The sequence below is a fragment of the Dipodomys ordii genome, unplaced genomic scaffold (assembly GCF_000151885.1).
Source record: "Dipodomys ordii isolate 6190 unplaced genomic scaffold, Dord_2.0 Scaffold62, whole genome shotgun sequence".
NCBI lineage: Eukaryota > Metazoa > Chordata > Mammalia > Rodentia > Heteromyidae > Dipodomys > Dipodomys ordii.
The window spans coordinates 1,446,278-1,576,866 of NW_012267278.1; the positions used below are offsets into that span (position 1 = coordinate 1,446,278).

Sequence of the window (130,589 nt, forward strand, 5' to 3'; positions counted from 1 at the left end):
TCCTCCTCCTCCTCCTCCTCCTCCTCCTCCTCCAGACCCAATCAGTATTTCCCCATTTCCCCCATGTGGCCCAGTTCTGGACCTGCTCCAGCACTGGAGGAAAGCAGGGGACTGTGGGAAGGGGAAGCTCTATGGGAGAGCTTGATCAGGGTTAAAGATTGTTCTTAGTGCTTACAACAATTTCTCTTGGCTCTAGGAAAGACTAAGCAATCCAGATTCATATCCATTTTCTGTTTTACACACAACAGAAAAATAGATTCCTGGATTTTTTTCCTGACTCTCAAATCATTGATTCTAACAGTCAATTTTTTAAAATGAGTACTCTAAATCTGATAGTCCTATTGGGCTCCAAAAAGGGTATACCAAAAGAGAAGTAGCATCAGAGAAGATGGCACAGGGACTTTAGTGATGACTTGTGAGAGGAGGGTGGTTCCTGAGCCCCAGTTGTTCAAGGCCTAGTTTTGTTTTGTCCATAAGGAATGTATGGTCAGTCCAAGTGGCAAGCAGGGAGAAATGTTTATAATTCTTTGCAATGAGGAAAATATAAAGGTACACATACTTTATGATTAAAGCCCTGAGAATGTACATGAAAATGTATGGGCAAGGGCTAGAAGGGAGTAAAAATACATCAAAATACTGCACTTGGTGGAGTGGTTGGTTATGGGATCACATCCTCTTGGTGCTGTCTGTACACTCTGAACTACTTTTTCTCTGCTATTTACTGATTTAAAAATCTTCATTCTGGCTATCCTTTTTGTGGGAATAGGACTCTGTGGGAAGGGAAGTGGCAGACTAGGCAGGGAGAGGCGCCCGACAGACGATTCCCAGGCATGGGGGCAGGCAAGGTGGAACACGAGGAAAGGGAAAGTTTTTCATGCCTTTCCCAAGAAGGAAAAGAGAGATAGACAAAGAACAGAGACAGAGGAAAGGAGAAGTAGGGAAAACATGAAGTGTGTGTGTGTGTGTGTGTGTGTGTGTGTGTGTGTGAGAGAGAGAGAGAGACAGAGACAGAGACAGAGAGAGAGAGACAGAGACAGACAAAGACAGACAGAGAGACAAGGAGAGGCAGACAGAGACAGAGACAGAGTGGCAGAGACAGAGACAGAGACACAGAGAGATTAGAGTCAGGAAAGGAGAGAGAAAAGAAGACAAAGAAGAAAAGGAGACATAGAGAAAGACACAGAAACAGAAAGAGAGAGAGAAAGACCGAGGAAAGGAGAGACACAAAGGAAAGATAGAGGAGAGAAAGAGACTGAGACAGGAGAAATGGAGGGGGGGGGGAGGTAAAGGCAAGCTAGCTCAGTGTGATTTGCATTCTTATTCCACTCTGCTGCTTCTCATTGACTGCAGAGGGAGTTGCTGGCTTTCAGGGAAAGGGAGAACTTGCAGGGTGGACAGAACGTTTCCTTGGGCTGTAAGAGCCGCCACTTTGGCTTCTGCCTCTATCTTCCAAGGGGGAGGAGCAAAACCCCAAATCCTGAGAATACATTTTTACAATACTGGAAGCATTTAAGTCCACACCACTCATTTTCTCCACCTCCAAGTATCTCTGACATGGCTTAAAGGAACAGACTCCCATTTCTCTCTTCTTCCTCTAGCATCAGGAACTAAGCAGCCTTTTGTAAAAAAAATGATTATCTTAGAGTGGATTTTTTTTCTTTCTAGTTTACTTAACCTTTTATCTCGTTTCTGCAGATCAGAGCCTGCAAAAGTTTCCCCATTCTCCCCCAAGCACAAATGTCTGTCCTTACAACGTGCTGAACTGTGCATGTCTAAGCACACACCTTGAAAAACCTGCATCCCACAGGGAAACCCACAGGGCTCAGGGGTTTCCAGTTGTCTAGCACCTAAACAGCAGGAAACAGTGGCTTCTAGATCCTCACATCTGGACCCCCATCCCACAATGTCTCAACACTACACTGCTGGGCAGATGCACTGGCCACAAACAGTTGACCTCCCTAGTGTCATGCTGAGATGGTCCCTCCTGTTTCCTCCACTATCCAATCCACTTCCACCAAATTAGGGTGCGTGCTCCCAAACCACCTATCTGCAGGCTCTTCCCAGCATGCTTCTTGCTCCCAACTGCTGGAAACTTCCTCATTTGGAACCTGGCTCTGGATCTCTCGACTTCAGTCTCACACCCCAAGGACATGATGGGCACTTGTCTTGGCCACTCTCCTATTTTCTGACCTTTGTGAGAAGTCCAGTACCCAGTAACTTCGCTAAGAGCATCTTACTGTATCTTCTGAGTAACTCTCAATAGTCCCCAGGGTGGAAGTGCTTTGGTACTTTCATTTTTCATGCCAGTCTTGAAGACTTGCACGATGCCCCCTCCTCATGCCTTGCCTCAGCTAGTCATCCTTCTTCCTCCAAGCTGATCACTCAAACCCGCCCCTAGGTCCCACAAAAATGTTCAGATTCCTTCAGCATAGATAGCATAATCCAAATCGATTGGCCACTATCCCGTGTCCGCCACACAGTCGTTCATGCACTGGCCAGAGAAGAACAGACTCTATATCACATTTTTAAATCACTAGGCTTAAACAGACTCTCTTCTTAGACCATCTCATTCTTTAAATTCCTGGCTACTGTTATAATATTTTCCTATTATTGACTAACAGTTACACAACTAGTGACTTTCTGGAATAGGAGCCAAATTATTAAATTAAGATCAGATTCTCTGTTTCTGATGAACTCCATTCACTACATATGAGGCAATTTTTTTTCCAGTCCTGGGGCTTGAACTCAGGGCCTGAGCACTGTCCCTGAGAATCTTTGTGCTCAAGGCTACTACTCTACCACTTAAGCCACAGCACTACTTCTGTCTTTTTTCTGAGTAGTTTATTTGAGATAAGAGTCTCATGGACTTTTCCTGCCCTGGCTTTGAACTGCAATCCTCAGATCTCAGCTTTTTGAGTAGCTAGAATTACAGGTATGATCCACCAGCACCTTGCCATCCATATGAGGCTATTGCATAGTATCTTATAAATGCTATAAAATATTAATACTATAAATGGTTAGACTTGTTTTATAATCTGGGTGCTGAGCTAGGACTCGCTGATCAGTGGAGGAAACTAAAGCCTTAAACATTCTTACCACTAGGATTATCAGGTGGTATTAGCTAATGCTAACAGGGACTGCTGCAAGTTTCTTAACATTGAGTGCTTGGCTCTGAACTAGCTGCGAGAGTTCACACTGACCAGGAAGGAAAGGGAATGGAAGAAAACTAATCTTTAGTATGGCCTTGTGCATCCTGCTAGAATTCTTACATAGATTCAAATCCTGAGAACATCTCTATGAGACAGATATTGTTATCTTATTTCATGGATGGACAAACAGAAATGCAGTAGTGAAGTGTTTAACATCTACTAACTGAAGAGCAGAGACAGGCATTGACATGAGCCTCCTGACTCCTCAGTGCCCTTTGTGGTTTAGGCTATCCATGTGGAATCAATCAGGTAAATGTGCAGTTTGGAGACAGTATATACTGGCACTTCTCCTCTGCCCTTCTTACCACTGTCCTTTATAAGGAAATACTGTAGTTCTGGCTTTCCAAGTATTAAGAACTTTATAGAATTTCAAGTCAATATAGGAGGCAGTTTTCATCATCATGAATCACTTACCAATGCCCTCAGTTCCTCCCCAGTTGCCTCTTGAAGGGCTAGGACTCAGAGGGAATTCAAAGCATGCTGCACAATTGCCAAGTTTAGCAAAACTGAAAAGGTAGGCCACAATGTCATGGAGAGGGCCTATCAGCTGGAGAGTGAGCTTTAAGGCTCTAAAAGCTGCCTGTGGGAAAAAAACAACACGAGGAAATACATTTTAGGAAGTTGCTAAGAAGCAAAATAAAATATTTGAGTAGATTAGGGATAATATCTTTAAACAAGAATACAGTGGTCCCTCGGTATCCACAGGACACTGGTCCCAGGAGCTCCACTGGTGTGATCATATGCAGATGAGCAAGCGCTTTATTTAAAATGGAGTGGTAGTTACAAGAGTCTCCTTTAAATCATCTCTATGTTACTTACAATGCCTAATGTAATGTAAATACTATGTAAATTATTGGTGTAGTGTGTTGTTTAGGGCATAATGACAAGAAACAAAATGTCTGTGTATATTTAATACAGATAAAGCTATTTTTCCAAATATTTTCAGTAAGTGGTCAATTGGGTCTATGAATGTAGAACCTGTGGTACAGATGGCTGATTGTATATAAATAAGTATTTTTACAATGTATGTAGGATAGTATGTGAAAGAAAAGAAAACAACAAGCCCAGTGACTCATGCCTATAATACTAACTATTCAGGAGGCTGAAATTGGAAGGACTATGATTCAAAGCCAGCCTGGGCAAAAAAGTCTTTGGAACTACATCTTCAAAATAACCAGCAAAAGCTAGGCTAAGTGGCATGATTCGAGTGGTACCACCCTAGCAAGCATGAAGTCTTGAAATCAATTCTCTCCCCACTTTCCAAAAGAAAAAAAAAATCAAGCCTATTTATGAACTTACTTGTTTTAGACAGTCACTCCTGTGGGAATAGAGGAGGAGAAAGGCATGTGTTTCTGTTTATTTAAGGTAATGAATGGCTGTGAATTAATGGAAATGTGTTTGTGTGACCATTAGTGAATTATAAAGGCCACAAACAAGCTCACAGCAGGAACCCATATTCAGACAGCATTGTGAATACCTGAGTGAATAGGCTTAAGCAAAACATGGGTATTTATCTCTAAACAGACTCTCATTTACAAAGAAAAGTCAGATTATTGCCCAAATGCCATATTCAACCTTGCAATTCTATTTAACACATGCTTACGTATTTTATGTGTTTCTATATCTATTTTTTGTGGTTATCAATATTATTCTCTAACAGTAAGTTAAGGTTCATAGAAAAAGCCCTCAAAAATTAGTAGCTGGACATCGTGGTGCACTCTGTAATCCCAGCATTTGAGAGATTGAGGCAGATGGATTATAAATTTAGGTCTAGTGAGATGGTGTCTAAAAAATAAAAATAAACATCCCCAAAATTCAGCTACTAGATGCAAGTGCAATCCTTATCTCTCATTACCTACAGACAGGGTTTTATTGAAATGTTTGGGGGACACTAAGAGTTAATAAGGAATGTCAGAAGCTCATGTTACTGTTTATAAATGACCAGAAAAAAAAAACAGAACTTGGGATATAATAAGGCCTGGCAGAAATTACAGAAAAATGTATTAGGAGCTATGAAATGATTTCAGTTACTAAACGTGTCCTAAAACAAACAAGAGGTGGTGTCTGTCATTGCTGTGTTTAACCAGTGAGACACAAGAAAATAGCCAGTTTCCATTTGGACACATCCAGAAAATACAAACCTTTTCTGGCAGAGTTTTGAACATAACTAGCACTTCTGAAGGATGGGGTATGAACCATAAATTGAGGAAGACTTTTCCATCGGCTGACAACAAACTCCAGGGCCGGGGTTGAAAATGCCTGTAGCATTGGAAGAGAACACCAGTCACACCAGTTTTTCCCCAAACCAGAAGCATTGTGGGCTGCCTGAACTTAGGACACAGGCCGCAGGCTGTAGAGGCCTGTCACCACCTGCCCAGTCCTAGCTCCACAGCAGCGGGCCTCTTTTGCGGCAGCTCCCAGTTGGCCAGAGTTCATTATAAATAACCCAGCAGGAAGGGCAGTTGGGCTGATTTTAGCCTAAGCTGTGTGGTAGGGATGTTCTTGAACATAGAGGGAGAGAAAGTGTGGTAAGAAAGGAAAGGAAGGACAGGACTTAGGAGTCTGCCATCCTACCTGGAGCTCCATTCTTCATTTTATATCATGTAATGCTTCTTACAATCTCAGGATGGATCTATTTTTGTTCCTGTTTCACAACTGAGGAAATTGGGGACTTAAGACATGATGCAGCTCCTGCCTACCAACTCCTAAGAAACCAATCTGGGTTCCAGACAGCAGCTCCATTTTTCTGCCAGATACCCCAGCCTCTAGGCTTCTTTTGCTTCTCTCTGTCTCTGTTGTCCAACTCCAAACACCCTATCACGTTTAGCCTGTCCCTGCTGCAGTTTATATACTACGTGCAATCTGCTATGTCTGGAATAAGGATTGACACAAGCCCAGGTGCCTGTCCTGAGAGAGAGAGAATGTCACAAGCATTCCTATAGCCTGGTGCATGCCTCCTTGAACAACCTTCTTGACTTCACAGTAACCAATACCTTGTTGTTATTTGTAGTTTTACCCCAAATAGACATATCAGTAAAAGGTACTCTGTTGGGTTTTGGCTGTTTCATACAAATCGAAACCCTCTGTGTGCAACACAGCCCTTGGAGGGAGGTGACATGCTGACCTGGTTTCTGATTGTCCTAGGAGTGAGGTGGCCCAGAGCTATCGAATCTGGTTAACTGTGTTTGGCTGGGGTGTGGGTAGTGGTGGTTCACCCAGTTAACAGGGTAGGGAATTTGGCATCAAGGGACCTGATTTTTATTCCAATTCCATCATCCATATATATATCTATATATAGGTATATATCTATCTATCTATCTCTATATATATCCATATATATATCTATATATACAGATATATAGATATATATTTTTTTGGTTGGTTGTGGGGCTTTAACTCTGGGCCTGGGCGCTGTCCCTCAGCTCTTCAGCTCAAGGCTAGCACTCTACCACTTGAGCGACAGTGCTACTTCTGGTTTTCTGGTGGTTAATTGTAGATAAGAGTCTCACGGACTTTCCTGCCTGAGCTGGCTTTGTATCATGATCCTCAGATCTCAGCCTCCTGAGAAGCTAGGAATACAGGCATGAGCCCCTGGCGTCTGGCTCATCATCCATGATTCTGTGGCATTAAAAACTCTTTTGTCTCTTCATAGTTAATATGAGGGTAACAATTTCTAACTTACAGGACTGATGTGAGGAGAAAGTATTAAAGGAGCACATAAAAAAGCATTTTGCAAGTCATGCGCTACAAGGTTTGTCATTATGCTAATGTAGAGGTGTGTGACATTTGGAGCAGTAAAGAAGCCCAGGGTGGGCAGGAGCCAAGGGTGCACAGGGAACCTGAGAGTCATTCGTTAAAACTGGGGACCTGACTCTCCAGACAGGATGTCCCAGAACTGAGGATCCTGTGGGAAGAGCAGAGAGCAGGACTACTTCAGGTTCACGAGGATTTTGCTGGAAGAGGCCTCACAGGAAATAGCAGAGGGAGGTGTGCAGTCAGTGTGGAGTCCTCACCCCCATAGTCTCCTGGCCACTGAGCCTGGGCTTAGGGAGATGAACCCTCTGTTTGTCCCATTCTTCCCTAGGTCATTCTTCTGGCTACAACTACTGTCTATTTGCCAGTGACTCCTACATCTACGTAGGTGGGCCTGGCCCCTCCTCAGCCACAGAGTTCCAACCCACTCCTTGGCTGGCAGTGCCAAGCTCTGTCAAAAAAAAAAAAAAGGCAACACCCAAGTTGCTCAGCCCTTACAGCCCAATCCTGTGTTTACATGTTAGGGTTTCACAGTGCCTCAGTCCCCAGCAGCCAGGGAGCCAGGGTGATGTTTGTAGACTGTCCCTTCTCATTGCTCCTAAGGCCCTAAGGATTCTATTGTTTAAACCACTCATATTAATACCCAATTTTCATTCGATTTCCATTGTCCCCACAGGAGTCTGAATGGGAGGATCTCATCATATAGGGGGCATTATAGGGAACTTTTGACTATCATGATGAGGAATACATTGTTTCTTAGTCTTGTGGTGACTCAGATGACCCATCTTTCTTACTGAAGTACGACACAGCTCTTCAATCTTTTACCTGAAGACAGAGTCTTTTCAGTTCCAAATACCCACCTCCCTTTTTTAGTGCCAGTACTGAGACTTGAACCCAAGGCATCCAACACTTGCATGGCTTTTTTGTTTTTTACTCAAGGCTGACAGTCTATCACTTGAGCCAAACCTTCACTTCTTACTTTTTCTCTGTCAACTGGAGATAAGAGTCTCTTGAATTTGTTTGCCTAGGCTAGCCTTGAACCATAATCTTCAGCTCTCAGCCTCCTGAATAGCTAGGATTATAGGCTCCTGGCTCTGAGTACTCTTGACTATAAAACATAAAACAACAACAAAACAACAGTTTTCTTAATGTAAATCACTGGGCCTAAGGCTACCTTTCAAATCTCAGAGTTTTAATCAGTTAATTCTCAGCTCAGAAATAAAAGCATGGTCTTCATGGAGAACTTCATTTCTTAGCAACCACAGACTATTCCTGTCTTGAAGCAGATCAAAGCCAGCTTAATCCAATCCTGTCTCTATTTTCAGTTTGTAGTGTTTGATGGTGTCAGAAAGAGATGCTGAATATAAAAATAAAAAGGAAGTCTGAGTCTGGGCATGTGGGACTGTGGACCATAAGTGGGCTATGGTGGAACACAGACCTTGGTCTTGGAGAAGCACTGGGAGCTATAAGGCTCTCTCCCAAGTCCATGTGTTGTTTCCTGTTCAACAGCCATCTGCCTAGGAAGAACAGGAGCTTGATAGGAGAGTAGCTTGGTGTCAGCCTGGTCTCAGTCTTACAAGGAGACACATTGCCACCCCTTGTGGGTAGCCTAAGAACTACCTGGCCTTGCAATTCCCTTGGCTTGTTAATATAGTCTCCCTTCTTTATTTTTCTTCAGTTACTGCCTTCTAGACTACACCTCAACTCCTGGAACCACATCACCTCCAAAGTCTTAACTTTCCCAATTGGAAGCTCTTCGTCTTCAGTTTTCTCACTCACACAGTCACTCCACTCACTCTCCCCTAGACTTTCCTCATCCTTAGCCCATCCTTCCTGTTATCAGCCCACTCCAACCTCAATTCTTTCCTGACCCAGACTGGATCTCAGCCAAGCACTGTGAACTACGCTCTTAGTATTGAGTTCTGATTCATTGTTCTCATAACCCATCCACCTCGCACAACCCCAGCTCCAGATCCCTCCAACAACTAGAGCTTTCGGCTCTAGTTACACACTGCTGATCACAGCTGGAAGAAATCATAGCACTGATATTGACACAACAAGTAAATGACTTCCAGCCTGAGCTCTGTCACCCTGGGATTCTCCTTTCTCTCTCCTTTGATCAGCTATCAAGCCTATTTCCTTGTTCAATAATTCCAAGCCTTCTTTATGCCTAGTGCCAATTCCTGCCAGCATATGTCAACATGGCCTGCTATTTTGTGGAAGAGTGAAAGGTCTTTGGAATGGAACTCCGTCCACTTCCTTTTGACTCACACTCTCCTTTTCCACCAAAGGCAAAGTCTGAGGGGACCACTTGGTGTAGAGACAACCAGCCAAGCAAACATGGCACTTGGGTAGAAGCACACCCTAAGGGAAACAAATGAAAGTGCAGAGAACCCCAGAAAAAGAAGCATAATAGGCTGTTGGGAGACCAGGGGAAGAAAAATCACAGCATAAGATTTCGAGTCATGAAAGTGTGTGTGTGTGTGTGTGTGTGTGTGTGTGTGTGGTGGTACTGGAGCTACACATCAGTCCTGAGTCCTTACCTTTTTCACTCAAGGCTGGCACTCTGCCACATGAGCCATTTTTTCACTTCAGCATTTTGCTGATTAATTGGAGGTAAGAGTCTCATGGGCTTTCTTGCCTAGGCTGGCTTCAAACCACAATCCTCAGATATCAGGCTCCTTACTGTACAGTTGAGTAGAACTAAGTCAGTTCACACTGTTGTGCATCCATCACTACTCTGCATCTCCAGAGGGCTCTGCTATCTCCTATTTATTCAAGCCAGGACTAGATCCCTCTTTCTCCCTCAGCTCCATATTACATTTGGCACCTGGCCTAGCTGATTTCATCAACTAAATATTTCTTGTCTGTACAATTTTAGGAATCTCCCAAGTGGTGTCACTGACAATCATTTTGCTCCCTTTCTCTCTGTGACCTGAAGGACAAACCCCAGACTTCTGGATCTTGTCCCATTCCTTTGTACATTGCTTTCTTCATAGATTGTGAGGACTTCTGCAAAGAAGTCATAGCCCATTACATGTCTCTGTGACTTTGCTCTCTCTCAGCTCTAGCTGAATTTCCTTCCTTGCCCATGTAGACCACAACTTATCACTCAGACCGAGGTTAAACATCTGTCTTCCTTGAAGCCTTCTTTTCTCCAATATCTCCAATCCTTCTAATAATGCTAAGCATTTCTTGGCAGGTACTTCCATTGAATATTTATTTTATTTTGTTCTTTATCATGATGTACAATTACTATTTGTCCATTTTTTCCTGGCTTGGCAAGGGTTATTGTTGAACAGCATGTGGCGGCACCAAACTTGTCATGTATTGTTCACATTGTGACTGGAGCCAATCAGCAATGTCCAAGACCCTGTACTTTACTTGCCAGACCCTGTACCTCACTATGGAGCTACATCTGCCCAGAGGAAATGGTGCCTGGTTGTAATTTGCACTACATGGCTGCATTGGATGGCAGTGGCTCTGCTTGTTCCCTAGTAAGTGTTCAATTAACCATGACAATTCTGTGCACTCTGTTCCTCTGTCAGGCAATGCCATTGTTCAGAGTGCACCTGAGTGTGCTCAGTCTCCTTTGCACTCATGAAGGGAATGGAAACCTCCCATGAGGAGAATGGACTTTTGGGAAGGAGCTCCATTTGGTTCCTCTTTGACAGAGAGTTTGGTTTGGGAGGACTCTGGAAATCTAGACATAGTAAGTTCAGATTGTTAAAAAATTAAGTTGCATCTTAGAATACTAAGCCTACAGAACTCTTGGGGCTCTTCTAGTCAAGGAATGACAGATGTATAACAGGGAGGCTATATTTCCTCCTGCCATTCTTTCACCACAGCAGACATTGCCAATCAATTACCATGCTCACACTAACTTGAGAGATCTCAGAATCCTGACTAATGAATTGTTGAAACTGACATTTAAAATAAAGCTTATCTGTTATCTTTAAAGTAACCTATCCCCTTATTTTATGAATGAGATGAGGATCTCTTTCCTTCATGACCCTTATCCTTCGATTCTGCCTCTTTATCTCTAGTTAAACACAGGAGTGACTCCCATACAAGCTATCATAAAATGGCCCCTTTTCAGAAAGTCTTCCCTTAGCAGTCCTATTTCTTGGAATTATGGTCTAGACACATCAGCACTGAAAGTGATAACACGTTCAAGTTCAGATAGTTGTTTCAGTTTCCTCACTCACGAGAAGAGGATGAAGTTCAGAGATTGGAGATAAGTGATTTGCCTAAGACTGCAGGGAAATGCATGATTCCAGATATCCCAGTTACCAGCTGATGATTACGGTTTAGATTTGGTTTAATTATGTCCCTCACAACAAGGTTTCATGTGTTGAGGTCTTGGTTCCTAAGGGGGCATCGCTGAGAGTTAGCGGAACTTTTAAAAAGTAAGGCCCAGAGAGGTTCTTCGGTGCCCTTGGAAGGGATTGTGGGAGCAATGTCTGCCTTCTTGACTTTTGGTGTCACTTTGTTCTTATATGTGCAGTCTTACTATAAGGTGGCACAGCCAAGAGGGGTCATCCTTTTGAACCTCCAGAAATGAGCTAAATAAACGTCTTTATTAAAAATAAAGATATCCTACCTCAAGTATTTTGTTATTAAAACACTTGTGTTTTTAATAAAAAAACTGGGTTTATTTTTCAATAGGCCTTCATTAGATGGGACATAGACTTTGGAGCTAGAAAGAATCTTGTACAGTACTTTCCCCAAACTTCTACAAAAGACTGAAATTCCATTTTTCACACTCTTATAAATGTATATATTAAAAGGGACATATTGCCTGGCACTGGTGGCTCACGCCTGTAATCCTAGCTATTCAGGAGGCTAAGATCTGAGGATTGAGGTTCAAAGCCAGCCTGCCAAGAAAGTCCAAGAGACTCTTATCTCCAATAAACCACTAGAAAACCGAAGTGGCGCTGTGGCTCAAGCAGTAGAGCGCTCGCCTTGAGCTGAAGAGCTGAGGGAGAGCATCCAGGCCCAAAGTTCAAGCCCCACGACCAACCAAAAATAAAAAAAAATAAAAGGGACGTATTAATATGTAGAAAGTTTATAAGCAGGAGATGGGGTAGTGAAGAAACACTGAATCTGTGTCTGTCACAGCCCATCTACTGCCTGCCTATGTGGCTTGGGGCTGGGTGACACCCACTGTGATCACACTTTCTGTCCTGAGACCCTGCCCTGAAACTCTAACTAACTCCACTAACTGACCAGATGGCTCAGAAATCAAGGCTTGTTGTCTTGAATGACCATATTCCTTAGCCTCTAGGAACTATAAACATTTTCAAGACACAACAAGGAAATAGGGCAAGACATACATATTAAAAAGATTCCTGCCCTTAACCACTTTGGAAAGCAGCATGGAGGTTCCTCAAAATACTCCACATAGAGCGTCCCTATGACCGAACAATCCCACTTTTGGGCATTTACCCAAATGATCTCAAACAAGACCATACTAAAGCTACCAGCACAACTATGTTTATTGCATTATTTACCATAGCTAAGATATGGAACCAACCCAGATGCCCCTCAGTAGATGAATGGATCAAGAAAATGTGGTATATATACACAATGGAATTCTATGCCTCCATCAGAAAGAATGACATCGCCCCATTAGTTAGGAAATGGAAAGACTTGGAAAAAATTATATTAAGTGAAGTAAGCCAGGACCAAAGAAACATAGGTCCCATGGTTTCCCTTATTTGCAATAACTAGTATATGTCTGAGACAAGCAGAATCGGTCAGATAAGTTGATGTTAGGCGAAATGAATCCCAAGGTAAGGACTCAAATGGTTTTTCTTTCTTGCTATTGCTTCTAACATGTTTATAAGATGATTTCTTTGTTGCTTTGCATGTCCCTCCCCCATGGTATAACCCCTGTTTTCACTGTATTTAATGTTGGTATAATTTGGGGAGGGGAAGGGAAAAAACAAATTGTTTAATAGGGATACAGGTGGACCCATTGCAACAAAGAGGTGTACAAGATGTTATGTCGAAAAATGAACTTTACAACTTTGGTGGGGGGGGATATAGTTGTGTGGTGGGACGGAAAGGATGGTAAAAGAAAAACAAAGGAGGAGGCTACAATGCTTGATAAGAAATGTACTCATTACCTTGCTCATGTAATTGTAGCCCCTCTGTACAGTATTTTCACAATAAAAAAAAGATCCCCCTGCCTTCACATCCCTATTTGATTGCTGAAAATTAAACAAAAACAGCTCTCCTGAAGACAAATAATCCCCAAAGGCAAATGAAATCATGGTTCACTATCTGCAAAGAAATTTTAAAGATTGATCCCAGAGGTAGATTGGGCTTACAAATGGTCACCTTGGCTGGAGAGTGGGGAAGTAATGAAATAAGACATTTTAGAGGCTGTGTCTCTGATTCTCCCCATGAGAAAAGCTGCCATTCAGTCTCACTGAGCGCCTGTATCCACTCAAACTCTTCTGCAAAGGAGTCATGGAGGTCTGTCCTCTACGCTTCTCTCAAATGCATTCTTCCCCTAGGAAAATTCTGAAACCTAAAGTGGACCAAATTCATAGAACGGAGACCAAGCTCATAAAACCAAACCCTGCTATTTAGAAGTAGGACACCTGATAAGTAAAAACATAGGAGTGGCCTTTGTGTGGATAGTCAGTTCTTTGTCTGACTTGACTAGCCAAGGGCTTAAAGAATTCAACTTCTTTCAAACTCTGGACTTACATCAATGAGTCCATTTTCTTGCGAAATTCCAACTTTTCTGTGCCTGCCTCTTTGAATTCCTTCCCGAGGTCCTGAGGTAGAGTCAAACATCCTCCCGTGAACCTTTACATGCCTCTTACTGACCTCTATCACATTACCTCTGAAGTTGTTTGTTACAGAGATTCCTCTACCAGACTGAGTTTATTGCCAGGGTCTATGATTACTCACCTTTGTACCACCAGCTACATCCAAAGTACCCAGAACTAGGCAAGCACTGGACAAACAATGGTTGAACAGTATGTGTACACAAGAATGAGTGAGTGTACGATGTAAGTGATCTGTCTATTCCCTTCATTTGTTCAGTCTATGATCATACTTTAAGTGTTATTGTTACTGAAATTCCAAGCTTTAAGTGAGAGAGTAAAGGGAGAAGTAAGCTCACCCTACAGGGTATTTTTGCTCCTTCTTGAAGACCATATAATGCTACCCTCACTTTTAAAGAGGTATGGTTAGTGACTACACAGTATGCTAACTGCTTTGTCCAGGTGAGTGAATTCTAGGTAGGCCAAGATAAGAACTTTTGTGGTGTTGTGGCTCAAAGTGGTAGAGCACTAGCTTTGAGTAAAAAAGCTCAGGGATAGCTCCCAGTTTGAACCCCATGACTGACAAAACAACAACAACAACCACAACAAAAGTAATATGCTTCTTTGGGGTGGGAATGTGGCTTACTTAGTGGTAGAGTGTTTGCCTAACATGCATGAAGCCCTGGGTTTGATTCCTCAGTATCATATAAACGGAAGTGGTGCTGTGGCTTAAGTGCTAGAATGCTAGCCTTGAGCCAAAGAAGCTCAGGGACAGTGCCCAGGTCCTGAGTTCAAGCCTGAATATTTCTTCTATTCTATTGACTAGAATATTTGGAGTTAGGATAGTTCAAAATCAAACTTATTTATTAACTTATTTTTGGTTACTTAAGATAAAGAGAAAAAAGTTACTTTATGTGTACTAGTAATGAGCATCACACTCAAGGCCTGGTGCTCTTGTTGGCCTTTTAGCTCAAGGCTAGAAATCTACCACTTGAGAGACTTCTTTAGCTTATACTTTTAAAGCTTATGAATGCTTTGTGTGGTGAGAGTGTTTGGTGGTGCAAAACTGCACACTTTATGGCCAAGAAACAGAAAAGAGGAAAAGACTGGGATTTTAGAATCCCCTTCAAGGACATATCCCCAGTGACCAAAAGGCCTCCACCAGGCATCGCCTCCTAAAATCCCCAAGAATGTATCTCTGGGGAGCAAACCTTTACCACACGAACTTGGGGGACACTTAAGAGCCAAATTTTAGTAAAAGTGTTCTTATACTAAAGTTACCACATCCCTTCCTGGGGTAGGGTCTAAGAGGTAGAGTAACAAGCTCTGAAGGAGATTGCTCACCTTGGGTCCGCCTTGAAGTCCTCCTTGGTGTCCTTTAACCCTTTCTTTTCTTGTGGTTGTCCCACCATGAAAAAAGTATCCCTGATGGTAGGGAAATCTTCCAGCAGGGCCCTCAGACTATTACAATATGCTATGATCTGGCTCCGGAGAGCATAATGAGACATGTGGCGGTTAAAGCTGTAAGTCAGAAAGAGACAAATGATGTTCTAAAGGAGAATCCAGGTTGCTGCACCTCTCACAGAAGTTGCAGGACCTTGCAACGCTTTTCAAAAAGAATGGAGCATTTCTGATAAAAAGAAATTTTCCATTTGGCTCAGATTGGTACTATATGAAACCAGAAGTATCAACATTTTCAAAGTATCTCTCATCTACTTGTATGCTCCCCTGTATGTCAGAAGACAGGTAACAGTTTAACTTGGATCTAGCCCAGTGGGCTGTGGTTTATTTAAGCATGAGTCACCATGATTCATTGTCTCGATTTTTTCTTTTTCCTACAAAATAACACAATTTTTACTTAATCAAATCTTACATGACATTAGAACCTTCAGATTGGAGACCCAAGGACCTAGGGTATGTGTGTATGCATGTATGTATTTATGCCAGTCCTGGGGCTTGAACTTAGAGCCTGAGCACTGTCCCTGAGCTTTTCTGCTCAAAGCTAGCACTCTACCATTTGAGCCACAGCTCTGCTTCTGGATTTTTGTGGTAGATAATTGGAGATAAGAGTCTCCTGGGCTTTTCTGCCCAGGATGGCTTTGAACCGTGATCCTCAGAACTAGCCTCCTGAGTAACTTGGATAATAGGTACAAGCTGCCAACACCAGGCTGAATTATCATTTTAAAGCTGAGAGTTAATGAAACATGGATGTGTAGCAATAGCATTAAAGAAAAGGGAAAGATGGATTTATAGACTTAAGAGAATATACAACTTATCTGTTCAGATTTTTCTTAGCCTCCCTGGGAAGCATTCCTTCCTTTTGAGTGTGGGGTAATACCCTTTATGAAATGTGCCTTATTTATGTATTGTCTAGATTTTTGCATAATGTGGCTGGTAATCTGGCTTAAAATCAGAGAAGTCATCATATAATATTCACATCTGTTACACTTACTTCTGACAATATTCAATTATAACATCCCTTTTGACTTTTCCAATTTCATCCTGTGATAAAAGAGAATATTTTTATCAGACAGTTGGCTGTGTGGAGTATTCATCCTAGTACATGTGTACAAATGAATGACCCACTCCTAGCAGGAAAAGGCCACGGAGCTGAGACATTATTTTGGGGGGCACACTAATTGGGAGAAACCCTTCTGTGGGTCTTCTTTACTCCTACACATCTTGATGAGTTTACCAAAAAATGCCAGGCCCTGGCTGCTTTTTACCCAGATCATTTCTCAGGGTTTTGTATACAGAGAGCAATCTTGAGGGGTAATATCTCCCTCTAAGAAAAATAACCACTTGCTATAGAAGAGGTGAGTCCCCAAGCTCAGTGTTTTTAAACTGTGATACAAAACCATTGGGTGCATGACACAAACTCATTGAACTTGGGAGAGAAGGGAAACAGACATAAACCTGAAGCTCCTGCTATCTCCTCTGTTGTAATGAAGTTCTTTGTCTCTGACCTTGAGGTCTTATGCCATCTGCCACCATCCATAGTACAGCTAACAGGCTAACATTAACTTGCTGGTGGGCTAAAATTCTAGGCCCTTACAAAACACCATTATGTTGCTTGAAGTCTTTCAGATCTGGTAGGTGTAAGAATAATCCTGGAGGTTAGGTAAAGTATTTTTTTGGCTGATATTAGTTATATGGGAGGTGGTGGATTTCATTGTTCCATCTCCACATATGTCACACTATATTTCTATCAGTTTCACCCCCTCGATCACACTCCCTGCCCTCTCCCCCTTAAAAAATAGCATTCCCCATAGGTTTCCCTAAGTAAACAACTATTATATATAGTTCAGTATTGATCAATATTGTTTTGAGAACTGCTTTATTGGGAGTGGGAAATTGATTGGTTTTGCCTCCACTGTTGCTCATCAATGAATAAGAAGGTCTGGCCTATTTTATGTCTTATTGGTAGAACTGGATTGGGCAAATTTAAGTCCTCAGTTTCAGTCACAGGTAAAGTCAAATCTTAGAGATGATAAATCTTGCATTATAACTATCAGTACAATAATTTAAAAAACCTTGTCAGTATAATAATTTCCTCATCAAAGATGAATACTGAAACAATATGCACAAAGTTAAGCAAAACTAACAAATTAAGGGTTTCAGCTGTATCGTATTTTAAACTGATTAGACTAATGTAAGAACCCGTAAACAAGAACACGTCAGTAGTGTTTAAGAAACCAAGGTAACAGGTAACCAGTTACCTTGCCAATGTTACCAAAACTACCTGGGCTTACTTAAGACTAGGCAATATGCCAGTGCAGAAGCTGAAACTAGTCTATTCAGAAGGCAGCAAACAGATAGTTGGCCTTCATTGTATTAAAAAAAAAAACAAAACATCAACCATAAAGCCAGGTATCAGTTGCTCACACCTGTAATCCTAGCTATTTCAGGAGGCTAAAATCTGAAGATTGTGGTGTAAAGCTGGCCTGGGCAGGAAAATCCATGATTGTTATCTCCAGTTAACCAGTAAAAGCCAAAAGTGGAGCTGTGGCTCAACTGAATAGCACCAGCCTTGAGCAAAATGGCTAAGGGATAGTACCCGGGCCCTGAGTTCAAGTTCTACTACTTGCACAACACACACACATACATGCACAACACACACACACACACACACACACACACCTGTAATCTACTTGAATCGACTACTGATTGAGCTCTCCCTTTTAGGTCTTTACAATATGTTTTCAATATTCTTATCCAAATAGGTTGAAAACCACAGATTCCAAGCTAAGAAGTTGTCTTTGCCTAAGTATAGAGGAAAAACAGAGCTTCAGGGAGCTCCTCTCTGTACTCACAGGGCTCTTTGTTTGGTCAGCCATGGTCTGCATTCTGAGGAGGAAGGCATTGAGCATCATGTCCCGCAAGCCCACCTTCTCTAGTTGAATAGACACAAAAGCCTCTGGAGCTCTGGCAAGTAAAGAGAGAGACATTTGGATCTAAGGTGGGGTGGGGGGGCTGAGTGGACATGTATGAAGAAAACTCACATGCTGCAGCTGGAGGGCAGGGGATTGTGTCTCTAGGAGTTTCTGATTATTCTCTGGGGTCAGTGATGGGCCACTGTGCTCCTTGGAGACCCCATTGTACAGCATATATCAGTAGTCTCTCCTTAGTCCCAAACATCACAGCCTGGCCCAACGTGCAATCCTAGCCTTTGCCATTGGTGTAGCTAGCCTGGGATAGCCTCCCAAAAGTCTTCTTTACTAGATATGCTGACATTGAATCTTTCATCCACACTCTGGGACTGTAAATTGAAGCCTTATGAAGGCTGGCCCAGTGAGACCAACGACATCTTGAGTCATACAGTTGCTTTGCCCATTATTTTTTATTTGAAATTTGCCATAATTAAATTACCATGTCATTGGTATGGTCCCAACAATATATTCAGAATAATTAGAATAATTAATTATTCAAGAATTTTTTCTCTGTTGTGACAAAAAGAGGGCAAGACATAATAGGACATCCCTAATTCAGAGACACATCCCAATGTATATATATTAGGTTTGAACTCAAGACCTTGAACTTGCTTGACTTTCTTGCTTACAGGTACCATTCTATCATTTCAGCCACATCTTCTGCTTTTTGCTGGTTATTTAGAGATGAAGTCTAGTGAGCTCCTAGACTGGCCTTGAATCAAGGTCCTCCAGATTTCAGCATCTTGAGTTACAGGAACATGAGCTACTGATGCCTGGTATATTCTTAGTTGACTTAAAATAAGAAATGTTTGTTATTTTAAACAATTTTCCCCACTAGGCACAATACCGTTTTGTGGTCTGAAATCTTTCTGAAGAATGAGTATGGGTATCCGGGACTCTTGGCATTGGGGATGACAGCAGGTTGTCCATGCCATTCAGAATTCTGGAATTCCTTCTTCTGGATGGACTAATTCCACTATGAGTCCTCAGACTTGAATTGGTTTCCTAAAACATTTCAAATCAAAGCAATTGCAGTTTGTTGGACATATAAGTCCTTAGTGCTAGATGTAATATTATCGTATAACCACAATTTACCCCAAACATATGGAAATACTTGAGTACATAGGAAAGAGGGAAGGGAAGGAGGAGAAAGAGAAAAAATGAGAGAGAAAGAGAAGGGAATGGAGAAAAAGGGAAAGGGAAGGGAAAGGAAGGGAAGGAACGGAAGAGAGGTACCACTTTGCACAACACAGGAATAGGGCCTTAAGTATGACTATTTCCAGAATACAATTGTTTAAAGTGCACTGAAAAAAACACTCTCCATTCTCAAAATTGTTAGATGGATTGCTCTGTATGGAGTGGTCCAAGAAATATTGCTGATAGATTTCATTGCCACATTCTTTATGGAAAAGAATTATTGGAAGGATAAATAAAAATCCAATGCAATAATTTATCTATAAAGGTAAGGGTCAAGGACAAGGGTATTTTTGCTGGAATTCTCTGCCTCCATCAGAAAGAATAACATTGCCCCAGTTGTTAGGAAATGGAAAGACTTGGAAAAAATTATATTAAGTGAAGTAAGCCAGGCCCAAAGAAACATAGGTCCCATGGTTTCCCTTATTTGCAATAACTAGTATATGTGTAGCCCAAGCAGAAAAGGCCAAAAGCTATATACATATGACCATATAAGATGATGTTAAGTGAAATGAACCCCAAGATAGGGACACAAATATCTTTTTTCTTTCTTGCTATTGTTTCTAATGTATTTATAATGTACCATGTGATTTTTTTTGTTTGTTTCTTTATATGTCCTCCCCCATGGTATAACCCCTGTTTTCACTGTATTTGATGTCGGTGCCCTGCATCTTCTATATACACTTCTTTAATTCGGGGAGGGGAAGGAAAAAAAACAAAATGCTTAAATAAGGATACAGGTTGACCCATTGTAACAATGAGATGTCCAAAACACTATGTTGTAAGTGAACTTAAAACTCGGCAGGGGGCTAAGGGGGTAGTTGTGGAGATGGAAGGAAAGGGATGGTAGGGGTAAAACAAAGGAGGAGGCAACAATGCTCAATAGAAAATGTACTCATTACCTTTCTCATGTAACAGAAATCCCTCTGTACAGCATTTTTACAATTAAAAAATGTACAAAAAGAAAAGAAAAATCAAAAGGTAGTATGGTACTGATGTGACTTACATAGGTATAGAACAAAATAAAGAGGTAAACTGCCTGGTGGCTGGAGGGTGATGTCTCCAGAGGAGGACATTAGGTGACCACTCACATATAGACAGGAAGCCCACTAACACAGTCTGACCTACATGGCCACCAACTGTCCTCTTTTTCATTGAAACGACACCTCCATATTATTAGCCCTACAAAATTGCCTGTTCCCATCCTGCATCTGATGCTGTGATGCATCTGAAAAACCTTATATAAGGACAGAAGAGGAGAGAAAACTCTATTTTGAGAAAATCTTCACCAATTCCCCAGCCCTACCCCTGTCCTGAGCACACAACATACATCAACAAATAATCTTTTTGTTCATTAAAGTTTGCCCATAAGATGCTGCTATCCAAAATCTTGGGTGATAAGAGCTGAGAAGTCCTTTCACTATGTAATAAAACTGCCTCCCACTTTCTTACTTTTTCTCATCTCTGAATTCTTTCTCTGATGATGACAAGAATCTGGAAAGACTGGGTGGGTAGAATGCTCTCTCTCTCTCTCTCTCTCAGAACTTCTCCAGCCTTCACTACCAGCAACAACATGAGTTATATTTTTTTGGTTTTCCTCGGGTCCTAGCTCATAACTCTCATAGCCCTTATTGATTCCTAAGTGACTAGAATGATGTTGGGTGCAGAAGCCGGTCCCATAAAACAAAAAAACAAAGCTGTCTGTCTGTCTCTGTCTGTCGCTCTGTCTCTGTCTCTCCATTTCTGTCTCTCTCACACACATCCCTAGTCTTAATATTTCTTTGTCTCCAGGGAAAACCCTAGAAATTGGGATTTCTCTTCCCCAGGGCAGGTCATTAAACTCTATTCTTAAATTCTCTGACCCACCTGGTCTGATAGGCAATGATGAGACCTTATTTCAGAAGGAGTCTGCTCCAGGCCTATGAGGAATTTGGACAGAAAGGCCTTGCTGGTTCTCCCCATTTAGAATTGAATCACATCCTTTCTGCCTAATCAACTTCCACAGGGTTGTCCAGATAGATGTCAGTCACTCCTATATAACAAAATCTCCATAAAAGCCCAAAGGACAAAAGGGCTCAGAGAAGTTCAGGACAGCTGGGCACATGGAGGTTTGTAGAAAGGTGACTGAGAACTTATCCTTGTGTGGAGAGGGCTGTACCCCAACTTCATAGGGACAATGGTTTATCAAGAATTTGCTCTTTTCTGGCTGTTTATTTCTATCTTTTAAAGTACACTTCTAATAGACTAGTACAGGTCAATAGAGCTTTCCCTAACATCTGTGAGCCTCTAGGAAATTAAGTAAATCTTAGGAAGGAGTGAGAACTCCAATTGGTAGCCAGCTGGACAAAAGTTCTGGAAGCCCAGACTTGTTGAGTACATCTGAAGTGGGGCAGTCTTAGAGCTGAACCCTCCTCATCCAATCGGATTTGACACTTTCTCCAGAGAGATGATATCAAAACTGAATTGAATTAGATGATGCCTAGATGATGCTTGCTTACTGGAAGAGAAATTCTCACATCTTTTAGGGTCACAGAAGTGATCAATGTTGAAATGTGAAAAATGTGAGTCTGTTTTCCCACAGAAATAGAGAAAAAAATGTGAGAGGAAGGGAAGAAAAGAGGAAGAGAGGGAGGGGAAGAGTAAAGAGAAGGAGAGAAAGAGGGAAAGGGGAGGGAGGGAAGGAAAGAAGGAGGTAGGAAAGGAAGGAAGGAAGGGAAGAAGGAAAGAAAGTAGGAAAGAAAGAAAGAAGGAAGGAAAGGATGGTCAATATGGCATCAGTGGTAGTTCTGACAGCATGCTTTGGCTTCTCCACCCTACTCCTGACCTTGATGTGAGCAGACGAGCCCATCCGAGGGGTGTGATAGAAGGTCGCCTGTTGAACAGCCACCATCAAAGCATTTTTCTGAGCAGTCTGGCATGCGAGGATCACTTGCATGTTTTCCACTCCTGAATGGAACAAGAGCTAAGGAAGGAAATTTGAAAGGCATTACGAAGTACTCCATCAGGAAAGAGGAGAAGTTGAGGGTTGAGATGATCACTTAGCCATCCTGTGTGTGAACTTAACTTCCAGATACACTGGGATCACGTTACTCATCCTTTACACTGAAGCAGGATTTCATTCCAGGAAGGCAGCCTCCAAGCCTGGGCCATTTGGTTGCTGGATGCCACGGACGGGTTCCCCAGTGGTCAGGAAAGGTGGTAGGCTCACATGAACTTTAAATTTTTTTTTTTAGATATACATATTGGAGCCAAAACAATCAGAGTGGCAGAAGAAACAACGGCATCAGGTTTTAAAGACTCAGGTAAAAGCTTCAACAAGCATACGTTGTAAAAGCCTGATGTAAAGACAGCTCATCTATATGGATTTCTTCATATTAAACAGAAGTCATTGTTGCAACCTCTGTGGCTCAAGCCAACCCAATGTGCATATCAGCAAGGCCAAGCCCTTGCTTTTATGATGAAGGAGGCTTTCTTGTAAATGAAAGCCCATTTCTTTATTTTGGTGCTGGAACTGGGGTTTGAATTCAAGGCCTCACACTCTCACTTGGCTTTTCTGCTCAACTCTAGACTCTACAGCTTGAACCACACCTCTACTTCCAGCTTTTTGCTGGTTAGAGGTCAGAGTCTCATGGACTTTTCTGCCCAGGCTGGTTTCAAACTGTGGTCCTCAAGTCTCAGTCGTATGATTAGTTAGGATTACAGGCATGAGCCACTGGCAGCCAGCTATAAAGCCAAATTTATACATTAAGTATTGATCTTTTAAAGAACATGAAGGAAAACATCAGCCAACTGGTTCAGGCCAGCTTAACCCCACCCCAATCAGTGGACACCACCCAGGGGAGGGTCTTGGGTCTGGCTATAACCCAGGCCAGCCCTCCTATAAGCTACTACCCAGGAGAGGGTCTGGCTTGTTTCAAACAAACCAATCACCGAATTGCCAAAAGGGAGGAGAAAAGGTAGGGAGAGACAATACAAAACAGCTGGTAAACAATGGTTTCTGGTCCTACTGCTCACTCTTGTGAGTGGCCTTTACTTTCTCCTTACTAAATAAACTCTTTACAACTGCGCTCGTCATTCCTTGTTTTGTTTCTATACTTTCAGAGAACAAGAATCCACCACACTTGTGCATCAAACATATGAGCAAATCCATTTATTTTAACTCCTTTTTAAAAATGCAAACAGAATTATTTACCTTCAGGATGGCTTCTTTTGTATAGAAACTAAATTTGCCGACTTGTGTGTCATCTACCTCAGAGATGGCTAAGACAAGAGTAGTAGGAACATATCTGCAAAAAGAAGGTATGAGGGTATTTTCATCTGACATGCTACCACCTAACATGCCAATCCTATTATTTATGTGTTTATATATTCATTTATTTATATCAGTTATGGGGCTTGAACCCATGCCTGCAGGGTTCAAGCACTCTACCACTGAGTTATACCTCCAGCCCTTTTAACATTTTATTTTGAAGCAAGATTTCCTTAATTCGCCTAGGCTAGTCTCAAGACTTGTGATCTCCCTGCCAGTCTACAGAGTAATTGGGATTACAGGTGTGATCCACCACACTGGCCAAGGGAAACCCAGGCTGATGGAGGGAAAGTCATGTGACCAGATTAAAAATCTTGGCAAGCACAAGTTTTATATAAGACCGTATTTTACCCTCTAAATGGAAGACTCAAGAGACTTTTCAGCCCTCATTGGACATGATCTCTCTACAATTTGGGTTGTGATGATCAGTCTATAATGTTTGCAATTCTTTTCTGTTGTTTCTCCCTGACCTTCTTTTTCTTAATCCATGTTTTAAGCATACATTAGTTATACAGGGGCAGTTTCATTGTGACACTTCCACACATGCACACAATATGTCTTGGCCTATCTCACTCTCCTCCCTCTACCCCCTTTCTACTTTCATCTCTTAAAACAATCTCAACAGGTTTCATTGTTCTATTCTCAAACATGCAAATAGACTACAGTGACTATATTCACACTCATTCACACTCTTTGTTAACCCTCCCCATCCCACCCAAGCCTTCCTCATTTTTCAGCCATTTCCTCCTCCTCCTCCTCCTCCCCCTCCTCCCCCTCCTCCTCTTCCTCCTCTACCTCCTCCTCCTCCTGCTAGAGTGTAGTAACTGCACCATCCTCTAACTTTCTTGACCATGCCTGTTCAGGATCCTTTACTAACTCCTTCCTTTGAACATCCTCTAAATGCTGTCTAATTCTTGCTCTCTCTTATGATTCCAACAATCATTCAAACATTCTTTATAGCCAGGTTCCATCTTGGGACACAGTCCTCCATCCATAACTATGAGACTTTGTCAAGTGATTTTGTTTCTTCATTTGTCAATGGGACTATCACCCACTGCAGGATAGTGAAGAATATGAACTGATAATATGCACAAACATGCTTTCCAAAATATAAGTCACCGTATTCATGTTTGGAATATGTTGTTACATGACACTCCTGAATAATAACTTTATAGCAAAGAAATGATAACTTAAGACTCCAGTTCTCTCGATCCCCGGTTAATTCAGAAGGCTCTTTTGTTTTATGGCATCTTTGGGAGGATTAATCACTATTTGATCAGAGTATACTTCATTTAGACAGCTTGTGCTAATTGGTGGATTCTTTCTGAATCAAGATAAGTCATATGTTTACAGCAGAATAAAAATATCAGCTCCACAGGGAGGCCCTTAAAGAGCCAGGATCCAACTTGGCTGCCAGTTAGAGGCCCAGCCTCACCTGAGGCCCAATCATACTTCTTCCCCTGGTTTCTGTGACACATCTCTGCATCTTTACCATGCATTCTGGTTTGTGTTTGGCAAGTATGACAGGGTACAGCAGAGAACATTTTGCCTTCAAGGGACTATCTGGCAATGTCTGGAGACATCTTCAGTTGTTAGAAACAAGGGATAGGAACAGAGGTTGGGAAAGATCAAGCATCAATGACGGGGGACAGGATGTTACTATTGGCATCTAGTGGGTAGAAACCAGGAATTCTGCTACAAGACTGCCAAAGGATAGTTACCTCTCACAACAAAGACTTGTAGAGCTCCTAGTTTTTCTAGAGCCAAGGTTAAAAAGCCTGGGGTTACTTTATTCTGTCACCCTAATAAGCAGGATGGCAGGTAGGCTGACAGAGAGAGAACAATAAAGTGAAAAGAGCCAAATACTAGGTGTTGTACTTGCTGGAACTTTCCTCACCAGACGCCTCTTCTACATCTTATTCATGTTGCATGCGCCTTCCCTCAAATCTTCCGACTAGAGTCCAAGGGTATCTTTTTGGTAAACCACTGCCCATCCTCCAGTTCTTGAAAATGCACTCCCATTTCTGAAAGGACTACACCCTTATGTACATGTCCCTAGCATAATCATTAAATTCTACCCATAAAAGCATCTATGATCTAGGAGCTTGGTGCTAGTGATTGCTTGGTTGAACTGCCTGCCCTCTGTTTCCTTTGATTTAGCATTTGCTCCTGCTTCAATAAATTGTGCTCTGTTAAAACTCCTCTGTGTGTCAGCCTCTGAATTTTCTCTTTTTCACTTGTTCGTCTTCCTTTTCCTCCTCCTCTCCCTCCTCCTCCACCCCCACCCCTTCTCCTCCTCCTCCTCTTTTTCCTTCTTCTTCATTTGTGCCAGTGCTAGAACTTGAACTCAGGGCCTAGCACTCACTTAACTTTTTTTGTTCAAATTTGGCATTGTACCACTTGAGCCACACCTCTACTTTAGGCTTTTTGCTGGTTAATTAGAGATAAGAGTTTTATGGACCCTTCTGCCATGAATGGTTTCTAACTATGATTCTCAGATCTCAGCCTCCTGAATAGCTGGGATTACAGGCATAAAATACCAATGCCCAGATTTCTTTTGAGACATCAAGAACCTTTCCATTCATTGACAGTGACACTAATTCATTTCATTCCAGCCCATACTCTTTGGATCCTTTAACCCACTAAGGGAGTTGTAATCAACAGTAATCAACATCAGCAAAATAAAGGACACTTTTCCTCTTAGGAGTTACCTTTACCTCCTTTAGGGTGGAATCAGTACTGGGAATGATCAGGAATAGAGTTGGGACCCTGGGGAGGCAGGTGAGAAGAACACTTAGGTAGGAAGGAAAGAAGAGAGACATAGAAGAAACTTGCAAAAGCTGACTCTGTATGAGGAAAAAGAAGATGGTCTCTCCTAGTAGGTTCAGTGTCAGCTGGTGGGCAGTGATGTCTTTCCAGCAATAGGCTGACCTAATGGGCCATGAGAGGTTTCTTTGGGGTTGGCCTCCAATGAAAGAGTCATCAAGAAGTCTAAAGATAAAAGAAGTTGCTTATATGATACATTTGTGTTCTATGTTCTATGTGAGAAAAAATGCCCAGAAACCCTAAATGACTTCTTTCTGGTCTTAAGGCAAGCAAGAGACCATCCATGGCTCTTGTCTCATCAGACCAACCCTTGTCCCCTTTGCTATCTGGAAACAATGTATTCTCCCTGGGAAGTGGCAGAGCCAGTGATTTCATGTGAGTTCACTGACCTGATTTTTTTTACTTCTCAAAGTTTTTGTATTCTTAAATCTGATTATCCTTCTTAAAGTCTTATTTTCTGTCCTCTTACTGGAAAAGGAAAAAGAAAAAAAATAGAATCATGGCAGATAGAATATAAGGAAGAGAACTTAAAAATGCAATTACACTGGCATGTCCAAAAGTGACAGAATTATCCCTGATTGCTTATTCTACCATTATTTTCATCTTAACCTCTCCCGAAGGCTCACCTGTCTACACGACCATTGTCCTCCAGCACAGAGGTTATAAACACAGGAGGTGGTTGGTCCACCTTGTCCTTGTGTGATGCAAACTCAAAGTGAACAGGTCTCAGATACAAGTGGAATTCTTCAAAACCCATTTCCCATGCCAATTCCTTATAAATCCTGAAAGAAAAGGAGAAAAAAAAGGCAAAGACATGTGTTGGTGTTTTCTCCTCAAAGTAAGCAGTAAGAAAACAAAAACAGATGAGTAAGTACTGAAGCAAAATTAAACAAGAGTAACCCAATACTATGTGAAGCAAGTGAGCCACAAAGTGTAATGGATAATTAATTTATTTATTTATTTATTTTGGGTCCAGTTGTGGGGCCTGAACTCTGGGCCTGGGCGCTGTCCCTCAGCTCTTCAGCTCAAGGCTAGCGCTCTACCACTTGAGCCACAGCACCACTTCTGGCTTTTTTCTTTTTGCTTATGTGGTGCTGAAGAATCGAACCCAGGGCCTCATGCATGAAAGGCAAGTGCTCTACCACTGAGCCACCTTCCCAGCCTCTGTAATGGATATTTAGAGCCCAGTGGCAGGCTGATTTTAAAAAAGAGACATACCAAGAAAAGAGTATAGAAATGTTTATTAGGACATCAGTACCAGAACACAGTACAAGATACAGCAGGCCACTAGCCAGCCTTAGAAATATAACAGTGTTCACTCAGGGCCAGGAGAAGAGTTTAGGTCTTTGGTTAGGCTACTTTTGACTGGTTATTTCTTGTTTTATGGAACCTATTGATTGGCTGTCTCTCCCACAGGGTTTAAATTTGCACATGGAAATGGCCCTGTTTTTTGTGTTCCATCTAACCCATTTCCTGGTCTTGACTTGGTTCCTCATTCCATTGGGACCTTGGAATTTTGCTGTGCTTCATGTCACTTTCAATATAAAAGTTCTGCTCTCCGTGACAGTTATAGACTGGTAGACAGTAACACTAGAAGGCGATGTGCTTGGGCACATCCCTGTCTCATGTCGTTCTGGTTGGCATCTGTCCTCAGAGCTCTCAATGTTGTCTTCCAAATAAGCTTCATTGCCTTTCCTTAGAGCTCTTCACAGAAGGCCTCTCTGCCCCTCCCTGAAGAATGTCTTTTGGTCCACGATCTCCATGCTCCTGCTACATGATCATTATTTCTCAGTCTTCTTTAGGTCTCCTCTTCCTTATTTCAAATTGTGGTATTTTCCAGGGTTATAGATTTGGTTTTCTTTTCATCTCCTACATCCTCTCCTAGGGGAATTAATTCACCCAAAGGATATAAAAATACCCCCCCTCATGCAGGAATCTGTGACTTTTATCCTTATTTGACTCACCTCTGCATTCCAGTTTTGAATTTGTATGACTGCCAGATGTTCCTCTGGCAGTTCAGTGTTGTGTGTCGACAATGCTTTGGCCCACCCTTTGTACTCTTATTCTAACCCAGTTTTTATACTGTGGAGCTGGTACATTCAGAGTGAATTCAATTGGTACCTGTATTAGTTTGCTTTAAAAAGGTACAAGAGGGTTGGGAAGGTGGCTCAGTGGCAGAGCGCTTGCCTTGCATGCGGGAGGCCCTGGGTTCAATTCCTCAGCACCACATAAGCAAAAAGAAAAAAGCCAGAAGTGGTGCTGTGGCTCAAGTGGTAGAGCACTAGCCTTGAGCTGAAGAGCTGAGGGACAGCGCCCAGGCCCAGAGTCCAGGCCCCACGACTGGACCCCCCCCCAAAAAAAAGGTACAAGAGAAAAACACAAAGTATTCAGTGGCTGAAATAATAAAAATTGATTATCTCACAATTCTGGAAGATGGAAGAAAGATCTAGGTGTCATCAAGATTGGCTGTTTCTCAGAGCTGTAGGGAAGAGTTTGTTCCAGACCTTTCTTATTGGCCCATGTATGGCCATTTTCTCTCTGTGAGCTTCACAGGTGTGTGGTGTCTTCACATGGAGTCTTTTATAAAGATACCAGTCACATTGGATTAGAGGTGGTCCTAAAACTTTACCCTTACATTATACCCTGAGGTACAAGGGATTCATTCTTGAATATATGAACTTTGGAGAGATATAATTTAGTTCATAGCATTTCTTCTTCTATTCAGAATTCCTGATCCACTTAGAACAAACTACTTCCTTTTCAGTACTCCTGAAGTGTTTTGTTCAGATGAGTAGGAAAACAGTATTACAGTGTATTATGGGTAATTCTACATTATGAGGGCTAGGATCATTAATTTCAGAGGCAATGATATTTTCACCAATAGTCTAAATTCTGCTTCTACTATTTTTTAGTTATATGACTTTGCAAAAATTACTTTTCTTTTCTGAGTCTCTATTTCCTTGCTGATAAAGTGCTTGTTTCTATATCACAAGGATACTTAGAGAATTAAATGAAATGATACATTAAATCTTCATAAAGATCCTGATCACAGCAGGCCCTTGATAATGGTTAGTGGACAACTGTACTTCCCATGTCTTCAGGGCCTCTCATGGTGACCAGAACACAGGAGCACTAGCATTCACACATGCTTGCAGCCTTTAGTTCCATTTTTTTTTTTTTGCTAGCAAAACATGTCCACTTGAAGGCTTCATTTCTCATTTAGAACTAAAATGTTAACTTTCCTTCCTCCCTCTCTAATTCTCCCTCCTTCATCTCCCTTTCTCCCCTTTTCTCTCCCTCTCCTGTACATGTATATACAGGATCAATGTTCTACTGTCCTCCCATTGTCTGCCATGGAATCACACAACAAGAAGGCTCTAGCCAGATGTGGGTCTATTGACCTTGGACTTTCCAGTCTCCACAATTATTTATTTTTACTTTTTATGTTGCCGGTCGTGGGGCTTAAACTCAGGGCCTGGGTGCTGTCCCTGAGCTTTTTTTGCTCAAGGCTAGCACTCTACTACTTTGAGCCACAGTGTTCTTCTGGTTTTCTGGTGGCTGATTGGAGATAAGAATCTCATGGACTTTCCTGCTCATGCTGGCTTTGAACTGTGATCCTCAGATCTCAGCATCCTGAGTAGCTAGGATTCAAAACTCTGGTCTTTATAAATCACCCAATCTCAAGTATTCTGTTATAGCAGTACAGATGGACTAAAATACCAGATCATGGGATATTATGATAAACAACAGGAATAAAACCTTTGCATACAGGCAGCTTATGCTAGCAGGAAAACCCTTGTAATCCCAGCACTAGAGAGGCTGAGGTAGGACGATTGTAAGTTCCAGGCCAAGCTGGGCTATTGCAAAACTCCGCCTCAAAAAAAACCCCAAAATTAAACAAACAAACAAATATCTCCTCCCCTCTGCAACCAGAACAATGGGTCAGGAATGCTGATACCTGAGTGTAACCCAGCTCCTAATAGAGATAGGAGCATTGCAGTTTTGAAGATAGCCTGAGGGGGAAAACATTATCTAGATTATGTCAAAAGCAAATCCAAGCAAACAACAACAAAAGTCCAGGTTGACCGTGGTGGTTCACTTCTAATTGGGAGGCAACGATAAAAGCAAAAGGGGCTTCAGGGGTAAAGTGGTAGAATGGTATACATCTAAGAAGATGCAAGTTCAAACCCAGTACTACCAAAACAACAACAACAACAAAAGAAACAAAGAAACAAAAACAGGACCTATGCTGAATGGAAGGTGATGGAAAAAGGATGCAGCCCTGATCAGAGTAGTTAAGAGACAAGGCATGGAGAGGGTGCTCTGCTCCAAGGCCAGAGGAGGGCCAGCCCCGAGGCTTGCAGGTAGCAAACCTGGGGTCTGTCATCTGTTCTCCCAGTCTTGTCCTAGACATAAAGATCTAGCCTGCTCCTTGGTCCCCAACTGACCAAGCCAGATGAGCACTCTCCACACTCATTTCTATGAGCCGGTGGCGGATGGTTAGGAGTTCCAGTAGTTTGGCCAACGTCTCCAGGAGCAGCTCATGGCAACTGCGGCCTTGTTTGTGTCCTTCCTCTGCGGCAGACTTGAGTGCAAGCCGACCTAGCTCCTCCACGAGAAAAGGGTCGTCCATCACTTTAGCTGAAAATAGCTGAAAGAAAACAAGTCGTAAAACACACACAAAAAATAAACTTCGTGTATTAAAATATGTATATACTGTCAGAGGCACAGATGTCCTGGGCTGCTTACAAGATACTAAGAGGTATAAATTGCTCAGCAGGGTTCAGAGGGTTAGGTGAGCTAAACCATGCAAAAATACTTATCAGTATCATAAATGTTCTGAGCCTAAATAAATGATGAAAATAATGTGAATACAAATAGGTGTCCCTGGTTTTTTAACAGTATTTTAGTGGTTAGTAGCAAAATTGCAGATTCAACATTTTAAAGCATTTCTGCATAATGAGTATTACTAACTTATTTTCCTTTCTACCAGATCCCCATGAAGTGGACATCACAGGTACCACTATCCTTCAGCAATGAGGAAGCTAAAACAGAAGTTATGAAGCTTGAACTCAGGGTCTCTTGCTTCATGTTTTTGCTCAAGGTTGGTGCTCTACCCCTTGAACTACACATCTGTTTTAGCTATTTGCTAGTTAATTAGTGATGAGTTTCTTAAGTTTATCTTCCAGCACTGGTTTTAAACTAAGATCCTCAGATCTCAGCTTCCTGAGTAGTGAAGCTATCTTTAAGTTTTCCAAGGCCACAAGTAGTTCCGAAGAGAATTGAGCTTCCCAGTTTTGAGGTCAGTCACTTTCCAGAACATTCACCTGCCTTCCCAGGGCTCCTTTACTCCCAGCTCAGCCACATTAAGTACCCATGTGTCCGTTAACATCCTCCTGCCTGGTCAATGCCTCTGCACCAACAACTTCCTTGTCTTCTTATGGGCCCCTCCCAGCAAAGACCCAGCAAGAAAACCCTCTATCTGCCTTTCCTGATTTGGTTTCCCCAAAGTGGACTAGCTCCCTATGTCTCCACCAACCTATCAAAGAATATAATTGCTAGGTTCTTAAAGTCCTCTCACATGGAAACAAAGAGAGAGATTAAATTCCTGCATGTCTTCTGAAGCATTTTCTGACCTAATATAAAATATTAATCTGAATATTTAGCATTTCTAGATCCAAATTTGAACACATTTCAAAAACAATAATTAGGACTGTAGCATAAGTAGGAAACTATACAAGTATCTCAGATATTTTTACATTTTGCAAGAGAATTTCAGGTAGATTTTTAAAATATGGCACCATAAGACAATGTGGAAAGAATTTTCAAGAAAAGGAAGTAGGATAGACATCTGGTAATTTGGAGAAATTTTAATATTGATTTGTACTTTATGTACCATATGAATGCACACACATTCCAGTGAAATAGTAAAGGAGTTAAAATAATCTAAAAATTAAATCATCCTTAAAATTAGAATGAAATAACACAAATACAAAACAGCTGGAGGAAGATTCTGCATTTAGGAGGATAGAAGAAATCATAAAGGAATTGTTCAACAGATCTCACTATATGAAAACAAGAATTTTCTGAAAATAAAATAGACAAATGTAGAAAATATTTACAGAAAATTTGACAGACCAAAACAGTTAAAGCTTTTATTTACAAAAATTTGCATAAGTAAATAGGAGTGACATTAAGACTCCAACAGACAAATGAATAAAGGTAGAAAAAACAAAATTCAGAAAAATTGCAGCTGGTAACAAAGCATTTGCAAAAATAATTGCATTAAGTAGCAAGAAGGTGTAAATGAAGAGCATAATGCTACCTTTTATGGGCATGCGTATATGCATATACATATATGTACATATTTATGGGTATACACATACTATGCATATGCTTATACATGCTATGGGTTCACCTAATACTGCACTGCAGGACCCAGAAGAACTGGTCCTCTTATATACCACTGGTAGCCTTTTAAGTAGGCATAACTCTTTCAGAAAGCAATTTGCCAATAGGTATGCAAGATTTAAATTTAATTTCAACCATTCTGCTTCCAAGAATCTATCAAAAAGAATCAATTCAGTATATGGAAGTATCTGTAAGCATGATGATGTACTTTTTTTTTTTTTTTTTTACCATTTTTAATAATAAAGAAAAAAAAGTAGAAACTATTTGGATGGCCAGCAGAAGGGAACTGGTTAGGGAAGTTATATGACTCATTGTGTAAGGGAGTTACATGGGCATGAAGGTGAGTATAAATTAGTTTGTAATGTGGAAAATATATAGCACAATACTAAATGAAAAAAAGAAAACAAAGCATAAAGATCTGTTTAAAGTATACATATAAAAACTCAAAATATGACAAAAATAATTATAGTGAATTTGAGTAGTTTTACTTAGGTTACATTTTGTTCTGTTCTTTTTTGAGTATAAAAATTCTCTATAGTTTCATATTATGTGAATGAATTTTTAATTAACTTATAACTAAAACAAATGTCAGTTTGGGCAGGAGTAGGAGTTCCAAGATAAACCTAAGGAGTAAATCTTTGTGGCAGAAGCCTTTGAACGTTTCTTTGTTATATAGCAAGTGTCCACAAAGTAAGGCCAATTTGGAATCTCAGGCTAAACCTTAACAGAAGCCCAGACAGCCTCAGCTGAAAAACAAAGGATTAAATAGAATAATGGATATATACATTATTTGGCTAGTTTGGACCATCAAGCATTAGACGAAGGGTATATAAAGTCTATTGAACTTACCACCACTGACTTCTAAAATACACAAACATAATTGTACAAAAAAGGAAAATGAGGCTCAGAGAGGCCAAAATATTTGCTCAGAGTCACACAAGTTAATGGCAGGTAACTTCTAACTCAAGGTTCTCTCCCCAGCACCAAAATTCAGCTCAAGACAAAAAGAGCAAATTGTAAGAAGAAAATACATTTATACAATATATTTAGTTAAATGTGCATTATTAAAAGATAAATAATAAACAATAAAACACTTTCACATACCTATGTAATCCCCCTATTAATTATACATTATTGTAGCATCCTTATAAACTGGAAACATTGACCAGAAAAAAAGAATCACATAAAAATATTGGCAAGGCTATGATTATGTTTTATCTCTGGCTAAATAAGAAGACAGCCAAAGAGAAAAACATAACTAAACAGTATCATCTGCAAGGAATCATTCTCTTTGATGAGGATCCAAATTCCCCTGCAGAAAGAACCTACATCTTTCTGGAGCTGTGTGCTGTACCAGGCCTCAGGCTTGGTTGGGTGGAGCCACAGGTCCAGGGCCAGCTGCAGGATGTGTTGTTCTAGCAAGGCAAGGCCACTGGGTGACGTGGGCCTGCAGGCATGACGGGCTTCTCTGAGCAGGTGCTCAAGGGCTCTGGGGAGGAGCCCAGCCAGACCAAGGGATGGGTGGAACTCCAGCAGATAAATGTTTTTCAAAGCTTGGCTGGAAAAGGAGGCAAAACAAATAATGATGGTAAACAAGAAGAAATGCAATCTGTTTCTGAAGATATTTGAACTTTATAATTTAAAGACCAAAAAGGGGCTTGGAAGGTGGCTCGGTGGTAGAGTGCTTGCTTTGCATACATGAGGCCCTGGGTTCGATTCCTCAGTACCACATAAGCAAAAAGAAAAAAAAAGCCGGAAGTGGCGCTGTGGCTCAAGTGGTAGAGCGCTAGCCTTGAGCTGAAGAGCTGAGGGCTAGCGCCCAGGCCCAAAGTTCAGGCCCCACAACCGGACCAAAAAAAAAAAAAAAAGACCAATAATAGAATTTGTTACAAGTCTAGCATTATAAACTAGTAACTCAGAGAATGTCAGAGGTTATTTAGGGATGTGGCTGGCTTACAAAATGGAAAGAAATCAATGTATAGCCTAAAAACCCAATAAGAATAAAACTATAGCTGGGCTCTGGTGGTTTATATCTGTAATCCTAGCTACTCAGGAGGCTGAGAACTGAAGATCATGGTTCAAAGCCAGCCCGGGGAATAAAGTCCATACGAATCTTATCTCCAATAAACCATCAAAAAGCTGAAAGTAGAGGTGTGGCTTGTGTGGTAGAATGCCAGCCTTGTGTGGAAAAAGCTGAGTAAAAGTATAAGATCCCTACCTCCCTTAAAATAAAAATGACAGTGATTAGACACAAACCTTTATTTCAAATAAAATGAAATCATTTTCAAAATTATTTGTGTCTAGCCGGGTACCGGTGGCTCATGCCTGTAATCCTAGCTACTCAGGAGGCTGAGATCTGAGGATCACCGTTCAAAGCCAGCCTGGGCAGGAAAGTTCAAGAGACTCATATCTCCAATAAAACACTAGAAAACTGGAAGTGTTGCTATGGCTCAAGCAGTAGAGCACTCGCCTTGAGCTTAAGAGTGCAGGGACAGTGTCCAAGCCCAGAGTTCAAGCCCCACAACTGACAATAAATAAATAAATAATATATATATATATATATATATATATACATATATATATAGAGAGAGAGAGAGAGAGAGATTTGTGTCTAGTTTTTCCCCAAGTTTTTTATCTTTTCTCCCACCAAAAACTATTAATAGACAAAGACAGTTTTAAAGTTCTGTATAAAAGTGCCAAGAATCTTGCTATTTGAAATAAGGAGGTTATACTTTTTAATTTAATTTTTTGTGCCTGTACTAAGGTTTGAACTTAGGGCCTAGAATTCTTGTTTAGCGTTTTTGCCCAAGGTTGGCATGCTACTACTTGAGCTACATCACCACTTCTGAGTTTTTTGCTTGTTTATTGGAGATAAGAGTCTTTCATATTTGCGTACCTGGGCTGGCTTCAAACCTGGATTCTCACATCTTAGTCACTTGAGTAACTAGGATTCCAAACCTGAGCTACCGGTGCCCAACTAGAATGTTATAGTATAGAAAGAAATGAAACTAGAAACAATATTGCTTGCCTGTGACTTACTCTTTTATAAATAATGAAAAAGTCGAGGGTCTTTCTATACCTACAAGGAACTGAAGAGCATTTCCGTTTAAATCTATGCAAATGGGGTTCTGCTTAGTGAATCTTAAAAAATAAAGCCCAAAGTCCGGACAGTAATCTCACCAAGCAAACAAGGTTTATAGTGGAGACTGTGCTGACAGGTTTTACTCCCTGCATAGCCTTAGCCTGTTCTGCCAAAAGCCATTTCCTCAACAGCGGACTTTTGCCATAGCACGCTGCACACACAGCTGATGTCTCAAATTCATTACAGTGAACAAATCAGTTTTGAGAAAGATTTATGGCCAAAATGCAGAGCTTTGTATATAGACCTTCCAGGGCCCTTTTGCAAGAAATGAGGTTAGCAATTCAGCTATTAACTCCCACACTATCCTTTCCACATTCAGAATGATCCAATCAATAACCTTTGCCAAGCATTGGTGGCTCATGCAATCCTAGTTACTCAAGAGGCTCAGATCTGAGGATCATAGTTCGAAGATAGCCTTGACAGGAAAATTCACAAGAGTTTTTTTTCAAATTAATCACCAAAAATGCCAAATGGAGCTGAAGAGCAAGTAATACAGTGCCAGTCTTGAGCAAAAAAAGCTAAGCAAGAGAGCTAGGCCCTTTGCTTTGGCTAAAGAATAGTGCCTAGGCCCTGAGTTCAAGTTCTAGAACCAGCACACAAAAAGCAAAACAAAAATCAAAACAAAAAACCAAGATAATACCGTAACCCATCACACCAATTTCTCACATAAAGTTTGCCTTTACTGTTGGACTGAAGACCCCACAGAGCCCAGGGTCAGGGCTGTGTTCATGCTACACTCAGCTCTTAGCACATGGCCTGGTATATGTGGATGTTCATGTTGAATGTTGAGAGGGGAGAGACAATTTCTCTACCCACTTGGAGATAACAAAGAGATCTTTTTTTTGGGAGGGGGGCGTCCAGTTGAGGGCCTGAACTCTGGGCCTGGACGCTGTCCCTCAGCTCTTCAGCTCAAGACTAGCGCTCTACCACTTGAGCCACAGCGCCTCTTCTGGCTTTTTTTTTTTCTGCTTATGTGGTGCTGAGGAATCGAACCCAGGGCCTCATGCATGCAAGGCAAGTGCTCTACCACTGAGCCACCTTCCCAGCCCAACAAAGAGATCTTGATCTCAGGGCTACCCAGATTAACCTGGGGCTTGTCACCTGCTTCCTGTTTTCCTGTATACTCAAAGGCGAGAAGGAAAGTTAGTGGTCCTGTCAAGGGGAGGAGACAGTGTGTCATACAGCAAATGCCTTTTCTGATGGTCTCAGGAAATTGAATTCTGCTCTTTAAAGAGGTGAGGTTATAAGACAAATCTGCAGACATCTCTTTAGCAACACTTAGTAGAAATTTCTTCTCTAAGACATTTTTAAACATTTCTAAGTTTTAGATTTTGGACTTACATGCCTTTTAAGAACGACTTTTTAAAAATCCTCATTGGATTTTTTTTTTTTGTCAGTTGTGGGGCTTGAACTCTGGGTTTGGGTGCTGTCCCTCAGCTCTTCACCTCAAGGCAAGTGCTCTACCACTTGAGCACTTTCAGTTTTCTGGTGGTTGACTGGAGATAAGTATCTCTTGGATTTTCCTGCCCGGGCTGGCTTTGAACCATGATCCTCAGATCTCAGCCTCCTGAGTAGCTAAGATTATAGGCATGAACCACCAGCACCCAGCTTCATTGGATTTCTTAAAGGGATGATGATTCTGTACCAAATGGCATGCTTAAATTCCAACCACCATTTTTGTTGTTGTTGTTGTTATTTATGAAGCAAACAGAGATTCAATATTTGAGGTAATCTTTCCCTTGTGGTTTAAAATTTTTTTATTGTTGTTATAAAGGTGATGTATAGAGTGGTTACAGTGTATTAGTCAAGGAAGGAGTACATTTCTTTTTGGACAATGTGACCCCTACCTTCCCTCTCTCTCAATGTTCCCCTCCTGTCCCTATGTATAAGTGTATAGTTCATTTTCAATATAGTGTCTAGTGAATACCACTTCTACATTTATTCACCCTTTATCCCTCCATTTCTGTGCCACCCCGTATATTCCCAAAGACATATAAATGAGCAAACAAGTCAAAAAGAAAAGAAAATGAAAACAACAAAGAAAAAACCTCTTGCTTCCATTTCCCAGAGTTCATTTCATCCCCTGTGGCTTTTATAGATACATGTATCACCTTTCCAAATCATTGAGAAGTACTTTAAGGGTAGTAATTTGATGTAACACTATATGTTTAAGATTAACTATGTAATGTTTAAGGACAGCACCAACTTACTAGCTGTTGTTGATGGAAATGAGTTGCTTACAAATTACGTTAAGGGGAAGTCCAAATTTATTCCGCTCATCTGGATGTTCTTCCCGCCAAAGCCTCTGGACATACTCCCGCTGATGCTCTATCTGAAGTTGTAGCATAGACATTCAAATTAGAAGAATAAACTTTCCCATGGATGTGAGTTATGAGCCTTGACAGAAGGAAGTCACTCCTTTGCAGTTTTTTTAAATCATTCAACCCATTTTCACGCAGACATTGTTTTGAAGATTTGTTTGCTATGAGACATGCAGTCAGAGCCAAGGTTCAGCCCAGGAAATCAAAGACATCCAATTTTAAGAAGCAAAAGAAAACTTTTTTCTCTCTCAAATAATTAGAGTAGGGAAAAAATATCTAATCAGGCAGCAACATCTTCTATCTCCTGCTTACATCATGCCTAGCTTTTCTCTAGAAAACATACCATGTAGTCATTTCTTTCAGTGTCTCAAAAGAAGTCACAAAATCTTTTTGTTTTATTTTGTGTAGTATGTGCACGTGTTGTGTGTGCATATGTGTGCGTGTATATATGTTGTAGTGGGGCTTGTACTCATGGTCTGTCCTTTAGCTTTCTCATTCAAGGCTGGCACTTTGCCACTTGAACCACACCTCTATTTCTAGCTTTTTGGCAGTTATTTGGAGAAAAGGGTTTCATGGACTTTCTGCCCAGGCTGTCTTTGAACTGCAATCCTCATAACTCAGCTTTCCAAGTAGCTAGGATTACAGGCATGAACCACTAGCACCTGGTATAAAATCTTTTTAATACATTAAGGTCCCAAAAGATGTATCACTGGTTCTTCCTCCACAACTGAAAAACTGCTTCACCTAATCAAAGCAGATGTTATCAATTCCTGTGGACCTCTAGCTGTGATTACAGTGGAATCCTTTTGAGATGGTAGTTACGATTGGAATTCAGCAGTGCCAGTGGGCTTACAAATGAACATGCTGCCAGCATAGTGATGCACATATGTAGTCCTAGCTACTCCAGAGACAGAAGCAGGAAAATCTTGAGTGCAAAGCCAGCTTGAACAAAGTTAGAGACACCCTTTTTCAGAACCAAACTACAAGAACAAAGTGCTGAGCACACGGCTCAAATGGTAAAGTTCTTAGTAAGCATGAGACCTTGAGTTCAAACCTCAGTACCACAAAAATGCAAGAAAAAAGAGGGCTCAGAGCATGGCTCAAAACGTAAAGCATTTGCTTAGCATACATGAGGCTTTGGGTTCAATTCCCAGTATCACAAAAAAAACAAAATTAAAAAAGAAATGCTGCCTGGGCTGGGAAAGTGGCTCAGTGGTAGAGTGCTTGCCTTGCATGCATGAGGCCCTGGGTTCAATTCTTCAGCACCACATAAGCAGAAAAAGCTGGAAGTGGTGCTGTGGCTCAAGTGGTAGAGCGCTAGCCCTGAGCTGAAGAGCTGAGGCTCAGTATTCAGGCCCCACGACTGACCAAAATAAAAAAAAATTGCTGCCTAGAAAACCCAAATTCGTATCCAGCAATAAGAGGAGAACAGTATTCTCATTTCTGGATCATGTTGTCCATCTTCTTTTCTGTACCTTTTTAAAGCCTAACTTACCTGATGGCTGAGGATGCCCCTCACCAGCTGCAGGTGAAGCCTCAGGCAGGCACATTCATCTTGGTAGGCCTTAATGAAATAAGGGTGGCCAAGATCAAACTTGGGGCGCCGATGCATGATGTCAGTCATCACTTGTGCTAAGGCAAGCTTCTGCTCAGGGTCCAGTGTGTGCTGGTAGGCTTCAAAGTAACTATCGAGAAGCTAAAAATAAAGTTATAGTCAGGAAACAGCAGAGGCAGCCCTGGAGCCCAGCAAGGAGATGGGAGGCCTTAGCCCTGAACTATACCACAGGTATTGAGTAGCCCTGGAATGAGCAGATACAGCCCCAATACCAGTTGGTACAGTTAGTAAACTCACAAACCCAGGCGGGTGAGGAAAAGAATGCATACTTTGGAGCCAGAAAAACTGCACTTGAGTTTGAGCTGTTTCTGTCTCCTCTTCCTCTGTTCTCACTAATAAAAGGGGACTATATAATGACTAACACAATTCTGCAATAACAGTATGTTCCAATGAAACAATGCATTCAAAGATGCTTCATCAAATGTTTACCAGTCCTAGAAATCCACCTATCTTTTCTTGTCTAGTTACTTCTCCACAATTTATCACTCTTGTTAAAATGGTATAAGTTTCTGGGCCTAACGACTTCTTTGAGTCCTCTCTGTGAAAGCTTCCATATTTATACATAGACAGTACTTCTGTCAGCTTTATTTTGGGGATCTAGAAACTGAATCTAGTAGGGTACAGGAGAAAAATTTCCCTTCTGTAGAAGAGTTAAAGAATGAATAGTATAAAAGACTTAAAAAGTGCTGTATTAAGAGATGCTTTTTGTCTGAATGCCCAATGCTAAGGCTCAAGGAAGGAGAGTCTGGGTACTTTATTTATCACTTGGACTTATAGGATGTTTTCTGGGACATCTATCTAAGATCAATCCTAGTAATAAAAGGAAAACCCCAGGAGGCTAAAAATTTATGCCACAGAAGGCAATCCACAAGTTATATACTCACATCATAGTGTAGAGCAGAAGGTGAGGGGAAATAGTGATCACTTTGACTTGACATGATCTCCAGGGAAAGCAAAGCAAGCAGAGTTATCTAAATTACCTGTTTCATCCACTGAGCTCAATTCTCAACTCATAATCAATTCTTAGATGGGGAAAGAAGGAGGATGTACTCAGTAGCCCCAGGGGGAGATTAAGAAAGAAATAATTACTTCCCTGATTCATTCTAGACTAAATTGAACCCTTTGGGCTGAGCCAGGACAACTCCAGGAGCTGGCTTATAGTATTTATACTTCCTTGACTGTTTTTGGACAAGGAGCTTAATTGTTTGGTTATTTGGCAGAAGTTCATGGGGAGTTAGTGTATGTGTGTGTTGAGGGAGGGGGTGTTGTTGATGATCAGAATCCACTGATGCCCGATTGTAGAGGCTTATGCTAAATCATATGCTCACTACTGTTGATAAAGTTGAAAGATTTAGCAAATAAAAATATGAGAAAAGCTAGGCATGATGGGCCAAAACTGTAATCCTAGCTACTCTGGAAGTAGAGGCAGAAGGATCACAAGTTTTAGTTTAGCATGGGTAAAGGTTGTGGGAACCTATCTGAAGATCCAAACAAAAATAAAACAAAAGGGCTTGAGGGGGTCCTTGAAGTGATGGGCATTTGTCTAATAGGTGTAAGGCTCTGGGTTCAATCCTCAGTACCACAAGGGGGAAAAAAGGACATCTAGTCAAATTTGAATTTCAGATAAATAATAAATAAATAAATATTTTCTTTGCTATGTCCTAGATATTGCAATATCTTATATGTCATCATAGCTGTTGAGAAGAAGAATGTGTTCTGTTTTTAAAATCAATAAGACTTTTCCAAGTTTTGGGATTAACTTTGAGAAGTCTCAGATGGACCCTTGCAAAATTTTATTATGAATTCTTTCCCAACGGGGGTGGGGCATGATCTTTCGGCTGCACAGTTTTTATGTATCATGTGTTTGCTAACTGGCCCATTTCCATTTAAACTCTGGGTTGCTATTTGTGTAAGAAGTCTTTCTAAACTGTCAAATGTCACTCGTGTGTGTGAAGGGCCAACTCTCAAGGCAAAATAATATGCTGAACACATAGATAGCAAGCAGAAAAACAGCAGAGAAAATAAGGAAATAGATAAAACAGAGCATTTCAAACTTCACTGTTTGTATTATTTTTACCTCGTTTTTTATATTATATCTAGGATTTAAAATCATTTTAAGATATATTGCAGATCAAATGAAAGTTAAAAATCAGTGCTTGACATAGCTTGTCACACAATTTTATTTACTAAATCCTGGAAGAATGTGGCTGTGGAGAAAAGACTTAGCAAGGTACAGTGTAGGAACTAGAACAGCAGATACAGTGGCTACTCGAGCCCCTTAATCCACTTAAATTGACATTGTTTCTAATTTTTTAATTCTTCATACATAAAATGATTGTTTTAAGAATTTAAAAGAATCCAGTATGTTCGAGAAGGTTTTTAGTTATGATACCAACATATTTAACAATCAGAAACAGCTGAGGAAACTTGGCAGCGAAATCAGTACTGGGGAAAATCAATTGTACTTGGGATAGAAATCTGGCTTAGCCCTTAAATGCAGGCTCTTTGGACAGAATTTCTGACTTGCAGGCCATATTTTATAGTTTTGGCACAAAACCCTGTTTCTATAGAGAACTTATTCTCAGAGTAGAAAAAAATGGAGATATTTTAAACAATTGTTTTAAATTAAAATACTTTCATTTACCCTTGACAGAACTAGTGATCTTCTTAGCATAGACTAGAGATACTGGTTTTCTCTCCTCTTGGCTCTTCTACTCTTCTATTGCCTGGGGTCTCCTTAGGCCTAAATATCTCTGAAGGGGAAATGAGGAGAGGGAGTGTTTAGGGAAAGGGAGGACTGGACATGGTGGCTGGCTCCTATAATCCTAGCGACTCAGGAAGCTGAGAGCTAGCCAGTTTAGGTCAACAAATTTGAGACTCTTATCTCCAATTAATCTGTCTTTCCTCCTCTCCCCCAATAAAAACCCTGAAGTGAAGGTTTGGCTCAAGAGGTAGAGTGCTAGCCTTGAGTGAAAAAGCCAAGCAAGAGAGCAAAACCCTGAGTTCAAGCCCCAGTATACACACACACACACACACACACACACACACACACAGACTGATGATCTGAAATGATTAATTTACAGACTTCCAACAGTAATTGGAAAAGCAAATTATTAAAATACTAAATTAATATTTAGATACTATGGCCTAAATCTTTCATTAACTCAGTTGATCCAAGTACGTAAAGTTCTAATTGGCAGATCAAAATTACAAGCAAAATGTTAGAGGTGAATTATCTTTGCAAAAAGGAAAGAATTTTCAGAGCTTAAGGTTTGTGACTTTTAAAGAGAGCCAGTGGTTTAAAAAATACTGGGTGAGCTATATCTCCATAGGGAACAGACCACAGCATAGATGAGGTGAGTCACTTACTATTCTACTAGAAAACCAATTCAAATAAACTATCTCTTTTTTTTTTGTCAGTCCTAGGGCTTGAACTCAGGACCTGAGCACTGTCCCTGAGTTTCTTTTGCTCAAGGCTAGCACTCTATCACTCGAGCCACAGCACCACTTCTGGCTTTTTCTGCTTATGTGGTACTGAGAAATTGGATCCAGGGCTTCATGCATACAAGGCAAACATGCTATCACTAAGCCACATTCCCAGCCCAAAGAAATCATTTTCTTCCCCACCTTTAGACCACATCATATGCACTGCACTCTGTGTTCCACCCAACACTCTGTAGATGAGTCTTACTTGGTAGCCACTGGCCACAGCACTGGGGCTAGCACTCAGAGCCTAGTGCTCTTGCTTGGTGTTTTCACTTAAAGCTGGTGCTTTACCACTTGAATCAGATCTCCACTTCAGGATTTTTTTTACTAGTTAATTGGAGATACAGCTCTCAAGGACTTTCCTGCTGAGGCTGGCCTCAAATCTAGATTATAAGTGTGAGCCATGTAGCTCACAGCTTTCTTGACATTTCATTATGTTCCTTACTAGAAAGCATCCTCTCTCATAAGTACAACTTTGTTCTTTGACTCTCATACTACTCTTCCTTCCTTATTTTCCTCCAGTGTATTGGCTACTTCTTGTTCCCTAATTTGTTACATAAATGCAGGGGCTACTCAGGACTCATTCAAACTCTCCAGAATTCCAGGTTGTTGTGTTTTATTATTGTAGCTCAACTTTTACAGTCATTCCTCAGCTCATCCTTAATACTGAGCTTCAAACCTGGAGCTCCCCACAAAATGTCCATACGTAGATTTTAGCAAACCTCATCAAGTGTTTTGTGTCCACAAGCCAGTATCATCTCCCCCTCATGTGAATGGTCTCCTCCTTCATTTACTGAAAGTTCTTTAAACTCCACCCTCACTCTGTCACTATGAGATCCAGCCCTGGCATTTCGACTTGCAAAGTGTTCTCCGGTCTGCTCCTCTTTCTTTGCTCCATCCTTACTGTAAGGTGCCTCCTAAATCTTCAGATCACTGTAAGAATAATAACTGTATTCCTTTTCTCCATGGGTTTTCTATTCTACTGCAGTCTCTATTCACACTCTGAGACAGCTGTTGAAAACAGCTATTATCATGTTTCTTGCCTGTGGAAGCTCACCTTGTCTGGTTATATACTAAACTGCATAATTCTCAGGCCCTTCATAATTTACACCCAAAACACAGTTTTACCTCATTTCCAACCATATCTTTACCTATTGGCCCTGTCTACTTATGATTCTAACTGGCCATTCCATATGGAGCCTCTCCAGCTTTGTGTAATAATCTTTTTCTTTGATAGACAACATCTACTCATTTTTTAATAGCCAAGATTAAATATCTGTGGGCTTCTAGCATTTTCTCCATTCTGACAGCCCCCAGACAAGACAAATGTTTCCCTTCACTGAAATCTATATGCCTCTCTTTAAAGGTACATCAGTTCTCAATGGCTGTTATCCAGTGAATTATATTTTTGGCTTAGGGTTGGATGAATTTACAGATTATGAATGTCTTATCATTTCTCGGTTATTTGTTTATTTGGTGCCAGTACTGGGTTTTGAACTCAGGACTTCACAGTCTTGCTTAGCTTTTTCACTCAAGAATGGCCTGGACAATTGGAGCCACATTCCTACAGGTCAATTAGAGATACGAGTGTCAAATTGGTCTGCCCTAATTGGCTTCAAACTGTGATCCTTAGATCTCAGTTTCCTGAGTAGCTAGGATTATGGGTATGAGCCCACTTGCAGCTGGCATTTCTCAGCCTTTTTACTATAACCAAGTATAGACTATAAAGTCTATAGACTAGGGATCATTTTATTTCTTATTTATCTATTTATTATCTATCCTTAATGTCTGAAACCATGTGTGACAGAGTAAATATTTAATGTTTGCAATAACTAGCAATTAGTGATTATTGAAAGGGCTAATAATTTATGCTCAGGTAATAAAGAGCAGTACCCTTGCAGTATTTCATCTATTATTATTATTATTATTTTGCCAGTCCTGGGACTTGGACTCTGGGCCTGGGCACTGTCCCTGAGCTGCTTTTGCTCAAGGCTAGTGCTCCACCACTTCAGCTGCAGTGCCACTTCCGGCTTTTTCTGAGTAATTTACTGAAGATGAAAGTCTCATGGCCTTTCCTGCCTGAGCTGGCTTCCAAATGTGATCCTCAAATCACAGCCTCCTGAGGAGATAGGATGAGAGGTGTGAGCCACCAGCACCAGCTTCATTTATTATTGAGATACGAATGTTAATGATATGGTTGGTGCTTTTGTAATTTGCTGTTTCATTGCTTTAACCTCATCCTCATAATTTCCTGCACTCAGTACCACTTGCCCACTACTTTCAAATACCCACAAGTGGCAGATTCTTTTAAAGCTAGGTTTGTCTCAACTTCTGGATAATGAATACTAATGAAATTATCATTCATTCTTACTAAAAACATATGTAAACCCCAAATCAGTACCGGGTACTAGTGGCTCATACCTGTAATCCTCGCTATTTAGGAGGCTGAGATCTGAAGACTGTGGTTTGAAACCAGCCCCAGAAGAAAAGTTCATTAGACTTTTTTGGGGGGCTTGAACTCTGGGCTTGGGCACTGTCCCTGCACTCTTCAGCTCAAGACAAGCGCTCTACCGACTGAGCCACAGCGTCATTCCGGCTTTCTATTGGTTTATTGGAGATAAGAATCTCATGGACTTTCCTGCCCGGGGTTGGTTTTGAACCGAGATCCTCTGATCTCAGCCTCCTGAGTAGCTAGGATTACAGGCGTGAGCCACTGGCGCCGGGCTCTCATGAGACTTTTATCACCAATTAACCAGCAGCAAACTGGAAGTAGAGCTGTAGCTCAAATGGTGGAGTGCTAGCCTTGAGCAAAAATGATCAAGGACAGTGCCCAGGCCCGAAGGAAGGAAGGAAGGAAGGAAGGAAGGAAAGAAGAACAGTGGTGTAGCCCTTTAACAAATTATTAATTCTACAAGAAAAAAAGTAGTATTTTGTGGTTTAAAAACACAGTAAAAGGGGCTGGGAAGGTGGCTCAGTGGTAGAGCACTTGCCTTGCATGCCTGAGGCCCTCAGCACCACATAAGCAGAAAACACACACACACACACACAGTAAAGGCTGGGCCCCGGTGCTCATGCCTAGCTACTCAGGAGGCTAAGATCTGAGGATCATGGTTGAAGGCCAGCTTGGGCAGGAAAGTCCATGAGACTCTTTTCTCCAGAAAACTGGAAGTGGCATTGTGGCTCAAGTGGTAGAGCACTTGCCTTGAGCCCAGAGTTTAAGCCTCATGACTGACAAAAAAAAAGCACAGTAAAGACAGTAAAAATTATTATTCATATCCTTTTAATTATCTGAGACTATTCAAATTTGTAAAAACTTGCTTTTTTGGCAGCTTCCTCTAAAATCATGTCATGAAAAAAAAACCTTAATAAGTTTGGTAAAAAGAATTTTTAACAGGTGTTTTGTTTTCTGAAAAAAAAAAAATAGTACCTGGCGCTTGTTTTCTAGAAGAGCTTCTTCCCAAATCCACATGTCATCCAGCACAGCAAACCTGTCCACACTTGTGTGGGCCCATTCCCACTGGCTACTCTTTGTCTTGCTGCTGGTTTTGTGAGCTAGGAGAGAAAGGAAGCAATGATTAGAGACAGACCTTCCAAAGAAGCTGTTTCTGTTAGTGTGTGGCCCTAGGATTACAGGGCCCATTTTAGGAGTTGAAATTCTGAACCAGTTGCTGGAATTTCTAAAAAAAATCAACAACCCATCTACAAAAGTAGGCCTGAATCAATACTTGTTGACTTCTCAGTCAACAAGAGTTCTTGTTTCCACTTGCTAATTTTAAATACTAATTTTAGAAATAAAACAAAAATTCAGTAGTCATGAAACCTAGGCTAAAATGTCCTCAAACTTTTAACTTGGAAGGCAAAGTTTTTACTATGTTTTTAAATCACACATTTCTCCTTTTCCAGAAGCAGGTCCTTGGTAATTTAGCAAAAAACTCAGGTTCACTTGCTATTTCTCTTAGTGTAAGTTAAGTCCAAAACTTTCATACAAGTCTCCAAAATATTTCTCAATTATGTTAATTACTAACTTAAATCAATAAGATGAATCACTATCATTATTAGTTGAAATAGTTTCCCATTATATTTAATGTCAGTTTTCATTGCCAACATTATTACTGCCCTAAACTTTTAAGTGGCCTATTTCAGAAGAAAATATTTGAAGGCAAGCAATGTTCAGGTGTTGAAGTGTGAGTTGAATAACTCTCATGTAGATGATGGGCACTTAGCAAGAGAAAAGGTTTAATCAAGAGCTTCTCTGGCAGTGATTGGGAAATCATTTTACAGTGGATGATCATATATTTACTAGTTCAATTAAAATCTGTCCATGTGATTATATGTGTTTCAATCAAATTAAAATCTTAGCAGCTACAAATAGTTGCATGGTATCATACATTACTATGACAAAAAAAAATGATGTGCTGCATATAAGATGACCAGTAAAGCTAAAAGCTAAGAGCTGAAATTAAATATCCTGGCCTATTGGATGCCATCATTGCATGATTCAGATATTAATAATGTGGCCATGACAGGGCCTGGAGTTTAATCCCATATTAAATTAATTCTGGGATGTGAAAAGTTAGTTGTCAAGCATTCTTCAAGTAACATTTTATAATAATATGAACATGAATTATCTTTAATATATTACATCCTATATATATTACAAAATAACACAAACCACTGCTAAATTTCCCTTTATATGTTTCAGTGTGTCTAGAGATTCTCCCTAAGCTCCAATCAAATGTAATACTAATGCTATCATATTATACCAAAAGAAATATTCTTACCTCATCTATTTCTAAAATTGGAAATGTAGATGCTAATACCAGAAAGAAGAAAAGACACAGATTATGGGTTACTTTATTATCCCAAGTGACGATCCCTCTCTCTGGGGCTTGTCTGGCATTTTCCTAGCCAGATCTTCTTTCATCCTGGTGGTTTCCTGTTAGAAACCTAGAGATGTCTGCTTCTAAATGCAGTTTTCTCAAGGCCAGTATCATGGAGGGGAAAAAAGCCATTCAATTCATTGCTTGCTTTGCTTTTTTAAGAGGCTCAGCATCTTATTGGGTGATGCAAGATGTCCCTGAGCCACAAATAGAGTCTAACTAAGAGCAAGAATTCCAACTGAACCTTTAAAGAGTAGTCATGGTCTCCATCAGCAAGGGGGATGAGCCAGTAACTGAATCATATCTTTTCTAAAGTGAGTGTGTGTTGAGGGAAAGGGATGGCATGTGCTTGCTTAACTTTTTGGTGCTATTGGATATATATTTATCTGTTGGGGTAGAGGGCATTCAGTATGGCCCTCAGGCATTTTTGTTTGGCCAGTCAACTTTTAAAAAGGCAGACTCCTATTTTTTTGTCGGTCATGGGGCCTGAACTCTGGGCCTGGGTGCTACCCCTCAGCTCTTCAGCTCAAGGTTAGCACTCTACCACTTGAGCCACAGTGCCACTTCTGGCTTTTTCTGCTTATGTGGTGCTGAGGAATTGAACCCAGGGCCTCATGCATGCAGGGCAAGCACTCTACCACTGAGCCACCTTCCCAGCCCCATTCTTACTTTTTTCTTTCTCGATATAATAGCTAGCCACAAGCAGCAGCTCTGCCTCCAGTTCTTTCAGATCCTCCAAGGCTTCCTCATACATGATATATATACCACGTTGGTCCTGGGTGTGAACACAGCCAGCTTCTATGCTGTAAGAGTCATCCTGGCTCTCCACTTCCAAGAATTCCATGAGTTGGACACCATGGGCCTGAGGAAAGAAAGTCAAGCCCAGAAGTTACTAGAAAAGGAAGAGTTATATTTTGCTAGTCTAAATGGCCCAAGCAGCAGGCTTCTACTCACACAGTGGGCTGTCAGCACAGAGCTGACAGATGTCGAAAGTATGTGACATCACACAGGTAAGGCACATGAGTTCCATAAACATGAACTATTGAAAGCATTTTTTGCTTTCATTTTATAAATTCTTCTAAAATGTATTAACACAGTGTCATGTCTTAGTATCATACTGGGTTGGATAGTGTCCTCATAATCTATATCCACCTGGAAGCTGTGAATGAGAACTTATTTGGAAACAGGATCTTTGCAAAACTAGGTCAAGATCAAGTCATACTTAATAGGAGTAGACCCTAGTTCAATGATCAGTGTCCTGATAAAAAGAGGGAAATGTGGATGCAGACACTTAGGAGAAAGGCTCTGTGAAGACAGAAACAGAGCTGAATGATACAGCAGTAGGTCAAGAAGTGTCAGGGACTGGCAAAGATTGTCAACAAGGGTCTAAACCCGAAAGAAGCCAAAAGAGAGGAGAAAGGTTCCTCTCTGGAGCCTTCAGCAGAAGCATGGCATTCTCCTCTCACCAAGATGTTCTACCTAAGCATGTGAGGCCAGGCAATCGTGGACTGAACCATCTGGAGCTTGTGAACAAAATAATTAATGCCCCCCTTCCAGTTGCTCTTTCAGACATTTTGGTCCCAGCTATGCAAAAATAACTTACACAACCAAATCACTCCATGCAGGGCTACACCTCAGTTACTATAATGTTTCCATACTTCTTCTTTTATTTTTCCATGGTCATGTGGAAGTCCCTCTTTCTTAAGGTTTTGTGGCTAGAGTGTTGATCTTTCAATATTATGCTTGGAGGAGTGGCAGGAAGGGGAGAGAGCAATAATTATCAGTCTGAGTAAGAACTAACAACCTTTGGAATGATTCATATATGTCGTAAGTTTGAATATTAACTGATTCCAAAATAACTATTTGCCAAAAAGTAACTATGTAAAAACTGTTTGCCTGTTGTTGATTTTCCTCCCTAGGGACTCTGCCACTACTCATTAATGTGAATTTTAGGTCTTTTGGCAATATAGACAATCTTACCTGACTATAACAGTAGTCAGCCCAAGATCCAATCCAAGTTGTTTGGTAAATGACTCAACCATTTGGCCCTGATTGTGTGTATGTGTGTGTGTGTGTGTGTGTGTGTGTGCGCCAGTCTTGGGGCTTGAACTCAGGGTCTGGGTGCAGTCCCTGAGCTGATTTGATCAAGGATAGCATTCTACCACTTGAGCCATAGCTCCACTTATAGCTTTTTAGTGGTTAATTAGAGATAAGAGTCTCATGGACTTTCTGGACTTGGCTAGCTCTGATCTTTTAAAAAGCAAATCAAAGACATCTTTTACTCTACTTTTTATCCTAGTTCAGAAATTATAATATTATTATTTTAGCTAATTGTTCTTCATTTGAACAGTATGTTATAGTTCACAAAACACTTTCACGTATGATCTGTTTATAACCTTACAACTATTCTGTTAGAGCTGAGCTTTTCTCTAGTCAAATAAACATTTATTAAATACCTACTATGTGAAAACATATATCTAATTCTACATTTTCTTGCCACTTGAACATCTATCAAGTACAAGGTTTTCTGTGTCCTAAATTGAGATTCTGATCACCATCAGAAATCTACTCAAACTTGTATAGCATGTTACTCTACTGAACTCTCCAGGCAATTATGACAGAATCATAAGTACTTGTGTGTCTACACACACCTAATCAGGTTTGTTTGCACCACTATACCCATATAAGTAACGCGCTGTGTTTCATCATTATCAAGGCTACAGTGTTACAAAACACTTTGTATCTTGTAATAATAATAATCTTATGAGAGCACCATATGGATGTGGTCCATTCTTGACCACATGTAGCTATATAACACATGATTGTATATTTAGAATCTGACCATTCTCACTCCACTGTTTTTTTTTTTTCTTTTCAGATACAATCTCTTAACTGGACACCCTATATTATCGCTGTAGTATCTTCTGTCTGTGTCCACTACAGGGGCATGACAATTAAAATGAAAGTTTTGTTGAAAACTTTTCAAGGGATCTCCTCCAGCCCCAAGGTCCTCACAGTGGTCCACAAGGCTATAGGTAAAGAGTATCTTCCATCTTTCTATCCTCACTGCTTACCACTTTGCTCATGAGCTATTCTAGTTATAAGGAACTCTTCCTTGTTCCTTTAATTTGCCAGACTTGTTCTGCCTCAGGGTCTTTGCACTGGTCCTTTCTCTGTCTGGTGCTCTTCTTCCAGTTAGTCACCTGATTCACTTCCTACTTTCCTTCAGATGTTTACTCAAATAGTACCTTTCCTGTGAGGCATTCACCACTGCCTACTGCCAACAGCAATGTCCCATCTCACACCTTGGGCACTCTTTCCCTACTTGATCTTCCACAGCACCTATTACCATTTTTCTTAGTCCACAAAGATATATTATTCCATGAAAAGCAGTCCCCAAATTCAATGGACTACTAAGTTTCTTGCTCACGCAGAGCCCACTGCGGAACCAGTTGCTATCCAGGCTGCCATCTTTATGCAGTGACCCAGGGATCCAGAATGTTTCCATCTTGTGATTGAACCACTTCTATGTGTGCCTTCCACTGCCTGAGACAGAGGAAGAAAGCCAGAAGGTGTGAGCCAGTCCCCATGTGCTTTGGACTGACACTGACACATGTCAGTTCTGCTCACAGCCCACTAGCCAAAGCTAGTCATAATGCCCCCTTGATTGCAGAGGCTAGGAATTCTGGGAATATCTTGGCACCAAACCACCCAACATTCTATATATGTTCCTTATTCAATTGCTTAATGTCCCTTTCTCTCTAGAAGATAAGTCCCATGATGGAGGAATTTGTTCCAGTTTTGTTCCCCAATACCTAGTATATTTACTAGAATAATTCGTGGAGTAAATGAATGAATGAATAGATAAATGAATGAATGATAAGCTCACAGACTATGGGAGCAGGTACACAAATAGTCAAGTATAGACACCTGCTGAGGACTATGATGAAGGTAGACAAGTGATGAGGTGAGGGACTTGGTTCTGCATAGAGATGTCAAGAAGGCCTTCCAGGGAGAAAACAACTGCACCCATTCAGAGACTCAGGCCCTGCTCCATAGGATGGAAGTATAGAGAAAAGGAGGAGGATGAGGTCCAAGAGGCTGGCAGGGGCCAGATTGTGCTGACTTGTAATCGTCATCAAGAAGATTGGACTTTATCCTGTGAGAAACAGGAAATTTGTGATGGACTTCCAGCAAGGGAATAGCATGATTACATTTGGGCAAAGACCCCAGAGAAATGTACTAAGTCATGGAAAGAGGTGTGGTGGAGAGGGAGAGAGAGACAGAGAGAGAGATGGAGAGAGAGAGAGAGACAGAGACAGACAGAGAGAGAGAGGAGAGAGAGAGAGAGAGAGGGATTCTACTTAAAATTCTTCCCTGTTCCCCCATCCTAGGAACTGATCCCACAAACTCAGGAGAGCCTGACCCTTCGCAGCCTGGCCACTCTTCTTTGTACTTTCTCCCAACAGCCTCTTAGTTACCAGCAAACCACACCTGCACATTTGGAACTCACTACAGGCTCTGAAGCTTCCACGCCTGGGGACAAACACCCAGAAAAAGCCTACTGCCTCTCCTGTGGGACTCTTTTACCCCGCTATTTGTATTTCCTAAACTGGCAAAGTATCTGTGTCATCTTTTTTTTCTTTCTGGTATTGCTGTTCAGTGAATAGTTGTTAATATTCACCTAAGACTTTTCTCATGGGATCAAATATGCTGGGCCAAGGGAAAGCACCAAGGAAGGGGTCTTCATCTTAGAAGCTTCTCCTATGCTTGGTGCTTCCAGAGGTCTTGGTCCTACCAGCCTTGAACCTGGCCTGGTGAGATCAGCTTAATCAAACAGCATTTGTGCTGCTCTTTCTTCTACATGGGAAAGAATCACACCATCCAGGGCTGGATGCCCCCATGTAAATGATGACAAGGCCACATGCATGGCAGATAGCTAAACCACCTGGTCCTACTGAAGACTGCCAGAAGGCCACTGTTTTGAATGTCTCAGTCTAACTAGAGTAATAGCAGCTGCTAGCTGCTAGATAAGGAGGACATTGTTCTTATCATGTATGAAAGACTAGAAAAGACATAGCACATGGCCTGGAAGCGCTCCTTCTACAATCCATGGGTCAGGTTAGGATTTGCTCCTCCCCATCCCACTGTAGTTTTACTTCCCATACCCACTTCAGAACAAACAAATGGGGAGAGAGTTCTTTGGTAAGAATTGTTTTAAAATTCTATTAGTGGGCTGGGAAGGTGGCTCAATGGTAGAGCACTTGCCTTGCATGCCTAAGGCCCTAGGTTCGATTCCTCAGCACCACATAAGCAAAAAGGAAAAAGCCGGAAGTGGCGCTGTGGCTCAAGTGGTAGAGCGCTAGCCTTGAGCTGAAGAGCTGAGGGACAGTGCCCAGGCCCAGAGTTCAGGCCCCACAACCGGACCAAAATAAAATAAAATAAAATTCTATTAGTATAATAACGTATCATAGCTGGGGTAAGATCAAAATTACTAAGAGAAATATGTGTGTCTTACATACATGTTTGTTGTAAGTATCTCAGCGCTCCTCCCTAGGTCCACTGAGCCTGACTGGCAAGGATCAGGAGAGGAGGTCAAAAGGGTGGGGGAGCAGAAAGGAAGTCTGTATGTAATGAGGGGACAATGGTTTCAGGATATGTTTTAGAGAAGGAGATCCAAAAGAAGACACTTCTGTCCTGGACAGCACAGAGTGAAAGCAGGGCTCTAGGTAACTGGTGGGGAAGGTATTTCCAATATCTAGATCTGAATACAGCAGCCTCCAGCTATACATGCCTGTTAAGCTTGTTTTGCTGTTGTTAACCTTTTTCTTGCTTCTTTCTACTTTTGTTTTATTTTTTCCTCTGGGGCTTAGAAAACAAGAAAAACGGGGTTGAGGATTTAGCTCAGTGCAAGCACAGTTGCCTGGCAAATGTCCTGAGTTCAATCCTCAGCTCTGGAAAAAAAAATGGGGGTGGGGTGGGGGACAAAAAGGGAACTCTAGGGGGCTGAGAAGGTGGCTCAGTGGTAGAGTGCTTGCCTTGCATGCATGAGGCCCTGGGTTTGATTCCTCAGCGCCACATAAGCAGAAAAAGCCAGAAGTGGTGTTGTGGCTCAAGTGGTAGAGTGCTAGCCTTGAGCTGAAGAGCTGAATGGTAGTGTCCAGGCCCAGAGTTCAGGCCCCACAACCGACAAAAAAAAAAAAAAAAGGACCTCTAGAACAGCAAGAAGAATCCAAAGGAGCTTCTTTATAAGGACACCTGATTCTCTGACCAGGAAAAGTAGCAGAGTCCCTATTTACTACCAAGTCAGAAATCTAAGAGCTTCCCTTCCCACTGTGACCTCCAGAGCTTCTCTCAAGATGACACTGGTGAGAAAGTCATTTTTACTACTGCTTTTTTCTACTTTTGGCATATATTAGTCTTACAAAATTATGGGCTTCACTGGAATGTTTCAGACAGACACATAATGTACCTCCATCATATTCTCCACCTCACACCTATTCCCCTCTCTTCTTTTTGCCCCTTTTGCTAGTCTCCTTCCTCTTCTCATATAGCCATCTTTCTATGTCTACATCCTTGTATAAAAAAATCTAGATTCCACATATGAGAGAAAATGTAATTTTAATTAGTGTAAAAGAATTGTACAAATTGTTTTAATTGTATTTTCATAGATGTATACAATATACCATGATCATATTCACCCCCTCTTTATACTCTTAACTCCCCTTTTCTTCTTTCTAGACAGTATTTAGTTTGTTTCCTTATCTTCATAATTATTGTTGTTACTATTATTATTACAACTATTATTATTATTTGTTTAGGCCTATATTCTACATATGAACAAAATATATTTAGCCTTTTGAACTTCATTTATCTTGCTCAAAATGATGATTTCCTGTTCTATCCATTTTCTGGCAAATGATATAACTTTATTCTTTGTGACAGAATAATGCTCTAATAGATATATTTCACATTATATATATATATCTATCATTATATATAATATGTCCCCTTTCCTTTACCCATTCATCGTATGTTGGGTATCTAGGCTGATTATATAGTACCACAGTAACATGGGTGTGGAGCCATTTCTCTGAAATGTTGATTTACAGTTCTTTGGGCATATGCCCATGAATGGTATAGAAAGGTAATAAGGCAATTCTACTAATTTTTTGAGGAATCTGTATAACTCATTTCCATAGTGGCTAAACCAACTTACATTTTCCTAAGAGTATTCCTTGTAACTGATTTCTAAAAACAAAGTTTCTTGGGACATGGATAATGAAGGAAGGAAGGAGAATAGCTCACCTTGGGCTCTGTAGGTATCCTATGGACATGGTATTGGGCTCCTAAGCCTTGAAAGGTGCTCAAGCCTTCTTTAGTCACTGTTACCCATGAATTATCTTCTACCATGGAGACCAGGTTCCCTGAACCCGGGGTGAAGCCTGAAGTATCGAGTGCCAAAGTTCTCTCAACTGATCTGAAATAGTTCAGAACTCCTAGGCATATGCGCTGTAATAAAGAAAGAATGGAATCATGTCCCTGCCTTTTGCCTCATCCTACCCAAAAGAAGAAAGCTGGATGGGAGCATCCAGTAGAAAATCAACCCTTCTGTGAAGAAAAGGATCACATCATCCCACAAAGGGGTTGATTTTATAACAAAAAAAATCAGAATAAAGAGAAAAGCAAGTATTGGCCACCCATATACCTGTAGTTTCCGGATTCGCAGATGGCGCAGACACAGCAAAGACAAGTAGGCTCCTCTCATCAGGACAAAATTTCTGTCACTGGAGTCATTCCCATCATCCAAGCCCAGCAGTTGTAGGGTCATTGCATAGTTGTACCTGTAGCATGCAGATACAAAGCACCCTTCACCTCAAAGAAGTTCAGAAAATTCACATACATCACAATGAAGTCTCTGTATTTACTATAAGGGAAATTTGTAATGGCTGCCTTGAAAAAATACCCTGGCAGGAAAAAAAAATACTCAATATGTCTATGAAGAAATGTATCCTAGAAATTACTCTCACTAAAGACATAGTCCTGTCATATTAATTTGTTTGTCTGACCTATTTGAAGTTTTACTTTCATTTTGACTTGAACTAATTTCACTTTAAAATGTAAGCTGCATATTCTTCAGTCACTCAATTTTCTTCACACTTTTAAAATTCCATCTAATTTCTTGAGTCATCAATAAAATGATTTAATTTTACCTTGTCTCTTTTTTCTGCTTGAGAAATCCATCAGCGTGTTGGCTAAGACTTAATTGTGCAAGACCATTTTCATTTCCTTCCATTGAAAGGTTATCATCCTTCATATTTTCATTCTATCAAAAAATAGCATTAGTTCAATTACATGAGCATCTTTAATGTTATTAACAAAGCAATAGTCAGTAGGTTTCTATAATAAATCAAAGGGGGCGTTGTATTTACTAAGCAAGACTTTGTTGTATGAAAATTCACTATTAAATAGAAGTTGGATATCCCACTCTTTACCTCTTATGATTCATTTTACAAAAAGTTGATACACACTTTCTTTTTAAGACCATGTATGCTTGGAACCTTGAACCTCTCTAATCTAGTCTTGATCTACACTAAGAGGTCAATGGATTTCAAACCTCTCTCTACACATTAGCCATATAATTCAGTCATTTAAAGTCTGGATCCTGTCTCTACATTGGTAAAATGGCATAATCATGGGAAATGATAACTTGCTGTGAGAATCCAGTGATCAGATGTATATAACATGTGCTCAAGGCACTAGCATTCTCCTCCATGAATATCAGCTCTCCATCACCCCCATAGGATCTCCATGAAATTAATGGTTCACAATTAATTCATACAGTCATCTTTCCTGATGCTGAGAAGGATGTGGTTTTGCATCAGGGTCCAGGGGTAACAATGAAGAAGATGATGTTGCCTGTGGTCCTGTCCCAGCCCTCTCTGAAGCCTCTTTTAGTTGTCTTGTTTGCAAATCCCTGGACATGCACTCTGTTCTTACAAAATGAGCTTAGGGGAATAAGACCCCCAGAATAGCACTACGTGGCAATGACTATTTGGATACCTGCTCTCTGGGTTACTTATAGTATAACAGTTGGTTCTTGAAATCGCAACAAGTCTTTTGGTAGAAACTTCTGCACATTTCCTAATAGTCATTTTCTTCTTTTCCTATAGTAATTGAATATTTATCTTTGCACTTGGACACTCAGATAAAGATGACATTCCAAGCTTCTTCTACAGATAGGTATAGCCATATGACTAAAAGAGTAGGGTACAAAATACCAAGCTGATGCTTTAGGAAATATCTTTGAGGAGGCAGCTTCCCCAACCTCAATTCTCTAGCCTACTGCTTAGAACATGGTCTGTGACAGACCATGTGGTCTGTCACATTTGTTGAAACTTTAGGGCCAACAGAGCTCTACTGTCTGAGGACTTCTTGGAGCAGCTGCCACACCAGCTCCATACCTCTCACCTCTAGTAGTTCATCTAAGTATGGGGGTTGGGGAAGAGAAGATAAATTTCCAGTTTCTTTAATTCTTTGTCATGTTGTTTAACCATAACTTTAACTAATATAATTCCCAAGGGCCTAAAGATAGAATACCAGGTCTTATGACAGGCAGTAGGGAAGGGAAATTTTGACAGGGCTGTCAGGAAGAATAGGTGAAAGATTATGTTGGTTATCATGAGGAAGCTGCCCATTCTGTCTAAGCTGAGATAGCTCCTGTCTATACCAAGTCAGTGCATTTCTTTGTATGTGTGACATAACTGTAGGATAGGAACTGACATGTGGAAGTGACATAGGAAACTCTAGTTTTGAAAAATAGAAACAAATATCCCAAAGTGAAGAAAACCTGTATCAAAAAAAGCTGTAGACTCCAACAGGGAGGCTGAGGTTTGATAATTGGTGTGAATTTCATCTCTTGGGCCTGTGGTATGTTTAGGCTGCAGGTACAATACTACCCCTTGTTCCAAAAGGAGAGTTTGAGCCACATCCTTTTTCTGATAGGACTGTGACTTTTTCGGCTGTTTCTAAAATTACCCAGAATTATATAGGAAAGAACAGAAAATGATGTCAAGTTACAGTGAAAGAGATTTGAGAGAATGATTGAACAAACCACAAATGTTCTGACTAGCAGACTCTGATGAAGAGAGAAAGGGGCATAGCATGCTGAGATAGGAGAAGGAAATAGCCTAACATCCTCCAGGAAAGGAGACCCAACCACAGCTCATGAGGGGAAACTGCTTCAGAATTACAAAGCCTGGGACAGTATTCCCATCAGGAAGAGAAAATGGTCCAGGTAAGCAGGTGATTAGCAAAGTTACCCAGAATCCAGAATGCCAACACCTCTTTATGGGATCTGTGGTCCTGGATAGATAAAATTTTTTTATCTTTACCCTGCTTGTGGCTAGATGTTTCCCAGTATGCCCCCCCAAAAATAATGTATATTGAATTATGAGATTTCCATCAATTGTAAAGGTTATTTCTTTCTGGAAAGTTGGAAGAGATAGTGAATAGGGAAGTAGAATGGGAAAAAATAATTATAGGAAAATTGAATCTTTTATCTATTTTTCCCATCACCAGAATGTCTCTGCAACTTATGCAGACTTATCCACAGAAATATACATATACATACACAATTAGAAGTATATATACAGAACATTTTAAATGGTATAATACTGGGTGATTTTTATTTTCTTCCTTGTGCTTTTTTATTTTCATTTTTTATGGTAAATTCATGCTGCTATTGTCATTAAAAAATATTTGCTTTTAAAAAGAGATTTTCTGAAACAAGTATTAGGAAGTAGAATCATGTTTTGAGGGGGAGGGTAAGGGGATTATGGGAGTGGAAGGAGGAAGGGTGAGCAAACGTAATCATCATATTGAATGTACATTATGTAAAAAATGAGCCATGTAACTTGAGTGTAGGACAGAAGGGGGAAATGGAGAAGAACAAGGGTAGGGGTGATGCTGACCAAGAAGCATTGTACTCATAACCTGACTTATAGAATTGTAACCCCTTTGTACAACTACACAGTAATAATAATTTTTAAATAGATTTTTTGAAGTGAGGCACAGGTGGCTTATACCTGTAATCCTAGCTACTCAGAAGGCTGAGATCTAAGGATAATGGTTCGAAGCCAGCCCAAGAAGGAAAGTCTATGAGATTCTTATCTCCCATTAACCACCAAAAAGCCAAAAGTGTAGCTATGGCTCAATGGTGCTAGCTATGAGCACAAAAGCTCAGGGTGAGCACTCAGGCCCTAAGTCCAAGCCATAGGACTAGCACACACACATACAAAAACAAAAAAGATTATCTGTTGAATTTCATGAAGAGTGCCAGGAAAGGGGTATTACTTATTTTCCTAAACTTCTTGTATATCAGAGTCACTAAGAAGATCAAAGAAAGGGGTTCCACCAGTGTTCCCTGATGCTGTAGCCTGGATGCAGTATTAGGAATGTGTCCACATGGTGTGACATGTTGTTAATATAGAAAAGTAAAACACAAAATATGTAGGCATATAAGTGCATTTGAAAAGGCAGAAAGCAATAATAGAATTTATCACTAAGGATGGAATGGGGGCCAGAACTAGAGAATAGAGCAGCCAAGGAGAAATAGTTTTTCACTTATGCTTGAATTTTCTACAAGGAGAAAAATGTATGTGTTATATAGCTTAAAGCTAATTTTTAATGCTTTAAGGAGAAAAATGGCAATTACATTGAAGAAACCTGGCCAAGACCACTAACTTAAGTAAGTGAACAAATTCACATGGCTAGTGAGGAGTCATATTGATGCCATGTCGAAGTGCAAGGGCCATTTTTATCTCTGTGGTATTCTTGTTTACCTCAGCTTACACACCTAGTGTAGCATGGAGGCAAACATCAGATTAATTTAAATTAAAGGTCTTTGTACAATTTGTCTGGCTAGAATGCTTAATAAAGACTGTTAAACAAACAAGGGAAGATTGAGAAACTACCACAGACCAGGGGATAGTGAAAGGTGGTGCCCTGGGAGGATTATTGGAGCAGAAAGACAACTTTAATGCAACAATGGATGGAAGAGAAGTCATTTCGTTAACAGCAATGTACTAACATTGATTTCCTTAGGCACGATACATGACTCACAATAATGTAAGATGTTGATAACCAGAGAAACTGGGTGAAGAATATACAGAAGGCTCTTTGTAACTATCTGTATGGCTTTTCTGTAAATCTCACACTATAATTAAACTTCTTAGTCAAAAAATGAAAACCCTAAGGAGAGGTTACTGGTGAACAGCATGCACTGAGAAGAACTGATCAGAAGCTGTTTTGAGCTTATACTACAGTGAACGATTACAGTCTCTCCTAGCTGTCAAAATGGACAGTGCCATGAGATGTGCCTTCCTTCATGCAGCAGGTCCTTAATAAAGTTATTTGTCATGGGGTATTAATCGCCACCTTGCCAACTTTGGATTCAGAATGCCGAGCAGCATGCACATGCTAAAGTTTGTATTTGACTGCTACATGCTTGAAAAACAGGAACAGAGCTCTAAGATTCCTTCTCAATCCCACTCCTCCAACCTTCCATGTACCTTCTTTAATCTTAATCGCATCTGACTCATATTCAGCACTCAGAAAGACAGAAATACTTGAGGGGGTCACAGATTAGCACTCAGGAAAAATGTAAAGGAATGTGGAGAAAATGTTGGCTGTTACCTCAGAATTTTCTTTCTTAAATCCAGTGCTCTTTTCTGTTCTCTGCTTAAAGGCTCTTGTATAGGCTGTTTCTGTGGCCAGACAAATGCTGTATCCATACCCACCAAAAGATGCTGGCTGATCTTTAGCAGAATGTGCCTCTCCCCACCCACTGTTCTTGGCCCAGTAGCTTTCTTCATGGCACTTAGAAGTTAGATATGCAGACTTACTTCTGATGATGTATTTATTGTATGTTGTTCCCAGGGACAAGGACTGGATGTTTCACCCTCAAAGCCAAGAACAGTTCCATGTAAGAATCACTCAATGTGAAGGAATGAATGAAAAAAAAAGAGTGGTGTGTGTGTGTGTGTGTGTGTGTGTGAGAGAGAGAGAGAGAGAGAGAGAGAGAGAGAGAGAGATCTCCCTCATGTCTCACTCTGAAATCTTGAAATACACAGATTTTCTAAGTGTCTTTATAATCTTATTTACTGTAAATAAACTTGAATATACAGTGCTCTTATTTATCTCCTCTTGGTTAAGGGGAAAAGCATATATGTCAAAAAAAAGTAGCCAGAAAAAATGATTTTTCCTTCTTTCTTTCCCTTTTCCTTCCTTCCTTCCTTCCTTCCTTCCTTCCTTCTTTTTCTTTCTTTCTCTGTACATTTGGGCAGCCGTCTTCCACACAGCTTTGATAAAGGCAGACTTGCATCCCATCATGCCTGACTTTCCATTCCCTCTGCCAGTGATAGGAAGCAGTAACAGAGATAAGAACTGTTGGCTCTCCCTGCACTGTGTACTAGTGAGAGGAAGGCAGGCCCCACCCTGACTCCATTCTCATCATGGCTTCTCATGCTATTACCATAACTTGGAGTTTTATGATACTCAACACTTAGCCAAGCCATTATCTTCTCTCATTGTGAACACTCTGAAGTTCCTGGCACAGAGATCCCCTTTTCTGCCTGCTAAATGTCCATGGGCCACTGCCAAACTCACTCATCTGTTGACCTTAACACTTCTGCAAGATTCCAAGCAAGAAGCTACTTATCTGACTCTATGTTCCTTTGCCTCCCACTTTCCCCTCACTCTTAGTTCCCTCCTTTAGTCCTACTAGACCTGCAGGAATTTAAACTCCTCCTGTTCTCTCAGCCAGTGTGGGAAAAAGCTTTGTATTGATGGCCACAAATAGATATAGATATAGATGCTAATATACAAAATCTATTATTATATCAGAATCAGAGCTGAACTGTTTAGGACCTGAGACACAGAGATGTTGTTCACAGATACCTGGATCTTACTCTTCCTTGCCCCTCCTTACTTCTCCACCAACTTCACCCATTCAGTCTGGTTCAAGAAGCAGGAGAGCCAGATGTAGTAGTATATGCTTGTAGTCCCAGCACTCAGAAGGCTGAGGCAGGAGAACTGAATGTTTGAGGGGAGGAGGAAGAGGAGGAGGAAGAAGAAGGAGGAGAAGAAGAAGAAAGGAGGAGGAGAAGAAGGAGAAGAAGAAGAGAGGAAGGAGAAGCAGAGAAAAGAAAAAGACAACAATGACGAAGACGAAGAGGAGGAGGAGGAGGAAGAGAAAGAGGAGGAGAAGAAGAAGGAGGAGGACGAGGAAAGAAAGGGAGAAAAAAAGAAGAAAGTCAGATGTGGAGAGATGGGAGAGAATGATGATATTGATCAAGATTCATTGTACTGATAAACTGAAAATGTTGAATTAAAACCCCTTTATACAACTACTTAAAGAGAGTAAAAAATAAAATAAAACTTCTCCTTGTTGACATAAGAGCCTTATTCTATGTGTATATATATATATATATATATATATATATATATATATATACATAGAATATAATTAGTGGTTAGTCTCAAATTAATGAGCACTTGCAACCTATCTCCCCCTTCTACTTAAAAAAGCACCAGGTTTCACTGTATTTCTACAAGAATCATCCACCCATCCAAACTGTGTCATACATAGCATCTCCTCTACTATTCCTCCTAAAATATGTTCCATATTTTCCTTTCCACTGCTGACTAAAATCCTTTTCTTACTTTAAGCCTGGCTCAATTCCTTGTTCTTTAAGATGTTTTTCCAAGTAGGACTATCCCTGTGAGGATAGTCCTACTATCTATCCTCTTTTTGTTTTGCACTTAATATTGCTTACTATAAAAATATAAATAAACCTGGCAAGATAATAGAGCTTTTTTTTTTTTTGGTCAGTTATGGGTCTTGAACTCTGGGCCTGGGCACTGTCCCTCAGCTCTTCAGCTCAAGGCTAGCGCTCTACCACTTGAGCTACAGCGCCACTTCCGGCTTTCTGGTGGTTTATTGGAGATAGGAGTCTCACGGTCTCTCCAGCCCGGGCTGGCTTTGAACCTCGATCCTCAGATCTCAGCCTCCTGAGTAGCTAGGATTACAGGCGTGAGCCACCAGCGCCCAGCGATAATAGAGCTTTTAATGGGAGTATCTTGAAAAAAAATTTTCCATGTGAAGTTCCAAGGATTGCACCCAGATGTTCAGTATAACAGAAAGGTATTTGTTTTGTCTTTCTGCTGTACCTGATAGAGGTTGATATTGTTATAAATATTCTCCCAGATGTGGTCATAGTTGCTCTGATGTAAACCCTGGGAAGGCACGGAAGATAGGTGCTGTGAAGCCAGTGTAACTGTCTTTGCAGCATGAGTCTGGAGCACTTGCATTACACGCTTGGCGTCAGAGATCTCAGAGAGAACAGAAAGGAAAGGAAATAGTTATTAGAAGCATGATTTCCTTCTCCTCAGCAAGAATTTAGTCATATACATACAGGCAAGAAGGAAGCCCTAAGTGGGACCTTATTCATTTAAAAATAAAACTGCACTCCAACATCATGAGTACCCAAATGTTCATCCATTCATCATCATAAGTTTTCAAATATACATAGCATCTCTTTCAAATTTCTGTGACAATCCCCATAGGTGAAATCACAAGTTAATTGACTTTAGAGCAAGCAAGAAACTTTCATTTAACTTTTTCTTTTAAAACTATTCACCCATAAAAGACTGAAATTTAATTTAATTTAAATTAGATTATAAAATTCAATGTTTTAAATTTATTTTTCTCAGTCCTAAGGTTTGAACTCAGAGTTTCCCATTTGCTTGCTTGCTTGACCCATACCTCCAGCTTTGCTAGTTAATTGGAAATGGAGTCTAGCTGACTTTTCTGCCCTGGCTTCAACTTCTAATCATTCACACCTCAGCCTCTCTGAGTAACTAGGACTACAGGCATTAACCACTGATGCCTGTTTTCCAAATAAAATTTTTCATAGTGAAATAGCAAAATAAATAGGGAAGAATATTCCTTTTTTAAAAAAGATTATTTTTTAGCAAGAATATGGTTATTTTCTTACCTTCAAGAACTTTGCTTGGAGTTGCATTAGTACATCTATTCTTCTCCAATCCTTTAGTTTAGTCAACAGTTTCTTTTGCCAAGGATCACATTTTGGCTTGATCTAGTAGACAAAGAAAGTTACAGCCTAACAGAATGGTTCTCTACAAAAGTCACAAACAAAAAGGAGCTCCTATGTACTGCCTGGCATCTGTAATGGAGTGAGGCTTTGGAAAGACTCTGCATGTGATCAAAGGTCCATGGAAGAAGACAGCAGTTCGTGTTAGTATTTGGCCTGGCTGATGTAGAAGCGCTATCTGTGAGAGGATCTGTGAGAAGGAGGCACCCTAACCTTATCAGCTTGCACACTGCACCTTACTCTTGGAGCAAAAGAAAGAGATTCCACCCACAGACTCCGATGGGGCTACATCTGATGCTTCATCTTCCATATTAACACATTGTATTTCAAAAAATAGTTCTGTGGTTGTAAATACCATCAATATGCTGGTAACCCTTGGATTTCTTTTTTTTATTGTGAGAATACCATACCGAGGAGTTACAATTACATGGGCAAGATAACGAGTACATTTCTTTTTTTTGGGGGGGGTCCGGTTGTGGGGCCTGAACTCTGGGCCTGGGCACTGTCCCTCAATTCTTCAGTTCAAGGCAATCACTCTACCATTTGAGCCACAGTGCCACTTGCGGCTTTTTTTTTTTTCCGGCTTACGTGGTGCTGAGGAATCGAACCCAGGGCCTCATGCATGCAAGGCAAGTGCTCTACCACTGAGCCACCTTCCCAGCCCCGAGTACATTTCTTAAACCCTTGAATTTCTGCCTCAGCCTTACTTTCTAGCCTGCTATATACCCAATTACTTCCTGATAACCATGTTTGGATGTCAAGGATAAAAACAGATTATTATTTTTTCTGTCAAAAAACAGAAAAATCTGGCTCTTTCTCTACTAACCACCTTATTTGCTTAAACCCCATTGATTTCTCTCCTTTCTTTCAGTTTACTGCTCAGAAGGGATTGGATTGAGAACCAAATTCAATACTGGTAGAACTTCCATGGCCATTCACGGACACACATGGAGTGGTGAACAATGAGTCCTCTCTCAGTTAAGACTGAACGCTTTGCCTTCCTTTTTTTTGTTAAAGGGCTGTATCAATGTGATTTACTTAGAGCCACATTTTTCATGCTTTTTGTTGGTTATTTCACTGTTAAAATGAAACATAAGCAAACGCTAACTGTTGGCTAATGTCCAGAGTACAAAGAAGGATATGGCATGCTTCTTAGAAAAAAATGTTACATGAACTTCACTTGCACCTAAGTTCTTATGCTATTGGCCATGAGTTCAGTGTGCACAAATCAACAATCCATACATATCAAATAAGGTATCTAAACAGGTAGACACATGAAACAAGGCTCTGTATTGAAGAATGTTGTAAACAGAGATTCGTAGGAATCTAGCCTTGCATTTCCCATAGGGACAACAACTCTGTATCTGGTAAACAAGTGTTCCTGATGACTTCTTTTCTCCTTCTTTCTTCCTTCCTTCCCTCCCTCCCTCCTTTCCTTCCTTCCTTCCTTCCTTCCTTCCTTCCTTCCTTCCTTTCTTTTTCTTTTTCTTTTCTTTTTTTTTTTTTTTTTTTTGTTTTGTGCTGGTCCTGGGGCTTAAACTCAGGGCCTGGTCTATGTCCCCGAGTCTCTTTGTACTCAAGGCTAGCACTCTACCACTTGAGCTACAGCACCACTTTAGCTTTTTCTGAGTAGTTTTTTGGAGTCTCATGGACTTTTCTGCCTGGGCCGGCTTTGAACCATGATCCTCAGATCTAAGACTCCTGAGTAGCTAAGGATTACAGGCATAACCTACTGGCACCCAGCTTTCTGATTACTTTCTAGAACATAAATTTCTCTAAAAATGAGAGTGTTTGTACTTAGCACTACCTAACATCATCTCACTGAATTGCTGCTCAGGTATTGCTTGTGAGTGGTGTACTTCCAGGACTCGCTGTGCCTCATGCTATATGTAACCAATAAATTTTAACTAAAAAGTTTGGTTTACAAAAATCAATTACATGTTTAAGTATCCGTTTTTATTCTTGCTCAGTATCTGAGAAGGAAGTCTGGACCCATAGAATGGAGATGTAGATATCCGTCCAGAGAACTTCTAGAGAAGACAGTTTAGCATGGCTACCTCCAGCACAGAGCTGAGGGGGCAAAGTGTAGGGAGGTGCCAGCACACAGGCAAGGTTTTCTGAGCAGACTCCCCTGGGGACAGGTGGGAACCCCATGGTCCTAGAAGAGGATTTGCTAAGAGCATTGAGTAGTAAATAATAGGGACAGATAGACAGATACTGTCAGGTTGACTGGCCTGGTGGGAGGGAAGTTTCTGTGATGCTGATAATATCACTGCCAGGTGACTGTCTCCAGAGCTCCCTTACCTTTATAAAGGAAATCCAGTTGGCTTTCTTTTTCAGGGCCATGGAAGGTCTTGACAAACCCAAATTCTCTGCTTTGGCTATCCCAGCGTCATAGTCTGGAAATGTTTGCATTTTTTGTTGTTCCACAAAGATACTTTGGAATTTCTGGCAAACCTAAACAAGATTAAGAAGAGAGAAGGAAAGCCCACAAAAAAAAAATGTGATTACGGGTGACTTCTAAAACAGCTACTGTTTACCTTTGCAATAGCTCTGGAGTCAAACTAAGCCAAAAAGTAGGACTCTGTGAGAGTAATTGGACTGGACAGACCTGTGTGGCTCATGTTTTCAGGCAGCAAATTACCTTCACTGCATGTGTTGCTTATTCTGAAGATCTGCTCGAAGACTGGGAATATATTGACATGGTTACTTATGGGTATTCTCAGCTGAAGTCTAAATACAAGTAAAAAGTTAATTGTCTATCTTTGGAAATCTATTCATACTTTCTGACCACAAAATAAACAAGACAAACTAAGGGTTAAGTAAATCTACTCTCAGAAGCCTGACTAAAATGTTGCTTTTTTAGTACCTTGCTGCATTCCCTTCATTCTCACTTTCAGATTAAGGCCACAGAGTTTCCTGTGATAGAACTTCCATTTCCTCCTTCCTTCTCCACAGGGAGCCCAGTCCACTGGGCCTGTGTTGGCATCTCAATCATTGTATAAGGCCATACTGCAGCATGATTTCCTCACTATATGGTCATGGCTGTACAACAATGGAAATATTCTTTCTCTTTTATTTTCTTATTTTATTTCTTCTTTTGTGAGTTTGGAATTCAGGGATTTACACATTTGATGTTGGTACACTACGACCTGAGCCATGCATATAGTTGCTGGACTATATGCATGGAGACTGAGCCTAGCAAACATTTCTGCCTGGGCTGATCTCAAACTTTGATCCTCTAATTTCAGCCTCATAAGTAACTAGACTTACAGGTTTGAGCCATCAGTGCCTGGGTAGTATCAGTGTTCTTTATGCAACTGAACTGTATACTTAAAATGACTAAAATGGTAAATATACACATACCTATGCAGCAAGACCTCAACAATACTAATCACAGTATGACTTCAACAAAGACCTCTGGGAATTTCAGAGCTGAGAATCCTTCCAGACAACACAGGAAATTCTGAGTCTATGCTGTCTAATGTCCTTAATTACATGTATCTATTTCATATTGAATTATGAATTAATTAAAATTAAAAGCACAAAAATTTACTCTCACAGTTGTACTGGCTGCATTTCGAGTGTGTAACATTATAGTGTGTGGCTAGTGGTTAACATACTGCCCAGAACAGGCTCAAAATGTATCCTCCAAGGTAGGAAGTTCAGTGAGAGATGCTGGATGAGGGCTGGGCTATAAACTTAGTTACTTACAGTGAGATAGTAAATATTTTACCCTTTATAGACCACAAAATCTCTAATGCAGCTGCTCCAACTGCCACTGAGAATACATTAATGAATGAGCAGGCTCATGCTATGCTTTGAGAATTTATGTTTTCATAAAACCCATGTGTTGAAATCCTAATGCCCAAGGAGATGGTATTAGGAGATGGGGCTTCTTTTGGGAAGTTTTTAGTTCTCAGAGATAGAATTTGTGGTCTGTAAAAGAAGTCCCAGAGAGACTCTTGCCCTTCTACCAAGTAAAGATATAACAAGAAGGCCATAAAGCAAACCTTCTTTGATTGTGGAATTCTCAACCTCCAGAAGCTTTTCAAGAAATAAATTATTACAAAGCCACCCAATTTATGGTATTTTTGTCATAGTAGTTTAAGCAGTTTAAGACAGTTGTATTCTAATAAAATTTAATTTTGGAAAAACAGGTGGTGATTGCAGACTAGAGATGGTTGAACCTGCTCTAGAGTATCAAAGTGCTAGAAAAAACAGTGCCTAAATATAGAGACTGTATATACACACAAAGAGAGAGAGAGAGAGAGAAAGTGACATTGTAATATTGTAATGCTATTGATCACCTTAAGAACACAATGAACATTTCAGATAATACGTGTATAAAAATCAGAAGTCAGAGTTCAATGCTAAAGCTCCCTATTGTAACTCTTAAAAGACAAAGGAAGAAAATGAAAGATAAAAACAGCAATGGGCTAGTGAGCTTTGAGGTCAGACCATTTTGATAGAGGACATGGTGGCTCTTCTTAGTAAAGAACATTCAGAAACTTTCAGATTAGATCTGTGCCTGCTTGGATTAGCATACCTGCAAAGTTTGACTTGATAGATACCCAGAGCTAGCAAAATGTCTTGGTTTTTTAAATTTCTTGGTGAAAATATGTTACTTTAAATTTAAAGTTCTCTACTCACAGTCTAACTTTCCCTTTGCAACACATTTTTTTTGGGGGGGGATCCGGTGGTGGGGCCTGAACTCTGGTCCTGGGCGCTGTCCCTCAGCTCTTCAGATCAAGGCTAGCGCTCTACCGCTTGAGCCACAGCACCACTTCTGGCTTTTTTCTTTTTTTGCTTATGTAGTGCTGAGGAATCAAACCCAGGGCCTCATGCATGCAAAGCAAGCGCTCTACCACTGAGCCACCTTCCCAGCCTCCGCAACACATTTTAACATAGTGTTTGACAATGTATTGTTTGTTTTTGTCTTAAGGAAGTATTGTTTTTAGCAGACATTTCATGACTAACCATCACTACAAAATGTATGCTTGACTGAATGTAAAATGTTTTGGCAATCAGGAGAGCTATTGCACCACATTCTGAAAATCAGAGGGCTTTCAAAGCAGGACAACCCTGACATAAAAGTTTGTCAAATCTTGCTACATTTGTATCATTTCCTATAAACTGTATCCTCCCCCCCCCTTTTTTTTTTTGGTCGGTCGTGGGGTACTCTGGGCTTGGGCGCTGTCCCTGCGCTCTTCAGCTCAAGGCAAGCGCTCTATCTCTTGAGCCACAGCGCCACTTCCTCTAGTGGTTTATTGGAGATAAGAGTCTCACGGACTTTCCTGCCCGGGCTAGCTTTGAACCACGATCCTCAGATCTCAGCCATGTGAGTAGCTAGGTTTAAGGCGCGAGCCACCTGCGCCCCAGCTTCCCCTCGTCTTTAAATTCTACAGAAAAACAAATCCCACAATCCCTCTGGGTTCACTATTGGAGAGTCTTATTACTCTCACGGAAATGAAGTTGCTCCTAACTGCTAATCTAGATGTCATTTAATACTGTTTGATCTTAATACTGTCAGAACAAATGTTGGCAGAAGAAATATGCAATTTGATGGCAAGTGCTAGTGTTTTCTTTTATGGGCATTTATATTTGCATTAAGAAAGAGTGTACCAAGTACCAAGGAAAAAAGCTCCATTTCCTTAGCAGAGTCCTTTAGCTCCTGCAGGTCATATGGAATGCAGAAATGGGAGAGCAGAAGCCCCAGTTGAGGTTTTAGTTCTTGAGTGTCTGTTGTGTGCTGGGGTAAATTGAAAGCAGTATGTGTCTTCTTTGGACCTGAAAAAAATCCAAATTTAAGAGCATGAATATCAATAAACACCAAAGGGAAAGATGGCAGAGTATCCATTAAGATGGCTAGAGGTAGACCCTCTTCTGTGATGGAAACCATTGTTATCCAACCTTCTGGGCCACTACTTTATAGTCTGAGCTATACCTGGCTAGACATGGCAACAAGTCCTCGGGGCTGTGTTTTCTATGGGAGAGTGCAAAGACTCCTCACTATCCTCAGCCTTCAAGAGAAACACAACAGACCTACTACAGAGCAGACTTGCCCATAGTCCTTTCTGGTACATGAATTCTACTATTTACAAATTAACCAGCAAAGTTAAAGATGGTGAGAGTTTCAGCTTACTTTCACCTGGCCAACTCCTCCCCTCCATGAAACCTTCCTAGGTCCCCCCAATTGAAGTTGGCTGCCTCTCTAGGTGACAAGGTCATACCTTGAGCTCCTGTAACACTGTACACATCCCAAGCAACAATGAACAGATTTTAAAAGGAAATTAGCTTTGAGGAGGAAATTCTTTTGGAATTGTGTGATATTAAAACTGGTAACATATGCCTATAAATCCTAGCACTGAGAAGGCTGAGGTAGGAGGATGGGGAGTTTGAGCCCAGACTGGGATATACATAGTGAGACTTTGTCGTCAAAAAAAGAAAACCAAAAACAAGAACTGGGGAAGGAAACTTAGAAATTACTTAATCTGAAAGGTTCTTTATGGAGATGACTAAACTGAGACTCAAGGAGATAAATATGGTCCCAGATGAAGCCACAGTAGAAAGATACTAGAACTGCTGGCTTCAAGTCTTTTCCACAGACTCTTAATTTGCTAGTTTTAAAGTTTTAAAGTTAAAACTATCTAAAGGAGCCTGTATATGTAGCACATGTCTGTATTCCTAGCTACTCAGGAGGCTGAGATCCAAGAATCAGGGTTCAAAGCCAATAAATCTGAGAGATTCTTATTTCAACTAACCAGCAAAAAGTCAGAAGTGGAGCTCTGGCTCCAGTAGTAGAGCACTAGCTTTGAGCAGTAAAGATAAGCAAGAGTGCAAGGTCCTAAGTTTAAGTTCCAGTGCTGGCTCACACACACACACACACACACACACACATACACACAGATGGATATACACACACATACATGCACAGTATCTAAAGGAAGTAGTTATATTTTTCAGGAAATAGTAATATTAAGTTTACATGGTATTAAATTAATACTTTATTGACAAGGTATAACTTTTTGGTAGGTAGAAAAGTTTCAAGAAGATCATAGGACAAAACAGCATATCCACATCACAATCCTCTTTTCTCCATATTAGCTTAGCAGAAAGAAATGGAGTTCTTACCTGAAACATTGGCATCCTTAGGGTCAGGAGGTGCAGAATCCTGGAGGTTGGAGCTGCTGTCATTGACACAGACATCCTCATTTTCCTGCTCAACTTCAGGGATTTTGTTGTCAGAGAGACTCAGCACTTTAGAGATGGGTAAGTACTGGAGGGTCTAAAGAAGAACATAACCTGATGACATCAGCCTGATTCTCATAGAGGAGGAAGGAAGGAGTGGAACCTTAGTGGTCTGCCCACTGATAAAGGTTGGAGCTTGGAGATCTACTGCTCTTATCAATTCTGTGTGACCTGAACCTTCAACCAGGTCTATGTTGGCCATTCACACAAAATGGACAAGGCACTGTATGTCATGCCAAGAACGTGAAGAATTAGACCAAAACCTCCAGGAGTTCTCAGTTGAGTGGAGGACCCAGATTCATATGCAAATGTTTATACCAGCATGTGACTCACTGCAGGTAGGAAGGGGATAAAGTCAGGTGATGGCCAGATTTCTGGTTTGGAGAACCCAGGAAATAGTAGTGCCACTGAGACAGAAGGGAAAAGGAGTGAGAAAAGATTTAGGTAGATGAAGAATAACCTCTTAAAACAGAAACATGATTGTGTTACTCTTTCATGTCACTCCTTCATGATCCTCCAACCCTGAACTAGAGCCTCTCTCTATTATTCTGTTCTTCCCTGAGTGTCTTCTTTTTGGTATGGCATCTTATTGCAGATAAAATTTATTTGCCCCTTTTCCTGAAGCCTGAGACCTAGTTACTTAGCAGCAAAGACACTGCTAGGCCTAGGACAAGTCTTTAGGACGTAGACCACTAGAAAATGCTGAATAAACAAGTGGATCTAAACTGAAGAGCATAAATCCTGAAGGTAATGAAAACAAGAACCAAGAACTTATAGAGTGACTATGAAGTTGAACAAACCACAAAACAAACCACACATCCTATTGTTTGTAGGGCAGGTAGATTATAGACAGTCGCAATCCAAAACCAGGCAACAAGTGTGAGAAAACAACATAGCTAGCCATAGCTTGGAGGGCACCATAGCAGAACATAAGTTGTATTTCACTTACTTGAAGGTACTGGTGAATAGCCCTGAGGGAGTGTAGGTGACATACTAGCCACCTGGTGTAAATGGTCAGATCTTCCTGCGTCACTAAATGAGGAGGGTGGTTTTTTCCCATAAGGAAGTTTTCTCGAGCAACAGATAATCTTTCTGCTCTCTGAACCGCATCGTTGTATTCCTGAAGAATGTAGCTGACTTGTTTCTATTTAACAGAGATACAACACAGACCTTGATTATTGTCAAGACTTATTCCCTGTATCATTTACTTCCAAGCATGGGGTATTGCTGTTGGAGAGCCAAATAGTAGATTTGTGGAATCCTGAAGTTCCATATTCTCAATTTGATGAACAAGGTCATGTTTTTAGGACTTTGAAGGAAAGATACTCCAAATATAATCATTTGTCTAAGGACGTTTAGTAATTGGAATCAGCTTCTGAGCTTTTCTGTTTATATTAGAGAAGGCCAATCTATAAAGGAAAATCCTTGTACTATCATGTAAAACTTCCTTCAAATCTCATTAGGAAACTTTCACCCGGTTCCAGTGGCTCACACTTGTAATCCTAGCTACTTAGGGCTGAGCTCTGAGGATTATAGTTTGAAGCCAGCCTGGTCAGGAAAGTTGGTGAGACTCTTATCTCCAATAGACTATCAAAAGAAAAAGGCAAAAGTGGAGCTGTGGCTCAAGTAGTAGAGTGCAAGCCTTGAAAAAAAGAAGCTCAGAGACAGCATCCAAGCCCTGAGTTCAAGCTCTAGGATTGGAAAAAAAGGAAAGAATTAAAAAGAAAAAAGAATACTGGCAGAACAGGTAGTAGTTTTCTGTCTTACCAGCCCAGAAAGCGCAAGATTCTGAGTTCAAACCCCAGTGACACCAAAACAACAAAAACAAGCTTATTAATCATTTTGTTTCATTAAAAAAAATTAGCCTCAGGTTCTGTTCCTGGGCCTCATACCTTGTAAAGAGGATACAGTTGTTCCATGGTCTTACTGTGCTGGCAAAACCTCCTCCACCTAAGCATGTGTAAATATTTACTCTGGACCAGCTGCATACTTCTCTCCGTGTAATACTTTAACAACAACAAAAAGAAGCATTTAGAATATAATTATGGTAAGAAGACTTAAGAACACTAGAAATAAGAAAATACTTTCTGGAAAAAAGTGATTTTCCACATGAAGAGGATAAAATTAATAAGTCTGGCTCAAAACACCATCAATAAGTCAAATATTTTGAAAGCTTGATGTTCTCTGGTCACGTAATATTGTAAACTTGATTGTTAGTTACTGAACAGCTTTTAGCAGTAAAATTAAGATCTATCAAATTGTCGAACATTGAGCTTACATTTTTTTTTCATGATATAAAAGGCTGTCATTTATTGGAGGTAAGAATCATGGAGTTTTCTGCCAGGGCTGGCTTTGAAACATTTCAGCCTAAGTAGCCAGGATTACAGGTATGGACCAGCAGCACCCAGCCCAGCTTTAGCATTGTTTCAGGAACAGGGAAGCAGACAAACTGAAAGAGTCTCTAGATATTAACACCCTTAATAAGTATGGAGGAGTATAACTCTTAGGGGCTACAGATTTGGGGAACAGTCTTTTTGGAGAAAAGCTTTGTTGTTTCTGTAGGCTAGAGCAAAGTGTTTTCTTTGACAGTCCTGGGGCTTGAACTTAGGGCGTGGGCACTGTCCCTGAGCTTTTGTGCTGAAAGCTAGCGCTCTACCACTTGAGCTACAGTACCACTTCTGGCCTTTTATGTGGTGCTGAGGAATCGAACCCAGGGCTTCATGCATGCTAGGTATCACTAAGCCACTTTCCTAGCCCTAGAGGAAAGATTTAAAATACAGAAATGAAAAGTCAGGACTAGGAAGATGGCTGAGTGGTAGAGTGCTTGCCTCACATGCATGAAGCCCTGGGTTCAATTCCTCAGAACCACATAAACAGAAAAGGCTGGAAGTGGTACTATGGCTTAAGTGGTAGTGTGCTATCCTTGATCTGAAGGGACTCAGGGATTGAGCTTAAAATTTTATATTAAAAGTTGAAATAAAAGCCAGGTGCTGATGGCTCATGCCTGTAATTCTAGCTACTGAAGAGGCTGAGAACTAAGGATCTCATTCAAAGCCATCCTGGGCAGGAAAGTCTGTAAGAAACTAATTTCCAATTTACTAGGAAAAAAGCTGAAAGTGAAGCTATGCCTCAAGTGGTAGAGCAATAGCTTTGAGCAAAAAAGAATTATGGACAGTAATGCTCAGGCCATGATTTCAAGCCCCTGGAATAGCACAGAAATATATCTATATATTCATATATACATTTATTCATAAGTGTATATATGTATATATACATATACACACAAATATATATATATATATATATGTCTTTTCATACCAAAGAAATAGGATTCATACAAAAATAAATAAACATGAGGTTTTAGTGCTAGGGATCAAAATTAGGGCCTTGAGCATACTAAATACTGCTTAGTTATACCACTAATTCCCATCACCTGAAGAAATAATGATTGAAATGTTTCAAAACATAATCAAAACAATAAACCTACAGTCCTAGGGTTCAACCAAATCCAAACAAAGAATCACAAAGAAAACCCCAACAAATGTACATTATAATAACAGTATAAATAATATATCATAACAATATTGCTCAAAATAGTTAAAAGCATAGCTTAAAGATAGTCAGAGATGTTCAGGAATAGAAGGTCTGCAAGCCAGAGAATGAAGAAACACTTTTAAAGTAATGAAAGGGGAAAAAAAATACCCGCTCACAATATTGTATTGAGCAAAAAATAGCTTTCTAAAATAAAAGGAAAATATTTTTTATAGAACAACAAACACTGTGAGACCAGAACTACAAAGATCCTGTCCTGTGTCCCTTAGAAACAATGTCTCTATTCTATCTTTCCACTCAGTCTCTCTACTGAGAACCATTGATAAACCCAAAGAATGAAAAATGCCAGAAAAAGAGAAAGAAACAAAGAATGTCAGAAAATAAATGATAGGGAGGGAGAATTCTAAATGAAGACAATGGCAAAAATTTGACTTGCAAATAGAATTTCAATTTCTTTTGTTTCTTTGGAGTAGTTTATGGCTAACTAGTTGTTAGAGAGCCAATTTGTGTGGCAGATGAGAGATAGCACCGTAATTCTAAACACTCCAAAATGGTTTTAACAGGAGCAAGGAATTTTAATTATTTTTAATTTTAAAAATGAAATAGTATACGATTTTATACATTTTAGAAAAATATATAAAAGTAGGAAGAGGAAACTCATTATCCCACCACCAAATAATAATTGTAATTCTTCTATACATTTTGGACCATTCTCTACTTCTTTTTCTTTTTCTCCCTTGTCCCCTCTCTACTTCTCTCCCTAGTACACATTAAATTTTAATTAATATTCCATAAAATATTTTTACTCTAAAATATGTTTAAAGGTAGATAGAATAAGTTTTATTGTTTTCATTGTTTTGTTTGGGTTTTTTTGGAGGGTGGGGGTCCAAAATTGATACTTGATCTTGGTACTTGATGCTTTCGCTCATTGGCTTGTGCTCTACCGTTCCAACTGTACAGCACTGTTTTCACTGTTTTACTTGACTGCTTTATTGGTAGATATCTAAGTAATTTTTTAAAATAAATTTTACTGTAATATTGCAATAATACTATTTTTAAAAACCTATATTTTGGGGGGTTCCGGTCATGGGGCCTGAACTCTGGGCTTGGGTGCTGTCCCTCAGCTCTTCAGCTCAAGGCTAGCTCTACCACTTGAGCCACAGTGCCACTTCTGGCTTTTTTCTTTTTGCTTATATGGTGCTGAGGAATCGAACCCAGGGCCTCATGCATGCAAGGCAAGCGCTCTACCACTGAGCCACCTTCCCAGCCCTAAAAAAACCTATTTGGTTTATAGTTATTGTCCTAAAAATATTCCCAGAACTGCTTTCCTTAAATGCTCTAGTAACTTTGGAAGGTTAGGACTGTCATCGACATTCTATTGCTACATAATACCAGTAAAAAGTCAAGTGTTCAGTGATTTTAAACTATGATAAAGCTCTAATAAAGAACAGTATTCACACTAAGTTCTACAAACTACTCATGTATAAAAGAATTTACCCTGGACAGAGAATATACCATGAGGCTAACTTGTTTACAGGTTTCTATTAAATTCAAGTTTCACAATTACTCTTACCTGCAACAAAAGCAAAGGTAAGTTTTCAGGGGTGTACTCTCTTCTTAGGCAGCTCTCTAGCTCCCTCTGCATGACATCTGCCTGAATTACAAACGGCTTCGACTCGGGCACCTAAACACAAAGAACTAGTTTTAACATTACAAATGAAGAAACCATAAAATCTCAAATATCAGGTTTTTCCAAGGAAATCGTAGCCTGCAGTTATCTAGAATTAAGGTGTTTGTATCCTTTGTTCTCATATCCATTGCTAATAACATCAACTGCTTACAAAAAAAAGGTAAATTAATCTTCTCTTGCTAGAAGTTTCCAAGTTAATAAACTTGAAATGGCTGGCTCTCTCACCTGTAAAATTTTCCTCAGTGTCAGTTCCCTTTCTCTTCTAAAGTAAGGAATATCCTTTGGTATTGGAACCGAACTGCAGAAAGACAGATGGAATAGAAGCTGTAATTATAGAAAGCTGTAAAGACCAAATTATAGTCAGGCTCGATTAACGTGTGACTCTTCCCAACTTCTCATTTCTGAATAAATATATCACATTCTACTGGAGTATTGTGGCCATATAAAAACCCTACTGTTCTGTCGTAATTGGAATCTTTCTTTGATATACCTGATGTTTGCCAATTTCTCTCTTCTTTGCCTCACACAGTCTTTCCTTCCACTTTGCTTTATCTCACCATTTCCTACTCCAGAAAACAGAGGGCCACAAGTGAAGACTTTTATGTTCACTGCTGGTATTCCCTTTGATTACTGTATCTCTCTGGGTTTATCAAACCTTGCCCACTCCCCCACCTTCCATATAAAATTAGGATCTTGTAATTTAGACAAGATTTTTTTTTTATTGTACTTGCTGGGTTACCTGGGAGTGAAAATGTTCCTTAAACATTAAATAGAACATACTTTAAAATTATTTGAACCAAAGTTTCTGCCACAATCCTGGCAGGAAGGTATGTGACAAAAGTGCTAGCAACCTCCCAGGCCCAGATATTTGTTCTCCCTGGAAGCTGACGTCCCCAGAAAAAGCTATGGGGGTCCCAGAAAGGGGTGGAATTCTGGGCCAGGAAGAAGAGAGCTTTCCACATTTGGCTTAAGCTAAACCAAGATTTGGCAGTGTTGGGAGCCCCAAGGAAAAGCATCCCTAACACAGATGTCAGCTTTTCAAGATGGGATTGGACAGCCAATGGCAAAGGAGTCACAACAAAGTTCTCCAACACATGTGACAGGTTGACTGCCTAGAAAATTTTTAAGGGGAGTGTGTAGGCAGTGAAATTTAGATAACATTTTCACATGACCCTGTCAGTCCCCACAGATATTTTAAAATATGCTGTGAGGGCTGGGAATGTGGCTCAGTGGTGGAGTGCTTGCCTAGCATGCATGAAACCCTGAGTTTGATTCCTCAGTACCACATACACAGAAAAGGCTGGAAGTGGTTCTGTGGCTGAAGTGGTAGAGTGCTAAACTTGAGCAAAAAGAAGCTCAGGGACAGTGCCCAGGCCCTGAGTTCAAGCCCTATGACTGGCAAAACAAAACAAAACAAAATACACTGTGAGTTTGTATGCTTGCTAGCAAGTGGTAAAGTTAAAATTGCTCTAGGAATCTGGAGTGTAGCTCAGTAGTTAGAACACTTGCTCAGCATGCACAAGATCCCACAACTAGACCTCAAAAAGCAAAACCAAACAAATCAACAGTAATAGCAAAAACAAAAACAAAGAAAAACAAAAACACCGTTAGATTTTTAGAAGATCCTTTAGCCACATAATCCTAAACAATTCCTTTAGACACTTGGTCAGATTTCCTCTCAGAATGCATCACATACCTCTTTCCTCTTTCCTCAGAACTTGGCTTATATGTAAAAAGCAGGAGATAAGCCCAGGAAGGGCCTTGGAGGTAAAAACATCAGTGAAACAAAGATATATACATGATATAATACTGTGTCATAGCTGCAGCCTTATGGAGATAGAGAAGGAGTAACCAGCCAGAAAGGGTCTCATCTATTAGGTAGGCAGGTAGGAAAGCATAACATTTCCTTTGAGCTCTTGTCTCCTTGAGTTTGGCAGGCTGGGAAACAGGGCAGGGTCACAGGCTTGGCCATTCAACTTTCTCTCTCTCTTTCTTCTCAGTAACCTCCAAGTACCTATAAATGACCTAAAAGAAGCTGGTGAACATAAATTATGTGTACTTTAGCCCACAAAAAAGGGGTTCACTCGGATGTTCAGCAAGCATAACTCATGTGATATACACCCATTCACTTATTCATTCAGCAAGTGTTATAAATCTGTAACCATAGCAAAGAAAGAAAAAAGAAAGAAAGAGAGAGAGAGAGAGAGAGAGAGGGATGGAGGGAGGGAGGGAGGAAGGAAGGAAGAAAGAAAGAAAGAAAGAAAGAAAGAAAGAAAGAAAGAAAGAAAGAAAGAAAGAAAGAAAGAATTTTAAGTCTAATGGGCAATAAGCATGCTTAAGTGATTTTCAGAAGTGAATAGTGAATATTTGTGTTTTCCTTGGACTCTAGAACCCAGCAAAGCACTTGGCAAACAGAAAGTGCTTAAGTGTTGGAATTTGGATTATCCCAAGTGGCTGCAGTGTTTAGCATTTTGAGGGAGGATTAAAATAAGAGTATCTGTGATGTCCTGTCATGTGCATGTGTTATAAAAGAGCTTTCAGAAGCCAACCTTCCTCCCTCCCTCCCTCCCTCCCTCCCTCCCTCCTTCCTTCCTTCCTTCCTTCTTTCCTTCTTTCCTTCCTTCCTTCTCTTCCAAAAAGGGGTTTCACTATGTAACCTAGGGTGGTCTGGAGCTTGCTATATAGCCCAGATTGACCTTGAATTGGAGATCTTTCTGCTTTGGATTCCTGAGTGCTGGGATTATTAGAGTGCACCATCACATACCCAGGTATAAAGCTTTTATTTATTTTTAATTCTTTTTTTTTTTTTTGGTTGGTCATGGGGCCTGAACTCTGGGCCTGGACACTGTCCCTCTGCTCTTCAGCTCAAGGCTACCACTCTATCACTTGAGCCATAGCACCACTTCCAGCTTTTTCTGCTTATGTGGTGCTGAGGAATCAAACTCAGGGCCTCATGCATACAAGGCAAGCACTTTACCACTGAGCCACCTCCCCAGCCCCTAAAGCTTTTATTATCATAATGTATATTCTTTGATATATATTAAGTATTGGTTGTCTTGACACTTTGACATGTAAGTTACAATAACATCAATGCTGGTCTTTGCATAGTATTTTCTAATTTTCAAAATGCTTTAACATGTATTACATCATTTGATCCTTACAACCTTATGAAGTAAGAAAAGGACATTTTTAAGTTCATTTTTCAAATAAACCTAAGTTGAAATTATGACTTTCATAGTTTTGTGATCTTTCTATCTTATCACTCAGCCCATGTTCTTATTTTCAATAGTTTTTAAAGCTTATTACAAAACATCCCAAGATGTTCAGAATTATCTTTGGAATAAAATACAAATTCACTTGGTTACTGTAACTTTCTCGTATCTTCTCTCCTCACCCCTCCCAAGCACCATTTTGTCTGCTCAGCCCAACAGTATTCTCATTTTGAATGAAACAAAAAGTCAAGACACAAAGATCTGGGTTAGGAAACTCATTTAGGGGCTGAACTGGCTACCCTGACTCTAGGAACTTGGTAGTGATGAATGCAGTATTTACCTACTAATGAGCTCTTAGTAGAACTTCCTTGCCCAGAAGTCATTATTTCAGTTTTTAAATATCTCACCAAAACTTTAAGTTCAAATTGAATTAAATATTATAAGGTCTAAGATCTAGAAGATAATAATGATTCAAAGCCAGCCCAGGTAGAAAAGTCCATGAGACTCCAGCTCTAAAAAAACCAGCAAAAGCCATGTTAGCTTCATGAATCAAGTGATAGAGCACCAGCAGAGTGAGCAAGAAGGTGAGAGGTTCTGAGTTTAAACTCCAGTACATTAATAATAATAATAATAATAATAATAATGGCAATATTGTTCATAGGAAAACTGCTAGGAAGAACTAGAATATAAAACTTAAAACTTTATATCTCTTCTTATTTTACTTTTCTAATTCTACGTCCAAAAAGTAAGGTCCTATTAACAGTTTGTGATACCTTTTTTCCACACTATTTTTAAAACAAACATGAAATTACAACACACACAGAGTAGTAAAATGAGATCTCCTTTTTTAAAGTATATTATGTAAAAGCGTTCTTTCCACTTTTAGTAAGACATTGCCTCAATTCTTCATGTGTCTAGAAGTACAGGATGATCTTAGAGGCAGTATTCAGATTGGGAAAGGCACCTGGTTTGTGGCCCTAAAACCCCAAATGTACTTCATCTTTTCTAATCTTGGAAGCTAAGTGAGATTGGACCTAATTAGTACTTGGATGGGAGAAAGAAGATCCTCAAAGAGCTGTTGTATACTGTTTTTCTGAACTGGAGACAATGTCAATTGTCCATGTAAAAACAGAAGAGGCCTGAAGGAAATCATGGGGTGAGTGGGTGGTGAAGCTGTGGAAGACCATGGCTTCTCACTGTCGCTCCTTACCTGTAAGCTTGGTGAGCCATTCCTGGAAGGACCCTCTGTTCTTCTATCTCAGACCTCAGCTCACTCAATTGTATAGCCAGCTCTCTTTCTAACAGCCGGGTCCTTTCTGTGGAAGTGATTTTATAAACTTTATCCATGATGAGCATTGGCTGTTTTGTCCTTATCCTTGAAAAAAAAACACAAAGCTTATTAACTTCCTTGGAGACTTTTACTTGGGATGTGAGACTTTTATCTTTTTCCAAGAGAAATCTCATCAACTTTGTGGAAATGTATGATTTTGTAACTTAAAGGAACAGCCAAATTAAACAGTTTTAATTATCACTGGGTAAAGAGTAGAAAAAAAGTAGGTTAGAATACATATTGATGGTGGCTTCGTGCAGCCTGTTTCATCTTCAAAAAATGTCCCTGTCCCAGCTTTGACTGGTGTTGGGGGGTTATTAAATAAGAGTACAAACTTCTTGTTCCTCCTGTCTTCCCAATTGATTGTACGGATCATACACTGAATGCTGACTGGCAGTTATTGCTGACTTCAGGGGACAAACACCACTGTGTTCAGGATCTCTTCATACACCCTAGAGTAGGGATGGAGTGTTTTAACATGATCATAACCCATGTACATTCAGACTTGGAAGAAAATTATACTAATTCAGAAGGGTCGGGAGGAGAAAAACTGGGAGAAGATGAGAGAGAGAGTGATACGGTTCAAAAGAAATGTACTTGTTACCTGACATGTAACTGTAATCCCTCTGTATAACACCTTTACAATAAATTTTTAAATTATGCTTATTTAATAGTGTGTGCAATTTTGACTGCCTACATTCCACACACTCATTTTTAACACTAAGTAAAGATAGTTGGTAATTTCCTACATATATCTCCTATATCTGGTTCACAGTCAATTCAACACAATTATTAAGTACTTTGCATCGATATTCTATTTAACAACATAGAGTGCCAGTATAGCCTATGAGTGCTGGCACCCATGAGTTTTGTAGGAGGTTTAGCACCTGTTTCTGCTGCCCGCATTTTCCTGGAAAAATAGGAGATATGTCACTCTTACTATTGCAGAAATTTAAAATACATAAATATTTTCTCCCCCTGACATTTCTGTGTTTTCATTGTTCCTCTCAGAGACACTTCCTTTTCTCAAGCTAATCCTCTACCTTTTTAAGGAATAATTAGGGCTGGGAAGGTGGCTCAGTGGCAGAGCGCTTGCCTTGCATGCATGAGGCCCTGGGTTCAATTCCTCAGCACCACATAAACAAAAAGAAAAAAGCCGGAAGTGGCGCTGTGGCTCAAGTGGTAGAGCGCTAGCCTTGAGCTGAAGAGCTGAGGGACAGCGCGCAGGCCCAGAGTTCAGGCCCCATGACCGGACCTCCCCCCCCAAAAAAAAGAAATAATTAAGTTGTGGGTGTGTTTTGTACAAACTTCCTTGGGAAGCCCATTTATTCTTTTAAATAAATATTACAAATGATAATGATCATCTATGTGCAGACTAGGTTGAGAACCTGCCGAGTAATAAATCTGCCACATTTGGCACTTCTGGAGCTTAATAAATTTCACTATTATTGTTCTTAGCCAAAGTCAAATGTTGTTATGAAAGATATTTGTTACTTGGCAGTGTTCTTTCCAGTTGGGCAAACAGTTAAACAGCTGCCCCTATGGCTGCATTCCAACTAGCAGCCAAGAAAGGCAGCAACAGACTGGCTGGTTCTTCTCCCTGAGGAACCACATTCTGCCTTTCCTTCCCCATCACTTTCAACACTTCATAGCTCAGAATTAGGAACACTTAATCCTGAATCGTTTCTTCTGCTATGTAGTCAAGTACAGTGCACAGAAAAAGACAAGTTGCTCTTGACAACTGTACTGAAATAGATCTAACTCAAGAGGCGAGAAGGGCTGCTGAGACAAATAGTTTACTTGTGTGTTAGGGGTGGGGAAATAGGATATTTATTGAGTACCTACTGTGTGTTAGAACAACCAATGGGTCTAACTTCAGTCTCAGAAACTTCAGTAGTGTTTTTTTAAGGTATATATATGGGGCTGGGAAGGTAGTTCAAGGGTAGAGTTCTTGCCTTGCATGTAAGAGGCCCTGGGTTCAATTCCTCAGCACTATGTAAACAGAAAAAGTCAGAAGTGGTGCTGTGGCTCAAGTAGTAGAGTGCTAACCTTGAGCTGACGAACTCAGGGACAGCTTCCAGGCCCAGAGTTTAAGCCCTACAACCAACTAAAAAAAAAGGTATATATGTTTACTATTGATTATAAAAATATTTTGTGTTAAAGTAAAATTTTCACTCTAAAAGATACTATGGTGAGTTTGAGCAGTTTTGTAGTGTTCAGTGGGTGGGAAGTGAAGCTAAAATGGGAGTGGATGTGGAGAAATCAGACATATTTAGAAGAGCAATAATGAATAACTTGATGCCCTGTCAGGAAATGTATTACTAGAAGGAGAAAAATACAATCTAGAGCTTTTCAAGCAAGTGGGAGTGAGGGTTAAGATTTGTATATAAAAGGCAGAACAAGAGGAGTGGAGAAGGGAAAGGAAACATAAAGAAATATGTTAAGATGTAAGGTCAGTTGAGACATTTGTTATTCCCACCCATTGCTAAGGGTGATTTGGCTGATCTGGCTGGCTGGGAGTGGGTACCCACTTCCCTCACTGGTCCATGGTTCTTTGGACATGGAGATCACTCAGCTATGTTCCCCTGCTAGAACCTTCAAATGATCTCTCAAATATGGTTGACATAAAGTCAAATACATCAGTAATTATAGTAAATGTTAGTGGATTAAGATTATTAAAAAAAATAAAGCAGTGCAGGATCAAGTGTTTTTTTGTTTTTGTTTTTTTCTTTTTGCTTATGTGGTGCTGAGGAATCGAACCCAGGGCCTCATGCATACAAGGCGAGCGCTCTACCACTGAGCCACCTTCCCAGTCCTGGGGTCAAGTGTTTTTAAAATTTCTAAAATTTAATAATGTGACAACTGAATAAAGCCATTTGTATTTTACAGCAAATACCAGAATTTAACTGATAAGCACTCTGGTGGCCTCTGTCACTGTGAGACATTCAGCCTTGCTTATGAAGACATGCCTAGATAGCTATTCTTACAACTCCTAATCTATACATTTATGATGTCTGGTCACTGAAATTAATGTTCTTCAAGTGAATTTTTCTCCTCTTTCAAGTTACTTATCAGCTTTGTAGCAACAGGGATGCAGTTAAGCTGTTTTAACAAAAGGAACTAATCATCAGTGGCTAAAAGAACAACAACGTTTTAAGTTTCTCCAATGTAATGGTGTTATTATAAATGGTCCTGGGGAGTAGGGCAGCTACTCAGGCATTTAAGGACTCAGAGTCCTTCCAAGTTATCTCCCAGGCATGGTTCAGAGAAGGCAACAGAAATGTTGCCTTCAGTGTGGCTGTAGATAGATATACTGGATATTACAAATTGAAGCTTTCTTTTTTGCCCTCTTCCTTCTTCCCCTTCTCCCTCTCTTCCTCCTCCTTCTCCTTCTTCTTCTTGTTATTCTTCTTCTTTTCCTCTTCCTCTTTCTCCTCTTCCTTCTCCTCCTCTTCCTTCTTGTACTAGGGCTAGAACTCAGGGTCTTATGTTCTTACTTGGCTTTTTCACTCAAGGCTGGTGCTGTACTACTTGAGCCATATCTCCATTACTGGCTTTTTGCTGATTAACTGGAGAAAAGAATCTCTCAGATCTGTCAACCTTGGTTGGCTTCAAGTTGGGATCTTCAGACCCCAGCCTCCTGATTAGCTAGGATTACAGGTATGAGCTACCAACAACCCAGTACCTGCTTCTATTTCTAATTTTTTTTTGGGGGGGGGTCCAGTCGTGGGGCCTGAACTCTGGGCTTGGGCGCTATCCTTCAGCTCTTAGCTCAAGGCTAGCGCTCTACCTCTTGAGCCACAGTGCCACTTCCGGTTTTTTTTCCTTTTGCTTATGTGGTGCTGAGGAATTGAACCCAGGGTCTCAGGCATGCAAGGCAAGCGCTCTACCACTGAGCCATCTTCCCAGCCCACTATTTCTAATTTTTGAAAGTTATTTTTTCTTTAAAAAATTGAATTGAAAGGCTGGGAAGGTGGCTCAGTGGTAGAGCGCTTGCCTTGCATGCTTGAGGCTCTGGGTTTGATTCCTCAGCACCACATAAGCAGAAAACAAAAAGCCAGAAGTGACGCTGTGGCTCAAGAGGTAGAGTGCTAGCCTTGAGCTGAAGAGCTGAGGGACAGTGCACAGCCCAACTTCAGGCCCCACGACCAGACCCAAAAAAATTAAAAAAAAATTGAATTGCATCAAGTGTTTTTTTTTCTGCATATACAAAAATAATTGTGTTCTTCCTCACAGAATTATTACTGTGATGGATTTCACAAATTTTCAAAGGTTAATCCAAGATTTTGTTTTTGTAATAAACTCCACTTGGCCATGATTTTGTTATCTTTTCTTTAAAATGATAGCTTAAATTTCATACTATATTATTATGGTTTGGATCTTAAGTGTCCTCCAAAACTCCCCTCTCTTTTTCTTTCTCTCTCTTTCTCTCACAAACACACCCACACCCACACCCACACACCCCACATATGCACATAATAACAGAACAAATTTTTGAAAGACCAGTTCTGAGATTAAATTAAAATTCAACATCCATAACCTTAACTGTGGTATTAGAGTTCTGAGGTTTAAATTTGTAGCTTGGCTCATTTTTGGAAAAACTAAGACAATATTTTTCATGTATTCATCAATATTTAAAATATGAATCATGTTATTAAAATTTTAAGGTACATTTTTCTTGCTAGAACTGATACATTAAAAAGCCATAAGGTTTCTCAGGAGAGTTTTAAATTTTAAGTGGGTTTCCTGTGTATTAACCTGGTTCAAGTTTGAAATAACACATACAGTGATGAAAAGTGAAATACTTTCCAATTCAACCAGAATATTTTGGATAAATGCCCTGTAAACATCAATCCTGTATTTCAGGCAAGAATTTATTTATTCACAGCTACTTTGATAATAGGTTTTTCCAAGAAGTACCCTAAATTTAATGTACATGAACATCAACTAATAAAAAAAACTACTTCCAAGGATTTCCAAAGTCTAAAATTCATTTTATCAAATTAACAAAGTCAGGTCAGAGGTATATTATTTTAGCTGTGATTAGGAGGTCAATTTACTTCATAACTCTCTTCTAATAGACTAATACCTCCCACTTTTTACAATTTAAATAACTGCAGTAATTTGTTGTGGCCAATAAATTTTATAAGTGGGAATAATCTTGACCCAAATGAATTTCAAATAATGAATTACATTTTCCCTGCCTTTATAGAATTCCTTTCTTATGTCTGACCATAGCCCAGAGCAAAGTGGCCATTTGCATAATTCTGTACAAGTCAATAACAGGTCTCTGGAATAAATTTTTTCTGTATTTTATGTTTTAGTCTAAATCATCTAATATAGCTCCTCCTCCCTCATTTCCCTCATTGTGTCATACCTACTTTTCTCTCATGCCATTGAATATGATGTTGGCAATGGCCTGGCTGTGGATAGAATACATTTGAATCTACTAAATGTAATCAGCATCTTCGGTTAACAAGCCTAATGAAGAGTAATAGATCAATATGGTTACTGGACAAAAAAGATTTGGAAACTATATGTCATGATGGGGGTGTGTGCGCAGAAAACACAGACCAACTCCAAAGAACTTTGTCATCAGATAAGTACAAATACGTAGTAAACAAGAAATTTTTAGGATATTTGTAGTTGTCATTATGCCTTTTATATCACCTATGGTTTCCATTTTATTATGTTTATATATGTCTTATCTCCTAACAGACTATAAACAGCTGAAAGAATACTTAATTTGTCCTTTAGTCTCTCATAGAAGTTATCATAGTACCATGAGATGAATACTTGATAGAGATCAGTAAACATTTGCTGCATGAACAAATCAAACAGACCAATATCTAACTTAAAAAACTCTTGGCTCTCGAAATTCTCCCTCAGAATAGATCATTAAGTCAAAGATTCATTCTGAGTGCCTGTTGTCTGTGAAAGTCATCCTTGCCCTGTCCCAAACAAATAATATTGGGCTATTCTTAACCAGTGGCTGTGTAAAAATAGGTCATACATGCTTCAAAGGTGAAAAAAAATAGAGCAGCTGAACTGGTACTTGAAAAGCAGTACTGACAAGGCCAATAAGACCCTACGATTAATATATTTCCATGAAATGTGTTGAAAAACAGATCATATTACATTTAAAGATCTTAATTGTTTCTATGATTTTTGAGTTGGGCAACATTTTATTCCATGAAATAGAATAAGTATTCCAGGTGACAGAGTAGAGGAGAAAAAGAACAAAGAAAGCAGAAACCAAAGGTGGACTGATCATTTTAAAGTTAATCTCCTTATGTTAGGAATGTGTCTCAGAGGTAGAGTGCTTGCCTGGTATGTGTGAGGCCCTGGTTTCAATTCCATCCCACAAAAACAAACAAAAAGCAAAACAAAACTCAAGTTATTTTGCTCGTAAGCCAAATAAAACAATAGACTACTGGCTAAACATCAGATTTTATTTATTTCTTTGGTAAGGATTAAAGCGAAGGGTACTTTATTATCATCATGAATTGTCCATTAGTAAAACATGTCTATTTCATTTCCTATTACCTGAAAGGTCTGGTAATGTCTTAGTTTGGTGATTTTATAGTATGAATAACTCCTGTTTTGATATTTAGTCTGTGTTGTTTGGATACCATGCAGGAGCTTAGCCCAAGGCAGTAATTTTTATATAATACATGTAATTATCAAACAAGTATTTACTGAAGCTATATTTGGGTCAAGTGCTGTACTAGGTGCTTGGGCTACAGGGATGAGCAAGAAAGGACCTTGCTTTCACAAAGCATTCAGTCTACTGGGAGAGCAAATAATAAAGTGTGCTAAGTACAAATACCTGGAAGAGATAGCTATGTCAGATTTGGAAGGAGGCATTTGGGTGAGGAGAGGTAAAGGAGTGCTTTTTGTTGTTTTTTTTTTTTCAGTATTGGGATTTGAACTCAGGGCCTTTTGCTTGCTAGATAGATGCTCTCTACTGCTGAGCAATGCATCCAGCCATTTCTGGCATGGGTTATTTTTGAGAAGGGACCTCACTTCCTGCTCAGGCAAATGGCTAAATATGGTTTTACTGAAATTTTAGGCTTTCCATCATAGCTGGGATGACAGGCCTGTGCCACTACATCCACATACTTTCCATTGAGACAGAGTTTTGTGTACTTTCCTGATCACAGCCTCCCCCACAGCTGGGATACCAGGCACACACCACTGTAACCAGCTATCTAGAAGGGGTCTTGCATGCCAGGGGTGGCCTTCAACGACAATATTCCTAATCTTAGCCTCACAAGTATCTGGAATTAGACTTGAACTACTGGTGCCAGCTAAGGAGTGCTTCTTAATAGTAAATTGAGAACTAAAGAATGAACAAAGCTATGGAAAAATCTAGGCAGACTAGAGCCAATAATTCACCTTTATCTTAAAATATTATTATAGGAAGCTGATTACAACATTCATAGAACATTTTAAATCTGCCCTTTGATAAATAACTTATGATGCCCTGGAGCCTAATTCCCCTCAAAGTATGAACCAGATTGTTTCTCTGCTTATGAGCAAGTTTTATATTGTCACAGATGGATCAATTGGTTCTCTATTTTCTACTAAAATTGTACAACAGTTACACACTGATATATACACACATGAATTTTTTTTAATGTTGTGGTAACTTATTTTGTGGTATTGGGGACTGAACACAGGGCATCATTCATCCTATGCAAGAAAGCCACACCCACAGCCCAAGGTTGCTAGTTTATTATTCTAATGATTGCCTTTGACATCTTATAGGATCTTATCATAGAGTATATGCCAATAAGAATATTCTCCATGAGACTGTTAAAAAATAAACCCAATTCTTTTTTTTGGGTCCGGTCGTGGGGCCTGAACTCTGGGCCTGGGCACTGGGTCTCAGCTCTTCAGCTCAAGGCTAGCGCTCTACCACTTGAGCCACAGCGCCACTTCTGGTTTTTTTTTTTTTTTTTGCTTATGTGGTGTTGAGGAATCGAACCCAGGGCCTCAGGCATGCAAGGCAAGTGCTCTACCACTGAGCCAACTTCCCAGCCCATAAACCCAATTCTTTAAGTAAACAAACTATAGATATAAAACAAACTTTGGCCTAGATATCTTCTTCCTTCTTATTATTCAGAAGTATCTTGCCATGTACATGCCCAGGGTGGCTTTGAACCATAGATCTTCCTGCTGTAGCTTCTGAGATTAGACACTTGAGCCACTACATCTAGCTCAGACATTATTTTAAAGCTTTAACTTCATAATTTTTCTATTTTCCTTATATGATAAAATACAAAAAGAGAACTGAAAGATAAGTTTCACTGAAATAAGTAGATAGGTTATGAAGAAACTAAGCTTAGACGCAAACTAGATCTATTTACCAAGACGTAAATGTATTTTCAGATGAGTGATAGTCAATATTATTTTGTATTTATTCTCACCTCACTTTAATTAAAAGGTGAAATGGTACCTGCAAAGAGCTTTTTTATCTCACAGATGCTATTATGCAGTAGAGAGGTTTTTCTTGTCATATGTCTAGTAGTCAGCTGTACTTATCTGAATTTCACATACAATTAAATGTTCCCAGTGTTACTGCTTTAGTAACACCTGACTAGAGTTCCAGAAAGCCCATTAGGAGGCTCATTATTTACTCTGCACCAACAATAGCAGCTGGTACATTTTGGGCCATAATACATACTCTTTCTACCGAGCGCAACTGATTACCCTTTCCCTCCTTAGATTGATTTTTCATAACAGAAGTCAATTTTTTATTTAAGTTTTTGTATTTTGTTATGGACTAATGAGAACTACTATCTAAGCTATGGTGGCACACACCAGTTATTATATCACCTGGGAGGTTGAGGGAAGAGGGTTGTAAGTTTGAGACCAACCTGGGCTATATAGTGAGAACATATCTAAAAAAATTACTATTTTATAATTAGAATTACACTTTTTGAGTAAAACCATAAAAATCTCAAAAATAAATTTAAGGGCTTGGGGATATAGTTCAGCAGAAGGGCAGTTGCCTAGCATGCATGAGGCTTTGGGTCAACAAAACCCTCCCACCTATACCCATACACCAGTATTTTTCAAGTAAACATCCTAAGCAGTTAGCTTACTTTATACATCAAATATCTGCCACCTTTATCTTACACTGTTGAAAATAGCATTTCTTTGTAATATTGTTAACTTTAACTAGACTGTATCAGAAAGTATTTCATTACCAATGATCTATCCAAAGATAGTTGATTCAAAATTCCAACTCCCATTCTAGTATTAGAATAGTTACAGTACCTGCTGTTTCAAAACACTTGAACTTTCTGGTTTCACAGTTTCATCAAAGTTGAGACCTGCCTTTGCTAGAAAGTTCCAAATCCATTTTTCCCCTTTTCTAATTAAACAAAACCCAAACAACTCTGTTTTTCACTTAGGTGAACAAAATCAATGAAATCATGGCCCATTTCTGCTCGGCAGAGCCCAGCTGTGAGTTGCTACAGCAACTCTTGTACACTGACCATATATGGCCTATCCAGGAAAGAAAGCCTTTGCTCCACCTACTGAAGAAGCAGTGGCCCTAACTAACAGGCACTCATGAGCAAACATTTGATTTTAGTTCAGTAGCTGTGATGGAGCAACAAGAAGCCATTACCAACTCCTAGTAGTAATAAATGTCACCTCAACAACCAAAACAAACTACAAACCAAGCTGCTGTGTGTCATGTGCTTCTAAACTATGGTTTGACTGTTTGTGTGTGTGTGTGTGTGTGTGTGTGTGTGTGTGTGTGTATGTGTGTGTTTACCTCTCTCTTTAGAAACCTGGGATTGGAAAGGAGCCAAAGTAATTTCCCTTCAGGCACAGGGAAAAGAGAGAAGACAGAGTAAGAGAGAAAGAGCACATTCCCACTTAGTTACTTATATTCGGGGTTTTGCTTTTAGACTTCAACCCATGCAAACACGTTCAAAAACATTTTTTTTCTTTTATTTGGCCACTCAGAATCAAACATTCATCAAGTTTTTACTAAATGTCAACTCTTTCGCTAGTTGCTATTTATTTAAGAAACATGGAACTTACTTCCTTTATTCTTCAGGACAACTCTGTGAGGTAGGATTAGTATAATCCCTATTTTACAGAGAAATTAAGGCTCTGCAAAGTTATTTGGCTTGTACAAGCTCCTGAACACTAGAGTCAGAATTTGGACTCCTCATTCCAAAGTCTTTCTAGTATACTAATTTTATGCAAAACACTCAATTCTTAATGCAACTATGCAAGCATTTCTAAAATAACTTAAAATATACTTTAATATATTTTTCAAATAGTCTCAGTTTCAGTGGGTCCTCTAACCCTGGGAACAGCCTCTGTGGGGCCTCTCATGCCAGCCACCAGACATAGCAAGGCCTCTAAAAACCTCACACCTCTTGTCTCCAAGACAAACTCTTGCTGTACCCCACTCCACCCCCATTGTACCCAACCTTGTCTGTCTGTGTATCCTGAGTAGGGCACAGCAGGTGGAGCACAGTTCCAGGGGTCTGTGACTAGCCAGGCCTAAAAGCCCAAAATTACATTTCCAGATTAGTACTGCCAGGTACTTACAGCTGGACTGGGGTGGGGGTGGTAGGAGTCTGCATCCACCTGGACCCAACAGCCTGTACATGCACTCCTATGTGAAGTTCCTCCTGCACAGAGTGAGGGTTGTATCCAGACAGCCCCCAAAACCCTCTGGAGCATTCCTATATAGGATGGCCCACCCTTAGCACTTGGGGTCTGCGCCTAGCTGACTATGCTTCCCCCATGCGCTGCAATAACCTACACAGCCAGGGGTCTATGCCCAGCCCTCAGCCCCAGAAACTTGTCTGAACATCCTTTAATAGGACACAGCTTTGGTTTGTGCTTAACCAGGAGTAAAAGATCACCTGTGCATCCCAGATGCACAGGACACCACTGGATACAGTGGCAGAGACAATACTCAGCTGAACCCAAAAGCCTTCCCATGAATCTCTGAGGGACACCAATGGCAAAGTGCCCATAAGAAAGCTACAGCCCATTACCACTGAACATAATGTCCAATCTTAACGTCCTCTACAAACCTTGAACCCAGATATATAAATCACTGTGAAAGATGATAAATTCATGAACAAGCAGGAAGAATACCACTCTCAAAAACTAACAACTCAGGGGAGTACTCTCTAAGAGTGAAGAGGGAGAACAAAAGAACCATTAAAGCGATAATGAGAAAAATGGCTGATGAAATAAAAGGACACACCCACAAATACAAGAATTCAGAGAGGAAATGATGAAGAAATCCCAGGACATCTGAGTTGATATCAAGAAGACAGACACTTTGCACAACTTAATGAAGGAAATGAAAGAAAAAATTAACAAGTTGAAAAACCATGAGAAATGACAAGAACTTGGAAACATGAAAGGCTAGATCTCCCTATTGCAAAGCATAGTTGAAAGCATAGACAATAGAATAAATGGAGTAGAAAACAGGGCATCAGAAGTTGAGGATAAAGCAGAGGAATTAGAACAAAAAGACATGAAAAAACACTCAGAACATAACAAAAGGACATTCTAGAATTAGCAAAAAATGGCAAAAAGATAAAAATCTATGCACAATGGAGAGAGGTGTGGGAGAAGAATTCAAAACCAAAGGCACTGAAAACCTTTATAACAAAATAACAACAGAAAACTTCCCCAGAATCTCACCCACCCAACAGAGGTATACAGAACTCCTAGCAGACAGGATCCAAGAAGAAATACTTCTAAACATACTGTTGTGAAAACTTCAGACTTAAAAAACAAAGAATTCATCTTAAATGCAGCAAAATCAAAGAAAGAACTTTATTACAATGGAAAGATTAGAATTACTGCAGATTTTTTGACACAAACTCTGAATGCAAGGAGAGCCTGGAGTGGTATAATTCAAGCTCTGACTGACAATTGCCAAGCTAAACTAGGGTGTCCAGCAAAGCTAATATTGACAATTGATGAACTAACTAAAACTTTTCACAATACTAAAACCTTTCATGAACACTAAACTAGCACTACAAAGGATAATAAAGGGAAGCCTACTATCTGAAGAAAACCAGAGTCAAGGAAACATAGGATTGAATAAAAACATTAGCAAATGAGGAACGAAACAAGCTACAAAAAAAAAAACAACAAAATGACAGGAAGTACAGTATGACATATTTTTTCCATAGTAACATTAAATATCAACAGGCTCAACTCCAAAACTAAAAGACGTAGAACAGCAGTTTGAATCAGAAAAACAGGACCCAAACATTTGTTGTCACCAAGAAACTCACCTCACAGTCAAAGATAAATTTGAATGAAGGGATGAAAAAGATCTTTCACGTAAATGCATTCTTCAAGAAGACAGGAGTAGCCATACTGTTATCTGATGAAAGACTTACTTGTTAAAATCAGTAAAAAGAGACAAGGAAGGTCATTATATATTAATAAAGAGAATAATCCATGAAAAGGAAATCACAGTGGTTAATATGTTTTCACCAAACAATGAAGCTCCTCAATATATTAAACAAACATTCTTTAGCCTTCTAGACATGAGACATCCAACAAAATAATAATCTCTAGTCTTACCAAAGGACAGGTCAAACAAAAGATCATCAAAGAAGAACCTCTGAATTAAATAACACCATAACCTAAAGGGTCTTAATAGACATCTACAGAGTATTTTACCCAATAACCATGTAATTCACATTCTTCTCAGTAGCCCATGGAACCTTCTCCAAAACTGATTATATCCTAGGACACACAAGCCTGAGCAAATACAAAAGAACTGAGATAATTCTTTGCAACCTATCTGATTACAATGGAATTAAACTATATCTCAAAAACAAAATATACTACAGAAAACACTAGGCACATGGAGCCTGAACAACACACTGTTGAACAACAGGTGGGTCACTGAAGAAATAAAGGAGGAAATCAGAAAGTTCTTACAATTCAATGAAAATGAAAACACATCATACTGGAATCATTGGGATACTGCAAAAGCAGTGTTGAGAGGTAAGTTCATAGCTCTAAGCATATGCAAAAAGAAAACAAATACCACAAGTAAATAACTGCATGATGTAACTAAAACTGCTTGAAAAACAGGAACAAACTAAACCCCAAATACTAGACAGAGATAGTAAAGATTAAGGCAGAAATCAATGAAATAGAGACTAAAAAAACCTGTACATAAAATCAATGAAACAAAAAGCTAATTCTTTGAAAAAAATCAATAAAATTGACAGTCCACTGGCTAAATTGATGAAGAAGAGACTCATATAACAAAATCAGAAATCCTAAAGAAAATATTACAACAAACATCCAAAAAATCCAAAAGAATATGATGGACTACTTTCAAAACTTATTCTCCAATAAGTGGAAAATCTATAAGAAATAGGTAAATTCCTAGAGACATACACACTGCCTAAGGTGAACCTACAAGATGTAAACCACTTAAAAACAGTTCCATAATATGCAATGAGATCGAGGTAGTAATCAGCAGTCTTCTATCAAGGAAAAGCCCAAGTCTTGAAGGATTCATACCTCAATTCTATAAGACTTTTAAAGTTGAACTAACACTGGCAGTCCTCAAACTTTTCATAAAATAGAAAAAGGATCAATTCCAAACTCATTTTATGAAGCCAGCATTACTGTCATCATAAAACCAGTTAGGTATCCAATGAAAAAAGGGAACTATAGACCAATCTCTCTGATGAACAGATGCACAGCTCCTCAAATATTAGCCAACAGAATTCAGCAAGTAATTTAAAAAATCATATATTATGAACAAGTAGATTTCATCCCAGAGCTTCAATCAACCAAGCCAAGGACACATGATTATCTCAATAGAAACAGAAAAGCCTTTAACAAAACCCAACATCCAGTCTTGTTAAAAGCTTGGAGAAGCTAGGAATCGAAAGAATATACCTCAAAATAACGTTATAGATGACACACCAACAGCTAACATTATACTTAATAGTGAAAAATTAAAACCATCTTTAAAATCAGGAACAAGGCAAGGCCATCCACACTCTCCTAGGCAGAGCAATAAAGGGCAAGAAAAAGATATTAAAATAAAGGGTTCACATAGGGAAAGAAGAAGTCAAACATCACTATTTTCAGATGACTTGATCTTATAGCTAAAGCATCCAAAAGACCCCATCCCTAAGCTTCTCCTAGAGCTAATCAATAACTTTGGCAAAGTAACAGGATACAAAATTAACCCATAAAAATCAATAGCCTTTCTGTATATAAACAATGCATACCAGAGAGAAAAATTAGGACAACAATTCATAAAAGCCTTGGGGAAAAAAAATTGGGAATAAATCTAACCAAGGAAACAAAAGACCTTCACAGCAAAAACTATAAAAATTTGAAGAAACAAATCAAAGATGGAAATGGGAAGACCTTCCATGCTCATGGATAGGTGGAATATTGTGAAAACTGCTGTACTGCCAAAAATTATCTACAAATTCAACATGATCCTCACCAAAATCCCAATGACATTCTTTACCGAGATAAGTAATCAAAAAAATTCATATGCTATAATAACAAAAACAGCATGGTATTGGTGCAAAATAGACCCGAAGATCAGTGGAATAGATTAGAAGACCCAGAAATAACTTACCATTTTTTGATATTTGATAAAGGAGCCAAAGATATACATACGTGGGGAAAAGATAGGCTCTTCAGTAATTGGTGCTGGGAAAACTGGGTATCCATATGCAGAAAACTAAAAATGGATCCCTGTTTGTCACCAATTCAAAGCAGATAAAACACCTCAATGTCAGACCTGGAACTTCAAAATTACTGAAAGAAGGAGTAGGAAAAACATTGGAACTTATAGGCATAAAGCAGAAACTTTTTGAAAAGAGTCTCAGGGCACAGTAGATAGGAGAGAAATGTGACAAATGGAATTACATCAAAATAAAATGTTTCTGCATAGTAAAGGACATAGTTATGAAACTAGAAGACAGCCAACAGACTAGAAGAATTTTACCAGCAATATATCTGACAAAGGCCTAATATCCAAAATATACAGAAGCTCAAGAAAATAACCCCTCCCAAAGCCAATAAAGAAATCACTAAATGGGCAAAGGAGCTAAGGAGAGACTTCTTAGATGTAAGAAACCTATGAGGAAATGCTCAACAGCCCTGGTCATTAAGGGAATGCAAATCAAAACAACTCTGAAATTCCATCTCACCCCAGTTAGACTGGCCAACCTTGTGAATTTGAAGAACAAATGCTGGCAGGGATATGGGGAAAAAGGAACGCTATTGTACTGTTGGTGGGAATGTAAACTAACACAATCACTTTACACAGTATTCTGGCTATTCCTCCAAAAACTAAACAAGGTTCATCCCTACCACCCAGCCATACCACTCCCAGAACATCACAAGCCAGGGTATCATAAAGACACTTGTATATCCATGTTCACCATTACACTATTCACAACAGCCAAGTTATAGAAACAGCCTAGATGCTCTACAATAGAAGAGCAGATCCAAAAAAAATTGTGGTACTTATACATACTGGAATTTTACACAGCCATTAGAATAATATTATGCCATTTACAGGAAAATGGACCTACAACAAATCATGTTAAGTGAGGCCAGCCAAGCTCAGAGACGAACGGCATAGGTATTCTCTCATGTGGAAGCTAGATCTGAGACATGATAAACTATATAGGACTCTAGACACACACAGTAAGACCAAAGGGAAGTGAGGAAAAGAAAGGCAAAATACCTTTCAGCCTTTGATGATAGAAAATAATATCTATCGAAATGAACTCCAGAAAATGAAAATGAGTTGTTTCTCTTTTTGTTTTGTTTGTTCATTTTTCTGTCTTTGGGAAGCAAGGAGGGACACTGAAATGGAAAAAAGGTGAACAAAAAAAATGCAGCAGTGGTACTCACTAGACACTATGTTGAAAATGAACTATACAACTTGTAGGTAGGGACAGGAGGGGAAACCTGGGAGAGAGTAAAGGAAGGGTAACATTGTCCAAAAAGAAATGAACACATTATCTGACTTATGAAATGGTGAAATGGTAACCCATCTGTATTATCACCTTTATAATAACAACTTAAAAATATTTTTTTGTGAAAAAACTGTACAGAGGGGTTACAATTACATGGGCAAGACAATGAGTACATTTCTTATCAAGCATTGTAGCCTCCTCCTTTGTTTCCCCTTCCCATCCCTTCCAAGCCTCCCCCCACATCCAATCCTCCCCCCATCCCCCACCAAAGTTGTAAAGTTCGTTTTCGACATGACAACTTGTACTTCTCATTGTTGCAACGGGTCCACCTGTATCCTTATTTAAATGACTTGTTTTTCCCCTTTAAAAATATTTTTAAAAGAATATATTTCACACATAACTTTGCTGGTAAGCTAAATATAGTCAACCACTTTCCTAAGTGGAAATAAAGGTACAGAAATAAAAGACTGTATTATGGTCCTGGTGGATTTTTGTTTTGTTTTAGTTAGGCTTAACTTACAGAACTAGTTTCTCTGAGGAAGGCAGATGAGATAGAAAAAGGGTACTGTGGTAAACCTTCAATAGAACACTGTGGATCATCTCCACGGCTGAGGTAAGTGAGGAAAAAACAAGCCAAAGGCACATAGACTATTTAAAGCAGGAGAGAAAAATTTTATCTCTGTCATTTCATTATTTCCAAGTTCAATTCCAAGTCAATTTGCCTATTTTCAGTTACTTCTCTACTTCCAAGTATAGAAAAGCTTCTAATGTCATTTTTCATTATTAGAATGAACCATATAGTTCTTCTCCTACCCAGAAAGGAGTCCACAATTAATTTCTCCAACACAATTATGATAGTTTTCTAGGAAAACAGAAGGATTATCTTAAATGTTATTTTCTTAGCTCCTTAAGATTTTAACCTAAACATCCTTCCATTCCTGTAAGTTAGACACCCTACTCCACTGCGAATCTACCTCAAATTCTGCCCCTTGTAAACATTATCTTTAAATCTGCTACCCTACCTTCTGAGTCTTTGGGTTTCTTATAGCTTTTCTGTCTTCTAACTCTATTTTAGTTGATGACTCTCAGTTCTCTAGTGTTTCAGATGATGTGAGAAGTTAACATTATCATAAGAGATTTAACTAGTTTCCATAGGGTTTTGGAAAGACACATCATAAGAATAAATTTATTACAAAGCATTCACATACAAAGAAATCCATTGTGACATCACTGATTTTAAAACATAAGAAATACTCATTAAATTAAAAATTGTATATAAAATAAAAACATGTCTGAATCTTTCTGGATGATGTAATTAAATAGCTAACTTCCTCTTCTTGCACTTTCTTAGAAAAATACACTATGTTTTTGGGTCCTACATATCATATTGTCAATTAATATTGATAAACATACATAACAGTAAAAGTTATATAGAAGAGTATGATATATAGCTGACCAGTGTTAAAAACAAACTATATTTATAAAAGGGAATGGTAATATCAAATGGTAATATCAAAAGGCAGTTGAATTACTGTCTTCTAAAAATTAAGTCAGGCCAGATGCCGGTGGCTCACATCTGTAATCCTAGCTACTCAGGAGGCTGAGATCTGAGGATCATGGTTCAAAGCCAGCCTGGGCAGGAAAGTCCATGAGACTCTTTATCTAGGACAAATCACCAGAAAACCAAAAGTGGTGCCGTGGTTCAAGCAGTAGAGCACTAGCCTTGAGCTGAAGAGCTCAAGCCCCACAACTGACAAAAATAAATAAATAAAAATTAAAATTAAGTCAGTATTTGTAAGTGTCACATAAAACTTAGGTTAAAGGTGTCTTCATGAAATCTGAATAATATTTTTCTCCTCCCCCTCACCAAAAAACATAGTCCACAGCTTTAAAATAAGATAGGGAAGCAACCCCAGGAAAATTAAGCCTAGTAAACAAAAAAGTGGAATGAAACTTGTATCTCAGATTTAACTTGAACTTAAGCATTATCAATCTAATACAATTTCTTTGACTTTATGTAAGATACCTGCAAAGTGAGCAATGCTTCTAAAACATGATGAGCTTAGAAAATTTGGTAAATGAAAATTAATTTGGAATTCTTAGTAGGTCATTAAGCATTAATTTTAAAACATATAACTTCCTGTTTTTATAGATGCCAGAAACATAATTCAAAATTTCAGAAAGGTATATTAAAAGCATATTAGGTAATTCAAGAGGTCGCAGACAAAGTTCATTTAAGGTGAGAGTTTTGCTATTGTGTTACTGCTCCCACATGATATCATCTCTTCTCAATTTCACTTGAACATTATGAACTTGTACTGGATGAGAGCTGCTGTTTTTCTGAAAAGGGTTAGTTTCATTCAAACATTTCCTGGAGCTGTTTTTTATGTTCTTTGTTCCTTTAGGGTTGCTTTCTTCTCGATGAATACCCGAAGCTTCATTTATCTTTGAGTTTTGAACTTTTTGCTGCAGTTTTTGGACCTGGAGAGAAAAAAACAATCTAATGTTTTAGTAAAAAAAAAAAAAAAAAAGCTCTATAATGGATCACTTAGGTTGACAGTTTAAATGTTACAATAAATTAAAAAGTTCAATTTAGTCAGTTATTTATTGGACCATTTTTACATGCCTAAACTGTACTAATCAAGTAAAAATAATAAAGTCTTTCCAAGGAGTTTATTGCTCTGTTTAGTAGTAAAAGCATATATACAATAATTAGGGATAGTTCAAAGTAAGATAAATGGTTAGAAAAAAGTATAAACTTCAGTACTGCCAAGAGAAAATAAAAAGTGGATTTGAAAGGCTGAAGTCCAGCAAGATCAACGTGGTGTGAAGGACAGAAAAACTATTGAAGATATGAAATTCGTAAAAAACTAAAATCAGAGAAGAGAGAGAGAGAGAGACAGAGACAGAGACAGAGACAGAGAGAGACTTGTCAGGTGATAATAGCAGCAAAGCAAAGAATTGGTGCTAAGAATGAAATATGAGTTTATACATTGTGAGTATGTGTGCATGTTTGTATTGTCTTAAAAGTATTTCTAGGGGCTGGGAAGGTGGCTCAGTGGTAGAGCGCTTGCCTTGCATGCATGAGGCCCTGAGTTCGATTCCTCAGCACCACATAAGAAAAAAAAAAGCCGGAGTGGCACTGTGGCTCAAGTGGTAGAGCGCTAGCCTTGAGCTGAAGAACTGAGGGACAGCACCCAGGCCCAGAGTTCAGGCCCCACGACCGGACCCAAAAAAAAAAAAGTATTTCTAAAGTACTGGTGAATGTTGAAAAAAATTCATAGAATTTAAAAAAATATTCCTATTGACTAAGTCTACCCTACTACTTAGCTTATTTCACTTACTTATAGCCTACCAGATATAGTTTTAGAGCTAATTCAGACATAGGGTGAATGCATCATTTTGCCTAAGATGCAATTTTTTTCTTGGTGCCAGTCCTTGGACCCAGAGCCTCGGTACTATCCCTGAGCTTTTTTATTTAAGGCTAGCACTCTACCACTTGAGCCACAGCTCTACATCTATTTTTTTGGTGAATAATTGGAAACAAGAGTTTCTTGGGCTTTTCTGCCTGGATTGGATTTGAACCATGATCTTCAGTTCTCAGCTTCCTAAGTAGCTAGGACTATAGGTGCGAGCAAATGGGAGCTTGGCTAAGAGGCAATTTTTATTACAGATTAAATTTACCATGATAAAATGTTTGGAAATGTATACTGTTATAGCTATTAAGAAATACAAATCCTGACCTTCAAAATATGAGATATATATATATATATATACACATATATATATATATGCTAAGTTATAGAAACATGATTATTCCTCTATTTCTTTCAAGTTTCTCTTATGCAATCTAAAGAAAATGTGTACATTGTATAATCTTTACCCCAAAACAAACATATAAAACTTTTTACTTACTACCTCCTTAAAAGCTAGTAAAGTGAAAATATTGCTTCAAATTTTTTCTTTATTTCTTGGCCATAAGAATTAAGGCAATCAGGGCTGGGAAGGTGGCTCAGTGGTAGAGCACTTGCCTTGCATGCAGGAGGCCCTGGGTTCGATTCCCCAGCACCACATAAGCAAAAAGAAAAAAGCCGGACGTGGTGCTGTGGCTCAAGTGGTAGAGCGCTAGCCTTGAGCTGAAGAGCTGAGGGACAGCGCCCAGGCCCAGAGTTCAGACCCCACGACCGGACCCCCCCCAAAAAAAGAATTAAGGCAATAATGCTCTATATCTTTTATTACTTTTGTATAAAAGGTGTGTGTGTGTGTGTGTGTGCGCACGTGCACACAGTATATTTGCATTAGCCTGCATTAATAGGCAGAGAGCCTATTTATTATAATTAGGGTTTCCTAATTCAACTATGGAGTTATTCTTGGGATAAAATATTATGATACTTCTGTTAAAATATTCAAATACTATGCCACTTTTAGTAATTAAGACTTCATACAAGTACAGAGTTGTCCTCAATACCCTTTCCTACTGACTATAGATAGCTGAGCACAAGTTCTTAGGAATGGAGCTCAGCAGCTTTTTTTAAGAAGGAAACTGGTTTTAGGATTGGTATGGTTTGAGGAGCCAGGTGTACTGGGTATTATCTTAGAGACCTGAGGACACAAGGGGCATCATTAGAGCATCTGAAGAGAGATGATAGAGAAACCAATGTTATAAAGGATGACTGGTGCTGCCAAGGCTTACTCACAATTTTTCCTAAGTCTGAATATATAAGTAAACTTCATTATTCTCTTGTAATCTTGGGAGAATTATTTCAGGGGGGCAGACTTCTCTGTGAGAGACCTACTTGAGTCTTCTCCTTTTTTTTTTTTTGTAAAGGTGATGTATAGAGGGGTTACAGTTAACATAGGTCAGGTATTGAATACATTTCTTTTTGAACAGTGTCACCCTTATATCTTTCTTACTAAACTATACAGACCAAACTCACATTTGAAAGGCCATACAAAGATGTAACACAGAATCCAGATACTTTTATTAAGACAATTTTTTCTTAAGCTTTCTTACACTGTCTTGATGCTTCTTCAGTTTGGAGATTTGTTCTCCTTTAATTTCCATTTTCTTGATTAGATGCTCTAGTTCACATTCTATATCATCACAGACTGAATGACTTTGAGATTCCTTCATTTGTTTCAGTAGTTCTTCACGTTCCCTATAACCGAAAAGCAAATATTAAGGCTAGGGATGTATTTCAGGGTTGGAGTGCTTGCCTAGCATGTGCAAGGCTCTGGGCTCAATGACTAGCAACACAATATCAAATCAGACCAAAATAAAACAAAAACCAATTGTTTCTTGTCTGACACATGGCTGATATTTTATATGATGCGATGATATGGCACACACTTTTAATCCTAGTTGTCTGGAGGTAAAGGAAGGAGGACCATGAGTTAAGAGGACAGCCTGGGATATGCAGAGAGGTTTCTAAAAGCAACAACAATAACAACAAAACAAATAATATTATAACAAGTAATATTATAGTTATGACAAAGTATGGGTTTGCTATAATGTTGTTTAATCATAAGTTTTAGAGTTAAGTATTCATCTTCAAGTAGTCTCTTTCTTTAGATTTGTCTAATAAAATTGATGTCAAATATAACCAGGCTCTTGCGATTTGAGAGTAAACACATTTAGAAGTTTCTTAGACTTCAGCTTCTGAACAACCTTCAAAAAATCTGAATTATTAAATAATCAATGCTAAGTATCACTGGGCTCTGCTAACTCATGCCTGTAACCCTAACTACTCAGGAGACTGAGATATGAGGATTGTGGTTCAAAGCCAGCCCAGCAGGAAAGTCGGTGAAACTCTTATCTCCAACTAACTACCAAGATGCTGAAGTAAGCACTGAGCCAAGGCTTAAACTGTAGAACACTAGCCTTGAGTCAAAAGTTCCATGAACAGTGCTCAAGCTCAGAGTTCAAGCTCCAGGACAAGCACCAAAAAAAGAAAAAAAAAGTTAAGCCAAGTCCAGTGGCTCACACCTGTAATATTAGCTATTCAGGCGGCTGATTTCTGAGGATGGCAGTTTGAAGCCAGCCTGGACAACGAAGTCCATAAAATTCTTATCTCCAATAAACTATTGAAAAAAGCCAGAAGTGGTGCTATGGTTTAAGTGGTAAGCCTTGAGCAAAAGCTGCTCAGGGACGGCATCCAGATGCAGAGTTCAAATCTCAGGACCAGCACACACACACACACAAAGTTAAATAGTTAAATGTCATAAAAATGTTCTGATGTCCTTGGCTAGAAGCCTCAAAGAACTCTCTTCAATTACAACTCTAGAATTTAAGATCCTGTCAATAGAACTAGATATATATGTTTCTATAGAGGTCCAGTTCAACTATTAGGGTCAGCCAAAACACAATTGTGGAATTTCTGTTGAATCACATAGCTCTGGAATTTCTGTTGGATACATATTTAAGTTTGGTGTATAATGTCTCCCATAAAGAATCTTCCTTACTATGGATGCTTAAATATTTGACATGTGTATTAGCCAGAGTCTAAAACAAGGAATCACAGGCTTACTTGTCTAATGAAATCATCCATTTTGTTTCTTTTAAAAAAACAAAAACAAAATAACAACAACAAAAAGGAGAATCTATCTATCTGTCTATCTGTCTGTCTGTCTATCTATCTATCTATCTTTTGGTGCCAGTCCTGGGGTTTGAACTCAGGGCCTGGGCACTGTGTGTCTGTCTGTGTGTCTGTCTGTGTGTCTGTCTGTGTGTCTGTCTGTCTGTCTTTTGGTGCCAGTCCTGGGGTTTGAACTCAGGGCCTGGGCACTGTCCCTGAGCTTTTGTCCTGAAGACTAGCACTCTACCACTTGAGACATAGCTCTACTTCCAGCTTTTTGGTAGTTAACTGAAGATAAGAGTCTCATGGACTTTCCTGCCTGAGCTGGCTTCAAACTGCAATCCTCATATATCAGCCTTCTGAGTAGCTAGGATTACAGGTGTGAGCCACCAGCAATAGGCAGGAGAATTTATTTTCAAAAGGCTTTTTATGAGTTATACTCTAAGGTCACCAGTTCCTAATGTTAGTATTATTTGTCTGTAGGTTCAGATCTTGGTAAAAGAGAAACTTTCCTGATTCAAAAAGTAGTAATTGCACACAGTAAAACAAACAAACAAAACCCCAATAACCAAACATAAGCAATATAATAAATTAACAAAAACACAACAATATGCCTATGGATCAAAATAAGCACAAATAGCTAAGAGACTTAAGAATTATAGACAGCACTGTTGTTAAAAGAAGAAGAAAGTATATTTTATTTTCTTGTTGCTACTTGATATTTTGATAAAGAAAAAAAATACATACATATTCATTTGGTCCAGCTCATCTTCCATCGCCATTAAAATTTCAGACAAATTGTCACAAATGGAAATGGACTTTCCTGAGTCACAAGGTACAGTTTTACCCTGGGAAGCTGTTCTGGCAGGCTTGTGGAGGCGTCTTGGCTCAATCACCTGAATAGGTTTCTGATGATGTGGGCCATGGTGATACATCATCTGCAGAAGGGTTTGTATACCTGCATTCACAGAATAGCCTGCACTGGCCGACTTAAAGGGAAAAGAAATAGCTGAAAACAAATTTAAATGGCTGATGGTATTTAAATAGTACTTAACAGTAATTTAAAGCAGAATTTTTTTATACTATTTTCATTTTTATCCTCTTACCTTTTCAGGTACAAAAGGTGGTGCTCTAAGCTTTGCATACATTTGCTGTGATGGGCCTCTTTTTAAAGTTTTCTAAAAATTGATAAGAGAAAAAGTATACAAAAACATTATTTAAAAGTATTTTTGTGATAAGAACTCTTAAAATTCAATAGTAAGCAGAAGTGACTATTTGAAAACAGGCAAAAGACATGGATAAACACCTCACTGGAGAAGACATACAGATGGAAAATAAATGTGAAAAGACAGTCAGTATCATTAGGCACTTGAAAAATACAAGATAAAATTACATTGCATACCTACTAAATGGTGAAAATAAAAAACAGTGATGACATCAATGGTGGCAAAGACACAGAAAAAACTGGATCACTCATATGTTATTGGTGGGAATACAAATGGTAAATAGTCACTTTGGAAGGCAGTTTGGCAATTTCTTACAAAAGACTATGTCCTAAGTGTATGCTTGGGGCTTTGTCACAGAGAAATAAAAGGTGATGCTCAGACAAAAACCTGCAAATAAATGTTCACAAGAGCTTTATTTGTACAGTCTTAAATATGAAACAACCTAAATGCCCTTTAACAAGTGAATGGTTAAACTGGTAGGTTCCTAAGATTAAATAGTATGTAGATCTACTGTAGTGAATACCTTGGCTGGATCTCCAGGGAGAAAATAAGCAGAATCAGAAATTACATACTACATGATTCCATTTATAAAATTTTTTTATTTTGATGGTACTTGGGTTTCAACTCATTGGCCTCATGCTTGCTTGGCTTGCTTCTTGCGCAGCTGGTATTTTACCACCTGAGCCATGCCAGACTTTTGCTGGTTATTTCAGAGATGGAATCTTACAAACTTTTCTATCTAGGCTGGCTTTGAACTATAAACTTCTCAGAACAGATCAATCTCCTGAGTATCTAGATAATCATAGTCATAAGCTACCAGCACCAGGCTATAAAACATTCTTGACATTGTAAGGTATGGCTCAAGTGGTATCGTTCTAGCCATGAGCAGATAAAACCGAGCAAGAGCTTGAGGACCTGAGTTCAAACTCCAGTACTAGTAGCAAGCACAATAGTAAAATAAAATAATCATTCTTGACATTAAAAAAAAACTATAAAGATGATGAATAGAAGTTTCCAGGGGTCATGGAGGGGTATATGTGGCTAAAAGGTCTTGTATTAGTGGACAAGCTCTGTATCTAGATTGCTTTGATGGCTACACACCTAATAAAACTATATAAGACTACCATGGTGTTGTCAGTTACCATTTGAACTGCAGCTCGAATTATGACCCTACTCTCAGAACTTTTCAATAGTTTCCAACTGCTTATAGAATAAAAGTTAACATGGCATTGAAAGTGAGCCATAATCTCATTCCAAGCTATATATATTTTTGTTGTTGTTGGTCGTGGGGCTTGATCTCTGTCGCTGTGCTCTTCAGCTTAAGGCAAGTGCTCTACCACTTGAGCCACAGTGCCACTGCCAGTTTTCTAGTGGTTTATTGGAGATAAGAGTCTCACAGTCTTTCCTGCCTGGGCTGGCTTTGAGCCTCAATCCTCAGATCTCAGCCTCCTGAGTAGCTAGGATTACAGGCATGAGCCATCAGCGCCTGGCCAAGCTATAATTTTGACTTTAATTTTTATTATAACCCTATAAAAATCTACAACCAAACTACTACCTACTACTGTGGAAAAACAAACCATTTTCTCAGACTGTATGTTTCCTCATCTCAGTCTATTTTGTTATACCTCCATTAAATTTTATTATACTGTGTAATATTATTATTATTTCTCCAAACTTCCTACCCACCCCATTCATCAAAATGTATGATTTGAATGTGCAATTCAAGATACGGAGAAACAGTTCGGAGATAAGCAGGTTCTCAGAGGCCTCTCAATCTGATCCAACCGTCAACAACTTTACTGCTCTTTCCATCTTTTGTGGGGGCTTGAACTCAGAGCCTGCACACTGTCCCTGAGCCTCTCTGTGTTCAAGTCTAGCGTTCTACCCCTTGAACCACAGCACCACTTCTCCCTTTTTTTGAGTAGTTTCTTGGAGATAGTCTCACTGGCTTTCCTGCATGGGCTGGCTTTGAACTGCCATCCTCAGATGGCAGCCTCAGTCTCCTGAGTAGCTAGGATTACAGGTATGAGCCACCAGCACCCAGCTTCTCTTTCTATTTTTTTTTAAAACAACAAAACTTTATTACTTGCATACCCTATGAACTTGGGATTTGAACTGAGTACTTTTATAACATGAATTTGCTGTTACACTGTTCTTTTTCAGGAGCTACCTTTCCATTATTTCTTTTGTCTCTTCCCTGTATCATTTACAATAAGTAAGTTCAAATATTTCCACTAACTTCTCAGATAAAGGGTGCCTCCCGCCAACATACAACATGTTAATGGGTGGGGATGAAGCTCAGTGGTTAAGTGCTTGCCTGGAATGTACTTACATAATACATATATTGACATGTACTGTCAAAAAAGAAAATTATTTGCTTCACTTGTAAATTACTTCCAGTTTTTCTAAACAGCTTAGTTTCAAAGCTCATTGTACAAATAAGATATATTTAAGGAAGGAAATAAACAAAAATACATAATAACTTGGAAGGTTTTCATCATTAGAGTTAGAAAATTCTTTAAAAGGAAAAAATATACAAATTACAGCCAGAGTATTCAAAATAATTGTTTTGGTTTTTTTCTTTCAACAGCAATTCTTATTTATAAAATGAAAGAGCAGCTAAACTAGATATGTGACATATACTTGTAATTCTAGTACTTGACAGAATGAGGCAGGATCGTCAAAGTTCAAGACTGGCCTAGACTACATAGCAAAACCCTGTTTCGAAAAGAAAAAAAGAAAGAAAGAGTAGCAAAATATAGTAGCAAAAATTAAGTACAGCTAGGCATTGGTGGCTTATGCCTATAACACTAGCTACTCAGGAGGCTGGGATCTGAGGATCATGTTTCAAAGCTAGCCCACGCAGGAAAGTGTGTGAGACTCTTAACTCCAATGAATTACCAAAGAAGCAGGAAGTGAAGCTGTGGCTCAAGTGGTAGAATGCTAGCCTTGAGCAAAATAAGGTTGAGGACAGTGCCTAGGTCCTGAGTGTAAGCCACAGGACCATCACAAAAGAAAAAGAAAAAAAAGTTAAGTATATAATGTGCCCTTATTAAATCCACCAGGTAAGCATTATAATTCTGAAATAGTATCCCTGATGCCCCAAACATATGGTATGCACATTCAGTATATGCATACGCAATGAATTCCATAACTATGAGTAAAAGGGATTAAGCTGGGCAAGGTGTCAAATAGCTGTCATCCCAGCGCTCAGAAGGTGGAGACTGGAGGATAAAGAGTTTAAAGCTAGATTGGGCTCCAAAAAGAAAAAACAAACAAACAAAAAACAAGAACAACCTTTTTCTACATGCATATATTAAGTAATACTGCATTCAGGATTTATTGTTATCATCATTTATTGTTCTATTTTTGTCCTCCTTTTAAATGTATCACAAAATACATTTCTTTAAGAGTTTAAAACAGAAAAATGCTTGTCTTTCTACAAAAAACTGAATTGCTTCCTAATATTTTATGAAGCCAGCTACCATTATCACTTGACTCATTTCATGGCCTCTTATGAATCCCTTCAAAACCTTTATGAAAATAGGAAGGCAGAAAGATTAAAAGGATGAATAAGTGAATAGTAGAAAATAAGAAAAAGTTGTTTAGGAAAAAAGCTCTACATGTATACCTTTGATGACTTCTTCTTTTCCTTGGAGAGTTTTGAATTTGAAACTGAAGACATTAAAATTTTACTGATTTCAAGCCCAGTTTGAAGCTATAATATTAAAGAAATAATTCATAAAATTAATCAGCAAAAAGTGTTTTCACATATTATGAAAGGTCAGGTGTCAGTTTGTAAGTATAAAAAAGCTTTTTGAGAGACAGGTAACTCTGACAATATGCCGCTAATCTCAGCCAGCTACTTAGGAGACTAAAGTGAAAGCATTTGCTTAAGTCTGTAAGTTCAAGATCTTCCTAGGCAGCAGACTGACACTTCACCTCAAAAATCAAAACAAAGAAAAAGCCAAAAAAAAAAAAAAAACCTCCAGCTTTGTGAGGATGAAAACTACTACTCTGTGGTGTGTGTGTGTGTGTACGTGTGTGCACACACGCGCATGCACATGTGCTGTATAAAGGTCATTAGGTCTATGGTAATTTTATACTTTTTGTTTATAAAAATATTGTACATATGACATGTAGATATATCTCAAACTGAAAATAATCTGTTGTAGAGGTTATTTCAACTGAGAATTATGCATTAGAAACAACTTTTGGAAATGCTTCCAAGTATATTAATACCTGATTAAGAATTTCATTATTACAGCAAAACAGATGAAACTAAAGATCAAGGAGAACAGAAGTTTAGCATCTAGAGTACAGGGTTCAATTAAGTATAGTAAAACAGTAAAACATATAACTCTACCAGGGTAGATTAAATAATGCTATTTACCTTAGAAGCTTTGTCTTGAAACAGTTTACGATGATGTTCTTCTTCCCTAAGCTTTTCCTCTAGATATTTAATCTTGTCCTGTAGAAGAATAAAAACTTGGGGATTTTGTTGAATGGCAACTCCTTTGCACAATTACTTAATGATAATAAAAATATTTTGGGGGGATTATTCTATAAAAATTAGAGCCAAATAAATATTCTTTGTTCCTTTCCCAAACAGAATCCCATGGCTCTTGCTTTTTAAGAGTTGGAAAGTTAAAGCAAAGAATAAGAAAAAGAAAAAACATGTTAAAGATTTTTCTTGGCTTTCTTCCTATACTTTCTTACCTGTTATAAGGAGAACAAAGCAAAAACAAAGAATGTATACACCTACAGACTTTCTCAACTTACATCAACAAAACCATTACAATGAAATCTTTAGGGTATTATAGGTATGGAAGGTCAAATAAGTATGGTTTTGGTCTCAATGGTCCATTCAAACAGAAAAATAACAGTGTCTACCATGTGTATGTAAGAACATAGTCCCTGAGAGAAGATGGGCCATAGACAGAAATATAAAATATAATCCTTGTTATTTAAGAGCACATAGGAAAACAAGAATAACATACATGAAACAATAAAACAACAAAGCAGTGAATGAGATTTGACAGGGGCCATATATCCATATATATGTATATACATATATATACATCTATGTATCATATATATAAAGAATTACATCTTATATAGCTATCATATAGTTCAGAATAGGATGATAGTATTATTTCAAAAGAAGAACTTTCTGAGTATTATATAACTACAGAAGCTTTCAAAGAAGGAAAAGAACTTTGAGGGAATCTTGTTAAATGAGGAAGGCAGGGTGGGGTAGAGAGGAAGAGAACCTAGGATAGGCATAACTTGACTGCGAATGGTAAAAGATGGTATTTTCAATATACGTTAGGCAAGTTATCTGACAAATGAAAATGTCTTGTCATATTAGAAGTCAAAATTACAATTTTACATAAAAAAGCAAGCTCATTCATGTCATGACAGAACAGTGGTTCTATATGGAAGAATTAATATCTATATTACTCAAAGTTGTGCATGATGTTTTATAAATCTAAGATTTACTGTATATTCATATACAATGCCAGTTTGTGTGTGTGTTTGATATTAAATCAAAGATTTATTTCTGATCATCACTTCAAAGAAATAAGTAGAAGCTTACCTCAGCAGTTTTTTGAGTTGTTGTCAATCTAATGCATTCTTTCTCTAAGACATTGAGCTTTTCAAGTTTTGCATGTAGCTTCATCTGATCTTGTTCTTTTTCCTTTTGAAGCTGGGCCTGGAAAGATAAAAATAAAACCTGCATTTGGCAAGTGATACAAATGGATCAGTTTCTAAGAATTCAAAGCAATATGAATGTATATAAGAAGCATGCACATACTTGGATATACTTCAAGTGCTTACAAGCAAAAACAAGAAAATCAAATACTTTCAAGGAGAAAATATGTGCAAAAAAGATGTGAGACAAAGCATTGATAGAATAAACTCTTCTATAAGTAAGTATATAATAATTTTACCAAGGAAAATTCACAAAGTGGCCAAACCCATTCACTGACATTCTAACAGAAAAGCAACTATCAGAGGATACATAAAAAGAACACAGAATACGGGAAATTATACATATGCATATCTCTGTACTGTAATGGTGTTTATCATCACATTAATCAAAATAAGAAGAACAACTACGACGGGACAGGAAAGAACTTTGCTAAATATTTCTAAACCTAAAATGGTTCTAAAAGATAAGTCTATTGAATAAAACAAAAACAAACAACCAAATAATGAATCCACCCACTACTGAACAGTCTTAATGATGTATCATTTCATGTTTAGTTTCATAAAAATAGAAAAAAGTGGGACAGAATAATAATTTGAAAGTGCTAAAAGCATTCCAAACTTAATGAAAAATACTGACAGATTAAAAACTCTTGAAAATCCCAAGTGGATAAATACATAGAAACCTTAGAAACATCACTGTCAAATTGTCATTAATGGAACATCTTAAAAGCAGCCTGGAAAGTGTGACATGTTACACATAGAAGAATGACGATAAAATGCTCACTGGACACTATGAAAGCTAGGAAACAACTGAAACAAAACCATTAATGTGCTCAATTTTTAAAAAGCTTTCATTTAGAATTCTATTCTCAGTAAAAATGTCCTTGGCAAGGGCTGGGAAGGTGGCTCAGTGGTAGAGTGCTTGCCTTGCATGCATGAACTCCTAGGTTCGATTCCTCAGCACCACATACGCAGAAAAAGCTAGAAGTGGCACTGTAGCTGAGGGACAGTGAGCCCAGCCCAGAGTTCAGGCCCCACGACCGACCAAAAAAAAAAAAAATATATCGTTGGCAAATGATGGTGAAATAAAGACTTTTCTGGTTAGGTGCTGGTGGCCACAATCCTAGCTACTTAGGAGGCTGAGATCTAAGGATGAAGGTTTGAAGCCAGCCCAGGCTTTTCTGTAAAATTTTTATCTCCAAGTAACCAACAAAAAGCTGGAAGTAATGGTGTAGCTCAAGTAGTAAAGCGACAGACTTGAGTGAAAAAGCTAAGGGAGAGTGCAAGGCCCCCAGTTCAAGCCCCAGCAAAAAAGACTTTTCCAGATAAATGCTAAGAACTTTTAGCATACTCAGATTTTTCTTTAGACTGAAGGAAACTGGTTATCAGATGGGAAAATGAGTAACACACACACACACACACACACACACACACACACACACACACACACACACACACAAAACAACAACACCAAAGGACTAGAAATGGTAAAAATGTGGAAATATAAATATTTTCTTTTATTTTGGGGTGGTGGTGAACAGTCCAGTCATGGGGCTTGAACTTAGGGCTCTTTAGCACAAGGCTAGCACTCTACCACTTTGACTCACAGCTCCACTTTTCTTGTAGTTAGTTGGAGATAAGGTCTCATGGACTTTCCTGCCTGGGCTGGCTTTGAATCACAAGTCTCAGATCTCAGTCTCCTAAATAGCTAGGATTACAGGTGTAAGCCACCAGCACCCAGCATAAATATTTTCTTGCTTCTTTTCTTAAATAACTGACAATTTAAAACAAAATCAATAATAAAAGATGAGTTTCTAATGTATGTAAAAGTAAAATGTACAAAAATTGTAGTAGATATGGGGATAAATAAAAGCATACTGTATGTAATAAGAATCTGATATGTATGGTAAATTAATACTATATATTTTAGTTCCTAGAGTAGTTTGTAAAAAAGAGGTCTAAATCTACTAATTTATTTTTTTTTTATTTTTATCTTTTTTGAGACTAGGTCATCTCACAATGAATCCTTGATCTTTTTTTTTTTTGGGGGGGGGTCCAGTTGTGGGGCCTGAACTCTGGGCCTGGGCGCTGCTCAAGGCTAGCACTCTACCACTTGAGCCACGGCGCCACTTCTGGTTTTCTAGTGATTTATTGGAGATAAGAGCCTCACAGCTTTTCCTGCCCAGGCTGGCTTTGAGTCGCGATCCTGAGATCTCAGACTCCTGAGTAGTTAGGATTACAGGCATGAGCCACCAGCACCCGGCTATCTTTATCTTTTTTTTTTTTTTGAAGATTAAACCTTGGGCTTGAATATACCTTGTTCTTGCTTTTAAATTTTCTTTTTGATTTAGAGTCTCACTAACTTTACCTGGGCTGAGCCTAATGTGCTCAGCCATTTATCTCCTGGAACTCTTTTGCTTCCATTATTTTTAGGATAAAGTTGTGTGTTTATGCTCAGGCTAGTCTAAACTACAGCTTCCTATTTTCGATTCTCATGTCACTGGAGTGACGGGTATGAACTACAATACCAGCTATTTGTTGAGATGAAGTCTCATGAACTTTTGGCCTCAAATTATGACCCTACTCTGTCTCTACCTTTTCAATATTGAAACTTATAGATGTGAACCACTTGCCTTGTCTGCCTGGTTATCTTTGATTGATAGTTGCTCAGTGTATTGAAGAAATATTGGTAAAAATATTTGGGGGGGGGTTGTTTTGTTTTTTGTTGGTCATGGGGCTTGAACTGTGGGCTGGATGCTGTCCCTCAGCTCTTTAGCTCAAAGCAAGTGCTCTACCACTTGAGCCACAGTGTCACTTCCTGTAAAAATATTTTTTAAAATACTACTTATGTAAGATCACTCTAATCCAATTTCAGGGGTGAAGGTTCTTTAGATCACCCTAATAACCTAAAAAAAGGACTATAGTTTGAGTTGTTTTCTTTCTGACTCACCTTTACAAAGCATCTAAAGCATAAGAGAGTTGCTAGGGTTCCTTCTCTTGATAGACCCTGTATTTTAATTTTACTTTTCTTAGCCCTAGATAGCTGTGAAAGGTAGCCCTTAGAAAAAAGGAGCCTTGAAAGGTCAGATCCAACTCCTCAGATGAAAGTCAGGTCCAACTCCCTAGACAAAGGTTTTGAATTGGTGTTAGGTCCAATTCCCCAGACAAAGGATTTGAATTGGTGACTTTTTACTGCCTTATTTATTATCTAATGCTTTTGTGTTTCCTTCTCCCTTCCTTCCATCTTCCTTTCTATTTAAAGCTGGAATATGCAAATTTTCTCATAATAAGTAATCCTCAAAAACATTAAATTATCATTCACTAGAAAATGTTTACCTGTTGTTCCAGGATCACAGTCTTTTCTCGCTCAACATTGAGAACCATTCTCTTTGTATATTCTAGTTGTTTCTCTAGAAGAGTACAACGAGACTGGGCTGCACTTAATTGTATACTTATATCTATAAATAAGAAAATAACAATCAGTCAATTAATTATCCCACATCATCCGAGATTTAGTTATGAGAAATGCACTATGCATATTCAATCAAGAGCTAAAATTTCAAGGCTCCTTTTAGCTTTTAATATTGACTTTAAACATAAACTTTGCAAATACTTCATTTATTATACACAAGAGTATATTATCTTAAATGTCATTATCTTAAAAACCTACAGGGCATAATTCTGAAAGTAGTGAATTGTGGCATGATTAATACCCCGGTTGTTCCTAGGAAACAACACCATCCACAAAAACAAGATGCAAAGTCTCTTAGCTTGGAGAATTCACAAATATGACCTCTACTATTTCCATTTTCCTCTGTTCCTGACTACTGGCCATTTGGCTAATTCTATAGGCATAAACAAACTTTTTAAAAAAAAATACCATTCTTGGGGCTTGAACTCAGCCTGGATGCTGTCCCTGGGCTTCTTTGTTTGGGGGGGGGTTGGTAAGTTTTAAAAATTGTTATTATAAAGGTGATGTACAAAGGGATTAAAATTACTTAAGTCAGGTAAACAGTACAATTCTTTTTGGACAATGTCACTCCTTCCGTCACTCTCTCCCACTTTTTCCTTCCTGTCCCCACCCACAAGTTGTATAGTTCATTTTCCATACAGTTTAGTAAGTACCATTGATGTATTTGTTTACCCTTTGTCCCTCCATTTGTGTTCCTGAACTAAATGTTAGAGCTCTACCACTTGAGACACATCTCCACTTCTGGTGTTTTGCTGGTTAAGTGGACATAAGATGTCTCAGACTTTCTTCCCTGGGCTGGCTTTAAACTGTGATCTTCAGATCTCAGTCTCTTGAGTAACATGGATTACAGGTGTGAGAGCCACTAGTACCTGGCTACAAACTATTTCTAATCATTTAACACTTTTATTTTCCCCAGCTCTTTCCTCCTGTTGCCTTAGGAAAAAGCAACTCTCGTCATTTGTCATTTGTAATGTGAAACACAAACTTTAGCTTTGTTTATGTAGTCAGTATAGTGTTAGAAGGAAAAGGACTATAAATTTCTAAGTAAATTATATGAGGAACTTATAGTCTAAATTGTTAAGTCTAATGTCCTTTTTATAACTTCTACAAAATCTTTTATTTACCTGCCTATTCTTCTAAATTAATACTTCTTCTCAAGTTAAAAAACTTCTTGTATTTATTTTTATCTTTTCATATTGTTAAATTATAATTATTGCTCTATATTTTAAATCTTAAACATTAGCATTAACTGAAAATATTTTAATTATGAATTAAGCTGGTTTTGTTGCTTACTCTGAAAACATTCTAAACACATCTATCTAAAAGCAAATTTTATTTTACTTTCAAAAATTTATGAACTGGATGTAATAGAGATAAATTCAAAGTTATATTCATTTCCCACAAATATTAAAATGTCTGAGAACAAGTCTGAAGGTTTCAATTTACATGAGACAAAGATATTGTAATAAACTCTGGTAACCCCTCATTTGTGAGAAGTATTGTATTTTTTACCCTTTTTCTGCTTTATCAGTTCCTGATGTGCCAGATTTCTCTTATTTGTTTCATTCTCCAAGGCCTTTTTGTATTCTGCTGCTTCTCTTGAGAGGATATTCAGATTATCTTCAGCTTGTGTTCTTTCTAGCTCTAAACGACGAATCTTTTCCTGAAGACTTTTTAAGGCTAAAATAAGAGCTGTTGAAAAATGATTTGCTTGATGTTATAAGTGAGTTTTTCAAAGATTAAAATCATACTAATACAGAATAATATTTTTAAAAAGGAGTTTATTTTTGTTAGTGTACAGAAAAATGTACAATGTATAGTCCTCATAAAAATAAAACATGGCGTGAGCCACCAGTGCCCGGCTTGGACTCATAATTTTAATAAATTATTAAATCAAATTTAATTGACAAAATTAAATATTTTAAATTAATAAAATTAAATTTGATTTAATAATTTTAAGATTATCCTAAGTTTATATTTGAAAAGTTATAGTGATCTTATTTTGTAGTAATTGTATATAATAGTTTCTAAAAAGATTTTCAAGGATAATTTTGGATTTCTTCCATTTTCAAACCTAATCCTTGAATAAGAGAAAGCCCTACTTAACTCATCTAGATTGTTATCATCTAGCTTAGACCGATTCCAAATCTGGTCTTTTATTCTTCAGAGAATATTCTTCTTTTTCTTTTTTTGAATGAATCTGTGATATATATATAGTTGGTTATATTAATATTCATCATATAGCTGAAGCTCAAACCAAAAATTTCAAATAACTTGTCTATGATCATTCTTAGAAACTTAGCAAAATAATCAAAATTGGAAGTTTTAGTAACACGAAATACACAAAAACATACTTCATACTTAATTTTATATAAAAATCTTTCCTTAGTATTACCTTGGCTATTTGGACTCTGAAGCATTTTAGGAGAGATAACTTCTAAGTTCAGAGGGTAGCAACTCTGAGATGATTCATTCTGGGTGAATGGTGGAGCAAACACTCTTTCTGGAGGTTTAAGATAGCTTCCAACTACACTATGTACTAATTCAGAATCCATTATCTGTAGAGAATAAAGAAATGATACTAGAGTTCATAATTTCCTATTTGAAAAACAAAAGCATTGCACAAAAAAATTCAGGTGAAACTTCAATATGGCATCATAATCATATACTATGGAGTTGTATCTTTATGAATTGTCACAAATTCAACTGTATTAAGCTCAGCAGTAACAGAAAAAATACTGCATAGATAGTATGTATAATTCTGCCTGATTTCTTCACAAAAAGAATGGCTCTAGGGCTTAAAGGGAAGAATTATTGTAACAAACATTTTCTTTTTCTCCTTTTTTTTTAAGGTGATGCTGGATGGAATCCAGGATTATATGCAGATTAGACAAACATTCTACCAGTAAGCAACATCTCAGGATCTTGGAAAGTATTTATTCTAAAAATAATACAGCTTTCAAATACAAGCCAACAATATAATCTAATTCTCAAATATCAATTGTTAGATGTTAATGTACTGGCTTCCTAAGGCATTTTCAAAAGTAATTTTGGCTATATGAAATTTCTGAATGTAATCCTTATTATCTAGTCATGTTTTGTAAATCAGTACATAAATCCACTAGAAGCTTGTTTTACATAAAGAGATGAAAATCCTGGGAGGAAAATAAAACTTACTCTGAAAGAAGATGAAACAAGTCCAAAAAATTCTGATGCAAAAGTCTTACGTGGTTCAAGAGAGGAGTGCTGTGTTCAGTAAGGTGATGGTCATGCTAATTCTTTCTTAGTCTTGAGAAAAGAGAAGTCTGCAAGTAAAAACATAAGTATTTCATCACTGTATCTATAAATGAGATGGAGAGATAAATATAGAAGAAAGAAGAGCTGGAAGGAAAACATTCTTCATGTTATGACAGCAATTTCTGAAAATAATAGTAGTACCTAAACTCCAATCTTCATTCTTGCCTATCTGATCCAAGGGGCCTAGGTATATGTAATTAAAAAGTCCCAGAAATTCTTGTGGAACTTTTACATACCTGCAAATATGAGTAAAAAGCTATTTAAAATACAGGCTTCATTTTTTTTCCTGACTGAAAAAGTCTAGGGAAACTCAGGCTGTGTTAGAAACCATTCTTGACATCTTATAAACAACAAAGGAAATGATACATTATTATTATTATTATCATCATCATTATTATTATTGTCAGTCGTGGGGCCTGAACTCTGGCCCTGAGCACTGTCCTTCAGCTCTTCAGCTCAAAGCCAATGCTTTGTGTGGAGCCACAGCACCACTTCCGGCTTTTTTAGCTTATGTGGTGCTGAGGAATTGAATACTGGGCATCATGCATACAAGGCAAGCACTCTACCACTGAACCACCTTCCCAGCCCATGGCACATCATTTATATGGTGCATAAAATTACTATACCTTAATTGGCTGCAACCAAGGAACTACTATATAAAGAAACTATAACTTCAAAAGAATGTTCTAGATGCAAAGCATTTTTTTCCCTGTTTTGGGGAAAAATATTTTTTCTACTTTTAGCTTGAGTTTGAACTCAAGGCCTCATGATTGTTCAGCTTAATTGCTCAGCTAGCCCCTCTACCACTTGAGCCATGCCTCCAGCCTGGTTTATTTTTGCTAGTTATATTAGTGATGGAGACATTCAGACTTTTCTGCCTGGGTTGGCTATGAACTGTGAGCATCTGGACCTCAGCCTCCTGAGTAGCTAGGATTACAGGCATCAGCCAAATTCAGTCTTTTTGTTTTAAACCTATAGAAATAAAAGCCTATAGATGGTAGATAATTTTCTTAAGTTTATCATAACTCAAGCTTCCCACATCCCAACATTTATGTAGCTAGAGAAAACAGTCTCTTCAGGACTGATTTATATCTATCTAAACAAAAGCAACCTTAATGGATAGTCAAAAGGAAAATATCTCCTAGGGAGAAATAGGATATGAGAAACACTAAGTCAAAAATAGAACCATGTAATTTCATTAAAAGTACAAGGAGGTCTTAGAGGCTATCTTTTCTAGCCCTATCTTTCATTACAAATTTAATCCCTACACAGGTCATCTAAACTCTGCTCATAGTCAGAGAGACAGAGCTGTCTTCAAGTTGAATTGAAAGCTGCCTTCTCTGACTTTTAGACTGAACAGATTTGAGGAAGTATAGCTCCTATACTTATCAATGTATATGTTATACTGAATATTTACAACTATAATATTACATATTAAATTTTATAGCATCAAAAGTAGATTGCAGAAATTAGAATGCTAGATCATTCTTTGCTATTATCATTTTCATCACTGTACAGTGATTGACTGTACAGTCAACCCCCTCCCCTTTTCTTTGGCTGGCTGTGGGGCTTGAACTTTGGGCTTGGGCACTGTCCCTAAGGTCTTCAGCTCAAGGCGAGCTGCTCTACCGCTTCAGCCACAGCGCCACTTCTGGTTTTCTAGTGGTTTATTGGAGATAAGACTTTCCAGCCCGGGCTGGCTTTGAACCGTGATTCTCAGATCTCAGCCTCCTGAGTAGCTAGGATTACAGGCATGAGCCACCAGCACCCATCCTTCAATTTCCGTTTTAAATATCTTTATATAATATATATATATATATATATATATATTGTCCTTTGATAATTTTAGGAATTGATTTTGCAGTTTGTGGCTTTTGCTGACTTCCATTTAGAGTGGTTGGTTTATTCATGTTTAGTGCTTTCTGGATTTTTTTGTTTTTTTGAGACAGGGTATACTACATAACCTAGGCTGCTCTTGATTCTTCTGTTTGAGCTTTTTGAGGGCTGGGATTACAGGTACGTACAGTATGTTGGGCTTGTGATTTTTAAATTCACATTTCCTAGAATTAAGAAATTTAGTATTTAAAACATTTTTCATATGAGGATGTAGGTCACTCACAAACTGCTTTCCTAGCATGAACAAAGCCTTGGGTTTGATGCTCAGCATGGCAAACAAGAACACAGAACAAATCAAAACAAAAACCCCCTACTTCCAAGACATAGCCACTACTTTTCTCCAGAAAAGATTTCTATTTGTTTCAGGCAAGTTCTTGGGATGATAAAAATCTAAAGTACTCAAAAATCTAAATTAAAATCCAGATAGATGTTTTGGGGGAGTGGTGGGGATTTTACATTAACATTTTGTTCTGGGGTACAGTAGAGTGTGAAATCTAACTTCAAATCAACATGAGCAAAGTAAGGACTGTGATGATTTCTCAGCACGAAAGTCTACTCCAAACAAAGTCAAGAGTGAGATGGGAGAATCACTCTGAAGAGCCAGTTATTTTCCAAAATCATTCACAGAAAATTTTACTCTTTGGAGATCCCAGCTTTTTGCTGAAATGTCCAAATGTATCATAATGCTCAGGCTCAGAATTCTCTGTCATTTGCAAACACTTCCTTCCTAGGTTCTGGGACATGAAGGCTCAGAAAGCGTCTTTGGGCTAAAAGGATCTCAGGGCTCATTTATCCCAATGGAAATTGGCTTTCTCATTATAGCATCAGGGTAACTCAGCTATGCTATAAAATTTAAAACAAACAAACAAACAAAAAAACCAACCCAGGTGCTGAGAGCTCATGCCTTTAGATCTGAGGGTCATGGTTCGAAGCCAGCCCAGGCAGGAGAGTCTGTGAGATTCCTATCTCCAATGAACTAACAAAAAAAGGCAGACTCAAGTGGTATAATGTTAGTCTAGAGCACAAAAGCTTAGGGACAGGGTCCAGGCCCAAGAGTTCATGCCCCAGCACATACACAAAAAATTTTATACAGGTTTTTTTTTGTATTGTATTTTTTTGTATTTTTTATTGTATTCTTTATCAGAAGTTTCTTTGAACATCTAATCTGCCACATTGCTTGAAACAATATTTGGAAATAGATTCATACATACATTAAAGATATTAACTGTTCTAGAAAAATCAGTTTTAGTTAGCCAAACATTTTTGCTTCAAAGGGGAAAAAGTCTGTATCTTTCCATTGTAGTAACAGATTCACAATCTACTTTGTATTGTAAAACTGCTTTCATCAGAATGAATTTAATGATTATTATCTGATCAATAGTTCATTAGAGTTTGTTAGCAGGATTCAAATAATACAGTATATTGTAAACAATCTGTAGACTGAGAATAAGTATCAGACAAAATTCATATTCTAAAGTATATTATAAATTCAACTTTAAAAAATATGCAATGAGGATGGGCACTGGTAGCTCACACCTGTAATCCCAGCTCAGGAGGCTAAGATCTGAGGATCATAGTTTGAAGCCAGTCCAGGCAGTAAAAGTCTGTGAGTCTCCAATTAACCACCAAAAAGCCAGAAGTGGAGCTGTGACTCAAGCAGTAAAGCACTAGCCAGCTTTGGTCAAAAAGTTCAGGGACAGGGGCTGAGAAGGTGGCTCAGTGGTAGAGCACTTGCCTTGCATGCATGAGGCCCTGGGTTCGATTCCTCAGCACCACATAAGCAGAAAAAAAAAGCCAGAAGTGGTGCTATGGCTCAAGTGGTAGAGCGCTAGCCTTGAGCTGAAGAGCTGAGGGACAGCACCCAGGCCCAGAGTTCAGACCCCAAGACCGGACCCTCCCCACCCCCCAAAAAAAAGTTCAGGGACAGTGCCCAGGCTCTGAGTTCAACCCCAGGACTGGCACAAAAATAACTAAGTACATAAATAAATAAGTAAAATGCAATGAATTTACAAAAAGACCCATAGCCATTAAATTCTAAATTCAAAGGCATTATAATATTTCAATGACTACCATGTAAAATGTTGTATGCAATAGCAGCAAATCTCTTATTTAAATACTGATCATTTGATATTCAAAAAATGATTTTTTAACATAATTTATAATTAACTTTAAAGCTATGTCTTGCTGAATTGGGGAAAAAATACACTATCATTTTGCATCCTGGGAAAAAATCCTAAAGTGTTTTCTCAATATATTCCTTGTAAGATACTACAAATGAATAACTATATAGTATAAAAACCAACCAGTAACATTTTGATTAGATGATTAAAATGAACATCACTTATGATAACTAGTGGATATCATGTGTCCCTGAATATGAAACCCTGAAAAACACAGTATCATCTAGGCAGCATTACTACCAATATATTACTTGAATCTCAGCATGGGGAAATGCCACACAAGCCTCAGATGAAAAACATTCTATTTTTAATGTAGGGAGGGATGTTTTCATATGAAATGTTGACATCAGTCAAGACCCCAGTGGCTCACACCTGTAATCCTAGCTACTCAGGAGGCTGAGATCTGAGGATTGTGGTTTGGAGCCAGCTTGGGCAAAAGACTCCATGAGACTCTTATCTCCAATAAACTACTCAGAAAATGCCAGAAGTGGCACTGAGGCTCAAGTGGTAGAGCACTAGTCTGGAGCAAAAAGCAGCTCAAGGACAGCACCCAGGCCCTGAGTTCAAGCCCCAGTCAGGCAAAAAAGGTTGCTATCATGACAGTATGAATCCAAAAGAAATAAAAAGATACTAAGCTACTAGCTACTAAGAAGGATGAGATCTGAGGATTGCAGTTTGAAACTAGACTGGGCAGGCAAGACTGTGAGACTCTTTATCTCTAATAAATTTTTTTTTTATTTTAAAAACTGGAAGTAGAGCAGAGTGCTAGCCCTGAGCTAGGGACAGTGCGTAGGCTCTGAGTTCAAGTCTCAGAACTGGCACCAAAAAAAAAAAAAGAATTTACATACAAAGAATACTATGGAGGACAAGGGAGAGATTGTCTAACTTTCCTTGACTGACACATGTCAGAAACAGTTTATTAGAGGAATTTAGGCAAATATGGCAGAATGGACATATATATGGATTTTAACTTCCTCTTGAAATTCCAGAATAATATTAAAACAATTTTCAAACAAAGATACAAATGTGCAAAGACAAAGGGATTGGGAGAAGTGACAACAAAACCTTGGAAAATAGGAAACAGATGCATAGTAGGTTTAGCTAGTAGGTAGTAGGCAGTAGGTAGTAAGTAGTAGTTAGCAGGTTTAGCTAGTAGGTAGTAGGTTAGCTAGTGCAAAAAAGTAGACTCCTATCTAAGTAAAGAGCCCAAACTGTCTCAAGAATTAACCATACATCTATAAGGAGTAGCTAAGGGAGTTAAGTCGTTAACTAGAGAAGAGATAGAAAGTAAAATTAAGAAGAATTATATGTCTATACAAACAAAAGAAGTCCATACCCTCTTGTAGAAGATTGGAAGTTTTGTTTTGCTTCTTTTCTCTGAAAAGGAAATTATAGTATATCTCTGGAGTGGGGAACAATAACAGTTGGGTACCAAACTGAAAGCTAAAGATTCAGTTCTCAGAATATGGGCAGTCATAGATCCAAGTGGTGATATGAGGTTCTATACCTAGAGAATATGAATAGCCCATGTTACTAAAGATGACAAAATAAGTAAGATTGGATGAAGTTGGAGTCTCTGTTTCTAATTAATTTATGCATGAAGTTTTTAGTACCCCACTTTTAAATATGTTGTTTAATCAATGCTCACTAGACATTAAGAAAATATGAGAGGCAGAAATCCAAACAATATGAGGTTTAACAGGAATACAAATTTTGGAAATATATGATTAATGGAGCTAACCCTAGTGAATTTGACTGGCACACAGTGAATAAATGTTGACCATAAGAGATAGACTGAAAGGCATTTGAAGACCAAACCACAAAACCATCTGTAAATATATCACTAAGGAGTTTGTATTTTATCTAACTAAGCCTTGGGGAACAAATGAAAGGCATAAAGGGATTCCTCATTAACACTTTGACTAATGTTTTCAGCTGGCCCTGAGGTGGACAGAATGAAAAGGAAGATATTTTTGGCAGAAGGACAAACTAAAGGGTTGCTGAAAATATAGGCTTAACCTATGCTAGCTAAAATAATCAGAAATTTAAAGACACAAGATACATCAAAAGCACTTAGTATAGAATCATGATGTTCCCCTCAAAATATGTTGCAGCTAAAATTTGTAAATGCTAAGAATCACAGATTTAGGAGACAAAAAAGGGGTAATTAAGGGCCAGGCACCAGTGGCTCACACCTGAAATCTAGTTACTCAGGAGGCTGAGATCTGATGATTGCGATTCTAAGCCAGCCTGGGCAGGAAAGTCTGTGAGACTCATATCTCCAATAAACCACCAGAAAACTGGAAGTGGCACTGTGGTTCAAATGGTAGAGCACTCACCTTGAACTGAAGAGCTTAGGGCCAGCACCCAGGCTCAAGAGTTCAAGCCCACAACTTACCCCTCTCCCCCCCAAACAAAAAGAATGCTAAGAGGCAAATGAAGGAAGAAACATCCTAAATGGAAATCAAAGACTACAGATCAGATAAGTGGGGGAAAACACAGGAGAAAGTAGTAACAGAGGTCAAAGTGAGACCAAGTGATACTTCATGTCTAATGTTCTCTGTCCAGTGGAAATAAGAAACACATAAGGCAAGGTTTCTACTACCAACATGATTGAATTTGTAATCTCATTTTTGAATAAAGACTGACACAATGAACATGGTTGTGCTGGTGGCTTTAGTGTGGGCTGGTTTCTGGTCTCTGGTAAATGTGCAGGACTGGGACTGCTGGGTCACTGGGGAGCTCTATGTTTAGACTTTTGAGGAACCTCCATGCTGCTTTCCAGAGTGGTTGAACACATTTACATTCCCACCAACAGTGTACTAGCATTCCTTTTTGGCCACATCCCACCAACATCTGTTATTACAAGCTTTCTTGATAATGGCCATTCTGAGAGAGGGTTCCTCAGAGGATGAATGGATCAAGAAAATGTGGTATATATACACAACTATATATGTTGTGTATGTAGAATCCTACTATAATATGTCTATAAATCTACAACTTAATCCAATGGATAGTAAATGACAAATAATTACATTTGGGCACGATTAAACAGTACTCTGAGCATTTGCACAGTGAGAACAAAGGAAGATATTCTTAGGAGAGGATCACAATGGCTCAATAGCTATGACCACATATGACCACATAAAATAAGGCTTATCGAAAGAACTCCAAGAAATAGAAACAAGAGGTTTTTTATTGCACTGTTTTCAGTTCTTTTTTTTCTTTTGTCACTGTTTTTGATTTCTGTACCTTGTCTTGTATATAAGTTTATCTGATTTGAGGAGGGGAAGGAGAATCAGAAATAGTGGGACTAAGGGTGAATGAATTCCACAGTGATACTCAGTAGACAGTATGTTGCAAATAAACTTTACAACTTTGAAAAGAGGCAGGGCAGGAGGGGAAAAAGTGGGAGAAAATGAGGGACGGGGAATACTGTTCAAAAAGAAATGTACTCATTACTTGAGTAATAAGTAACCCTTCTGTTTATCACTTTTGAAATAACAATTAAAACATAAAAAAAAATCATGGTGAAGAACAAAAGGATGTCCACATTTCAAATAACATGGGAGTCTTGCTAGAACCAGGGATTTCTCTTAGGATATCTGTGGTGAAGTCCAAGACTTTGCATTTCGTACAATCCCTTTATATAACTTTTTTCCCTCCTTATAAACTATTAATATTTTCCTTTTATATTTGATGTTTTGAGATGTCACCAGGAAAAGCAATATAATAAAAATCTATTGATCACTTATTTAAAAAAAAAAGACTGACACAATAAGGAAGGAAAAACACACAATGGAGAAGTCAAGAGTACATCAGTAAAACTGTTCATAATTATTAATGGATTTTTTACTGAGAATGCCCCAAGCTCATTTTCTTAAATATGTCTTTAATACAATATGTACATTGCTACATGAGTACAAGAAGGAGGTTTCTGTTCATTTACTGAGGTGCTGGGGATTAAAACCTGGGGTTTTCACATTAGGCAAGTACTCTATCATTGTGCCACATCCCCAGCCAATAAAAAAAAAAGTTTTTAAAGAATACAATGTAAGGCCAATCTTTTATATTTTATAAATTAAAACATAGCAATTAACTGTTGATGTTCACCACAGTCAATCTAACTCAAGTAGCACCTAGATTCAAAGCAAACCTATCAAGTGCTGAATTTAAAATAACTAGGCTTATGAATATTTTCCTGTAACAAATTTGTATCCAGTTAAGTTTTAAATTTATATTTAAGATTACTTAAATGATTATACTTCTATCATCTTTATGACTATTCAGTTGATGAGAAAATGCTATTTAATATAAAGTGAAGAGGAAAAATCTAAACTTGTGTAATTATAGCCCATTTTAAAAGGGACAAAGATAGACAAAGATAAGATTAAGTAAATCTATTAGCATGTTAGACAACAGATTTTTACATTCTTATTTCTATCTTCTTATATTCTCCATAATGAACCAGAAACAAAAATATTTTATGAATATAGTTTATTCCTGACTAAATTTCTGAGAAGGTGAAAAGACAGCTGGAGTTATAGAAGGTTAATTATTTAAACATTTAGAAACTCATGCTTCCCACCCAAAACTCAGGAAGGACAATTATGTCCATGTCTTCTATAAATGCTTATACTCTAAAATACTACATTCTGAAAAGGGCTATTATATATTTACAGACTAATAAAAATCGTAAAATGAATTCCTTGAAACTAATTAGGCCAACAACTTTTCTGTACTTCTCTATCCAAATGTTTGTTATGGCTGATTCAGTAAATACCATCCTAAATCTGAAAAACATCATATGTAACCTGATGTCTAGCTCATGCCTGTAATCCTAGCTACTCAGGAGACTGAGATAGTTTGTGAGACTCTTATCTCCAATTAATACTGAATTCAAATTAATAGAGCTGGGCTTAACCAGCTTGGGCTACATAGCCAGACATCATCTCTAAAAGATAAAGAAAAGTTAACAGTACTTATTTTGCCCTACAGACGGGGCATATGCAATAGAATTAATTATAGGGCTGGCCAAGGGGGAAAGGAGCTATTAATCAAGGAAAGTAAAGCTTACCTACTTAAGTACCAAAGTTTATTTCAACTAGTTTATAAAGAAATAGTTCTTAAATGTTTAAGCTACTTTTCTTTTGGGCTTGCTTTTTTTTTTTCCCTGTCTCTCTCTTTTTCCAATCGTGTTGCTTAAACTCAGGGCCTCGGCTCTGTCTCTGAGCCTCTCTGTGCTCAAGGATAGCACTGTACCACTTGAGCCACAGTGCCACTTCCAGTTTTTTCTGTTTATGTGGTACTAAAGAATCGAACCCAGGGCTTCATGCATGCCACACAAGCACTCTACCACTAAGCCACATTCCCAGCCCTACTTCTCTTACTTTTAGACAAAGTATATTCAAAATAATTTAATCTTTAGGATAACATATTTAGAGCCACACACTGATACTCCTTGGGCTGTTTCCCCTTCTTTACTGTAGAGTTCCACCCTAAGAGATTTTGTTGCCTTTTTATCCCTTGCTATCTGCTTGTCTGCTTGGCTTCAGCAATACCTTCTTCCTCCCCCTCCCCCTCCTCTGTCTTGGTACTGGGTTTGAACTTAGGGCCAGAAGCACACTATCACTTGAGCCATACCCACCCTATACCTCTTGGTCTCATGTGTGTTTGTGTGGGCATGCTCACGCACACTACGGCTTAAATTCAGGGACTCCCATTCTCACTTAGCTTTATCTACTCAAGGCTGGCACTCTACAACTTGAGCCATAGCTCCATTTCCAGCTTTTTACTGGTTGACTGGAGGTAAGAGTCTCATGGACTTTTTTTGCTCAGGACTGCCTTCCAAACATAATCTTCAGATCTCAGCCCCCTGAGTAGCACTGATTACAGGCCTAAGCTACCAGCACCCAGCTTCTTTGTCTTTTTAAATTGAAAAGCTAACAGACTGTCTAGTTATAATTATCTTCTTGAAAACAATATAAGTTGGATAGTAATAAGTATTTAGGCAGAATATATATTCAAAGCTGAGATTTAAAACAATACCCCCCAAAAATAAGACGTCAGGCCCAATAAAGACAGCCCTGCTAAGGACCATCACAGTGGTACACACTTGTAACCCTAGATAAACACCATAGGCAGAGATCAGGATGATCTTGGTTAAAGCCAGTCTGAAGCTAAAATATGTCTTGAATGAAAGACATATACTGCTACAGGAGCACAACAGACAGGTTTTTGTTTGTGTCTTTGTGGAGCAAAAAGGTAGTGAGGACCAGTGACCCTATCTTAACAAATAAACACAGAGTGGTGGAATGTACCTATAAGCCATACCAGAGGGTAGCTAGAAAGATGCACAGCCTGGGTTTGCCCTGATGGGGGGAGAGGAAGCAAGAACTTACCTAAAAAATAACTGAAGCAAAATAATGTTGAGAGGTATGGCTGAAGAGGTAGAGCATTTGCCTAGAAAGCATAAGGCTGAGTTAAAATCCCAGTACACCAATTTAAATAAATAATTTTTTAAAATAGCTCAGTTACATACATGTGAATCAATACCAGAGAATATCTCTTTCTGACTGTTTTTTTCAGTCTATAGTAATTAAGGAACAACAAAATAATAAAGCTTCGCTCATTATCAAGGATTCAAATTCAGTTTTTGTCAGTCCTTGAAGCATTCACAGTTTATTTATACAGCACAGGATGCTACAGGAATAGAGACTCTGGGGATTTCAGAGATGACTTCCTAGAGGAGCTAGGTCTTCAGCAAACACATGCAAGATGAAACAGGAAAAGAAAACAGAGGCTATGGGTAGAGAAGACGTAGTATACAGGCTTTAGACATGTTAATAAAAGTAATGATTGTTTGCATTTATTTACCACTTCTTTTGTGAATTCAATCATTAAGTCCTCCTATTAATGCTATCAGGCACAATCATTCCCATTTTACAGTTGAAAAAACTATAGCACAAAAAAATTGTTCCTTTCCTAGTCAAGTGGCCAAGTATGAGTTGGCAGCCTGACTATATAAAGCTCATGCTTTTAATCACAAAACGATGAAAGCAAGAAAGAACCTAGTTTTCAGCAATCTAATGCAAGTATTTTACAAAAACCAGTAGATTGTTATATGCCTGAGCACTGCAGAAGGGAAAGAGAAACATCTAAGGAGTTTGTATGTCAGACACAGGTTCTCAGATTTTATCCTACAAATCAGAAGAGCCATTAGTCAGAGGAACAGCAAGATCATGATACCTTTGATAAAAATTTTTAAGTTAGAATGGCTAAAAACAATCATTATAAGTCAATATCTAAAAATAACATTAGAAGTCAAGGTATGAGAGGTAATAAAAACCTGAACCAAAGCAAGGTTTGCCGAAAGGAGATTGCCATGTGGTTCAGGCAGAAAAGCTTATTGAGGGAGAGGAAACTTCCTGTTAGAGTAAATTAGACTTTGCCAGAAAACCATGCAGACATCCAGGTGTAAGGAACAAAGAAAAGATTTACTGCTAGACCCCTTCTCACAAGAGAGAAGTGAAAAGTGCTGGCCATTGTCTCATGTGACCTTTATAACCTTGAGATTTTGGAAATCTTGCTGCCTTATATGGTTATAGCTGCCCTAATGGAGTGCCCTCTCAGGTGACCCATATGCCCTGTAAGTTTTAGGGGCTCTTGCTGCCTTATAATGGTTATAGCTATCCCAAAGAAGAGCCCTCTTGGGTAAAGGGGGTAGGGGCTGATCACTTACTGCCTTTACTAAATGGGCCTAATGTTGCCTAGGGAAAGAGCATGCTATGAGAAAGGAGGCTATTGGGCTAACACTGCCCATCCTCAAGAGATGGAGGCGTGCAGAGGAAGAGAGGGAACTTATGGTAGAGAGAGCTTATATAGGAAATGGAGGAAAGGTGTGACCTCAAAGCCTAGGGAACCTCTAGCTGTCCAAAGGAGGCGTGACCTGGGTAGTTCAGAAAGTGACCTCAGAAGATGAGGAAGTGACCTATGACTATGAGGTCCTTTGTTGACTCACAGTCAGGTGATTGACAGTCAGGTGATTACTGGCAATACTAAGTGCTGTGCTTAAGGAAGAGGAGGTGGGGAGAGAGAGCTGTTCTCCCAGGCAGACCTAACAGGGACAAATCAGAGATAAGTAGGATGTTGAATTCACTGGACTTCATACCTACACAAGGAAAATCAGTGATAAGGAGAAAGGAAAAACACCTGTAACCAAGGCAGAAAACAGGATTCAAGGAGGCTAAGTAGAAGTCTTTTCATTTCAAACATTTGTGAAGAGCTTATGGGATAACTACATAAAAACAATAGCCAATACATTGAGCTTGTTATGCCAGGCACTGGCCAAATACTCAACATATATTGAACCACTAAATTTTCAGGGCAGTTCTATGAGATAGTACTATTAACTTTTTATATGAAGCAAATGAGAAGTAACTTGCCCAAGATCTGGTAGTTACTAAATAACTGAACTAGGATCTGAATGCATGTAGCCTGCTTCAGAGGATGTTCTGCCCTTAACTGAGCCATGCCACTCACACCGATGAGAAGGATTTGGAATAATCAATATATAAAGATGGTGAAACCATGAGTATGCACTTAGATATAGTATATGCTGTCTACCTCTCTGTGGTCCTTCAATTACTTAGATAAGAATGCCTTAAAGCGG

General features: G+C 38.9%; 3 protein-coding genes across 6 annotated transcripts in view; all 3 read right to left on the reverse strand.

Moving 5' to 3' along the window:
* LOC105990086 (coiled-coil domain-containing protein 162-like) overlaps positions 1-5,374 on the reverse strand; it is a 57,797-nt gene extending 52,423 nt beyond the window's left edge. The window contains 2 exon segments of the mRNA XM_013022403.1: positions 3,624-3,789; positions 5,351-5,374. Coding sequence (XP_012877857.1) covers positions 3,624-3,789; positions 5,351-5,374 — 190 coding nt within the window.
* Positions 5,375-11,309: 5,935 nt separating this feature from the next.
* Positions 11,310-81,585, reverse strand: LOC105990051 (transmembrane protein FLJ37396). The gene is made up of 26 exons (XM_013022367.1): positions 81,449-81,585; positions 77,252-77,324; positions 76,910-77,020; positions 73,677-73,790; positions 72,734-72,928; positions 71,668-71,821; positions 70,166-70,323; positions 66,838-66,990; positions 64,417-64,518; positions 63,590-63,751; positions 56,572-56,684; positions 56,067-56,202; positions 49,028-49,220; positions 46,906-47,030; positions 39,873-40,073; positions 38,267-38,388; positions 34,244-34,472; positions 30,952-31,154; positions 27,130-27,285; positions 23,561-23,654; positions 22,193-22,330; positions 19,022-19,179; positions 18,058-18,169; positions 16,197-16,246; positions 15,089-15,265; positions 11,310-11,331 (listed from the first exon to the last, which is right to left on the reverse strand). The coding sequence occupies exons 1-26, from the start codon at positions 81,583-81,585 to the stop codon at positions 11,310-11,312; spliced, it is 3,588 nt and encodes a 1,195-aa protein (XP_012877821.1).
* Positions 81,586-99,280: 17,695 nt separating this feature from the next.
* Cep57l1 (centrosomal protein 57kDa-like 1) overlaps positions 99,281-130,589 on the reverse strand; it is a 43,193-nt gene continuing 11,884 nt past the window's right edge. For 2 of the 4 annotated variants that reach the window (XM_013022346.1, XM_013022347.1), the window contains exons 2-12: positions 117,723-117,850; positions 116,941-117,103; positions 116,058-116,237; positions 114,410-114,531; positions 110,958-111,074; positions 109,752-109,829; positions 108,990-109,076; positions 105,239-105,310; positions 104,880-105,121; positions 102,572-102,716; positions 99,281-100,038 (exon numbers count right to left, since the gene is read on the reverse strand). In XM_013022346.1, coding sequence (XP_012877800.1) covers positions 99,817-100,038; positions 102,572-102,716; positions 104,880-105,121; positions 105,239-105,310; positions 108,990-109,076; positions 109,752-109,829; positions 110,958-111,074; positions 114,410-114,531; positions 116,058-116,237; positions 116,941-117,100 — 1,425 coding nt within the window. In that variant the 5' untranslated portion in view covers positions 117,101-117,103; positions 117,723-117,850 and the 3' untranslated portion in view covers positions 99,281-99,816. The remainder of the gene's footprint in view (positions 100,039-102,571; positions 102,717-104,879; positions 105,122-105,238; positions 105,311-108,989; positions 109,077-109,751; positions 109,830-110,957; positions 111,075-114,409; positions 114,532-116,057; positions 116,238-116,940; positions 117,104-117,722; positions 117,851-130,589) is intronic. The other 2 variants (XM_013022348.1, XM_013022349.1) reach the window with 2 other exon arrangements.

Excerpts from the sequence above, each read along its gene's own strand:
- LOC105990051 (XM_013022367.1), bottom strand. The coding sequence starts at position 81,585 with ATGGATAAAGTTTATAAAATCACTTCCACAGAAAGGACCCGGCTGTTA. Across the intron at positions 38,389-39,872 it reads GGGGCATCCTCAGCCATCAG|ATAGAGCATCAGCGGGAGTA; the intron begins GTAAGTTAGGCT and ends CTACAACTTCAG. Across the intron at positions 23,655-27,129 it reads GACAATGGTCGTGTAGACAG|ATATGTTCCTACTACTCTTG; the intron begins GTGAGCCTTCGG and ends TTCTTTTTGCAG.